This window comes from Cervus canadensis, chromosome 5 (assembly GCF_019320065.1).
Source record: "Cervus canadensis isolate Bull #8, Minnesota chromosome 5, ASM1932006v1, whole genome shotgun sequence".
Taxonomy (NCBI): Eukaryota; Metazoa; Chordata; class Mammalia; order Artiodactyla; family Cervidae; genus Cervus; species Cervus canadensis.
The window spans coordinates 77,622,841-77,767,019 of NC_057390.1; the positions used below are offsets into that span (position 1 = coordinate 77,622,841).

The following is a 144,179-nucleotide window of genomic DNA, read 5'->3' on the forward strand; positions in this document are numbered from 1 at the left end:
TTGACATGAATCAGCCATGGATTTACATGTGTTCCCCATCCCGATCCCCCCTCCCGCCTCCCTCCCCATCCCATCCCTCTGGGTCTTCCCAGTGCACCAGCCCTGAGCACTTGTCTCATGCATCCAACCTGGGCTGGTGGTCTGTTTCACCCTTGATAGTATACTTGTTTCAATGCTATTCTCTCAGAACATCCCACCCTTGCCTTCTTTTGCTTTCATCAAGAGGCGCTTTAGTTCTTCTTCACTTTCCGCCATAAGGGTGGTGTTATCTGCATATCTGAGGTTATCGATATTTCTCCTGGCAATCTTGATTCCAGCTTGTGCTTTATCCAGCCCAGCGTTTCTCATGATGTACTCTGCATAGAAGTTAAATAAGCAGGGTGACAATATACAGCCTTGATGTACTCCTTTTCCTATTTGGAACCAGTCTGATACACAGTAGACACCCAGTAAATGTCAGTTGCATAAACGATCCTTTATGGTAAGTCCTATTGTCCCCATTTAATATATGTGAGAAACAAGGGAGAGGGAAGTTCTGCCCAAATTCATGGTGCCATAAGTGCAGAAGAGCCCAGATTTAAACCTGACCTCTGCAAAACTCCTACAAGGCCTCCAGGTCTCCCCGCCTCCAGATGTCACTTTCCTTTCCTATTACCACTGTGTGCTTCATCGCTGGTGCTGCTTTTCTATTTCTGAACTAGGTAATTTTTCTCCATTCTTGACCATCGTCTGACACTATTTCTCCAAAACCTGAGAATTTATTGTCCCCTCTTCTTTTCTGGGGGGACTGATGGATGGTGCTGTTTATAACCTTTTACCCATCTTGGAAGTCAATATCTGTATCACCCACACTTGCCACACAAGAGGGATCTACTTCATTTGGAATGTTATTTACACTCAAAAGCGGGACTCTTCTCAGTAACTGACAGACATCTAATGAGATCCTCATTCATATGGGAGAAGATCTGAGACATTTTGCTCCTTTATTAACAGAAGTTTATAAACGGTTGGGAAAAACCTCCAAAGAAATACAAGACTGGATTGAAACTTCACTCATTCAATTGTCATTTATTGAGCATCACTTTTCTCATGTATCAGGAGTTCTTTGAGATTCTGAAAAGATACAAAGACCAATAAGACAGAGTTCCGGAGGCAGAGTTCATAGTCTCATCCGGCAGTGCATACAGTGTACGTTCATTATTTGTGGATTCTGTATTTGCAAATTTGCCTACTTGTTAACATCAAAATCACTATTACTCTCAGTGCTTTTGTGGTATTTGTCAACACGCATCAAGCAACAAAAACTTGAGCCAGCAATAAGCATGCTCCTAGCTAAGGCCAACTGAGAGAAAGCTCTACTTTGATTCATGGTACACTGTAGACAAGTGCCATGTTTTGTTGTCTATGTATTAACAGTACCATGTTTTCACATTTTTGTATTTTTTTGTTGATGATTCCACTGTCTAAAACGGTCCTCAAGCATTGCGATGAAGTGCTATCTGGTGTTCCTAAGTGCAAGAAGGTGGTGCTGTGCCTTAAGAAGAAAATGCATGTGTTAGACAAACTTTGCTCAAGAATGAGTTACAGTGCTGTTGACTGTGAGTTCAATATTAATGAATCAACAGTATATATTAAATGGGAATTTTTAAGCAGATTTTGGGTTCCAAAATCACTGCAGATGGTGACTGCAGCCATGAAATTAAAAGATGTGTCTTGGAAGGAAAGCTATGACAACCCTAGACAGAGTATTAAAAAGCAGAGACATCACTTTGCTGACAAAGGTCTGTCTAGTCAAAGCTATGGTTTTTCCAGTAGTCATGTATGGATGTGAGAGTTGGACCATAAAGAAGACTGAACACCAAAGAATTGATGCTTTCAAATCCTGGTGCTGGATAAGACTCCTGAGAGTTCACTGGACCACAAGGATATCGAACCAGTCAATCCTAAAGGAAACCAACCCTGAATATTCACTGGAAAGACTAATGCTGAAACTGAAGCTCCAATACTTTGGCCATCTGATGTGAAGAGCCGACTCACTGGAAAAGACCCCGAAGCTGGGAAAAATTCAAGGCAAAAGGAGAAGGTGGAGGCCTAGGATGAGATGGTTAGATAGCATCACCGACTCAGTGGACATGAATTTGAGCAAACTATGGGAGTTAGTGAAGGATGAAAATGTTATCACCAGAAGCTCACAGGAACCTAATCTTGAATTTCTCCTAGAAGCAATGGTTCAATATTTGTTAGGTCAGTGTTTGTGGTGACTTCATAGAACACAGTTACTGGGAATAACAAAAATCAACTACATATAAACTTATCAGATTCACACTGTTTTTTGAGTGATATGATAAAGGTATGAATGCAGTACTACGAACACTTGATTCGGCCCTGGAGAGTTGAAGGAAGCTTTTCAGATGGGTTGTTTTTGAACCAGGATGTTTAAAATGAATAGAAACTCAGTGAATGCAGCAGGCTGGAAGGTCACTTAAGGGAGAGAACCATGTGCAAAGAAGGGAACCCTGACACGCTGTGAATTAAAACATAATGATTTCAGCCAGCTTAAGTCATAGGCTCCAATTCAGCCACAGGCAATGATTTTCAGCCATTACCAAGTTTCTGTACATAGTTTAGGCTGTGATTTTTCTTTTTTTTTCTTCAACAAGGAAGTGTGCAGCATGTCAGCTGTGAAAATTGGCTCAATATTCATAATCAAATCTATTATGCTCCCTCTGAAGCCAGGGCCATGCTTCCGTAGAAACACTCAGTTACATAAAAGAACCCTGGCCTATAATGGGGAAGAAACCCCACCACCCTTGGAAGCCATTATCGTCATACTAGAGGGAAGGCGCAATGTAATTCCTGCGGAACTAAGTGAAGTGGGAGGGCAAAATAAAGATTCCTTCCTGTGAAGTAGCAAGCAGAGAGCGCTGCAGGGGTTTAGCCTCCATTCCAAGTTTTAATCTCTATGAATCAACACACCAAACACCAAGTCTGAAATGAGCACTTACTGAATGCCCAGTTATTCAACGCACCAGGAGGAAACACACACATACACACACAAAACTATTCTTTCTTTCACAGTTTCAGAGCTGACATCAGCTCTCCCATCTATTTTCTGAGATAAGTTTTATTATTATAATTTTAGAGATGAAAAAACTGAAACTCCAAAGGATTAAGTAACATAGGTTCATACAGCCAGTGAATGACAGAATCAGAATGTATGCTCAGCTTTGACTCCAAATAAAGTGAAGGTTTTCTCTGTGTCTCAGATAAGATCCTTGTCTTCAAGAAACTTGCATATGTGATGAAGCAAAGAGTGAGTGACTCAGATTGTCAACTTCACAGGAATTTAGAAGAAAAAAGTGTGAGCCTATAGTCCACCATTGTCCTGAAGGCATCATTAGCCTTGGAACCAGTGGTCTTTGACAGCTGGAGATGGGGGAGTAAGTCATTGGAGGTGTGTATATATTTATACACACAAGCAAAGGTTCAGAGCAGAAATGTCTTTGGAAGCAACAAGGGGAGCTATGCTGAGAAGTAAAGTGAAGCGAAAGTCGTTCAGTCGTGTCTGACTCTTTATGACCCCATGGACTTAGTCCATGGAATTCTCCAGGCCAGAATACCAGAGTGGGTAGCTTTTCCCTTCTCCAGGGGATCTTCCCAACTCAGGGATTGAACCCAGGTCTCCCACATTGCAGGTGGATTCTTTACCAGCTGAGCCACAAGGGAAGCCCAGGAATACTGGAGTGGGTAGCCTATCCCTTCTCCAGGGAATCTTCCCGACCCAGGAATCAAACCGGGGTCTCCTGTGTTGCAGGCAGGATTCTTTACCAACTGACTTATGAGGGAAGCCCATGCTGAGAAGGGGAAATCTTATGTGTCCAGGGATTTAGAAGGAATGTTCCACTTGCCCTATGATGAATCTCAGTGAATGGAGAGGAGCCCTGGGTGGGATCAGCTCTTGTTACTTGGTCTCCACAGGGGATCACTTGCACCCATCACTTGCGACCTTATTGCTCACTCAACAAATATTATTGCAGACCAGTTTGTGCCAAGTATTGCTCTCAGAACTGGGGATGCTTCAGAGAATGTGTTTCCAAGTGTCAGAGAGTAGAACTGGTCCATGGAGGGCAATGCAGAGCTCCTGGGTGATGACAGCACTTTTCTCCTACTCTTTCTCATCACTGTCTCCTTTTCTTCCTCCAAACTGTGATCAGCCTCCTTATTTGAGGTTCCAGTCAAGGCTGCTCAACCCATGGGAGTTCCCAGGATCAAGCGCAGCCTTCTCAGGTTGATGTTCAGGGTCTCCATTCTCTGCTGCACTTTGTCCAGCCCCTGATATTGCAACCACACCAGACCTCTTTGTCCCTCTACCTGGAGGGTCCTTGACCTCATTTCCTACTTTCTGAAGCCCAGTCATCCTTCAAGGTTCAGCTTAAAAGAATCTGAACCCAATTTTCCCCAATCACAATGAACTCCTTGTCCTCAGCCCACAGGAAAATACCTCTGTTTTAGCCTATTTTCTCTCTGCCTTGTCATAAACTGGGCTGGCAATCAGTCTGTCTACTCCTCAGGCCGGGGGCATGTGTCATGATACCATCATTTGTTTTAGCACAGTGCCTGGCCCTTTGTCAAAGCTCAAGGTATCTGTTTAAAAAAATACATACATGACAAAGATGTCCTTGAAATTAGAACAGTCTGGTTTAAATTTAATTTAATTAAGGTTCATTTTAGAAAATGTATATTTTGAAGAAAGACCACTGAAATTTCATCTCAACCTACCTGCCCCCTCACTGACAGCTTAATTTCACTGTAATCTTTATTATAGTAACCTCTAAACTTGTTATTAGTATTACTGACAAAGTTGAAAGACCATTTCATCTGATTATTGTGTCTTAGGAAACACATAATTATTAAATTCCACACTAATAATTAGAAACCCTATTATTTCACAATGGGCTAGGCAACACTACGCAGGTAGCCCTCAATTACTGAAACAGAAGCCCTCTTTAAGTGTGTGGAAGTGAAATTTCATACATCAAATAGTCTCTTCTCACCAACTTCAGCTGTGTTATTAGAGACAGACAAATGTAAAGTAAGGAGTCCTCTCGTGGTCTGAAATGACGGTGTCACGTGGGGTGAATGGTGTCTGTGGATGGCTTGTCCTTGCCCTCCTCAGACCCTGACCAGGTTCACGGTGAATAGAATAAGTCAGAAACTTTGCTGTGTATATGTACAGGGGTGGAGCAAGAAGGATTTTCCAGGAGAGCCATCCAAAGATAAAACAGGTCTTTGCAGGGATTGACAACATGATCTGGTTCAAGTACAGGCAACTTGACTGGCAAAAATAAAAAATGGGGACCTGTGCATTCTGATCCGAAGGACCCCTCCCAATGGGAAGACTATTTCATTCTAACTAGACTGTGCCTTCCTGGCCCCTGTCTGAATTCTTGCCAAAACTCAGAGCAGGAGCTCTGTCAAAAAGAAGAACTTGACCGAGGTCTCCTGAAGCTTTCTGCACTCCAGAACCAGGACTGCCTGATGCGCCCAAACCACACATTCCTGGAGCAACTGCTGCAGCCCCCAGCACGTGGCCTGACCCCTTGTAGGGGTTTGATAAAGTTTCACCCATGCTCTGGCTGATTGACTGGGAAAGGAAGCTGGAGAGGCCTGTGCCTGCAGGAGGGCCCCCCCAGCAGGAGCTCTGACTCACAACCTGTTTGGCACTGAGCAGCCCTCTTTGGTTTCCTGAATCTCTCTCTCTTAATGGCAGATGTTTTAAAACAATGATCGTGACAATGACACTGTAATCCCCTACTTTCCCTTGCATCATAGGGTTTTTTCAAGTGTTTTTACAGACTTGCTCTGAGGGGTAATAACATTTTTTGCACTAAGCATTTGCAAAGACTTTTGGGGGTCCCTTCAGATAAGGGCAGCCCCCAGGGCTGGGAATCTGTTAACAGTCTGTGCCGGGAGGGCCAGGGAGGAGAACTGGATTCAAAATCGAGGGTAATTTGGAAGGGGATGGTTGAGGCTGGGATGGTCTGGCTGGGTGCATGGGCACACATTTATTTGGAAGTGCGGCTAGGGATTAATCAAAAGGCCTGTCCCCCGTCCTTTTATTTTTTTAAGAGAAATAGTGGGTATGGAGGAATTCCGTGTGTAGAAGCAGCAGGGGCAGATGCGGGCTTCCTCTTGGAGGGCAAAGCCAGAGGCCCAGGCCGAAAAAAAGAGCAGGAGTGACCGCGTGCGGAGGTGGTCAGCACCATGGGTCTGGGAAGGGGACCCGGCCGGATGACGGCGGGGGTGGGGCTCCCCGGGGGCCTGGGCCGGGCGGCCGCAGCGGGCGGGGGCTGGGGGCGGGGCTGCGGCGGGGCCGGGGCGGGGCCGGGGCGGGGCCGGGGCGGGGCTCGGGGCCGGCTCGCAGGCTGCGGCGGCCGCGGGAGAGGCGTCCACAGCGGCGGCGGCTGGGGCAGCGGCGGACCGGCGGCGGAGCAGGGCGGCGGCGACTCGGGGTGAGCGCGGCGCGGGCGTGGCGGGCGCGCGGCGGGGTTCGCGGCGAGGGGCCTGCAGGGACATGGACTCCGGAGTCGCCCGGAGAACCCTGCCATCCTTCCCCAACTCCCGACGCAGCCTTCGGGGAAGGGCGGGCGGGAGGGCGAGCCGAGGACCCAGTCCTTTCAGCCCGTCTCCGGCGATCGCCGTCCAGATGTCCGGCTTGGAGCCCCTTTGCCCCTTTTTGCGGAGCACAGCCTCGTGATTGTGCCCCAGATCACCTCCCTCGTCTCTCAACCGCTCAACATCTTTCCCCTTCAACCCCAGCGCCAGGTAGCTTCGGCTCCAAAGCCAATTCTGCCAGAAGACCCCCAACTCTGCTTCCCCGTTCCCACCACCAGAGACCCGGCTCCCCACCACTCCCTACCGCCCCCAGAGGCAGGGACGACCCCCCGCTTCCTGGGGCCTGCCCACCTGGACGTTTGTGCTGCCACCTGCCAGGGAGATTCTTTGCCAGCCAGACAGCCCGCAGCTGTGCGGGGACCCAGACCGCCTTGCCACCACCCTCCCCCTCCCCCGCATAGAATCCCAGTCTGAAGAAAGGGACTTCACCAGATCCTTAGCTTTGGGAACAATTTGACCCACTTCCCAAAAGACTGGTCCCAAGCCAGCCAGGCTATTTGGTGGCAACACCTGTCATGCCTGCCAGCCGAAGGGCCGAAGAGCCTCTGTTATACCGGGCCAGAGGGTCCCTGGGTCCTTCTCCAAGCTGCCCTGATTTTGTGACCAGCGTTCCCAGAGACTGGGGCCAATGAGCTTTTGTCATTTGCCTACCCCACCCCGGGTTCTCCAGAATTCCCCTCCCCTGTAGGGTCCAGCACTGGTGGGCAACAGTACTGGCCCTGGCCTCCCCTCCTGTACCCCTGTTTCCCCCTCCGCTGCCCCCGGGGAACCTAGGGCAGAGTCCTGGAGCCTGTATGCAGGGCCTCGGTGTCCCCACCAGCCCTTTGGACCTTCTTCCCTTCCCTGTTAGAAACTTTCCCCCTCTCTCCAGTCACCATCACTCTGGTTGGGCCCCGGGCCATCTGCACAGTGCCGTGTCCCCAGGGCACGGAAAGCTGGGCTGGGCCCGGGGCCTGGGACGTGTGCTGGGCTAGCGCGAGGAGGGTGGCTGACAGCCAGGTCAGGCTGGGCATCTGGGCCCGGGGCTTGGTGTGTGTGGGCAGGAGGGAACGGGCAAGGTTTAGGGTGGGCCATTGGCTTTCCCTGAGCACTGAAGGAGGTCCAAGAGCTTGCTTTGCTGTGGAAAGAGAAGGCAGAGCAGGGGCTGTTTTTCCTGCGTGCTTCTGACTGTCTTGTGTTGCTATGGTGACAGTTTTGCCTCTCTTCCTTCTTCTGACTCTTCTGGGAGCTGGTTTTTATTGGTCTGTTGTCCTGTCTTTTATGGCTCTAATTTCTCCTTTCTATTTGCTCTGAAATAAACAATCATAAACCTGGGCCCCAGGCCGGGAGACTGGTAGAATCTCACCTCCTCCTGGCCCCCAGGCTCCAGTGAGGGGAGGGTAGAGGAGAGAGGTAGGGACAGACCTGGCCACACCATCTCCTGCCCCAAGCTCTGGGATAGGGGCGCAGCATCATAGCCTGGGGCTCACAGTGGTGCTAATAATAGACCCAAGTGTGATGCAGAGCCCGGGAATATTATTTCCTTTCATCTTCAAGGCAGTTCTGTGGTGTAGGGGCCGTGTCCACCTTGCAGATGACAAGACTAAGCTCAGAGTGAGCTATTTCCCTCGGGTCACTCAGCTTTCAGCACACAGTAGGCGCTGAGCTTTTGTTGAATGGATGAAAAAGTGATGGAGCTGGTGGGCAAACACCCAGCTCGCTCCCTGGCCACCCCGTGGGCTTCCAGGTACTGGTCCCAGGAGAGGGATAAGAGAACTCCCTAAACCCTCATGCTGGGAGACTCAAGTGGGAAGGGTGTTCCCGTTTCTCTGGTGGACCGCTGCAGAGGCCCCTGCCAGAGAGCGACCTGTCAGGTCCTTTGTGTACCCTTGACTCTTGAGGTTGGGGGAGCTGAAGTTGGGAGGAGAGTCAAGCCACTTGGGACTTCCTGTTTTTGCTCAGCACCCAGAAGCGTTCCGTTTGCTTTTACTCTCAGAGCCGGGTGAGTTGGGGACACGGAGAGCCCAGGAGATCTTCCCCAGCCAACTCTGAGCGAGGAGTTCAGAGCTGTCCAGGCCATGGGTCACCGACTGTCAGCTGTCAGTGACACTCTTCCAGAGAAGCTGTCCCCCCTTTTATTTTTCCCTTCACAACACACTCTCTTCTTCCCCACCCTGCCCCCCCCCACCCTTTACTTTGTGGGTGCTCTTGGCCTGTTAGTAACGAGCTGGAAAAGCTTCATGGTGGCAGGAAAAAAACAGGGAGTCAGCAGCCCATTGTCAAATTCCAGCCCTGGGGCAGACACTCTTGCGGACCTCAGTTTTAACGTTTAAAATGGGGTTGATAGGATCTCTCCTCCTGGCCACAGTTGGCTTGTTTTTGTAGGGTGGAATGCAGTAGCTTAGAGGGAGTGCTTTTTTTTTTGCAAAGTTGAAAGCCTGAGGAGCCCATCATGTCCTCTTCCTGTTGGGAGATCTCCATGTTAAAGAGACCCCCAAACCACTGCTTAGAGATGAAGAATTTATTTAAGAATAATTAAGCTGTGAAATCTTAGGATCAGAGGCATTCTCCAGTCTGCAGGTCCAGACTCAATGCTGGATCAATTTGTTTCTTTAGTTATGCACCTTCTGTTAACTGAGCATCTACTCTGTACCAAATATAGTTTGGGGAACTGGGGATTTTAAAAAGTGAACACTATTTCTGTTTTCAAAGAATGTAGTCTGGGGGTAAAGACAGATGTGAAAGGAGAGCCTTGCAATGCCGCCGGAGAGGTGGGTGATCAAGGAAAAGGCGGGGTCATGGAGGCCCAGAGATGGTGACTTGACTTGGCCCCCATGTTAGGGTTGAATCATTCATCCTGTGCTTTTTGGCTGAAACACAATTCTCTTACTTCTGCCCACGTGGCAAGCCCTCGGTCCGGCCCTCTCAGCCAGAGGGGATGGTTGCTGAGTCCCTCATTCAGCTCTGTGAGCAGTGTCGGGTTTGTGGCAGGGGCCAGTCCTGCCTTCCTTGCTGACTTTTGACTCATCATAGCCTCTGGCTCTGAGTTCATCTTCGTCAAAATCCTTTCTCCAAGGCTGCAGGAATTACTTGACAAGGCAGCATGATGACTGGAAAGAAAGTGGACTTTTGAAGTCAGCCATGAATTCAAACTCTTCTGCTGCTGTGTCCTAGGGGTGGGCTCCTGAAGAGCATCTGACCTCCCTGAGCCTTGGCTTTTGCACCTGCAAAACGGTAATAATGAGACTTGCCTTCTAGGAAGTGAACTATCTTATGCATTTATAGGGTCTGGCCTGGTTCCCACTTTACACTTGCTGTTATTTAGTTATATTGATTAGAAAGAAGTTCTCAGTTACTGGCCCTCTGGGTCCTCTGAAAACCATGGTGAGGAGCTTTTTGGTCTAACTCTGGCCTTCAGAGATTCATTATTGGGGAAAGTTAAAAATCGCCCACACTCCTGTTCTAAGCACTGCTGGTTAATCTTTGAGTTCTCTCTCACCAGATAAACTATGCTGAGCAACGTGGTGTTTGATGTCCTCAAAAGGGAACAAATTTGAAACGGCAACAAACATCCTGGGTTTAAGAAATGTGTCACTATGAGAATCATTTGATGTAGTTCCACTTGTTTCTTTTGCATTTGGTGTCAAGTCAAAAAAAAAAAAAATCATTGCCATCGAGGAGATTACTGCGTATGTTTTTTTCTAGAAGTTTTATGGTTTTAGGTCTTACATTCAATCTATTTTTTGAGTTACTTTTTGTGTGCAGTGTCAGATAGTGGTCCAGTTTGGCTCTTTTGCACGTGGCTGTCATTTTCCCGACACGATTTATTGAAGAGACTGTCCTTTCTCCATTGTATACCCTGGCTCCTCTGTCAGATAATACTTTCAAATGAGTGCTTCACGTTTTTTATTCTGGGCCTGTTTAGTTTCCTTTTATTTTCTTAAGTTACAATACCTGTGGAAAAATATTTTCTCAAATCATCACTGCAACTCTGTGATATTAGTATTTATCGTGCCCTTCGGACAGTGAAGGAAATTGGCAAAGGTCTCTGGCACAGAGTACAGCAACTAGTAAGTGGCAAGGCCAGAATTTAAAACTGGGTCCTACTTGCTCTTCATGCCAAGGTACACAGCATTGTCATCTCCTTGGCTGGTGTGTCAGTGACCTAAAAAAATTGTGTTTGGAGCATGGGAGCAGATTTTAACAGGGGTGGGACCGGTTAGGGCTGTAACTCAGACTCAGACTCATAGTAAATATTTAGAGACTTCATTGGGGTTTTGCTCTCATCACAGCATTATCAAGGTTTTTGGCAGTTGACTGAAGTGTCATTCCTAGAAGTGGTGAGGAGGAGAGGAGTTTGGCATGTACAAGTTCAGAGAAATTTTGATGATGCTTGAAATAGCTTCCTTTGCCTAAGAATGGGTTGCCGGTTTGTCATTGACATAAATTGAACTGATTTTTGGACTGAACGTATGAATGGAAATCATGACAGGTGCATCCCAGGGATAAGGGGACAGAAGCAAGAAGGTCAGAAAACTTGGGTCAGTGGCCCAACAAATACAAGGGTGGTTGGGATTCAGTCTATCAGTATAACTCATGGCTGGGAGATGGAGGTAGGAAAGTGAGTACAGAATGACCCCTCCCAGCATTTCTTTCCTGGGTGATTTAGAAGTCAAATTTCTCTGGTCCGAGGACCCCATTGTTCTGAAAACAGTGCCATGTTTGCTGGCAACATGCTTCCTGGTCCAGCTTAGCTCTGCTGACAGATCCGTTTCTATTTGCAATTATCTCAAGGCCTGAGTCTGGTGTCTGCTTGTTTAATGACTTCACTTTCTAATAAAAATTCTATACGGCATGGATAATTAGATCTTTAAAATGAAACTGGGGAAATGGGATGCCCCCAAAGAGTTGAATTGCAGTTTTATGATGGATCAAGCGTAAAAGATGAGATCACTCACTCATTCACTTAGCAAATGTGTATGAGACTGATTCTTGCCCAGCGCTCTGCTAGACAGAACACAAGGATCAGGATGGTTTTGTCCCTGCCCGCAGGTAGTGCTCCCTCCAGGAGAGGCAGGGGAGGAAACGCACACCTGAAATGGAGCTTGGAGAATGTCATAAAGAAAAGCAGCGCAGCAGGGTGGGGAGTGGGGAAGTGTCATTGTTTCAACTCTTATTGCAACACAGTCCATTTTGCTCCCCATGGGCGTTGCCTGCGGTACACCTCTATCACACCTGCCACACTGTAGGGAGAAACCTGGAAGAGAAAAGTTAAAGTCTGGATGGCGAAAGACTCAGCTCTATTCCTAGCTTCTTGCATTGGGGAGGGGGAGCGGTTCTCTGTAGGAGACCCCATAGCTACAGTTTCCAGCTTCCCAGGTGGCTGGCTCAGTGGTAAAGAACCCGCCTGCCAATGCAGAAGCCGCAGGAGAAGCGGGTTTGATCCCTGGGTCAGGAAGATCCCCTGGAGAAGGAAATAGCAAACCACTCCAGTATTCTTGCCTGGAGAATCCCATGGTCAGAGGAGCCTGGCAGACTCAGGCTGCAGTCCTTGGGGTCTCAGAGAGTCAGACGCGACAGAGTGACTGCTCTGGCAGGCACACAGCCATAGTTTCAGTTACCCATTCTCAACCTCAGTCTGAAAATATTTAAATGGAAAATTCCCAAACTAAGCAATTCATAAATTTTATGTTGTGCACCATTCTGAGGAGTGTGATGAAATCTAGCCCCTTCCCGCTCAGTCCTACCTGCAATGTGAATCATCCCTTTGTCCAGCGTATTCCTCCTATTAGTCTCTTAGTATCCATCTCAGTTACAGGATAGATTCTGGTGGTATCACGTTACTGTGGTTCAAAAAAGTCTTATTTTACTTAATAATGGCACTAATGTGCAAGAGTAGAGATGTTGGCAATTTGGATGTGCCAAAAAAGGAAGCTGTAAAGTGTTTCCTTTCAGTGAAAAGGTGAAAATTCTCAACATAATAAAGAAAGAAAAAAAAAATCTTTGCTGAGGTTGGTAAGATCTAGAGTAAGAAATTCATGTTAGTTTTGCTGTCACACCTCAAACTGCAAAAGTCACAGCTACATGAAGAGTGTTTAGTTAAGATGGAAAAGGCATTGAGTTTGTACAATAAGGTACTTTCAGAGAGAGGCCACATTTCCATAACTTTTATTACATCAGATTGTTATAATGGATCTACTTTTTTATTAGTTATTGGTGTTCATCCCTGACTGTGACTAATTTATAAACTGTATCATTGGCGCATGTGTTTGTGGTTTCCACTGGCAGGCTTGGAACAGATGGATCCTCTGAGGATAAAGGAGACCACCGTACTTTCTGTTGGTAAAACAGGAAGGCTGATTTGGTGACTAAGAAGGGAGCTTCCACATCTAGCCAATGATTTGAGCTTCTGTCCCAAAGTGTCAGGTGAAGAAGCAAAGTCTGGCAGCCTTAGTTGGAAAGGTTTCAAAGAACACAGAAATCTTGCTCTCCCTCATAGAAAGGGGGCCAAGTCTGATTGAACATCCTGATACATAGTTGAAGGTCAAGGCTGATGACAAAAGGGAGACACAGAGGGCCCCAGGAGCTCAGTAGAGGTGGGAAGGACCCTTACCAGCCCACTCCCACGTTCCAGAGTGTCCACCAGCTGGAACGTGGAGGGTTGACCTCCACATTGTGACCACACTGAATGTGGTCTGTCCTCCATATTCCAGTCAGTAGAGGATGCTTTGGTTCCTGCAGAATGCTCTCTGTTTTAAGTTAATATCCATTTAAAAACCATTTGGTCTGATGGTTTCTGGATTTTGGAATGCATTAAAATGCATAATTGCTGTGGGACCTCAGAAACAGTGACAAGCACACAACTACCTCAACACACCGTCAAACTCTGTCATTCCCAGTGTCATCCAAACTCAGGGTCTTCCAGTTGCAGTGATGAGGCCAGATCCCCTGCTCCTGGAATAAAGAAGCAGAGAAGACCCACTCAGAGCTGCCTGGGCTTTGGCAAGTTATTCCATCTTCTTGAGTCTTGCGTTTCCTCCTGTAAAACACAGGCAGCAGCAGTATCTTTTGAATAATGAGCATTTAATATCCATTTTTAGTAGTCCTCTAAAGAGCTTTAGAGGACTTCCCTGGTGACTCAAATGATAAAGAATCTGCCTGCAATGCAGGAGACCTGAGTTCAATCCCTGAGTTGGGAAGATCTCCTGGAGAAGGGAATGGCAACCCACTCCATTATTCTTGCCTGGAGAAGCCCATGGACAGAGGATCCTGGTGGGCTATAGTCCATGGGGTCACAGAGAGTGATGGTCCATGGGGTCACACGACTGAGCGATTGACACTTTCACACTTCCACAAAGAGCTTTAGAAGCAGATATACCCATTCTATGAATGGGAAAACTGAGGTCCGTGGGTGTTAGGAAACTTGCATAATGTCACATCATTCATTAGGAAGATTGCATAGCTGGTAGCTGAAACTGTGTCTGTGTGCTTTCAAAGTGTGTCCTGTCTCTACCTCTCACCCTAGAAATGAGATGATGCCAACACTTTGAGATCCAGAGAGGTGAAATGGGCACATGGAAATTATGTGCGAGCATCCCAGGGCTGCAGTGTGAGTGCGTCTGAAGTCCACAGACCTGGGTGGAATCCTGGCTTTTCCCTTGGGACGATGCCTTAAGCTTATTGTTTTCCAAGTTTTGAACTAAAGTTAATAATATCTGTGGCCCAGAAATATTGCAAAGAATACAGGCATACCTTGTTTTACTGCACTTCCCAGATATTGCTTTTTTTTTTTAACGGATTGAAAGTTTGTGGCAACCCTCAGTTAATCAAGTCTGTGCTGTTTTTCCAGCAGCATTTGCTCACTTCCTGTGTCCCTGTTACATCTTTGCAATTATGGCAATATTTCAAGCTTTTTCATTATTATTGAATTTGTTCTGGTCCTCTGTGATTTGTGATCTTTGATGTGACTGTTTCAACGGGCTGAAAGCTCAGATGATGGTTAGCATTTTTTAGCAATAAAATTTAAACTTTGTCAACTAAGATATGCACATGTTTTAGATATAGTACTTTTGCATACTTAATAGTCTACAGTTTAGTGTAAACATAACATTTATATGCACTGGGAACCCAAAAATTTCGGGTGACTCACTTTCTGAGGTGACCTGAAACCAAACCCACAGTATCTCTGAGGTGTGCCATAAATAAACATGTCAGTCTTCATTCTGCCTGATATTTTAAGAAAAATGTGTTTGAAAAGTTCATCTACCGCCTTACCTCCTTTTTATTTGTTGTTTTTGGTTGGAAACAGCAGGGAACTTCTTTCTCTAAAAGATGCGTTCCTGATTTGCCTTGGCAAAGCCACCCAAGTCCACTCTGCCGGACCTATGTTTCTAGCTCATAAGCCTTTGTTTTATACTTGAAATGAACCTGACCATGTTCCTTACTGGAGTGTAACAAGGATAAGACTTCCAGTTGACATCCAGCATCACACCGACTGTATGATCAGTCTTGCATCCTGTCTTTCCTTGATTTTACAAATGCATATGTATTTTTTCCTTAAAGTGTTGAGGCTTCAAATCTGTGCCCTTGAGCACCTTCAGAAGTAATCAACGGAGCTGTAAGCTGTTTTCTTACATTCCCTTATTTGCAAGTTGAAAATCCAAAATGCTCTGAAAATGCAAAGTTTTTATTTTTTTTCATAACTCACGTGGGTGCAAAACCTGGCCTGATGGTACATGAGACTATTTTTAGTTTGTATTTATCCCACTTGGGATGAATACATTTTTCATCAGAAGAATGAATGCTCCAGACCCTGCTGGGGGTGCATGTAACATGGTATCTGTACTCTATTACCTTTCTAAAATCTGAAAAATTCTGAATTTGGCAACACATCTGAGCAAAGAGTTTCAAAGAAGCATTTATGAATCTCTCTTTCTGAAAGCCCAGAGGAACTCACAGGACCCTTGGTGTTGGGGAGACACCAGAGGGGTCCTCCAACATCTGCCTTATTCCAGGTGCTGTAGTGACATGGTTCGTCGTGTGCTCATCAAAAGCCTTTGTGGCCAGTTTTCTATTTCCTCAATTTAAATAAGAGGATATAAATTAAATGACCAGGCCTGGCACAAAAACAAAACAAAATAAAAAAAAAAAAACAATAACAAAACCTTTTAAAGCATGGGGTCCAAAGTTTCATGGGGACCAAGTATTTTTTTAAAAATTCCGTAGAACTAAAATTAAGCTGGGAATTTTTGATCTAGAGTGGCTTATGATTGTTTCGTCATTGGCCTTGGGGGGAAGATACGAGGGAATTTTTCAATCCTACTCATCCTTTTAGCCTTGTGAGGAGGAAGCAGGCCTTGGAGAGCGAGCAGGAGGAAGTCAAAAGGCCCGAGTAGGCGTGAGAAGGTCTCCATTCTTATCTTGGTTTTGCTCTTGATTTGTTGAGGGATTTGGGCTCCTTGCCTCCCTTCTCTGGGCCCTTGGAACTCCATTTCAAAGTCAATTAATTCTTTCTTTCTTCCTGAGAATCTAGGAGTTGAAGCTGGGGCCCTCAAAGAGAGTGAAAAGCGTTGATCTGCCTCCTTGACTTCATCCTCCCAGCTTCCATCCGGCTCAAGGTGGACCAGAGGAGGCGAAAGGCTCTGCTTTGGTCTCCTCTGGGCCTATCCTCTCCGCTTCTCTCACAACATGATCCTTTGATGCTGTGGGCTGGCTTGTGTGGGACTCACCTTGACCCCTGCACCTCCTGTGATGCCTAGGGAGGGCTCGCAGGCTGTTTAACCCAGCCGTGCAGGTGACGCTGCCCTGCTGGTGATGGCCAGCACCAGGGCTTGCTCTGCATCACTGGGCTGCGGTCGATGCCATGCCGGGCACAGTTGGGGGTGTAAGGAAGGAGGTAGGGAGCTCCCTGTTGCAGAGCACAGGACCAGTGCAAGATCTGCCCAGGGAGACAGGGAGATGGAGTAGGTCCCTGCCATGGCCCGTGTGGGCAAGGGGTTGAAATGTAGAGCATTTAGGTAGAGGATGCTGGGGACCCATCTAATTCCCTGTCCTTCTCTCCTTTCTCCCTTTCTTTCTTCCCTCCTGCCTTCTCTTCCTTCTTTCTCACTTTCTTTCTCTTTGGAGTTTACACTTAAAGTACCATCATTCTGACTTTTGCCAGGTTGAAAGTTTCCTCCAGAGTCTGACATGGTTTAAAAGCTTGATGTTTCTGTCTCTCAGAGGCCCCACCCTGCTCATCCAGGATTCTCACTTGGCAGTAACTCATATTAGGAACTGGGGCCTTGACCTTGCACAGGGGGCTTTCCCCAATGGAGAAGTGATCTTGACTTTGGGGATCCTGAAGTCCTTCAGTTCACACAGACTGTGGGAGCCACTGGGCAGTTGTAAAGATATTGACACCAGGGCATACTGAGAAGGGGGCAGCCCCGGAGTGGCTGGTCTTCGTAAATTAACAAGGCCTGAGCTCTGGTGAGTGAGTGTGTGTGAGTGTGAGTGTATGCCTGGTATGTGGGTGTGTGAGGGTGCATGGTGTGTCATTGTGTGTGTGGTATGTGGTGTGTATGTGAATGTGTGTAGATGTGTGTGTCAGTGTGAACAGGTGTGAGTGCACAGATTTGGAGGTCCTTTTGGATCCCGGGAGATGCTGCCAAGACCTGGGTCTAGCTCCTTTGGACCAGGCTCCCCCTCAGTCTGACTCCTGGCCTTTGTGTATCTCACAAATGGAACTGACCTCCCGGAGTGTCCCTGGGGCTGAGGGACCTCTGATATTTCAGGGACCAGTGACCACCGACAAAAGCAATTCAGAGCTTAACTGGCAGGAAGCAACTAAATTATGTTTTCTTAGGGAGAAATATCTAATCTTTCAGCTTTGGAAACCCAGACCGCTGTCAAAGCTGATTTTATACATGTTTGAAAAGATGCACATTATTTGAGGATGCAACTTTAAAAATAAGAGAAAAGCCTAATATGGGTTTTAAAAATGAAGGACTAGAGAAAATAGAAAGCAACATATCCAGTGTTATTTAGCAACTGGTTGGGGGAAGGTAGGAAAAGATTATGAAAGCGAAAAGGAAGAGAAGCAGGAAGAGAAGCAGAAAGAGAAACGGAAGAGAAACTGAGTTGCCTTTGCCCTATGATGGGCGGTGGGCCCGTCTCCTGGTCCAGACCCTTCTGGGCCAAACCCAGGCTGAGCTGAGAGAGTCAGGAGGCTAGAGGCGAAGGTTGGGGAGGAACATGGGGAGAAGGGGGTAGAGGATCCTTGCAGGGTTTGCTTCTATACTTCTGAGGATCAGGAAGACCTCTGGGGTGATGGAGAGTGCTCTATCCAAAGAGTCCCCTAGGGGCCGAGGTCTCCCACTGACGCAGCTAACCTTCTGGAACCATCTGTCGCTCGCTGCCCCTCGGTTCCTCAGCCTGCAGCTGCTGAGAACGCTCTTCTCCATGGGTGCAAATTGTGGGCTTGCTCCCATGGGGCTGGGGCCGAGGGTGTCAGCACCTGCGGGTGGGGATGAGATGCTCTGTGCATCTCCCCCATTTTCCCTCCCTTTAAACCACCTGTCTGAAGGCCCTTTTCCCCCTGTCCACTCTGTAACCCACTAGTAAGGCTGTGGGCTGTGCAAATATATCTGTTCCACCTCAAATTCAGGAAATGATTTGAATACTTCATATCAGCTAAAATAGCAGCAGTGAGCTTGCTATTTCATAGTATATATGCATGAGTTACTTTTTCTACATAGTTATTTACAGGTTATATACCGACATGGGCCTAATGTTTCAAAGTCTATCACATTTTAAGTTATATTTGTAACAGTGAGTTGTGATCTTTAGCATGCCTTTAATACCCATCAATTCCGTTTTGCTAGTCTGTCTGTATACATTCCTCACCCTACAGACAACCTTGCAAGGTAGATATATTTCTGTCTCTTTTACAGATAAAGACTGAAACTAAGACAGTTTTATAAACTTGCTTTAAGACATAGGATTGAAAGTGGGGCACCAGGATTTGGATTCAAGACTGTCTGGCTCTCAGAGTCCTACACTTTCCCACACCACATACTTCATACTGCTTCCAGGCCACAATTTTATTTTTTTCTTAGGAAAATCAAATTTTTTTTTTTTTTCCTGACATGGTTCTACTTAAGCCTCAGAAAATGCAATCGTAGCTGGAGTTCTTTGTCTTCTTCCAGTGGAGTCCCACGGTGTCCCCTACCTTAATGTAAACTTCCTGCAAATAATATATTTCCATATAACAAACTTTTGCCATGCATGTGTCAAGTTCTAGAAACTTTCCTGTGTCATTTAATGGGAGAAGATGTTGTGACTTTATTTTACAGAGGAAAAAACTAAGTCTCAGAGAGATGTAGTTATTTATTTTATTATTTATTTTGTGGCTTGCTTTGTGAGTTAACATTTTGGAGTATGGCTTTGTAGGGGGCTTGGGATTTTTTCCTTTGGCCGAGGACCAAAATACCCCTTGTTGAATCATGAAATGGAGCCCCAACTGATCCACCCATCTCTCAGCCTCGTTGTCTCTGCCTGCTGCGGTCAGAACCCAGTCTGTGGTTGTGAAGAAAGACATGGTTCCTCTTGTCTTTCCCCGTCTTGCATCAGCCTGCACCATCCTTGGCCATTTGAGCTGCCCCCAACTCCTGTTCTAGTTTCATGGCTCATCACCGACTTGCCAATATTATGCATTAGCTTCATATTATGAAAGGGATCATAGTGATATGTTTACCCAAGATTGCACATGAGTTGCATATACTCTTTCCTTTCCTGAACAGATTCTCTGAGATTCACTTCCGGTGTTACATTCACCTAAAACCCTCCCCAACTACCCAACAAATTCATCCACCCATCCATCACCCATCCATCCATCATCCATCCACTTATTCAACAAAAACTTATTGAGTACCCACAATGAGCCAGGTACTTCTTTGGGTCAGTATCTGGAGAGTCAACAGTGAACCAAACAGCCAAACCCCCTGTTTCATGGAGCTTAGAATCAATCGGGGAAAAATGGACCATAAATAATATAAGCAAGTAAAATGGAGATGATGTTAAATGGCTGCAAGTTGATGAAGGAACATGAAGCAGAGATGGGTATACACAGTGAGGGGTCGGTGGGGAGAGTTTGAAGGGAAAGCGTTGCTATTTCAAGTTAGATGGTCAAGGAACGTCTCAGGGAGGGTGATGCTGCACGGAAGGGCTGCAGAGAATGAGAGGGTGAACCACATAGCTCACTTGGAGAAGCATGTTCCGGGAGGAGAGTCAAAATCTCAGAACACGGGGCAAGTGCAGGACTTTAAAACCTGGAGTGGGTGATGCCGGCTTGGCGATGGAACAGCAAAGAGGCCAGGGCTGTGGTTGAGTGGACAAGAGGCAGGTGGGGAGGTTGGGGAGACTGCCATGGGCTGGCCAGCAACTTCAGAGCTTCTCCTTCCAACTGAGAACCTTTGCTGTATTTTTACAGCCTGCTTTTGCACTGGGCTGTCCCCACCCTGGCCTGTGCATCCTGGACGGAAGGCACCTAGCCCCAGGCCTGGGGTGGAAGGAGAGTGCAGCATTGATGATAACTGTGCTCATTTTTTTCTCTTGGTCTTTTTTTTTTTTCAGTTTTAACTTTTTCATTGACATATAGTTGAGTACAATGTTGTATTACTTTCTGCTGTACCGCAAAGTGATTCAATCATACACATATATGCATTCTTTTTATATATTCCTTTCCTTTTTCTAAAAGCCAAGAATGCTAATGAAAAGTTTATTTGCAGTTCTTTGGGTAACATGGGAATTTCGAAGGCATGCCACTTCTGAACTCCCAATTAGTGAGTTCCTTTTTGGACAACCATCAAAGAGTTGCCCGGGAAAGAAAGAAGGGGCAGGAAAAAGCTGGAAGAGGAAACTGTGGTGAGGAGAGTGTTAACTGGAGTCAAGAGGAAGAGAACTTCACCAGAAGGCCCCGGGATTAGTGGGACTGCCCGGATCTCTGCTGGGGACCAGTGTTTACAGAGAGTGACCGCAGGCTGAGCAAGGAGCTCTTGAGAAAGCCTCAGAGTGAAACCCTCAGAGCGTGTCGGGATTCCAGCCAGGACTTTCCACTCACCACTTTGCTGACTCAGAGGGACCTGGAAGGCCTTGTCTCTGGAGACCTTTCAGGAAAGAAAAGAGCATTCTCCCTGGTAGGGAGTTTCCCTTGCAGAGCTCCACGCTGGTCTCTGAGGGGCCTGAACTGCTTCTGAGGCAGAGAAAGAACACCTAGGAAATCAGCTAAAACAGGGGCGAGAAGAGGGCTGAGCAGAAGCCTTGGGTCTCCCATGGCATGTCAAGGTCAGGGACCGCCTTCCTGCTGGCAGCTCCTACATTTATGTGTGTGTGTGTATGCTAAGTCATTTCAGTTGTGTCCAACTCTTAGTGATCCTATGGACTGTAGCCCGCCAGGCTCCTCTGTCCCTGGGATTCTCCAGGCAAGAATACTGGAGTGGGTGGTCATGCCCTCCTCCAGGGGATCTTACTGACCCAAGGATTGAACCCGCATCTCTTAGATCTCCTGCATTGGCAGGTGGGTTCTTTACCACTAGCACCACCTGGGAAGCCCTCCCACCTTCATATCTGCTCCCAATTTGAATCTTCCATCCTCAGGATCCTTGTAGGACAAAGTTGTCCCAACTCAGAACAGTTGGTCCAAGTCACTCACTAGGGTTGGATCCTTGGGGGAGAGGGTTGCAATTCGTGGATATTGAGGCTGGAGGATGTTCTGAAATCATTTGGAAGCTGTTAGGGCCTTTCAACAAGGCAGTGATGAAACGGGGTTTCCAGCCAGATGTGTTTGTGTGTCCAGGTGTGTATGACATAGTTGGAAATGATTGAGTGTTCATTCACGAGAGATGCTGGGGGGAGTGGCTTTTCCCCCACTGATGTGTCAGGGGATGGGTTGGTTTAAAAATTTAAAAAAAAGAAAAAGCAAAGATTTTTCTTGTTATTTGGATGTCTTGTTGTTATTCAGCAACTCTTTTTGGACATTGGGCTATGCTCAGGCATCAAACCAGGTGCTTGTGTAGACACAGCACATCAACATATTCCTTATGAGCCTTGCTAGAGAAACCATACTTCAAAACACATGGGATAAGACCCCTTGAATGACCTGGCTTCAAATGCATGTTGCAGAGATATAAATGTGGAGAAATAAAAAGTCACCATATCTGATATTAAAGGTCTGGGGGTTTACTTCTGTACCTGCCAATGATCTGTGTAAAATGAGTGACAGCCTTTCAGAGCCTTCATCTCTTCACCCACTGGTGGACTTGATCTTCAGCTTTCCCTCCCAGGGATATTAGGAACATAACAAGCTTTGCCAACAAATGAAAAGTTCTGTACAAATTGCAAGGTGTTACTCACAGGGCTGTGAGAGACCTCTGTTAGCAATCAGGTACCTGGTGAGAGGTTTGGATCAAGTCTAACATTCGTTCACAACTTAATTTTTCTAAACTTTGCTGCTCCTGCTATGTCTCTGACTGCCTGTTTGGGCTTTCTTCCAGCTTTCAGAATTGCTTTTCCTGACTTTTTATTAGCGTCTGGTTTTTGCAATTCAGTGCAATGCTTTAGAAGTGTACACATGTATGTATTTACCTAAACACTGTGGGGCCGATTGTTTTTTTTGACCAATATTATACAAATGGAAGAAAAAGGTCAGGATTGTTGCTCAGAATATGAAAGGACTTGGGTTTTGTATCAAAACAGCACCGGTGGATAAGTAGGGAGGTGTCAGAAGTCAACCTTGCTCCGGTCAGGGTAAGAAACCAACAGTGTGAATTATTATCTTGTAAAAGCATGGAGGATGCCAGCTCTGTCAGATCTCCCCAAAAATAGCTGTTGAAAATGAAGCTTTCTGGTGAAAAGATCAGTTGCTGCAGAATCTAGAATGCTTTCCTTATATGTCAGCGAGCTGGGACAGAGCGTTGAGCCAGCCTGAAATGTGTCTAAATAAATGATTAAGGTGACTCACTCATTCCCCATTGAAAAGAGTTTTTTGAAAAAGGGAAAGTAAGAGGGAAAGAAGAGAATCAAGCAGAGGCAAAGAACAATAGGATTTGAATTTTAAACAATAGGAAAAAGAAAATTGAATTAGTCACTCGTGTCAGATCCTGTGAGCCTCTGTTCTGGATGACTACCGCCCTGTGAAGGTTTTAAGGTCAGGGTCTCCTGATGTTTGAATTTACTGGTGAAATAGCACACCATTCCCCGGGCTGGTCCAGGGTCTGTGATGGGCATTCTGGGGATATTTGTCATGTAAGCCACTGCAGGGCTACACTGTCCAGTCCAGAAAGCCTTCCCTTAGCCAGAGAACAGTCTCTCAGCCATGGGCAGAAGGTCTGAGGCTTGTAGCCAGTTCAATTCAATAGAGATGGAAGCCTTGTCCTTCGGTTCTGCATTTCTTTTATTGTGTATATCATGTTCTTTGACTACATCATACCTGATACTAGGAACTGACCCAGAGACCAGTCAGATCTTTATGATTGGCTAGTGTTTGAATTGATCTGCAGTTTGCAAAAGAGATTTTTACACTAAAGGTGAGCCAGTCTTGTTTTTAATCATATGCAGCAGTGATAAAACATACAGTTTTGTTCCCTTGACTTACATCTCTTTGCTGTTTAATTCTGGGCCATCACTTAATCACTCTTAAGTCTTTGGGACCTCAGTCATAGAATGGACCTGATTCCTTCTTTGCTGACCTCAACATAATTCCTGTGAGTATGAAATGACTTGATATGCCATCAGGTGGTGTATTAGTCAGTTTTGCTGCAGTAAGAAATAACCCCTGAGTTTCAGTGTCTGGTAGCAACAAGACTTTCACTTACATCACGCATCAGGGGCTGCTGTTTGGGTTTCGTGGCGCTGACCCACAGTTCTCATTCTCAGACGGAGTCTGACCGGACAGCTGCTTCTTGGACAACGTCCTCCTCTTGACAGGGAAGAGAGTGAGCAAGGTGGCAGAGACCTGAGATACTTCTTGAAGCTTCTGTTGCTCACATTCCTTTTCCTAAAAGGGCAAATGGCCATGTCCTGTATCGACTATGTCCCCCTGCCATGGGAGGGAAGGTGGTATTAATACATGAAGCCATATGGCAGCCAGAAAGGCTTTCTTTCTACAACCCCAGACACTGTAAACCTATTAAACCGGATGTGAATGTTATGTTCTTAGTAAAATAATAATTGATGGCATAGTAGGAACTGAGCTCATATCTGGTGTTGATATTTATGTCAACTGGACTAGACTGTGCCAGGACATTCAAATGTAGTCTCTCCAGGAGAAGGTAATTGGGGTCATTTACTCCCATCTGCTAGGGGTAAAGCCTAGCAGTGTGCCTGGGAAATAGTACGTACTGGACACAGAGTAGCTGCTCTGAACAATTCCACAGAGTCACAGCTACTCCAGTACTCTGGAGCCAAAGAATCAAGTAGGATTAAGGTTTCCAGCCCATTTAAGATGAGAACATCTGGCAATGCATGAATTTTAACTCTATGCTAGATCAACAGGTTTATCAATTTAGTTCTTCAATTCAAATATAATCACATTTCTTTTTTTTTTTATTTACTTTTATTAGTTGGAGGCTAATTGCTTTACAATATTGTAGTGGTTTCTGCCATACATTGACATGAATCAGCCATGGATTTACATGTGTTCCCCATCCTGAACCCCCCTCCCACCTCCCTCCCCATCCCATCCCTCTGGGTCTTCCCAGTGCACCAGCCCCAAGCACTTGTCTCATGCATCCAACCTGGACTGGCGATCTGTTTCACACTTGATAATATACATGTTTCGATGCTGTTCTCTCAGATCATCCCACCCTTGCCTTCTCCCATAGAGTCCAAAAGTCTGTTCTATACATTTGTGTCTCTTTTTCTGTCTTGCATATATATAAACACCAATACAGTATACTAACGCATATATATGGAATTTAGAAAGATAATCACATTTCTGAAGCCTTGTTGCCCCTTACACTGGAACTCATATCTTGACATCAAAGAAGGTTCAGAGTGCAAACATAACCCAATGTCCCCAGCATTGTTCATGATCAGTGTCCTTGTGAGGGACATTAATAACCACACTTTTGACCATTGTTGTGTCTCTCTTTGGGGCTTTCCAAAACACTATTATTCTTCATATCTTGTTGTTTTACTGTCTCTGTCTTGCTGGAAGCAATGGTAGCCTCTTAAATTTAAAGAAATAAAAACCAAGGCCCAAAGATGTGAGGGCGGGACCAAAGGCCAAGCAGGAGGCATGGACACCAATCCTCCCCTCCCCAACTGTGTGGACCTTGGGCTAATGACTTGGCCTCTCTGTGCCTCATTGTTCACATCTGCAAGATATGAGTGGTAATCCCTGCGTCTTCCTCCTGGGGGTGCTGTGATGATTTAGTGGGGCTGTACTCATGATTCATTTTAGGTTTTAGCTCCGGATACAGGAGAGAGAGTGGTAGGCAGAGTAGCACAGTGGTCTGGTCCTCCATGTGACTGGTCTAGTGATGAAGCGTTTGAGGCTGGGGTGTGGGACTTCATGAACAGAGAGGAAGGAAGGGATGAGGCCACGCTCCTGTCCAAACAGCCCCCTGACGTGGTGCAGAGACTGGAAGATCCCTCAAGGTCCTTGCCTGGGCTGAACCTGAGCCTAAGGGGTCTGGGGCCTGCTGGGCTTCCTGTTTGGGCAGGACTTCTAGTCAGTTCCGGTTGAGCCGGAACTGACTAGAAGCCCTGCCATAGCAGACACGAGGGATGTTCACAAGGACGCTTGCTTGCTCTGGGCCCCTGGTCGTGTCTTGCTGACAGCCCAGGTCAGGCTGTGTCCGACCAGCTTGTCCAAGGCGTGAGGCCTCTACGTGTGAAATGGAGCTCAAGAAACATGCTCAGAGCCAACCTCAGGCAGGAAGGCTCGGGAGACCCCTGGGGGCTGGTTCAAAGGCAGGTGAGCGCCCTGCAACCCTCTGGGGGTCCTTGTAAATAAACATCACCCTCTATTTCCCCGTCAGACCTTGAGTAGACAACTTCTAAGAGGCCAGTGTAAATTGCATTTTTAACCTGCAAATTATGAAACATTGTTTTGCTTTTTATTCTGTAATTGAGGGTTACCTTTTCTCTAACACCTTTAATTTAAATAATTTCATCCTGAGCGTCCAGGAATTTCAAAATCCACTTTAGCATCTAAGCCTTTTGTCACTAGCACTAACAGGTTTTTGCAAGACACGGCAGCTCATTTAGAATGCTGTGTTTTATTAATAGCTGGGAAAATACAGGCCTTATTTACATCTTTATCACTTTCCATTCTGTTGGCTAGTGGGGGAAGACATTCTGTAGCGGCTCTGATGTAGCATTCAAGTTCAAGGACACAGATTTTCAGGAGGATTCCCACCTGCATTGTCTTCTTTCCTCTTCCCAACAATCCTGGACATCACGCTTTATGACTTATGCCCATTTTATAGAAGAGGAAACTAAGGAACACTTGACCCAGGTTATGGTAGCTGCTAAATGGAGCAGCCACGTGAGACTTGAGCTCACTGGCCAGGGCTGTGCCCAGAACCCTAGCTCCCTGTGCATGGACCAGCTTCTCTGGATTTCTGAGACTCTGCTTTTAGACAATTCAAGACCGCTCCATTTTCAGGGCCACACTCAACCTCTGCTTGATAGGTTGACCAAACAGGCAGGTTTCTTTGAGATCATCTAGACCAGGGATTTTCAATGTTTGATGTCATAGCCACTTGGGAAACAGTAATGTGGATACAGCACACAGAGGAAATGGTGTGCTTGTGGTGAAGCTGCTTGTGGTCATAAGGGAGTGGCCTGGCCACCCTGACCTCATCAGCTGTCCTCCTAGACTAAGAACATCTTTGCCACACACGGTTGGGTCTGTTTTACAGATGGTGATACTGACACCTAGGGAGGGAAACACTAGAGCTACCTGGTGGTACTTGCGATTACATTCCGTGGCTTGCCTTAACATTTTAGTCACTCCAAATTTATGAATTATTCATCAGCCATTTGTTACAAATTGTCAGGGACAGCTGACTTGTCTGTGTGGATATGTATATTCACATGATCTCTTCCCAATTGGGTTATACATTATCAAGGGACAAGGTCTTGGTCATGTTCCCTTTCTTTCCTTCTGCCCCACCCCCCAAAAAATTGCAAAGCATAATGGCTTGGACTTTTCTATGTATTAAAGTATAAATAAACTATCATCCGTCCTTTTCCTTTAAAAAAAACTGTGGCATTCTCCTACGTCAAGTATCTCTTCTTCCGGAACACATTCCCAAATGCCCCTGGCTGTAAATAATTTCTGCCTTGTCTCACCCTCCAGCACATTTTCTTGGTGACATCTTAGAGCTTTTACTAGTTTTTACCTTTTGTTAGAGTTGTTGGTGAATGTATTCCATCTCCTTTTCCAGTAATACGACCACTTTGAAATCAGGTTCTGTTAAGTGTGGTTCACGTAATAGAGTGGCATTTACTTAACAGGCATTCAGTTCAGATTCAGTGTTTTGCGAGCCTCTCACATATCAGATGCTGCACCAGGGCTGTAATATGGGAGCTCATTTAAATTTTAGCAGCCATGTGAGATGGGTGGCGTATATTAGCTTCATTTTATACGGTAAGGAAACTGAGACTGCAAGAGAGGAAGTGCCTACTTAAGGCTGTTTAAGTTGAAGCCAGGACCCTGCACTCCAAATTCCACACCCTTAGCTTCTTGTCTTGCTCACAACTAATGTTTGCTGAGTTGAAATACAAGCCAAGAAGACGGGACTTCATTAGTTTAGAGGCTGATAAAGGCCGGGCATAAGGCTTGTGTGATTTTTGTTACTGGCCGGAAGAGTACCCTCGTGTTGGGAAAAAAATGAAAAGAATGTTGGTTCTTATGAATGTGTTCTGCTTGCCTGCCAGTTGTCCCCAGAACATCTGCAAGTTCAGATGAAATATGACTTTCAGATGAAAGAATGTTCTAACTGACCCAAGTCTTTCTCCCCTGCAATGAAAACAATGGGAATTTATATGTTTTCGTTTTGCTGTTAATCGGATTCCTTGAGAATCAGTTTCCTTGATAGATGAGGTAAATCTAATCAGCTACTGATCTCCAGGAGACCAAATGGTTGTGTCTTTGTGTGTGTGTGTTTATGTGTGCAGCAGAGCTATGAAAATCCTGCTTTATTTTTCTGCTCTACTTTCCCCTTATTTCCCATGGCAATCACTGACCCCATTCCAAGTTAAAGATCATACCCCCAAAGGTAGCAGAAAACATGCACAGTGATGCTGGAGTCATCCTCCATGTGATTATCTAAGTGTGGCCTCCACAAAGTCATTTCTCCAGCCCAGTTAGTTCCTGACTCTAATCAGAGCCCCAAAGCCCCTAATCAGGCTTCTGAGTTTGGTGATGGCAAGTGTCTTCATGACCATCTGCAAAGAAAACATGCCAAGAGGAGGCTTCTGCTGGATGACAGTGGTTAAGCCACAGCACCTGCTGGACAGATGCATCTTGAATAGCGGGATAAGCCCAAGTTCCCTGGGGAACATGGCAGACAGTGCACAGAGGAGAAATGGTCATCCATGGCTAGAACTCAGTGAGGCTAGTTTTCCAAGGGGTTACCAGTCCTCTTGTGGCCCCCTGGTATGATAATTCCCATTTTAGAGATGCATACACTGAGGCGTCTCTGACTCAACCCTTCAACTACAAGGACTGACTGTAGAGTAGAGTCTTTCTAGTTCCAGTCCTAACCTCCTTTTATGGCAGGGTGGACACCACGACTAAGCGGTTCACACCAACTCTCTACCTCAGATCAAATCCCAGCAACAGAGTAGAGATGCTGAGATGCTGGCAGAGGGTCATGAAGATGGATGTGCCCTGGTGCCCTTGCCTGCTTCCAGGTCTGCATGTAGATGAATTTGACTTCTAGGCACTAGATCTTTCCAGTGTAAGGTACTGGGCGGAAATGAAGGGTGATGTATACTCTGCTTTGAAGACACGTCTCAAGGAGCGTTTTTTCTTAGAGTATATTCTTACATCGAGGAACTGGTCCTGGCAGGCAGTTCCAGGCAGATCAGAAGGCATTCATTCATTTCCTTATTCATTGAACAAATCATTTTAAAACACTATGCCTGGGTGGGCCCCAAAGGTATGACAGGGAGCAGGGCTGACACGGGCTAGATTCTGAACCTGCGCTTACAGGATGTCTAATTCTGCGTGAATATGGAGAGAACTGGACTTCCCTGGGGGCTCAGAAGGTAAAGAACCTGTCTGCAGTACCGGAGATACAAGAAACCCGGGTTTGATCCCTGGATTGGGAAGATCCCCTGGAGAAGGGAATGGCAACCCACTCCAGTATTCTTGCCTGGAGAAGTCCATGGATAGAAGAGCCTGGCGTGCTACAGTCCGTGGGGTGGCAAAGAGTTGAACACGACTGACTGACTAAGCCCATAGCACAGCATGAATAGAACTAGGGATAAAGTCTTTGTAGGGAAAAAGATGTGTACTGTAAATAAAATTGTACAGGGGATGTTTCTACACAATTATTTACCAACTTTTGTATGTCTTATTTCATTTTGATTATATGTCTTTTTAACAAAAAAAGCATGCTGTCCATTGAAGTCCCTTGAAAATGTCCTTGGCTGGTCCGGATAAGCTGGAAACTGCTCAAGTATGCTTCTTTCATGGTTTTGTATCATGCAGGCAGGCTTGCGACACTGTCAAATCCTAAGATGTTGGTGAAGATTCTATCTCTAGGCCCTGGCTTTTTCATTCCCCCTGCCTACACATGCCTTTTGGCTGTGGCTGCCTTTCTCTGGGGCTAAATGCTATTTATTTTTTAAGCTACAGTTCGCAGATGATCAGCTAAAATCATTCACTCATGCATTTGATAAATATTAATTGAATGCCTACTTTGTGCCATGCAGAGTTCCATGTACTGGGCCTATGAGACATTAGTGAGAAAAAGTAGATAATAAAGTTAGTATCACTCAGGCAAAGGTAATAAAATAATGTTTATTGCCTTCTAGCTTATTAGAAGGTCAAAAGAGCATGGGGCAATGTGGAGTAAGGGGATACATTTGGATCTGTGCTGGATGTACTTTAAAGGTAAAGCCAAAAGAACTTCCTGGAAGGTTGGATGTGGGATGTGAAATAAAGAGGACGCTCGGATGACTCAATGTTTTGTGCTAAGAAACTGGATGGATGGAAATGTCATTAGCTGAGATGAGAAAGACTGGATGAAGTAGGCTAGGGAGCAGGGAGGAGTTCAGTGTGGGGCCACATTAAGTTTGAGTTCAGCATCCAGGTGTGGATTTTGAAGACTGTGGTTAGTGCCAGCAAGGAAGAGGTCAAAGATGGAAAAACGCATTTGAGATTTATCAAAATATAGACAACTTGAAAGCCGTGAAACCGGATGAGATCACTAAAGGCGTGAGTCCTGGTAAGGAAGAGAGGGACTAAAGGTCTGAGTCCTAGGGAATGCCAATGTCAAGAGTTCTGGAAAAAAAGAAAGGGAACCAACCAAGGAGACAGGGAGGTAACAGAGATTAACCAGGAGGAAAAATAAGAGACTGTGATCTCCTAAGACTTTCTAGAAGGAATGATGACTCAATTGTACAGAATTGCTGATGGTCTAGTAAAGATGCAGACTGAGAATTGACCATTGGATTTATCATCAAGGAGGTCATTAGCGTCATCCACCTCTGACCCCAGCCCACCCAGCTTGCTTCCTCTGCATACCGCACTGTCCTTTCATGATGCGCCTCTAGACTGTACTCATTTGATCTCTTTAAATAGCTGTGCCTACATAAAATAGCTGCATGTCTGCAGTCTTGCAGACATCTTCACAAGGGTGATTCACTTATGTAACATAAATGAGCACCTACTGTGTGCAGGACTGATTGAGATTGAATAGAGCTGCTAAGTCAATTGCGTTCTCCTCTGCCCTCTTCTTATAGCCTAAGGAGTGCAGCAACACTTATACAGAATCTGTTATCACAAAAGAATGTGATTGATACAGTAAAATTACGGGAGCTCAGAGGACAGAGATTTTCCCTGGGGGTCAGTGTTGAAACCATGAGGAAGTAGCTTTTGAGTTTGGTCTTAAAGGATGAATAGGATTTGGATTTCAGGAGATGGAGTAGAGAGAAGACTGTTTTAAATAGAGGGAAATATAAGAACAAGGGCATGCAGGTGGGACAGTTGGAAAGGTGATACTGAGCCAGACGGCAGGGTACAGGAAAGAGAGAAAAGAAGGTGAGGCTAGAATTTTGGCTGGGGCCTGGTGAAGAGAACCTTAAAAATTAGAAGCTGGGCTTTTATTTTTTAGCCCATGGAGAAATCATTAAAGGTCTCTGAGCCATGGAGTGGCGTAATCATAGCTCTGCTGCTTCAGGAAGAGTCATCTGGCTGCCTGTGCAAAACCATCCAGGAGAAAGATAATGAAGACCTAAATTAGGGCAGCTGCTGTGGGAGGAGGGGGAGGGGCCATGTGAGAATCCACAGAAGCGGAATCCCCAGGACCTGGCTTTGGAGAGTGTGGGCTGCCTGGATTGTAGCTGGAGCTCAAGCCCTCCCTAAAGACCACATGCATGCATGCGTGCTTGCTGAGTCGCTTCAGTCGTATCCCTATAGACTGCAGCCCACCAGGCTCCTCTGTCCATGGGATTCTCCAGGCAAGAATACTAGAGTGGGTTGCCATGCGCTCCTCCAGGAGATCTTCCCGACACTGGGATCGAACTTGTGTCTCTTATGTTCCCTGCATTAGCAGGCGATTCTTCATATTAGTGACACCTGGGAAGCCCCCTTCTTCAAGTGCCAGGTGGCCTTGGCGACTGCATTTGCTTATCACCTCCACCCCCATCCTTTTCCAAACTGTGGGTGCTCAACCTCCACCTCATTAATGAAATGAAGCTGGCTTATTTTTGGAACTCTATGATGCCCATGGTCGCTGAATTTAAGAAACAAATTAATGCTGTGCTTTTCAGGACTCTCCACCTGCATGGTGCCCACTCAAAAGAGGTAATTGTGGAGATGTGAGCAATGTGTGCTCTGGCAAGGGCTCCTCTAGGTCACCTCCAACCTCCAGTCTCTGATCTGTTTCATCTGATCTGATCAGTTGCATACAGTGTTTTCAGGAATAGCTGAGCAAAAGCAGTCCTCAAAGCCTCAAGAGGGTAATCTGCAGTGCCACCCCCACCAGCAGTGCCCTAGGAAATGCCAAGTGACCCAGATGGGGCCCAGGCAGCCTGCCTGATTATTCTACCCCTGAAAATCCAGCCTCAAGAGTGTAGCCTTTGTACCAGAGGATAGAAACCCCCCCTCTGCCCAGCGATTCTTTCAGCATCAGCTAGAGTGGGCTGAGACACGGCAGGTAATGGTGCCCAGGGGATCATTACTGAGTTCGGCATCGAGAATGGAACCCCAGGCTGTGGGGGGAAGGGCCTGGCCTGCAGCCAGTCCCAGGATCCCAATGCACATGGCAGCAGCTTTGGGGGAGCAGCCTTTGGGGCGAGGCTGGCTTCCTCCTGAATCTGCCATAAAAGGATAAAAGTGCTGCTATCTCATCTGCATTGGGTAGCATTGCTGGATAATTTTTTTAAAAGTGTGGATTTTTCTCCCTTTTTGCAATGAGTGTGTGTGTGCGAGTGCATGCATGTGCGTGTGTGTGTGTGTTTATGCGCATGCATGCTTTCACACAGTTTGCAGCCTATATGTGTTAACAGATGGATTCAGCCCCATCTTTATCTAGTGTTACAGAAGATAAAACTGAAACCGGGTGATATGCTGCCTTTTCAATTTAAGAGGAAAAACATTTTTTTAAGTGCCTTTAAGGGAAGCCCTTCTGGTGGAAAAGAACGGTCCAAAATATGGTCTGGCTTTACCCACAAGGCGGAGCACAGCAGAACCATTTAAAAGTGATTTTTCTCCTTCTCCCTGCCTTCCACCTGACTTCTCCAAAATATATGATCCCTGTGTCAGAAGTAGGCCAAGCTTTAAGGCTATCATGAATTATTTATCAAGAGACATCCTTACCCAGGAGTCTTGAACGAATGCCCCATGGTTTAAATTTTATAGACTACCTCACCTCCCCCACAGTAGCAGCAATTTCTGTTGCTGCATTCTTCCTGAGACGGAAATAGAAAGTGTTTTACAAAAGGCAGGACAAAACGTTATGCTAATAAAGGTAATTGTGCAAGGCTTGGAAACGCTCCCCTGTGAAGGCAGCTTTAAGCCCTCTGCTCCAGGTGACCAGCCTGCCACAGCTTTTGTCTTGTCTGATTTCAACAGGAGTCATACATCCCCCCGGGGTTTTCCTGGGTTTTACCGCTCAGACGGTAAAGAATCTGCCTGCAATGCAGGAGACCTGGGTTCGATCCCTGGGTCTGGGAATATCCCTTGGAGAAGGAAATGGCAACCCACTCCAGTATTTTTGCCTGGAGAATCCCAAGAACAAAGGAGCCTACAGTGGGCTACAGTCCATGGGGTCCCAAGAAGTTAGACACAACTGGTGACTAATACAACTGCCATTCCCAGAGGCAGGACTGGTGGAGAGGAGAAACAGACCCACTGAGCAGGTCTCTCTGCCCACATTTTCTGGCAAGGACTTGCCATTTCATCTGAATAGCAAGTATGTTTTACCTACCTATGTGTTCTGTAAGATTCAAGTTGAGGTTTGTGAAAATAATTATTTTATCTGAAACTGGGGACATTAACTAGATAAACAAAAGAAGCTGAGTGTTTGGTGTTTGATTTCTTTTGCCTCCTTATTGCTGACCCGTAAATCGGAAAGTGAGTCCTGAACACAGGTGCCCGGGGCAAGACGCTCCCTGGGTACAGAATCCGAGAGGGCCTTCCAGAGAAGAAGGCCTGGGGCTGTGGGTTTTGGTCTCCTCTGCTCTGAGCACCATGATCTACTCTCAGTTCATTCTTCTGGCGAGTGTATTTTCATATTTGATAGCCTTGAGATAAGCTAGGGGTCATTCTTCATAGAGGCTTCTCATTTTTTTTAATCTTTAATAAACCTTTTATTAAATATCTCATTTCATTCCTGTAACATGTTGGGGATATGGAGCACACAATGTGTTTTCCTCATTTTATAGATGAAATAATTGACAGCCAGGATGGAATAGTGTGTACACACATATGTGCTCATGCACACACACACACACACACAGAGGCATGATGTAAAATGTAAACCTGACCATGTCACCCTGTCCCTGACAAACAGTGAAAGGTGAACAGTACGATCCAGCTCCCATGTGAGGGGTAGATTCCTTTACAAAACTCTGCTGGCCCCTGTGGTCTGGCTTCCATTTCAGCCCAGGTTTCCCTCCTGCCTGACACATTATTGTCTTATAGTCCAGCCATACGACAGAGGGTGACATGGTTGGATGACATTACCGACATGATGGACATGGGTTTGAGTAGACTCCAGGAGTTGGTGATGGATAGGGAGGTCTGGCGTGCTGCAGTCCATGGGGTCACAAAGAGTCAGACACGACTGAGCGACTGAACTGAACTGAACCAGCCATACCCATCTCACATAGTTCCTTACATCAGGAGTTTCATCACCTCCATTCATTTTTATTGCCTTGTGACCTCTGTCCTCTTTCCCGCCTCTCCTTCTCAACTCCCCCTGTTGGCCTGGCTAAGTCCTGTGTGGGTTCCAGACTTAGCTCAGACATTGACCCCTCCACGAAGCCTTGACTGATTGGATTCCCACCGTGTGGATGGAGTTTGGGGCCCCGCATTAGTGCTCCCACACCAGCCTCTGCTTCCCCCTTACAGCAACCACCAAACTGTACTTTAATTCTTGTTTCTTGTCTTTATCTTTCCTGGTAGCTCCTGAGTTCCCAGTAAACACAGGTGAGGGGGCCATACTTTGTTCTCAGAATCTTTATCCCCAAATGGAAGAAACAAGAAGCTAGTGGCAGGTTGCAGGGCAGACCTCAGTGGGATTCCTCCTCCTCATTGCTATACTTCTCTCTGGATGCACCCCATTCAAGGGTTCAGCCCACTAGGCAGGGTTTTATACCATCTCCTGTGTCGTTCAGTTGCATAGCTGCTTTCAGATTCCAAGAAGAGGTCCCGAGAGGCATCTTATTTATCCCCTCCACTGACCCAGGCCCTTGGGACCACATCTAGAAATACTGACCATTTTTGTAGGAATTTTTTCGTAGGGAAAAAAGTCAAGCTTGCCATCAGGTAATTCTGAAGATTATCAATAATGAAGTAAAATTATTTTTTATTTTGTAAAATAAAATTCTGGCATTACTGAAGACATTATTGTACTGTTTCTTTCAACATTAGGACTCTAAATGAAAAAGAAAATAATTTATTTAAGGCAAGAGCATCAGAATCAAAGGGATTCACTAGTTTGAGTGCCTTCCTTTGGGCTTTAGTGCCTTTCTTTACTTCTCTTAGCCTGGGTCATGACTTGCTGCTGGGTCATGGACGTGAGAAATGAATGAGAGATGAGGATGGAAGGGGCCAAGTTCAGCCAAGAATGGAGCCAAGTTCTCACCAAGTGGTGGCCACTTTGTAAATTTCTTTCCCTGAAACTGCCCTGCTTCCATCATGTGGCCCCAAGTCCTACCTGAACCGTAACTAGCTTATGCCTATGCTCCAAGAAGACTCTTGAGAGTCCATTGGACTTCATGGAGATCCAACCAGTCCATCCTAAAGGAAATCAGTCCTGAATATTCATTGGAAGGACTGATGCTGGAGCTGAAACTGCAATACTTTGGCCACCTGATGTGAAGAACTGACTCATTGGAAAAGACCCTGATGTTGGGAAAGATTGAAGATGGGAGGAGAAGGGGACGACAGAGGATGAGATTGTTGGATGGCATCACCGACGCAATGGACATAAGTTTGAGTAAGCTCCGGGAGTTGGTGATGGACAGGGAAGCCTGGCATGCTGCGTGTGCAGTCCATGGGGTCGCAAAGAGTCGGACACGACTGAGCGACTGAACTGAACTGAATGCTCCATGTAGGGTTCACCATTTAGAGTTCAGAGACCTGAACAAAAAGACTCACTGAGCAGTCACAAAAGTGCTCTCGACTAAGAGTCAATAGGAAACCCCACAGCAGGCCTGGGGCAGTCCACCCCTCCTCTGGGCCAGGGGCCCCTCATTCTCAAAGGAGAGTGGGGGAGGGGAGCAGGCGCTCAGGTGGCTTCCAGCCCTGGCATCCTGCGAGCCTAATTGGTAGCTGAGTGAGCTGTCATCGGTAGACCAGGAGAAACCAATTGACCCTCGTCATTCTGCTGGCAGCTCTGATGCCTGAGAAGCCGTTGGGTCCAGCTACATCTAGAACTAGCTGTGAACCCTTGGGATTTTAATTAAAGGGCTTTGTGAGTCAGATGGCTCATGGTCAGGGAGACACCGAGGAGGGTCCCGTCCTGTCATCTGCTCCCTGAGAAATGGGCCGCCTCTCCCAGTCCAGCCCAGGGATGCAGAACCAAGAGGCTCACTGGGGGTCTTCCAGGAAAGACTTGTGGCAAAGCTTCGCCCCACAGCCCTGCTGACTCCAGGCCCCAGAGGAGCTGGGGCAGTTGGTATGTGGTATGTCATCAGTTTTCTCTTGTGAGCATCTGGGCCGTGCCAGCCCGCTTCCCCTGGTGCTTGGAGGGTTTCTTAACCAACGTCGTTTCTGCTTCAGGTGGTTTGTGCTAAATGTATTTGCATGCAGTCCCAAGTGGTACAAGGGATAAAAGGATTGTCTTAAAAAAAAAGTGGTTTGTGAATGTGTGGAAAGCAAGACCGCTTGCTGTGTGTTTTTGACAATCGCCTCCCCAGAGAGGGTTCAAAACCTCACCTTTCAAGATGTTTCAACTCCTATTAGAAAGTGACTTAAATAATATTGCTCTTCTGACCACGGATGGCTGCTGTGACTGTCAGGCTGGCGATTATTTGTCTAAGCCGAGTCCCCGGGGCTGGGATGTCACACCATTTCCTCCCATCTCCCTCCCAGAGGAGGTGAAATCCCTTTTGCCAGTTTCTTCTAGCTGGTGTCCCTGTGATGGAGGGTGCGCACACACGAGTGAGTCTACTAGAGAGACTGCACTGTGGGTTCAGCTAGACTCGTTGCCTTTCCCACAGATCGTTGCTGAGCACCTACTGTATGCAGGCACTGTGCTGGTGCAGAAACTGTCGTATCCTCGGGCTGTCGCCCTGTAGCGTGCATCATGCTGTTCTGCACCCACTGCCCTTCCAGTTCCTCGAACTGACCCGAGTTGCCTTTATTTTCCTCCTGGATGCCGATGTGTTCAGGGAACTTGAACAGGCCACATGTTTAAGCATCTTTAGTTCAGGGCTTCTCAGGTTTGGCACTACTGACATTTGGGGCAAAATAAGTCTTTGCTGTGGGCAATATCCTGTGTGTTGTAGGCTGTTCAGCAGTATCTCTGGCCTCCACACACGAGATGCCAGTAGCACTGCACGCACTCCAGCTGTGACAACCGGAAATGCCTGCAGACATTGCCAAATACATCCTCACAACTTTGAAAGTGAAAGTCTCTCAGTCGTGTCTGACTCTTTGCGACCCCAGGGACTTCTCCAGGCCATGGAATTCACCAGTCCATGGAATTCTGCAGACCAGAATACTGGAGTTGGTAGCCTTTCCCTTCTCCAGGAGATCTTCCCAACCCAGGGATGGAACTCAGGTCTCCCGCATTGCAGGCAGATTCTTTACCAGCTGAGCCACAAGGGAAGCCCAAGAATACTGGAGTGGGTAGCCTATCCCATCTCCCCGAGATCTTCCCAACCCAGGAATCGAACTGGGGCCTCCTGTGTTGCAGGCAGATTCTTTACCAACCGAGCTACCTTTACATTTACTAAAATGCACTTAGGTCCGCTGTCCTACCTTATACAGTCGTGTGTCAGGAAAGCAAGGATTCTTTGCTCCCAGTCTACAGTTAAAGTCATTGAGGATCAAGAAGGAGAGAAACGTGCTCAGGTGAAACAGTGAGTTGGGGGCACAGCTGTGGCTACAGTTTAAATCCATCATCCTAACTCAATGACTTCTGATGGATCCACTGAGTGGTGCCTGGTTAATGTTTAATAACTGATCCTCTAAGGAAAAACATAAACAAACCTGTCTAGGAGTGTTTGCCAATTTCCACGGTGTAAGTATTCCCACATGGCCGGTTTCTAATTATAAGACCTTACTGAATATGAAGTTGGGAAGACATACATATAATTGGCTCTGGTGATCTGGTGCCATATGTGCTTCTGTCCACACAGTGGTCTTTCTGTCTTCCGAACCTTGTTCTTCTACCCTTTCTACGATAAACACACACCCTTATGACTGTGAGGTATGATTGGGGGTACATTTAGGCTAGTCAGGGTTTCTGATCACCTCTGGATAACTATAGAACAGTTAGAGTGGAATTTTCTCCCTTTTCTTTTAGATGAACATCCAGTTTCACAATCTTTCCATCTAAGGAGTTACACTGGGAGGGTCTCCTGGACAGAATGAACTCTTAGGCAGGAACTAAGTGTCTTTGCTCAGCATCAGAAAAGTTGAATGGGAGGTACTTAGAGGTACAAGGTAGTGATGGCCACTGGGCTGCAGTGTTCCATATACCATTCCAGAATATCTAGGTATGATCTTGGCTGGAGTTTTAGTTCAGGCATGAGCTCAGCTTCTGTAAGCCTCAATTTCCATGGCTGTGAACATTGCCTCATCACTGTGGTTGTAAAGAACAAATGAACTGTCTTATGTCCCAGTCTCAGATGCCTACTTTCCCACTTGGTTGGTCAGTGGATTGGCTGAAGACTATAATGCTGTAAACTTATTAAAAGCAAGAGCCTGGTGGGCTACAGTTTATGGGGTTGCAAAGAGTCGGACATAACTGAGCACTTGGTTGGTCTTGACTCTTTTTACCTTGGCCACAGTTCAATGCCATTTGCTCCTAGCCATCTTCTCTGTGGTCCAGCATTTGACCTGGGGAGGGGAGCTTGAAACTGTGGGAGGAGTTCTCAACTGAGTTGTTATCCCACTCTTGGTACCCCCTCAATATATAACTTCAGGAATACTTTGGCGTCACTGGAGCGTGGGCAGCCTCAGGGGAGGGGCGGGAGTATGCCGTGGCATTTGAATTTGACCTTAGAAGTGGTAGGAAGTGCTGGCAGAGTTTTAAACAGGGAACACACATCATCTGATATGCTTTAGAAAGCTCTTTCTGCAGAACATGGGTCAGAGTCCAGGCAGGATGAAACCAGTTGGGAGGGTGATATAAGAGAACAGTCAAAAAGTGATGAAGCAAAAATGCTGACTGGTGCAGGCCGAAAGTGCTGTGAGAGTTCAGACAAAACAGAGGTCCGTGTGGACTGGGTATCAGAAAAGTATCAGAGAAGACTTCTTGGAGGGGGTGAGACTGCTGCTGGCCTGGATGGATGGTAAAAAGGATGGAGGTGTGTGGAGAGGTAAGTCTAGGCTGCAGAACAGGGCGGAAGAACACTGGACTTAAATTGAGAGCTTATATAAGGGTGGTTTTCTTTCAATATGGACCTGATCATGGAGAGATTTGAACACTAGTCTTAGGAATATGGGTTTCGTTAGAAATTAGTGGGTCTCAGGAAGACGATGCATTTTTCTGTAATCGGTCTGATCTCATCCCAGGCATATTTTATGTCCATGGTTCCCCCTTCTCGCTTCCCCAGGGCCAGGTGTAGGACGTCTGGGGCCCTGCTTCCCCAGGTCCAGGTGTAGGGTGTCCGGGACCTTGATGGGGAGGTGTGTGTGTTTGCCCCCTACATCCCTGTGCTATTGAGAAAGGCAGAAGCCCTGTGCATCTTGAGGATGAATGCTGATTAAACAATTCCTAATTTGCCTCGCAGCAGAGGGGGGCCCAGGAACTGGAGCAGCTGTGCTATTGTCTGAGGGTCCCCAGTATTTGTCTGCCTGGGCCAGGGTGACCGGCATCTTGTCATCAGCTCAGATAAGCCGGCTCCCAGCTGTCACTGCAGGCCGTTCTCATCCTTCCTGCCGCTGTTGACCGGGGCCCTCTCCTCTTCTTGAGCGTAATGGACGGCCCCTCCTTTCTCCCATCCCTGCTTTGTGAAGGTGTGTCTGGCTCTGTCTGGGAGGGTGGAGCCTGACTAGCCTTGTCACGTCGGAGAGAAAGGAGATTTGTACTTTCTATGAAGTTTCAGAAAACAGTTTGCTGGGAAATGACGTGAGCCGAATGCCATTACCGCTGAGTCTCACATGAAGAAAACTGAGGCTCAGAGGGGTAAAGCGACTCATGCAGGGTTGCACAGCAAGAGTCAGTGGGGTGAGAACTAGAACCTGTTGGATTTGGCCTGAGGTGTCTGCTGGAGGACTTCCACTTTCACAGTGTTTTCAGCAGAGGCCTGGCTTGTCAGAAAACCACTCTCTCCAAGGGCAGTATATATATATATCCCAGGCTAAGCTCTTTTAGAAACACTCCACTGAAGGGCTGTCTTAGGCCTTGAGAGCCCTAAGTTCCAAAGACCTCTCCATTCATGATGCAGATAGTGCTGAGTGATGTACTTGGGCTCTGAGAGAGATTTAGGATCAGAGCAGAAACTGGAGCCCAGATCTCTCACTTCTCAACCCCCTGTGCTTTGCCGCCCCCCACCCCCAAGCCCACCCTACCTAGCCTCGTGGCGTAAGCAAGGCCTCTGTACAACACGCAACCCGAACCACTTCAGAGGTGCCCTGTGTCAATGACCAGGGGCTGCTGGGAGTTCACAGGTGGTTTGTGGTCCTTGGGTGGTACTTGCCCCGTGAGACCCTTGTGGCTCTGGGGTGCAGGAGTGCGGCCAGGCTTTGCACGAGGTGCTGGAGTGCAACAGGGTCGTTGGGAGCTTGGACAACCGATGCCTCCAGCCAGACTGGCTCTCACGCTGTGCTCAGTCCAGTCTGGCTGTGGTACCATTTCTTAGTTACCTCCAGGCAGCACTGACTTCGAACTTCCGTAACAATCATTGCCTCTGAGAGCCCAGGTCAGTTTTTGCTCCACTTATTTAGGAGGCAGTTGTATTTGCTGAATTTGAGGGCTTCCCTTATGGCTCAGATGGTAAAGAATCTGCCCGCAATGCTGGAGACCTGGGTTCCATTCCTGGGTTGGGAAGATCCCCTGGAGAAGGAAATGGCAACCCACTCCAGTATCCTTGTGTGGGAAATCCCGTGGACAGAGGAGCCTGGTGGGCTACAGCCTGTGGGGTCACAAGAAGTTGAACATGACTGAGCACACATGCACTGCACTGGCCACTTTTTTTTTTTTTCCTTTTTGGACTGGCCACTTTTTATGTTGGGTCGCCCAGATGCCTGAAAGAGATCATTCCCATTAAACAGACAGGGCAGCCAGGTGTCCGGGTGTCCAAACGTTACAGCTTGTGACTGTTGGGCACGAGACCCCAGGCTCTTTCCACAGCTCCATCCTCCCACGAGCACAAAGACATCTGATAGACGAGCTCACTATTTGGCCACACAGAAAGCATGGGCGTGTGTGGAGTCCTCCACCACCTGACGCCAGCCTCTTTCTCCCTCTCCAGCCACCCTGAGCCATTTACTGCCCCCAGGGAGGCTGAATTTTACAAACTCGGCCATCAGTGTTTGTCATTTGTGCAGGACTTTGAGCTCATTTTGATAGCTTGTGAAAATCAGGAAGACGTGGGCCCCTCCTCTCAAGGCGCTTTCCCTCAGTGGCAGAGAGAGCGTATGAACATAAATAGCTGTGGTGCTTTCGAGGCTCATTTGATCTTCAGAGTAGCCCAGAGAGGCTTGCTTGTGTATGTGGCTGTAAGTCTGCACTGAGCAGACTTTGCATCTGAAGATCAGAGAGAGGTAGTGAGGGACCAAAGGTCACGCAGCCCAAGCAAGACCAAGTTCAGGGTACACCAAGGTTTCCTGGCTCCACCACGAAGCATTCAAGGTATCCAGGCTTGCACCACCGCTGATGGCCAGGCGTGCAAGCCTGTTAAGTTGTGCCCTTGTCCTTCCAGAAAGGGGACGTTCTTGGAGTTGTAGCCTTGGGAAGGGAGGCGGGAACATGAAGGAGCCCCAGAGATCTGCGATTTGACTGTGCTGGTGCTCAGGCTTGTCAGGGCGAGGAGGCTGATCTCGCTGCATCTCTAAGGTGTCTCCCACTCTCTGACCCCAGGAGATGACCTGATGGAGTGACCCTCGTGACTGTCACACATGAGGCAGTCATGGGATGTGCACCCGATGTCCGGCACCGAGTGAAGAAGAGTGATGGTTGTGTCACGCTTGTCCCCCGTTGCTCTCTGATGGTCTGGGATGGCCTGAGCCCAGGCTCTGTCACTGTCTGTCTATGGGCTGTTTCCTGCCCCAGTCTGGGCTCCTTGGCCTTAGTCCCTAGCTCGAGGGGTCACATGCTGAGATAGAAGAAGTAGGAGTCAGTCAGGAGAACTGTGTGCTGGTCCTGGTTTTGCCGCCTACTTGCTGGGTTCCATTAACCAAGTCCCTTCCCTCCCCAAGATTTCAGACATCCCCTAAATGGCATGACCAATAATATTAATAATAGTAATATCAATAACTTGATAGCAGTAATGGGTTGAATTGTGGTTTAGTCTCTCAGTCATATCGCACATATCCATGTGCGACCCCATGGACCATGGCCTGCCAGGCTCCTCTGTTCATCAGATTTTACAGCCAGGAATAATGGAGTGGGTTGCCATTTCCTACTCCAGGGTATCTTCCCAACCCAGGGATTGAACCCACATCTCGGTGTCTCCTGCTTTGGCAGGCAGGGAACCCCGGCCACCAGGGAACCTCAGAGGGTTGAATAAGATAAGTGGTCCCCAAAAGATAAGTCCATGCCCTAAACCCCAATGGCATATGAATGTGACCTAATTTGGAAAAAAAAAAAGGTCTTCCTCTTAATCAAAAATCATCACTGGCAGACACTTCTATGCAAAACAAGAGGCTGGCTGTGTATTATTGCAGGGCCCTGCAGCCTGTGTCTTCACCAGTCCCTCCAGGGGTCTCTGGGCTCCCCAGCACCACTGACCTTTCCTGAGCTGTCAGAGAATCGCTGGACCAGAGGTCCCGTGATGCCCCTGATTAAATAACTGCAGGAAACAGCTCTTCAGAGAATGGACTAATAGTGCCTGTTGCTGTCTTGTTAGCATTTCACTTGTATTGATGTGTGAGATTGATTTAAGACTGATTTCCTGGTTTCAAAAGAACAGCAGATTCTTTTTTCCTCTTGATCAGAGATTCTTAAGAAGGCGGAAAAGAAACAAAAAGCTTAAGAAACAAAAAACAAGCTTTAAGTGCAGCCTCCCTCCTCCCCAGGCTTGTAGACTCAGAGGAGAGATCCCTGGACAGGTGGGTACAACCCCACCCCCTCCAGGGGTTGGGGGATCTGTGCCTGCTGGCAATGGAGACAGGACGCCTGTCCCAGCCAGGCGCCCCCTTCCAAGGAAGCAGGGTCTTGGGTCCTGTCGGTGGGTGGCGGTTTCTCCAGCAGGATGCAGCAGCTTCTGTTTGCAGTGTCCTGTCCCGTTGCCTGGGCCACCAGAGGTGAGAGAGACGCCAAGCCCTCTGGTCTGGGGGACTGGCTGGTTATCAGAACACCTGCCCGTTAAGGTTCTGGGGGTGAGGGCACCAGGCGCCCAGCAGTGCTTTCAAAATCTACTGCTGAACAAGTCACACCCTTGCTTCCCAAATTGTAGGGTATCCGCTTTATCATCAGCTTGCCTGTTTTATACGTAAGGCCCACGAGGCCAACAGATGTAGAAGACTTTCTGGTGAGCAAAGGGAGAGTGGATTGTTGCACAGGAGTGTTTGGGTAAATTAGAAAGCAGGAGATCATGCATTCTCCACTGGATCAGTAAGGCTTAAAAGAACCCACCCCTGGGCCTGTGGTTATAGCAGGGTGACAAAACGTCTTTGTGTGCCTGGGACAGGACTGGTTAATGCCTGTTGTCCCAGCATCATTATTATTATTTTTGTTTTTTCCTGTTTTCTGATTCATTGATTTCTGTTGCAGTCCCTCAGTTTATTTTTTATTTATCTTTTTGGCTGCACCATGCAGCACGTGGGATCTTAGTTCCTTGACCAGCTATCAAACTCACACCCCCTGCATTAGAAGAGTGGGGTCTTAACTGCTGAACCACCAGGGAAGTTCCCCAGCAGCATATGAATAGGCCTCTTTCACTCTGGCAAGAACCCAAGTTTGGATCATGAGTTGCTTGATTACCTTAATTGTATGTAACCACATAGGTGGATACATAGTATGGATAAAGAGTGGATAATATGTCTAAGTTTAAAGACCTGTACCTTTGTGCTTTAACAGTTCAAAAGTTGGTTGTGGGTTAGCACCATCAGTCATGGGCAGGGCCTGTCACCATTTCATGACACGTGTAGCTTAGAGGTCAGATCGTGGACCAAAATGTCAGACAACAGTTCAGATCCTTGCTCCTAACCAACTAGCTACTTGACCTTTAGGATATGATTTAGCTTATCTCAACCATAAATTAAGAATAATCATACGGCCTTCTTAGAGTTGATGTTATCACCGTGTAACCTATATAAAGCATCTAGTTCATTTCTGATAAATGACAGGTGTCAATAAATGGTGGCTGCCATGGTGATGATGATGACGTCATGACTGTTGTTATTTTGGCTCTAGTCTCCCCATCTGTGAAATGATGAGGGATGTTCTCTGTCCTGCTCCCCAGATCTTCCTGAGTCTGAATTCACCCAGCACCCGCAGAACCCAGTTCCCTCACTGCTCTGGGTGGGGACTTTTGGCAGCGTCTTGCTCACCGGCTGTGCAGTGGGTCCCTCCCTCTGTGACATGGGCACTGAGTTCTCAAGAACACCGTCCCTTCCACCCACCCTGATGACTCTCCCATCTTGGGTCCTCCCTTCAACCCTCCGCAGCCCACCCCACTTCCTCTTCCCACGAGTGGTGCTGTGTCAATACTGAAGCCAGGAAGTCTTTTACTGGTGCTGGCTGACACCGAGGGGGTGGGGTTGGGGCTGCCACCCAGGAAGGACTGGGGACCAGAATCCTGGTCCTGCCCGCTCAGCACCTTTCAATCACTATTTCCCGCCCTGGAGAGTTTCCTCCTTTCCTCCGCCTTTGGCATGAAGGTAGTGTCTGCTTCTAGTGCGTCTCCTTTATGCCCTGTTTCTTAACACTGACTGACTGTCCTGTGTGCCTCTCCCTTTCTTTCCTTTTTCTTTTCTGTTTTTTTAATGCAACTGCTTTGCGATGGAGTATGTGTGTGCTAAGTCACTTCATTCAAGTCTGACTCTTTAAGACCCTATGGACTGTAGCCCCCACCAAGCTCCTCTGTCCATGGGATTTTCCAGGCAAGAATACTGGAGTGGGCTGCCATGCCCTTCTCCAGGGGATCTTCCCGACTCAGGGGTCGAACCCACATCTCTTAAGTCTCCTGTATTGGCAGACAGGTTCTTTACCACCAGCGCCACCTGGGGAGATGGAATATTAACAGCATAGTAGTTAAAAGCAGGAATGGACCCAGACTGCAGGAATTCAGACCTTGTCTCTACCTCTCAAAAGCCAAGTCCCTTGGACAAGGCCTCAGTTTCCCCGTCTGTACAAGCAGCTGGAAGAACACCTGTCTGGCCAGTGGGTCAGGGGGTCACCAGGCCTCCAGTGTTCAGTGATGTCTGATGCACTGTAGGGGCCTGACGAGCACGAGTCGTATTTATTATCCACGCACCTACCCGTTTGTCATTCTTTACATTGAGCGGGGCTCCTGCCGCTGGGGGAGAGAGCGTTCTGAGCTTCCCTGACCCAGGGTGTAGGCCCCGCCGCTGGTTTACCTGTGGCTGGAACAAGTAGGCTTCTGCCCTGCTCTGCATTCTGAGTCCGCTCAGCTTGGAGAGCAGGCAGGTGGTCTTCCAGGCTCTCCAGTTCCCTCACTGTCTGTAGGTATCACCTTCTCTCTGTCCAGCGATTCCACTTTCAGAACCATTCAAAAATGGAAGATACACAGGCATCCTAAGCTATTTCTCAGCCGCTCCCCTGAATGGGGGAGGCAGGGTTGGGGGGCGGGGGGCGGACAGGAGGTAGTGAAAAGGTCCCAGATCACAAGACTGGAGAAGGTGAGGAGCTGCCCGTTCTAGTTTCGGTTCTGTCATGTGAACCTGGAGACGTCATTTTATGTCTCTGGGTTTCAGCTTCCCCATTTTTAACAAAGGCTAATAACACCATGCTTTGTCCCTCTCTTAACACGTTATTGATCCGGGAGTTTTTTGCAGAAACTGACGTCTGTGACCAGCGATTTGTAATATAAGTGAGTATTGGAACACTCCAGTCAATAATGTTCGGGTCACAAAAGATGTATTAATACGTCTCTGATCAAAAAGCTGTTAAAATGACCAAAGTGGACAAGATATTGACAAGAGAGGCTTCCCTGGTGGCTCAGGTGATAAAGAAGCCGCCTGCAACGCAGGAGACACGGGTTTGATCCCTGGGTCAGGAAGATCCCCTGGAGGAGGATGTGGCAACCCACTCCAGTACTCTTGCCTGGAGAATCCCATGGACAGAGGCGCCTGGCGGGCCAGTCAGACAGCACTGAGCACGAGCACTCAGGTGCTGCCACAGCGCCGCCTACTGATGGTCTCGGGCGGTGCCGGTTTCCTCCCTGGGGCTCCCGTCACTCGTAACCATGGCAACAGGAGCGGACCCGTGCTGATGCTGTGTGAGGTTGGGCTGCTGGTGGGGACCAGAGGCGGAAGTTGTCAGTGTCTTTCTTCACTTGACGCTGTGCTCCCTGACGGACCTCTGGCCTGTGGGTGACTCAAACAGGAAACCGCCAGCCATCCCTTCAAAGAGCTTGGATTCCTTTCAAAGATACGCTTGCTTTTCATTGCTCTGTGTTTATCTGGATGGTGGGGGAGTAGTTTACAGAATCAAGGTCAGAACCCTGGAGCAGGCTTCTCCTTGGGAGGGTCTCCATGATTGAATGGACAAGATGCAAGGAGGTGGGACCCTGTGAGGGCTGGGTGAGGATCCAAGCTGTCTAAATGCTGGTCCGTGGGCCAGAGCCAGTGATGACATAGATCTCTCCAGAAGCTTGGCCCCTACTCCAGGTTGGGCTGTACTTTTTTTTTTTTTTTTTTTTTTTTTAGCTTCTCTAGATGCACAACGAGTTTGGGGAACTGCTGGAGTGGGTAGGACTGGTATCGAGGACTTGCCTGTTGGGGGGGCTCTGTGTTCCCTGCCTACCCTCTAGTACCCATTCAGATCCTGTAAAGTGTTATTAGTATTGATATTACAGAGTGATTAGGTTATTAGTCTAGCTTTCTATTTGTGTGGTTGCAGCTTACCAGGTGACTGCCAGCCTCAATGGTGCCCATTGGGAGTTGGGGGACTTTTGTTGTGTCTGTAATTAAGTAAAGTGAACAAAATGATCGGAAAAGATTCTGGAAGTACTTAGAGTCATGGTCTGGAGGAGACCCAGCATTCTGCTAGCCTTGACTCTCATAGTATTGCGATAGAAGAAGGTGTGATTCTTGCTGGACCCCACTGGGGGAGATCAAGTCCTAACCAAACATGTGAAAATGGTTCTAATTTTGAGAACATTTGATCAGGATGGGGGTGGGGACGGAATCACACCCCCTGATACTGATTGCCTCGAAAGTTTCCAGGTCCTTTTGTGACACATCTGGCCTCAGCCACAACCAAGAGGTGAGAGAGATGGTCTCCCCTGGATTCTTCTTTAGAAAGCCACCTTCTCCAGGTCTATAGTCAGGTGCCCCTGGGACACAGCACCTGCGGTGGGCACCCTTTTTCTTGGCCTGTGCTCTGCTGGGAATTCACGGGCACGACCCCAAACGTGGAGGAAACTAACTTCTCGCCCTGGCCCATCCCTGATCCCCCCACTCCCCACCCCGCTACCACTGTGACCTGGTTTCCCAAAATGCAGGGCTCAGAAATCCCTTTCTCATCAGGCAGGAGTTGCTGTGTTTTCTCTATCATTTCCTTCCCTTCCCCCGCCACTTCCTGTTTTTTCTTCCCCTTTCTCCACCCCCCACCATCTCTCCAGCCTGTCTCTTGTCCAAGACCAGGAACAGAGGCCGGCCGTTGATAATCATGATTTCCTGACGGGCCCTCTGGCTGCTCGGGGCCAGGGCCAGCCCAGCGTTTCTGGAGCACGTGAGCCCTGGTTGGCAGCACACAGGAAGCCAGGGCCCTTCGAGCCTCCTGTCTGAACGAGAATCTAAGAGAATAACCCTTCATGTCCTGACAGCATGAACAGCTGCCAGAGAACTTTCGCCTGCCTTCAAGCTAACATACTGGAAAATAAGACAGCTCCTAGTGTTTTTTGGCCTAATAACTGCAGTCCAGTTAAGATGAACAAAACACGGATTTCGGAGTCAGAGATGAGTCCATACCTAATTCTGCACCGAATTTTCTTTATGACTCTGCAGGGCATTCTAGTTCTCTCCAACTCGGCTCTAGGTCTAACCTTTTGGGAAAATGGAGCTCATGGTACCTTTAGGGGACATTTTTGAGGATAAATTAGGAAACTATATCTATAAGATTCACATGATGTGAATGCTTTGCTTCATAAATGTGGGATCCCTTATGGTTTTGATGTTTTGCACAGAGAAGTGGCTATTCAAATGTACAGTGTTCAGAAAAATCACATAATAAAACAACAAGATCCTACTCTGTAGCAAAGACATTACTTTGCTGACAAAGGTCCATCTAGTCAAAGCTATGGTTTTTCCAGTAGTCATGTATGGATGTGAGAGTTGAACTATAAAAAAGCTGAGCACTGAAGAATTGAGGCTTTTGAACTGTGGTGTTGGAAAAGACTCTTGAGAGTCCCTTGGACTGCAAGGAGATACAACCAGTCAATCCTAAAGGAAGTCAGTCCTGAATATTCATTGGAAGGACTGATGTTGAAGCTGAAACTCCAATGCTTTGGCCACCTGATGCGAAGAGCTGACTCATTGGAAAAGACCCTGATGCTGGAAAAGATTGACGGCGGGAGAAGGGGATGACAGAGGATTAGATTGTTGGATGGCATCACCGACTTGATGGACATGAGTTTAAGCAAGCTCTGGGAGTTGGTAATGGACCAGGAGGCCTGATGTGCTGCAGTCCTTGGGGTCACAAAGAGTCAGACACGACTGAGCGACTGAACTGAACTGAACTGTGTAGCACAGGGATTTATGTCCAACATCCAGTAAGAAACCATAATGGATATACTCACATATATGTATATATGTATAACTGAATCAGCTTCTCTGGTAGCTCAGTTGGTAAAGAATCTGCCTGCAATGCAGGAGATGTGGGTTTGATCCCTGAGTCAGGAAAATCCCCTAGAGAAGGAAATGGCACCCATTCCAGTATTCTTGTCTGGGAAATCCCATGGACAGAGGAACCTGGCAGGCTACAGTCCATGGGGTCACAAGAGTTGAACACAACTGAGTGACTAAACCACCACCATAACTGAATAACTGCTGTATACCAGAAACTAACACAATATTGTAAATAAATTACAGTTTAATTTAAAAAAAAAAGGAAAATCACATAATGGATGATACTCATGGGAGGAGAGCCCATGTGTATTTCTGTGTTTTCCTGAAACATGTAGTGACAGATAGACAAAAAGAGAGAGACAGAGACAGATCAGCAGACCTAGGGGCTGGTATACAGACGACTCTCATTAAAAAACCAAGTCCACCCACCACTGTGCTCATGGGTCCCTCTCTTCCATAACAGTATTTTTCTAATGGGAAACAGGGAGAACCATCCCAACCACATGCCTGAGGTGGACTGTTTTACTCATTCAGCTCCCAGAGGGTAATACTACAGAAAACTACAAAAACAGCATTCTGGAAAAAGTGCCACCTCTCTTTTGGAAAATCTGTTTTAAAAAAGAAAAAGAAAAACAGAGAGTTCCATCAAGGTCAATGACCACTTGTTTGAGAAATCGGATGGGTCATGTGGCTGCTTTTTAAAAATTTGTTTTAAAATTCCAGCGGCCAAAGAGTCAGAGACACGTTCTGATCTGGAGTCTCCCTCCAAGTGGCAGGACCCTTGAGTGAGGTTCTTTTTTTCTCTGAGCCTCAGTTTCCCCAACTACATGTGACAAGGTTGTTGCATTTCTTCCGTCCCTGGTAATCGGTGATTCTGGGGCTCTCTCTGCTCCGCATAAACGAATGTGTTATGGCCAGAGTAGAAGAGGAAATGGCCTCTCCTAGTAACATGACTTGTGTTCCCTTTCTGCAGATTATCACTCACCAGGGACAGAGAAACCACAGGACTCTCAGGGGCCACAGCCCTGATCTGGGGAGCCAGACTTGTCTTGGCAGAACAGCTGCTCATCTGGTTCATTCCATCAGCCTGGATTGGTGACTCCGAGTCTCGGGAGAGATCTCCAGGTAAGAAACAACTGTCTTTGCTTTTAGCCGACAGCATGGTGATGACCAGCATTTTCAGTGCAGAGAATCTGTGATATTCGGGCTCCCGGAATACCTGGAAGCCTCAAGTATGGTCCTTCCACCAGATTTCTCATCCCTGATTGGAAGTCATGCTTCTTTACACCACATACATGTACAAGGAGAAAAAAGAAAAAAGCAAGGATATAATGAAGAACTGATGTGTATTTCAAAGTAGCTGTCATTCTGAAGTGGTGAACTGTCCCCAGGTTCTGTAACTGCATATTGAGTGGGAGCATTTGCTACATGAGTCTTCTGAGTGTTTAGGCAAGAAACAGAAGAGCTTAAAAGGTGGAGGGGGAACAGCTCAGAGCTATCCTTGTAGGTTGCTCTGTCCCTGCAGAATCCATCTGAGGGTTTCTTTCTGCCCATCCTGGCCATCCGGATTGAGACCAGCAAGGAGAGAAGTAGCTGACCTGGCATGAATTTAAGTCTCATGCCGGAGGCCTGGCTGGTGTCTCACTTGGTATAACATTTTGAGAGGTAAAATCAGCTGAATTTCGAGGTAAATTTGGCACCGCAGTGCACCACTACAGAGTACTGTGTGCCTCTTCCCTCATCACCAGCACCTTGGTTTTTTTCTTCCCCACTGCCTCCCAGTCAGCTTTGGATACTTTCCTTCTTACCTGGAAGGGGAGAGGGTCACACCTACTTGAACTTATTTGAACATGGACCTGACACAAGCTGATATTCTTCCCAGGTGACTTAAGATCTGCTGATTTTGTCTGCTGGGACTTTGGGGTATTAGTGCATCTCCTTTAAGCTGGCCCAGGGCACCCACACATCCAAGGTCAGCAGCCACGAAGGAGGTGGCAGTGCGCCGTGATGACCACACACCCGTTTGTTACTCTTTCAGTGGCTGCCGCTGTTACTTTCTGCTGTCTTCTCCTAAAGCTCTTCTTTTTCATTTACACATTTTGATTTTTCCCTGAAAAGCAAAATCAGAAGCATTTCATAAAGCTTGACAGTACAGAAGGTAAGACCAGGTGATTTCTCAGGTATTTTCCAGTTCTGAGGTCCTGGGGTAATTTTGTCCCAGACTTGTTCCTTATACCAGATTCTCATTCTTAGGGGAACTGATTTGTCTAGTGCTCCTTGCCTTTCTTCCTCTTATGGTTTCTTTCCCCTGAGGGGTCCCTGAGTTGTAGCATAATTCAGAGGAAGGAGAAGAACTTTTGAAATTAGACAGACTTGATTTCACATCTCAGTTCTGCTATTTTTTGCTTGAGTGATTTTTGCTTAGATCATCGTAAATTCCTGAGCTTCAGTTTCCCCACTGTAAGATGGGGACAGTCCCTGCTGCATTGAAGGCGTGTGCTTAGGCTCCAAGGAGACGATAATGCATTGGCGTGGGTTCTTGCTGATGGTAAACCTCAAAAAAATGTCAGCTTCTTTCTCTGATCAACCTTATTCAGAGGTATTTCAATACAGCTTTGAGCCCCCATTGGGCTCCCTTTGAACCTGTGGCCAAAACCCTAGGGACAGGTTAGTCTACACACACAAGTAAAGAAGAGAAGAACTGCAAACAGCTCTCTATTTCAGCATTCCTCTTCAGTAGCAACCTTCCCTCTTCTGGCTTTGACAGACCACCGTCTGCGGTTCAACCATTTGAAGGTTTGCTCTGTTACCACCCTCCCAGCCTCCTGAGTACATCCTTTGTCCCATCAGATAGTAGCTGAGAACTAACTCACCGCCAGCAGCTTTCCCGCTTCAGACCAGCGTACTTCCAACATCCAGACGAATGTCCTTAACAGCTGGGATCAGCTGCTTTGGGGGCAGGTTTCCTGGCCCCTCAGCGAGACAGTTAGGTTTCAAGCACGTGTTTGTCCAGGCCCACAGCGTTGGTTTTCTTCCTTAACTGTTAGCTCTTATGGGGCATTCATTTATCCAGCCATCCATGCATTCCACAAACGTGAATGGAGCATGTCTACACAGCAGGGGCTTTCTCGGGGTTAGGGATCTGTACAAAACAAGGCACAATTCCTGTTCCCTTTGAGCTTGCATTCTGATGGGATCAAGGGCGTGTCAGTAAATAAACAAGCATATATTATCCCAGGTAGTATTAAGTGTTATGGAAAAAATAAAGCAAAAGAATAATGACCATAAAGCCAATTCAGAGTGAGAGCAGTGCCTGTATGCCTGTATCCCCCAGCCTCCTGTTTTCGGCAGGATACCAGGGAAGCCCGCCTGACTAGGTGTCACTGGAGCAGGATCCGAACAAAGTTGGGGATGGAGGCTTGAAGGAAAGTGGGAACAAAGGCTGTGAAGTGGGGATGTGCTTGGGCTACAGGAAACTGCAAGTGGCCAATAGGATTGGAGCAGAAGGAACGAGGGACAGTGGAAGGAGGTAAGGACAGGAGGAGTGGGCAGGTGGTGCTGGCCTTGTGAGCCACTGTGAAGACTTGGGCTTTTATGTTCTGGTTCCAGAGCCTCCTCTATCCTTCCTCCGTCTTCCCCAGAATATCTCAAGGGCCTCATCCCTGAAACATTCTGAAATAGAAATAAAGATGGATGTTCTTGCCCAATAGAGTACTCACCATTCATTCCCAAACCTGTATTGGGCACTCGATAGTGAGACTCTAGAGATAAATGAGACTTGGCCCCATTCTAGGAGCCTGTGGCCAGGCACTCGTTCAAGGCTGCTTGGAGAATATGCATCAATAAATCAGGTCCAAGTGAGCAGTTGTCCTAATTTGGTTACTTTGGAAGCAATTTGCCAGAGTGGGAATTTTCTGCTGGTACCTCCCACAAGTTGCTGGTACCAATTCTCTTGGAATTCATTCACCTAGACTGTTGCCAAGCCTGGCCTTTTGGGTTGAGTGAGGACCAATCCATTCAGCAAACCTGTGAGTGCCTATTCTGTGTTGTTACCAGTGCAAGACACCTGGGGAAAAGATGCTGAGATCCAGCCCCTGCCCTCGGGTGGTTTATGGCTTTCCTGAGAAGCCTGCTAGTAATTAGACAGCACACCACTTATCAGATGAGAGTGGGTGTGAGGGAGCCAAGAGATGGAGCATTTGAGGTGGTGAGCTCCCTGTCCCTGGGATAATGTAAGCAGAATGAGGGGCATAGCTGAGGAAGCTTCCTAGGGACATGCTATCTCCACTGAGTCCTGGAAATAAGGGGAGTAGTCTGCCAGGTGAATAGCAGGGAGGGCGGGAAACTTCAGGGAAAGTTTGGGCATTTCCAGGTAGAAGACAGGCGTACACAAGGGCTGCCTCTCGGAGGACCTGTGGCTGTGAAGTTGAGGTGAGTCTGAGCAAGAAAGACTCATTCAGAGACAGAAGGTGGGAGGACTAACCAGGGGCCTTGAATGTCAGGCCGAGAGGGTTGGGTGAATCCTGAGGACAGCTCAGAGCTGGTAACAGAGCCTTAAGTGAAGACGGATGGACCTGATGAGGTAGTTTTACAAAGCAAAGGGTCAACTTTTATTTGACCCCCTGTTCTGTAAAGTGCTGATTTTACGTCTACTCCTTCTAATAGTATATGATCATACCTCAGCTGTAAAACAGGTTCATACAGATAACTGAGTGAGATGCTTGTGAGGGTATGGTACCCAACCTTTCCACTACGAGCTCCCTGGGAATAGTGAATGCTGATGGCGCTGCAGCTGCATCTTGGTGCACAAACTACTGGTAAATGGTTAGAACACGAGTCTTGTCTCTGATGGGAGAGAGTGGCTGGCAACAGTCCATGCTATTCTAGTAGAAATAATGGAATGTAGATCTCGATCTGTTTTTTCTAGTCAGCAAGCAAGTGGTGATACCCATTTCTGAACCCTCGCTGTCTGTTGAACACTAAACTAAGAGTGTTCTCTTTAGAATCATTGTTGTCATTGTTGCTCAGTCGCTCAGTTCTGTCCGACTCTATGCAATCCCATGGACTACAGCGCACCAGGCTTCCCCATCCTTCACCATCTCCTGGAGCTTGCTCAAATTCATGTTCATTGAATCAGTGGTGCCATCCAACCGTCTCAGCCTCTATCGACCCCTTCTCCTGCCTTCAGTCTTTCCCAGCAGGTGAATGGAATTGTACACATGCATTAAACAGACACTACCTGAATCCTCACGATGCACCAGCCACCATGCTAGGTCTGGGAGCATCCAGACAAATCAAGCCCTGTCAGCCCCTGAAGTAATTCATAGCTCATGACAAAGACAGAGGAACCAGCAGTAACAGGAACAGATGGTGGGCAAGAGCCTCAGCAAAAATAAAGTGATGGGGGTGCAGAGAGGGAGCCTGCCCTCTGCTCAGGCAAGTCAGGGAATTCTTCCAAGAGGGGCCATGTGAGCTAGGTTTTGAAGGATGAGTAGGAGTTGGGGGCTGGTTGAAAGTACACAACAGCACTCTCATAAATAAGGGCGAACACTCAGTCCTCCGTGATGACGCTGGGGAGGAAGTAGCACAGATAATGCCTCAGCTCTGCTTTGAAAAAAAAAAACATTAATTGCTACCTCCTCATCCTCCCACCTCATTCCCTAGAGAAACTAAAAATAATCGTTGACTAATTTGAGTTCATCCCTTCTCTGACCGCTTGGAGATTGTTAGTGATCAGAATCGGATAAAGAGGACCAAGAAAAGAAGTAGAAAGGAGGAGACAGGAGATTTTTGAAACTGTATCTGTCCTATGTTTCTCTTAGGAAAAAAAATCTAGATATAGATGTTACATATATGCACATTCTCATGTGTAAATGGGTCTGATATATATGAAAGTGCATATATATACATGTATGTGTGTGCATGCATAGTCCCTCAGTTGTGTCCAACTCTCTGCAGCCCCATGAACTGTAGCCCGCCAAGCTCCTCTGTCCATGGAATTTTGCAGCAAGAATACTGGAGTGGGTTGCCATTTCCTACTCCAGGGAATCTTCCCAGCCCAGGGATCAAACCTGCATCTCTTGGGTCCTCCACTGGCAGGCAGATTCTTTACCACTGTGTCACCTGGGAAGCCAGCATACAAGTGTGCACACATTCATGTTATATAGAATTTGTTTTAACCGAGCAGAGAGCCTGGTGCCCATGACCTTCAGGCACGCTTGCTGTCTGGAGATGGATGCGGGTGAGAATTGGCCTTGCTGATGTGCACACATCCCCGATGTGCCAAGGTCACTGAAGGTCATGGTACTGTACGTTCAGAAGCACAACAGGAGGGAGTCTGGATACTGGCCGTGGCAGAGAAGCCTGCAGCTCAGGAAGACGAAGCATCTCGCCCGAGGCCCACAGCTCTCAGGTGGTCAGGATTCAGGCCCTCTTCTAACTGTCCCTCTTCCACAGCCCCACGCTGCGTGTCACCCTATCTATGAATAGGGGAAAGTGTGCATGCGTGCTGAGTCGTGTCCGACTCTTTGTGACTCCATGGACTGCTGCCACCAGGCTCCTCTGTCCGTGGGATTTTCCAGGCAAGAAATACTGGCGTGGGTTGCCATTTCCTGGATCTTCGAAACCCAGGGATCAAACCCACGTCTCCTGTATCTCCTGCATTGGCAGGTGAGTTCTTTACCACTGCGCTACCGGGGAAGCCTATAAATAGGGCTTCAGACTGCAGCAGCAGCTCATCGTGGAGTCAGGGGTGCATGTGCCTGGAAATCCTCTGTAGATCCCTCTGGTGCTGGCAGCACACTATACCTTGCTGTGCAGGGGAGAAAGAAGGAAGGAGGGAAGGGAGGGAGGGAGAAGGAGAAGGAGGAAGAGGGAGAAAGGGAAGGAGGGATAGAATGAAGGATGGACATCAGGGTGCACTTGGGTTCTAGTCCAGGCCTGGCATGGACACACTTTTGACTCTGGACACCCCTTCCCTCCTCCATCATCACTAGGAGGTACTGGGCTTGATTGTCCAACTCCTGTTTCTGAACTTGTCCCCAAGGAGGGTCCTTGAATTCCCCTGTAGTCCCACAGGACCCCTGTGTAGGACTTGATTTGCATCATCACCACCAGAAAGCTATAGAAGGTGAGAAACAAGAGCCCCCACCTCCTCGTGGAGGGCCTCCCACAGCCCTGGAACCAGAACAGCTGAGCCAGTATAGAGTACATGGAGGGCTCAGCTGCACCCCGTCCTCCCAGCCTTCTGCCGGGAGCCTCAGTGTAGCTGTTCCCTTGTTCTGTCCCCCATTCCAGACCCCCAGACCCCCTGCAGCTGAGTCTTCCAGCCCGGAGAAGTTCAAGTGCTGGGCTTGGCCGTGATGGCAGGCTTCCTTTCTTCCCTGGGGACTTGTAAGCTGCCAGCCCAGAAGTCCCGGGAGGGAGCCTGCAACTGACCTGGAAAGCAGGAAGGAAGCCTGGGGCAGGAGCAGGCTGCAAACTGGCGGAGAGAGGAGTCCTGTGGAGTGGTCCATGTGGGCGCGGCTTTGGCCATCAGCGCCCTGCGGGCTTCCCTTCCTGCCAGTCAGCTCTCTCTGCCCTGACCCTGCTGCTAGCCAGGGTTCTGGGGCAATTTGTCGTTCAGTCGCTCAGTCGTGTCCGACTCTTTGCGACCCCATGGACTGCAGCACACAGGCTTTCTTGTGCTTCACCATCTCCTGGAATTTGCTCAAACTCATGTCCATTGAGTCGATGATGCCACTCAACCATCTCATCCTCTGTCACCCCCTTCTCCTTCTACCCTCAATCTTTCCCAGCATCAGGGTCTCTTCCAGGGAGTCAGCTCTTCGCATCAGGTGGGCAAAATACTGGAGCTTCAGCTTCAGCATCCGTCCTTCCAAATGAATATTGAGGGTTGATTTCCCCTAGGACTGTCTGGTTTGATCTCCTTGCTAAAACCTCACTTCAATATTCAACTCCATTTCTGGGATGAGCTGTGGGTTCAGTCATTTAATGGCCGTTTATTAGGCATCTCCTGCGTGCAGAACTTGTCCTGTGAAAAAGTGAAAATGAAAGTCACTCAGTCATGTCTGAATCTTTGTGACCCCATGGATTCTATAGCCTGCCAGGCTCCTCTGTCCATGGAATTCTCCAGGCACGAATACTGGAGTGGGTTGTCATTCCCTCCTTCAAGGGATCTTCCCCACCCAGGAATCGAACTGGGGTCTCCTACATTGCAGGCAGATTCTTGCAATGTCTGAGCCACCAGGGGAAATCCACACCCCCGCCCCCGCCACCCCCAAGCAGAACTTTTCCTAGATGATGACGTTTCAAAGCTGAAGTCAGCAACACGATAAACACAGTGAGACGTCACAAGTGTGGGACACCTCCTTCTGTCTAACGAAACAAGTGAAGCCTCATAGGAGACCAGAGGCTGGAGAGTTCCTTGAGCCAGGTGGCTTCTCAGAGGAGCCGGGAGTCTGGAGAGGAGGGGGTAGCAAGGAGGAGATGGAGGCGGGAGCCTGGGTCGGGGGAGTGGAAAGTAGGCGGAGAGAAGGATGGAGGAGCTGACTAAGGATGAATAGGGAAGGGGCTACCGTGCTGAGTGGGGGGAACAGCTTAGAGGGTGGATTTTTTGTGGGTGGTTCTCTGGCGTAAGTGTGGGTGGAACCTCTGCTTTAAGCCCTTTTGGTGTGAAATACCTGCTTGCCAAGTGGAAATCCGTCCACTATGCTCGGCTCCGATGTCAGGCGAGGAAGAGGGCTCAGGATGCCCCGGTGAAGGGCCCCCAGGCTCCGGGCAGGGCAAGCACAGGCCCCTCTGTGTGCGGCCAGAGAGCCCAGGCTGGGCCTCCTCCTTGAACGGCCTGACAAAGACTTGCTTGTTCTCCCCTGACATCAGACCTCACCCTCAGGATTTCTCTGTTCTTCTGGGGCAAGATCTCACACAGTGATAATAGAGTGAAAGGGAAGGGAGGAATCGAGTGAAGAATGTCTCAGGCGTCACCATGCCAACCGGCTCCCCAGGCAGAGGGTAGGAAGAGGGTGCTGGCCGTGTGCGCCCTGGGCATCTTTTGGGTCACACCCTGGCAGAGACGGTTGGAGATGAACGGGAGCTGCTGGTGTTGGTTCTGAGAGATGCTAGTGGCCTAGTAGTCAGTGTAGTGAGTTACGGTGATTAATTGCTGCATACAGTGGGTTGCTTGTTTTCTGTCTGTGTGTGTGTGTTTTATCTTAAGTAAGTGTTGCATTTAAACACCTGGGTTTTCTATTTTAACAAAGATTTATTGAGAGAGCTCTGCCTTGGAAATTTCATAAAAGTTGTCTTTAGAGGGTTCTGTGAGATCACTCCATCTTGCTTCTGTCTGATCCTTTTTTTGCATGAGTAAATTGAGGCCAGGACAGTGGGAGGCGCTGTGGAAAGTGGCAGCAGTAAAGATGGTGTAGCCTTCTTGTCCCAGGCCCCAGGATGCAGATCCTGCATGACAAGCCCTCAGCCTAAGACCTGGTCCAAGGCGGGGGGCTTACTGAATGCCATCCCTGCTTACTTTTTGTGCTGTGATTTGTGCCAGGTGACGGGCGGTGGGGGCGGGAAGGGGGCTGTCAATAAATGAACTCACCCTTAAAACAAAATGAATATGAAACTAGTACAAGGGGAAACCCCTGGTTTCATTTATCTTAAGACAATCAGTCCTGAAACAACCATTTACTTGTGATATACAGGATGAAAGGGAGATCTGACACTGGAACTTCACATCCTTAATCTAGTGCGTGCGTGCATGCGTGCTTAGTCACTTCAGCTGTGTCCAACTCTGTGCGACCCCAGGGACTGTAGCCCTCCAGGCGCCTCTGTCCATGGGATTCTCCAGACAAGAATACTGGAGTGGGTTGCCATGCCCTCCTCCAGGGGATCTTCTCGACCCAGGGATTGAAGCTGTGTCTCTTATGTCTCCTACATCGGGAGACGGGTTCTTTACCACCTGGGTCAGATTCACGGCCAAGGCCATAGGCTAGTAAGTGAAAGGGGAGCCAGTGTCTCCGCGGTCTCTTCACTGTGTTTCCCACATTCCGCCCTCTACTCCACCAAATGACCTGGGATTGCTTTGTTGAGCTGGGTTCTTCGCCGCTAGGAACTGCGGAGCAGCAGCCCCTGACCTGGTGCTTGAGTTAACAATTTGCTATCTTCAAGTGGAATTTAGGAGTAGCCTAAACAATACTTGATCTGTCTGTGAGAGCTGGCCGCCCTGGAGCATATGCAGGGCACAACTTTCAAATTTAGTCATTTGTGGCCACAGACACCAGCCTGGGAACCCCGGCTGCAGGGTCAAGTTTAAACCAGGATAGTGAATGGTTGAGTCATCAAGAGCAGGGCTGGGCTTAAACAGAAATCTGGAGATAAACTTGGTGAGCTTGTTTGTTTGGTTTAATTGTGGTCTTGCTGGATCAGCCCAAACAGGGAAGTTCCACAGTCACTCTGCTAACTCCTCTGTGTATGTTGAGTTTCCTGCCAGAGCATCCTTTGTGAAAACAACACTCTACTTCTGCACACCTCTTGCCTCTGTTTATACGTACAGGGTGGGGTCCTGATCGCTAACGGAGGATCTCCTGCTCTCCCGGTTTACGCTTCCAGAGAATTTTCCAGATCCGCAATATAATTTTAAGCGGATGTTGCATGAAAATGAGCAGTCAGAATTCATTCTGATCAGCTTGAATAGGATTTCAGCCCTTCCTTCCTTCTTTTCTTTCTTTCTTCCTTTCTTTCTTTCTCTCTTTCCCTTTTGCAACTGGAGTCAAGTTGATTCAGCCACCAGACACATTTCCCTGAGTGGAAAAGGTAATTTGAGAAATTTAGGGGAAGAGGCTGGGAAGGAGGATGCTTACTAAGCCAAACGGGTGAATCTATTCATTTTTCTTTCCCACCAAATGTCACGGCTCCATTTCCAGCAAAGTGGTCAAGACCAATGCTTTTGAAGTGACCGAGAACAGGAATGAAGTCAGTTAATGTGTTCAGTGAGTACTGAGCGCCACAGCTGTGAATGTGAGCCCGTTTTACTACCAAGAGGAGCAACGTTTAGAATATATTCAGGGCGTTGAAACTGATCCCTCTGCTTTGTCCGTTTTGTGAAAAGGACAAACTTCTTTTGTGAAAAGTGTTAGTCTCTTAGTAGTGGCTCTGTGACCCCATGGACTGTAGCCTGCCAGGCTCCTGTGTCCACAAAATTCTCCAGGCAAGAATACTGGAGTAGATGGCCATTCCCTTCTCTAGGGGATCTTCTAAACCCAGGAATAGAACCTGAGTCTCATGTCTCCTGCATTGGCAGGCAGGTTCTTTATCATCTGAGCTACCAGGGAAGCCTGACCGGCACTTTTAACGGGAGATGAGCCCGCCCCTTAGTGGAGAAAGTACTTAACTGCAAGCTCTTACATTTGCCCAAAGAAAAGCTCTTGGTTGTGGCAGAAATACATAGATTTAGTATCTCTGAAAGCCAACTACTTATCTACATTGGAGACTTATTGTGAGAATTAAGTGAGATTATTTGTGGGCAGCGCTTAAAATGGCATTGAGTGCAGCATTGAGGGTCAGCAGCGGCTAAATAATCCTGTTTATCGGAGAATGAGGATTGGGAAGCAGGGGGTTGAGTGACGTCATTTTGGGAGTCTTCAGGGTCCTCTGTGCCCACACTGATACCTATCAGGAAAGATGAATGAAGAGTAGTGGACAGGACTTACCTGGGACGGGACCCACTGCCAGCCCACCTGCTCCGAGGCCAAAGCAGTGAGGACCACTTCAGAATGCAGGCCTTCTTGCCTTGCCAGGGCTTTTATTTCACAGAGCATCCCACAGTGCAATTCCAGCCCCACTTGGTGAGGAGACACTATTCCTTTGCCACATCTGTCCTTGACCTTGGACTTCTCCCAGCTCAGCTTCGCAGTGATGCTGAGACAGCTCCACAAGTCTCCTTTTGTGAAAGTGACTCACTGGCCAACTCCTCCTAGCTGCGGGAGGAGATGTCTTTTTCAGAAGTTAATTTGGGCATCACTGAGGCTGTATTTGGCTCTTCTGATGACTCAGGTTTTCTTTCTTTTAATTGTCAGACCTAAGATGAGACCCCCAGGAGTCTGAATCCAGTTACATCTTTATTAGACTAGATGTGAAAGTGGGAGGAATGATTTTCCCTCCCTCTCACCTTCCTTTCTTCTTTCTTTTCTCCCTTCTTCCCTTTCTTCCCTTCATTCATTCCTCCTTCTCGCTCACATTTCCCTCCTCTCCCACTGGCCCCTCCTCTTTCCTTCCCTCTTGCTCTAAGGTGATGGCCAGCACTCCGGTAAGAGGTCCTTGGATACAGACTTTGGCATCCACACCTTCTTCCGTCCACTCAGTTTTCCATGTATTCGGAAATACGTATTCCCTGAATGGCCTATTTTGGATTCAAACATGAGTCAGTCGCGGTCCCTGTGCTGTAAGGATTCATCCTTTAGGAAGACAGGCAGACAGGTGGACAAGAATGGCAAGACTGAGGGAAGGTGCTGGAAGACGGCTCCCAGAGGGGCGGAGGAGCAGAGGGCAGGCCCCTGCCCCGGACCAGCCCCAGACTGGCCTCAGACCGGCACCAGCAGCAGCACTGGCCCCAGGCTGGTGGTGGACGTAAGTTTGCTTGGCAGAGAACCATCTTTGTAGCAGCTTTAAATGCCACCTAGGAAGACTGGTCCCACCACTTCATCATAACCCGAGGATGGATGTGCCAACAGGTCTCACGGCCGGGCCTCTGCACAGCGGTCACTCCAAAGGCCTCTCTTCTCTAGCCACAGAGAATGTCATTTCAGCCACGGGGGACTTGGGGCTTCCCATGCTCCCAACCCCAGACCTCCGCAGCCATCACAGGCCCACTGACAATTGAGTGAGCAATTGTCCTCCCACTCCACAGCCCCCTCCTGCAGGAAGCCCTCCCAGGTCCTTCCAGCCAGAGGAGTCCTCTCCTCTTTTCCACCCTCTTCCCAGATACCGGTCGTCACTAGAACTTTCCAGCCTTTGTAGCCCCCTCTCTGTATTGGCTGCACGGGGTCTTCGTTGCCCACGTGGGCGTCTCCTATTGTGCAGCACGGGTTCCAGGAGGCTCAGGCTCTCCAGCTGCAGTGTGCAGGCCTCACGGCATGTGGGATAGCTTCTCGACCAGGGATTGAACCTGCACCCCCGCATCGGAAGGTGAATTCTTAACCCCTGGACCACCAGGGGAAGCCCTTTAGAGCCACCTTTACACGTGGCTGCTCTCTGCTGCCAGCCCACTGCAGGGACCATGGCCTGTGGAGCTCTAGTCTCTAAGAAGAGCAAGTGTTTGTGCCTTTACTTCCCTGACCATGTGCCAACTTTCCTGTCCTCTATTAAGGACTGTGCTGGGTATGGAGGCTGGACCACTGATTAACACCTGCCTTCAGGAAGCTCAGGAGACACATAGGAGTATTATATTTTGATAGAAATATTTACAGGATATACAGAGTGTATATATTAGGACCATAACAAGGAAGAGGTCAGGTCTAACTTGGGAGCTTGTGACAAAGGAGAAGAGGGATGTTGGATTGGGTGGAGGTGGGTATCAGCTGAATCAAGTCACATGTGAAGTGAAAAGTAGGTGGAGAGATCACTCAACAGAATCAACAGAGTTTTGCCAACGACACAGAATCTTCATTGTTACTGGTAATTTCTAGAAATGTTGAAATAATTCATTACTTGTTTCAACTGCCATTTCCTGGGCAAAGTAAGTAGACTTCCAGAGTCTTGGCAGTTAGCAGCATCATTTCACCATCTCTTGGAATTTTTTTGAAAGTCAGTGGACATAGCTTTGGTGTTTTCAAATTATCCTCTACCTACTCCCTTCATGTTACAATTTTGCTATTATCGTCATTGCAGTGAGACCTGATTGGGGCTTCAAGGGCTGGCAGGTTGTTAGTTGCTTCTGGAATTTCAAAGGAAAAAAGTTTGAATTAAACTTTTTAACTTTTTAACATTAGACCTTTGAATACACGTGATAGATGAAACCCAGCTGCCTAAGCATTTCCTTATTAGGTACTTTGGGAGCTACTTTATCTATGTATGAAAATTAGTTGTTGTTTAGTCGCTAAGTCGTGTACAAGACTCTTTTGTGACCCCATGGACTGTAGCCCACCAGGCTCCTCTGTCCATGTGATTTCCCAGGCAACGATACTGGAGTGGGTTGCCATTTCCTTCTCCAGGGCATCTTCCCAACCCAGGGATCAAACTTGCATCTCCTGCATTGGCAGGTGAATTCTTTACCACCAAGCTACTAGGGAAACCCCTCGTTGTAGTTAGTGCATTTGCGTATATCATGTTGTCTGATGCTTCAGAAATATACAAAGTCTTGAGAAGAATTTCTCTTGGGTCATTTAGGCATTCTACCTGATTTCTGAATTACTGCTTTTTCTCAGAGGTAAACTCTAGAAGCACTCTGTCTGAAGCAGTGGCCAATTTCCAGATAGTGTGTGGCATTCTCCAGTGTTGGGAAGCTGTCTCCACCATCCTTCCCAAATAGCTGGAAATCCAAAGGGCTCCATAGACCAAGACCAGGGAGGCTCTGTGGAAGAACAGTCAGCACGCAGTTCTTTTTCTTAAATGGAAGTCTCATCCCGTCTCTAATTAACTTAGCTCCTGGTGGGACTTTAGGTTGCCTGAATACATTTTTAGAAATTGTTGGACATTCTCATTGCATTAAAACCTCAGGATGCTGGAGCAAGGAGGAGTTTTCCAGGCCATCTAGCCAGCCCTAGAGGGCTATAGACCATGAGGATGAGACTCAGAGCTAGAGCTGGGGAGTGGGGGCAGTGGGACCCTCCCCACTGCCCCCGCTCCCCAGCTCTAGCTCTGAGTCTCGTGGCGAACATGTGGCTGAAAAGAGATTAGGATGAGAGGCAGTGACTCCCTGTATCACTCCAGTGGGTGGGCTACCCACTCTAGTATTCTGGCCTGGAGAATTCCATGGACGGTATAGTCCATGGGGTCACAAAGAGTCAGACACAACTGAGTGACTTTCACTTTCACAGTCAAGGTAGCTTACATGGCCTTCAGGCCCTGGGTTACACAGTAACCGTCTAACCCACTCAAGGCATCAAGCTGCATTTCTTCCCAGGAGTGTCCTTGCTTCTGCTTTGTGGATTCAGAGTTCCTGTGTAATCAGTCCTCAGCAGATTCTCCTGACTGTCTCTTCCTCTACTTTTCCCCCAAAATACAGTTTCTGTTTTAGAGGTTCATACTGTTCCTCACTGGGACCAGGCTCACTGACCACGCACTTTCCCATCCCCCGGAATGACTACTTCTCCCTTTTTGTTATCCAAATAAGATACCTAATGTACACACTCCTGTAGTTAAAACGGAAAACAACAAGGACTTACTGCACAGCACAGGGAACTCTGCTCAATGTTATGTGTGGCAGCCTGGGCGGGAAGGGAGTCTGGGAGAGAATGGATACCTGCGTATGTATGGCTGGCTCCCTTCACCATTCACCTGTTGAGACTATCGCAACACTCTTGGTTGAGTAGCTTTTCCCTTTTCCAGGGGATCTTCCAAACCCAGGGATCGAACCCAGGTCTCCCACATTGCAGGCAGATTCTTTACCAGCTGAGTCACAAGGAAAGCCCCAGAATACTGGAGTGGGTAGCCTATCCCTTCTCCAGGGGATCTTCCCAACCCAGGGATCAAACCCAGATCTCCTGTATTGCAGGCAGATTCTTTACCAGCTGAGCCACAAGGAAAGTCCAAGAATACTAGAGTGGGTAGCCTCTCCCTTCTCCAGTGGATCTTCCTGACTGGAATCGAACTGGGATCTCCGACATTACAGGCAGATTCTTTACCAACTGAGCTATCAGGGAAGCCCTAATTGGGGTTCAGACACAAAATGAAAAGTTCAAAAAACAAACAACAGAAAAGACTGTCTGACCGAAATAACAAATGACCTGAGAGCCTCTCCTTCCATGAGCCTAGCAGAAGAAACGTTTGTTCTATGGGAGGAGAAGCTCCAAGGGGTCATGGGGCTTGTGTTTCTGAACCGATGACTTCATTCATTCACTCTCGGTATGGAGTTCCTATTGTGTGTCAAACCCTCGTCTAGGAGCTGGAGGGTATATGTCAGTGGTGATAGAGATTAAAAAGAAAAATAAAAACAGTGAGTGGGGAGTCGGGTGAAGTACGATGTTGGAGAGGTTGATTAGATTGAGCTCCACTGAAAAGTGAGCCCTGAACAGAGGCCTAAAGAAAAACCATGCAGACATATTGGGGGAAAGCATCCTAGGCCTAAAGATTAGCAAAGCTCCTATGTCAGAAATGCATGTGATAAGTTCAAGAGTGAAAAGGGAAGAGGCGAGAAGCAGTGAGTAGCCAGCAATGGAATGAAGAATTGCAAGCAATGAACTACCCTGTGGAAATGTCACCTCAGGCCTTGGTGACTATGATGAGAATTGTGTATTTTATTCTAAGTGAAACAGGAAGCCACTGAAGGGACTTTACCAGTGGAGTAACATGCTGAAACTTAAAAAAAAATTATTATTTTTAAAAATTTTTAATGGGAGGATAATTGCTTTACAATATTGTGTTAGCCTCTGCCATATATCCCAGCCCTGTAGGTTTTCACAGACCACTGGGTAAAGCTCCATCACACAGCAAATTCCCACTTGCTATCTATTTTATGAGTGGTTAGAGGCTGGGAAATCTTTTAAGAAGTGAGTATGATACTCCTGGCAAGAGATGGGATGGCTTGTGGGCTGGTCTAGGACTCTGATAACACCTTCATGTCTGAGAGATGTTCCAATTCAAGCTGTATCCTAAAAAGAAAGCTGATAGGATTTATTAGCTTAGATATGGGGTGTAAGAGAAAAGTCAAGGATGACACGGATGTTTTTAGAATGAATGTCTGAAAACATGGAAATGCCATTTACTGAGAGAAGGACTGGAGAGGGGGCAGATTCCTAGGGGAAAAATAAAAACTTTAATTTTGGATGTGTGACATGTGAGGTGTCTGTTAGAAGTCAAGCAGTTAATCAGATCAATGAGTCTGGAGTTCAGGCAAGGGGATCAAGGTCAAGGTGACAGTTATAAATTTGGAAGTCATCAGCATACATCTTCTAACATGGTATTTTAAGCCATCAGATATTAATAGTTGTGTCAGAAAGGGAAACTCTTCTTCATGGCCAGGGGGGCAGCACTAAGACCAGTGACTAAAACAAGAAAAATAATGATAGTAATAGTATTATGTTCTCAGTCGCTTCAGTTGTGTCCGGCTCTTTGCGACCCCATGGACTGTAGACCACCAGGCTCCTCTGTACATGGGATTTCTCAGGCAAGAACACTGGAGTGGGTTCCTATTTCCTTATCCAGGTTATCTTCCTGACCCAGGCATCAAACCCAAGTCTCCTATGGCTTCTGCATTGTAGGTGGAATCTTTAGCACTGAGCCCCCCCCCCCCCCCGGGGAATTATGGCAACTACCATTTATGCATCTGGCCATTTATATATGTTGTGTCATTATTTCTAAAAACCAGCCCTGAAGAGGTTGAAATCATCTCTGTTTTACTCATATTGAAGCTCCGATTCTGGGAGGGTAAGTCAGTGTTGTTAAATACATTGATTAAGACCACCCAGCCAATAAATAGTTGAGCTGGGATTCAAACTAAAGTTCATATTCTTGTTGCTATGCTCAACATCACAGCTCAGTTTAAGAAGTCTTTTATCTTAGGGAAAGACAATTTAGCTCAGAATTTCTGCCAGCTTGCCCCCCACCTTCGAGAAACCTGTCCGGAAGATGGGGCCTTTCAGATGCTGAGTAAAATACTGCATGTCGGGGCTGTCCTTGCCAACACGGAACACACACTGTAAAGCAAGGAAGGAAGAACAATTTGAAAAAAGAGACGACACATCAGGAAGATAAGTCACATGCTCTGAACACATCTGAACACTGGCCACAGTTTAAGCCAAGACGTTACCCTTGATTTCCTTTCCTAGTTCCAGAGATCAGATGACAGTACCCATCCTACTGGAGACAGGTGGAGAAGGGGAATACAGGTATTTCTTTCACACTGGGTGAGTGCATCTGTCATATCCTTTCAAGCTTGCCACAGCCAAATGGGGCTTCCCAGGTGGCGCTAGTAAAGAATCCGCCGGCTAATGCAGGAGATGCAGCAGATACAGGTTTGATCCCCTGGAGGTGGAAACGGCAACCTGCTCCAGTATTCTTGCTTGGAAAATCCTATGGACAGAGGAGCTTGGCGGGCTACCGTCCATGGAGTCACAGAGATGCAGACACGGCTGAGTGACTGAGCACGCATAGCCAAGTAAGAGCTGAATTTTCCACCTAGGAAAATAAGACCTGAGGGGTGACAGGGCTCGTCCAAGGACCTGCAGGCAGCGCAGATGCTGGGTAAAATACTGCGTGTCGGGGCTGTCCTTGCCAACACCGAACGGACCTGCAGGCAGAGGCTTTCCAGACCCCAAAGTTCATGCCCGGTGCACCGCTGTCCTTAAGAAGGGAAAGGAGAGAAGAGGCTGAATGGGATGCTGAGAATGGCTTGCGTTATCCTCCGCCCCTCCGCGGCTGCAGTTCCGAGGACGGCCGGCAGAGGGCGCCACGCCCCCAGCTCTTGCAGCCGGCAGCCCGAAGCCATGTTGAATGAGCAAACGTCTGCAGCCGCCTCCGCGAGATGGAAATGTCTCCTTGGCAGGAAATCCGCGAGGAGCACCGCGGGGTTGTGCAAACAGCCTCACAATGTCCGCTTGTGTGTGTGCACTCGGCTTCGCCCGCGTCGCCCACAATGCTCTGGATTTTTTTTTTTTTTTTTTTGGGATAATGGGCCTCTGTGGACCCATAGGCCTTGTCATGCAAAGGGAGTGACCTGTGTTTGTCATAAATGGGCTCTTGTATGATTAATCGCCACGCGAGCGCGCCCGCAGCCGCCGCGCAGCGCCCGCCTCACCTCCTTGCCGAGGCGGTGGTCTCAGGCGCTTTCTTCCCTCGCTCCAAAGCAGGCGTGCAGAATTTATGGCTAAAAGGGAAATGACTTGTTTGCATTGTGGTTGCGGTTTTTTTTCGTATGCTAGACAGGAGGTGCAGAAAACGACCATTTGTTGCTGGAGGCTAGCTGCATGCCGGATGCTTTCCTCGTTGCTTTCTGTACATTATCTAACTCAATAACGGCACTGTTTGGGAACTATTACGATGTGCATTTTACAGGTGAGAAAAGCTCAGATTCAAAAGAGTCGAAGACCTAGGACTTCCTTGGTGGTCCAGTGGCTAAGACTCCACGCTCCCAATGCAGGGGGGCCCAGGTTCAATCCCTTGGTCAGGGGAACTAGAGCACTCATGCGGCACTGAAGACCTGGTGCAGCCTAAATAAACACATATTTTAAAAATAAGCAGACAAAAGAGATCCCCCCAAAACAGAAGAGTACAAGACTTGCCCAAAGTCTCCACAGTCTGTGCGGTTGCCACTAAAGGACTCTTTTTCTTTTTCAGCATGGTCCACTGTCCATGCACTTGGAACTGTCTGGCCGCCTAGAGGATGGAATCGGCGATTTTAAAATAAATAAGAGATTTCTACTCTTGAGTGTCAGTATGTGTGTTGTACTTCCTGAAATCATGTGAAGAAACATGTAGGTCTGAGCATAGGTGCATTTTTCTAAGAAGGCTGCTTTTCATCAGATTCTCGAAGTCATCTGTGATCATAAAACAACAGAGTCGAGCCCCCCATAATATCTCTGTTTTGGGAAATGCTTATTTTCTCCTACCTATTCCTCTGTTAGTCACCTAGTCTTGTCCGACCCTTTGCGACCCCGTGGACCTTATGGACTGAAGCCTGCCAGGCTCCTCAGGCCATGGGATTCTCTAGGCAAGAATACTGGAGTGGGTTGCCATTTCCTTCTCCAGGGGATATTCCTGACCCAGGGGTTGAACCCAGGTCTCCTGCATTGTAGACAGATCCTTTACTGTTTGAGAAAGGGATGACAGAGGATGAGATGGTTGGATGGCATCATTGACTCAACGGACTTCAGTTTGAGAAAGCTCCAGGAAATTGAAGGACAGGGAAGCGGGGCATGCTGCTGCAGTCCGTGGGGTCAGAAAGAGTCAGACACGGCTGAGCGACTGAACAATAATTCCTCTGTTGGTCTCGTGTGCAGCTGACAATCATATGGTTGTAGACATGCAGTGACTCCTTATGGAAACTCCCATTCTGTTTCAATAGCCATCAGTGCAGAGGCTGTGTGCCCGACCCCTGCTTGGAGTTTGGGTGGGGAGGGGTGATGGGGGAGAGGAGTGGACTGGGAAGAGTAGGGTAACATTCTGAAGATGAAGAAGACACAGCCCTTGAAAGAATTCACAGCAAGGCCAGAAGGTCAGGGAGGAGGTTTCTGGGAGGAAATGTTTGATTTGGGCCTTGAAAGATAGGACCTCCACAGGCCGAGGGGAGGGGAAGACTGTTAATAGGCAAAGGAAGCAACATGAGCCAAAAAACAGAAGCAAGAACGAGGCCAGAGCTGTGGGCACCGTCTGTGTTCTGATGCGACAAATAGAATGTTCTGAGGAGCTGAAACTTGAAAGAGCTTTTCAGATCAGGTTTCAGTACCAGGTGAAAAGTTGCACCCATCTAACTCTGACAGTCACCTCGGGAAACGCTTACACCAAAAGTGCTTTTCTCCTTTCACCGGCTACCCGGTATCCCTCCAGGCCAGGGTATCACCCTGAGAAGCAGCTCCCTGTAGGAGAGGGTCTGTCTTGGGGAACTCAGCACACCCCACTCCTACCCCACCCCACCTTTCCAGTCCCAGCTTATAGTGATGGTCTTCACCCCTTGCTTGGGGTTCAAACGAAGGATTTTATTTTAAAACTTTACTTTGGTTTGCAGTGAAGGGTACTGCGAAATCAAGGCACTTGCTCCTTTCAGAAACTGGAGACCAAAGCAGAGCCCCTCTAGCCTCTGAGATTTCAAAGGAAGTTTTCCGCCTTTAGGATGAGCTTGAGATGTGATGGATCCCACCAGCCCTTCCCTGGCTTCCAATTCTTCAGGTTTTCAGTATATGAAATGACTTTTGTTGACTTCTTGGCACTTCTGTAATTTTTGACATCCTCTCCCCCCAACTCTGGGCTTCCCTGAGTGTTCAGTGAATAGTGAATAGCAACGCAGGAGACACAGGAGACCTGGGTTCGATCTCTGGGGAGATCCCCTGGAGAAGGAAATGGCAACCCACCCCAATATTCTTGCTTGGAAAATCCCATGGGCAGAGGAGCCTGGTGGGCTATAGTCCATGGGGAGGCAAAGAGTTGGACATGACTGAGCAACACTATAAGCTATAAAAACCACCCAATAAATTTGAACTGGGAGGTAATACCCCTAATGCTTTGACATTCGAGTCAACTCCAAAGTCTCCTTTGGTGCACAGGTCAACCTCCATTTAAAAAGTTCAGAGTCTGAAACCCTAGACTTAGGAATCAAGTCAGTCCCTGACTCTGGGAGGGGTGGGACTCTTCAGGGGGCTTTCACTTCCCAGAGGGACCCCCATCTATGAGCACCGTGCCTGACGGTGCCCTGATCTGACAGGCCATGTTTTACTACCTGACAGTGAAGTATGGAGGCAAAGAGATCTTCGGCACAGCTGTGTGGACCAGCTGCCTACGGAGTGAGAGCCAGCCAGACTGGGACTGGGGGGAAAGCCTTTTTTTTTTTAGGCTAGGTTGTGAGAGTGCAGAAATAGAAGAGATTTAGTTCAGCAGTGTGCATTTTACACAGGACACTTCCTGTAATGGGCAGAGTCTGCTGTGTAATCCAAGGTGCTTGGGGTATCCGGTGTTGGGATGGGGGAAGACAAGACAGAGCCTGAGATAGTGACCAAAGATGATGGAGAGAGATTGCACCAGGAGAAGGGCTTAGCGAAGCGTCAGGGCTCAGGTCAATGTGGAAAGTACCTGGATAGAGTTTGCTGAGAGGCTGGGTTTAAGGCAGGCAGAGGATGCAGAAATCTTGGGGACACTTGGGTTGTTGGCTCATAATTCGTTAGGCAATGAGGTCTTTCTTTGAACAAGGAAGGAGGAGGACGTTTGGGAAGAGCAGAACTTAAGGATATCAGGGCCTTCCCCAAATTGCTATGCTTGCAGGAAATTCCCTTAGAGTTACCAGCCTGGAGTTGAGGAGGGAGGTCCAGCTTGGGGCTACAGGTTGAGAAGTCTTCTGCTTATGAATGAAAATCACAGTCCAGGGGGTCTCACCTGGGAGCAGGAGAAAAGGTGTGAAGAACGATCATTGGAGACAGACACGGAAAGGTTAGATGGAGCAAGCGGAGACTGCAGAAGGACTACTCAGAGATGAGGGGGCGCAAGGAGGTCCTCCAGCATCTCAGGGAGGAGGGCTTGGCCAACAGCGCACAGGGCAAGACTTGTCCTCAGCCCCAGCTGTGAGCAGCAGGAGCCTGGCTTCTGTCGGTTTAAGTACCCGAGAAGCAATTCTGGGAAAAGGAGATCTGTAATCCAAGAGAAACTCAAGTCTGTTTAATCTAAATCATTTGCCCGTTAGAGCAGCCCAAACTTTGGGCAACTTCCCCGAGTTCCCTTTTGGGTTCTAGAACTGAAGCGAAGCCATCTGAGAAAGGGAATAAATAGCTTTCCCAACACCACTCAGTCCATGGAAGGCATTTCCAAGACTGGAGCTCAGGGCCCTGGGCTGCTGCAGGGGTCACTCTCCCTTTGAAATTGGGAAGCGACCTGGGTGGGCTTCCCTGGGGATTTAGGTGGTAACGAATCTGCCTGCAATCCAGGAGACCCACATTCGATCCCTGGATCAGGAAGATCCCCTAGAGAAGGAAATGGCAACCCCCTCCAGTATTCTTGCCTGGAGAATCCAGTGGACAGAGAAGCCTGGCAGGCTACAGTCTTTGGGGCTGCAAAGAGTCGGACACAACTAAACGACTAACACTACTACTACTAGCTCATCAAGTGCTCTCCCCATCGCAGGTTCTTGATTTCACAAGTGGAAGGGAACAAATTCACTAATGACGCCCCAGTGGTGGGCCGGTCCATAATGAAGCAGGCTGATTGTTTCCATATTCACTAGTACTGGAAACTGGGGCAGAGGGGAACACATTGACTTTCATTCCCTAAAAAAGAATCTAATTTTGCCCTCATTTCTTGGAGACGTTTTGCTGCTGTAATATTGATGTTTATGGGGAAATTAGCTCTGATGAGGTAATAGTCTATTTTAGAAAACTGAACTCAGATATTGAAAGGACTATTTTAAACCTGCGCTTAATCGTTCAGCTCCGTAATGGTCTCTGGGTATTTTTTTGGAGAATTCCCATGGATTGCCTTTCAACTCAACTCTAGCAGCTTATATTCTGCTGGGAATGCCCAGCCCTTTTGAGGGACACCATGGTATTAATGATGGATGAGAATATTCAAGGCATTTTCCCATTTGAGTGCCATTACTTGTGGTGTTAAAACGTTTCAAAAACACATTTTAGCCATTAACTCATTTTTATTGTCAGATGAAAGTGCTTAATAGACTCACTCTAGTTTCCCTCCTTCATCTCGGAATGAAATCATCTGTTGGATTCTTGGCACCACATTCGGGAATGGAACAGAGAACGTTACGAATTCATTGCAGAAGTGGCAGCTGGGGCGGGGAATTCCAGCCCAGCCCAGCTATCTAAAATCACTAACCTGGTTTAGCAGATTCAGGCTCCTGGAATTTATAGGCTGAACTACTTCCATGCATTCCATTGGTACATTTTTCCCTCCCAGAAAAACAGGTGCTTCTAACATTTGGGAAATGTACCTTTCCCTTGGTTGAGAAGTAGTTTTTCAAGCCACTTATTTTGTATCTGATATAGTATAGGCTGATGGTCAACCAGTTTTGCTTATCATTCAAAATAGTCAAGCAGTATAAATGGTGTGTGATGGGGTTGTGTGATCACTAGGAGAAAGTATCCCGGAGTTGTGTGAATAGTTGATGTATCGGGGTTGTGCTCTCCTCTCCCAGATGGCTCCCTGGATGGTTCACGGGAGACAAGCCAGAGGGGTCACTCGCTTCTGGGGGGGTGGTGTGGGGAGCCTGCAGACCTCTTCTGTTGCTGGCATCAGCTGCCACCCTGGCTGTTGTCAAGATTTCGCCAACTGTGAACCTCATTGATCAGGTTGAAGAGCAGATTGTCTTAATAGCCCTCCTAAAATCACATCCAGTTACCAGAAACACTCCGAAAGCCAGAACTGGACTTCTTTCCACCACTCTGGTGGGGAAATCTCGGGGCTCCGTTGGAGTTAGGAGGTCAGACTTCTGGTAAAACTAAGTGAGTCAGGTCGCAAGATGCCTCTGGAGGTACCAGCCTCAGAACAGAGACCAGCAGCTCAGCTCCCCAGCTGGGCCAAGTAATTGACCAGGCTAACGACCTCTCGTCTTTAGAATTTCATAAACCTGTAAAATTTCAAAATAAACATTGGGGACTTAGGATGTAACTATCTCTATCATCTTATAAAGTAAATTAAAACACAGTAGCCTAGAGTTGTTTGCATAACTTCAGCTTTCTGCAAGATTCATGCCGTAGCCTTTATTCCTCATTTTGCTTTGGAATCACTGGACAGGACAATCTTAAGGATTTCTTTGCCAGTGATAACTGTGTGATGATCCCTGGTGCTAAGTGCTGGGCATACAAAGAGGTGTAAAACCAGCCCTGCCCAAGCAGGCCTTACATTCAGAGCTGGGGAGAAAGTATGTAATTACCATCCACACTGTAGGCCATGTGACAGTAAAAGCAGCATGTTAGGTGAGCACAGAGAAGGAGGGCTCACTCAAGGGAGTGGGTTTTGTTTTCTTTGAGCTGGAGTCAAAGACGTGGGAAGACTTAGGGGGTTCCTTCTGAACGCCCTAATTTCCAAACTCATACTTGAAAGGAAATTCCGGGGAGGCAGTGGTCGAGGGCCAGTGCTTAGAGGTCAGATGAAATTGGAGTCCAGACTCAGCTCTATGACTTTGGGGCTTGAGAAACTTTTTAAATCTCCAAGATTATTTCTGTATCTCTAATGTTGGGATAGCAACAGTTGCTTCCTCATATGGTGGTTGTGAAAATTAAAATATGATAATACATGAAAAGCTCTCATTGCTATGGCCTGCAGATCATTTAAAAATGTTAGCTGTCATTCTAATTGTAAACAGAAGGAGCAATGTGGGCAAGGGCCCTGAGGTGACAAAAGCAGGCTGCTTTTGAGAAGTGCAGGGTGTGATGAGTGCTGGGCCCGCTGGCCCAGAGGAAGAGAGGAGACAGGGGAGCCGGCAGAGGCTGGGGGCCAGGTTTTCTGACCCAGTGCACCCATTTGCATGCCTTGTATCCCGCGGGTCCTGCAGAGTCTTGGGAGTATATTAAACAAGGAAGGAACATTGTCAGATTTGTATTTAGAAAGCTGGAAATGAATGGACGAGAGACAAGACTGGAATTAAGAGGATCAGTCTGGGGGCTCTCTGTAGGAGGCAGACAAGCTCTGCTGGGGGCCTGAATTAGGATAATCTAGACAAGGAAGGAGAGAAGTATGTCCAATGCAATGAATCACCAGTGAGAATGTCCTCGTTTAGTAGCTGTTTAGCATGTTCTGGGGAGACCCTACTGCCATGGAGCAGAAACTCTCCAGGGGCAGCGACACACTGCACCTTATATTTCAATGTCTTTCAAAAAATGAACTTGATGTCCCATTTACTTTTTGCATTAGTGGACAGAGCAAGAGATTGACAGTCAGGACACCTCTCTTCTGAACCCTTCTTTGAACTAATTTCCTGGGGCAAGTGCTGTTTCGTAAAACAAGAGCTTTAAAAAGATGGCCCCAGTTCTAATGTGGAATGTGTTCTGAAGACATTTGGGACTTCCATCTGGATGACTTTGAAAAGGACATTTATTGTACCTGATCCACAAGTTCTCATCTGTAAAATGGGTCCAATATCACCTTCCCTGCCTTTGACACATGCTCATGTTGAGGATAAATGAGTCCAGAAACATCTTTGACAAAGATATGATATTATATAAATATATGTCATTGTGTATTCATGATTTGTCTGGGGCTTGTAGTAGTTCAGACTGGTAAAGAATCTGCCTATAATGCAGGAGACTTGGGTTTTATCCCCGGGTTGGGAAGATCCCCTGGAGGAGGACAAAAAGAATCCCATGGAGAGAGGCATGTGGTGGCCTACAGGTCATGGGGTCACAAAGAGTCAGAGATGACTGAGCAACTAACACTTTCACTATATGCTAATAACTATGTTACAGAAAAATATTAGGCTCAGCAGAACTTCTTAATCTCCAAAATACAGAGTTATAGATAAAAGAATCTAAGTCTTTGATTTCTTAAATTTTTGTACCAGGGATGCTAAAAAATTTGTAGATGCTGGAAGGTATTGGCTCACTCAAAATGCTAAGAAAACCCATCCCTCTAGTAGAGGCATTGAGTCTTTACCATCTTAAACCTTAAGAAAAATACTAGCAAATAAACCATGTAGGGCTGTTGCTCTATTTTTTCTCACTTTCTGTTCTTTGTTGATGAAAGGTGGTATTGGCTTAGAAATTCTCCTTTGCAATAGTTGTAGCTACAAAAGAAATTTTCTGAGTGCTTGTTCTTTAATCATGAAAATTGGGCATTGAAATGTTGGTGCACACAGGCAAAGGTCAGGATTCGCTATGCCCATGCCCTGCACTTGAGTTCTGATATGTCTTACTTCTAGTAAACAAATTTCCTCACCACAGATGGCCTCATTTTTTTAAAATCACCTCTGGTTGATTTTATTTGGTTTTACACTCTGGGAATACAGCTAATCCTATTGTTTATTTATTATTTTCTTCCAAACAAGAGCAGAGTTATAAATAGGACGAAAAAATAATTGCACACGTATGTGTGTGTGTGTGTGTGTGTGTGGTGTCTGTGTGCGTGTTTTGCTTCTCTTCTCATTTTTGGATCTCAAGTGTTAGCAGAAAACGACTTCTTTAGGAAAGTCATCATTTTCTACTGAGCAGCCTATGAGCCAACTCCCATGGAAGTGGTTTTAAGCTGAGAGCCAAGAAAGTAGTCACAGAAAACACCAGTATACATCCCAAATCATCACCACGGAGACAGGAGAGCCTCCCTTGGCAGAGACATGTGGGCTGTCTTTACAGATAATGTTAACACTCTTACCAAGACTAGAGAAATGCCCTCCTTTAATTTGGGAAAAAAAAAGTGTAAAGATCCATTTCAAAATTGTATTAAATAAATAAACCTTGAGGAATAAGCCTTCTGTTTGGGGAAGACTTCAGCAGTACTTGTGTCTGCTGTTCCCTTCTCACCCCTCATCCCCCAGCTGGGGACCTCCTCTCTGCCATTACAGATTCCCAGTCTCCTTCATGCCTGGGTGGACTTCACTTCTTCTATGAAGCCAACTTTTCTGGAAGACTCTACTCCCCCCTCCATGGTTTTCTAAAGAAAGCATGGATTCCTCAAGAAGTATGTTTTTCCCTGTACATGGAGCATTACTAGTGAGAAACAGGCTGCTTTGGAATCTTAACAGAAACTGTAGACTGTCCCCAGAAAAAGGATCGTAGGCCTACAGTACTGTATTATCCTGCAGACACTTTCTGCAGACCATGGACTCTCAGCGTTCTCATCCAGGGACCTCCTAGGGGTCTGAAGCCCCAGGTTCCTTCTTGTGGGGAAAAGAATGTGGACTTTGGGTTCCCAGACCCTCAAGTTCAAATGTGACTCCATCTTTTATTCTCCTTTCATCTTTAGAAATATACTTAACCATCTGAACCTCTTTTTCTTCCAATAAATGAAGACAGTTGTAGCTACCCAAAGAGTTGGTATAAGGTTTTAGTGAATTTAAGTGTGTGAAAGCTCCAAGCACAGTGCCAGGCATACCATAGGCATTTAATAAAATGTGCATATTCTTGTCCCCTTGGAGGGGAGCAATTTTTTTTTTTTTTTTTTGCCATGAAGGAGATGAACTATTTATCTATTCAAGAAGGTTGTATTGAAATGCATGTTTTCTAGGTTCCATAACGCTATATAAGTTCCCACAATTTTATCATTCCAGACAGTTCCTGTTTGGGGTGTCAACATCTAGAAATCTAGAATAGTTCCAGTTAATTGACCCTGGCTGTTGTTAGGATCACGTCTCAGGATATTTGACCACATCAGCCAACCAGACTAAGTAACCTTCTGAACAGATAGCACTCTGCAGCCGGCTAATATTTGGATGTATTTCCATGCGTGTTTCAGTCTGTTACTAATTTTAAAGGCTTAACGCATTTCCCACCCAGGAACTCTGACAGTAAAATCCTACACAAGGCAGACTTTTAGGAGGAAGCTAAACTCGTTCAGGTCTCTTGTGACATGTTAATAGCACAAAACTAGGGAAATTAAGAATATTTAACTTCCATTAAGGCATTTTATATGAAAGTTGGGGTTGCTACTAAACAGTAGAATCATCTTCCTGCAAGATTTGCCTTGGGGTCTGAGTTGGAATTGTTCATTAAATTGGAAACACATTGTTTCCTGGAGACCCAGGAGGGTTTGTGAATATTGCCCAGTGACAAGGATGGACTACACTAGTTGTGAATTTTAATTTGGCAGAACCTGTCTCACACAGGGCTTTGCTCAAAAAATATCTTAAAAGGAAACACGAATCAAGGCAAGGGAGGAAAAAAAAATGATGGAAAGAATATGAAAGAGGGAAGATTCTTTTGGACAAGAGGAGCATGGTGTTTGCCTCAAATTGTGTGTCTGTGTACTTGTGCACACATGCCCAGGTGGCACTAGTGATAATGCAAGAGACACAAGTTCAATCCCTGGGTAGGGAAGATCCCCCGGAGGAGGACATGGCAACCCACTCCAGTATTCTTGCCTGGAGAATCCCATGGACAGAGGAGCTTGTGGGTTATAGTCCACAGGGCTGCACAGAGACGGACATAACTGAAGCGACTTAGCACACACGCACGCATGCCCAAATATTCATATACTTCAAGATCGGCAAGGTCGAAGAAGTATATATCCCGATCTTCTGCCCAACTCATTTTCACAATATTTTTAATTTCTACTTCACCACCACCAGTGACAGGAAACTCACTATTTCACAGGGCAAATCACCCAATAGTCTGACAACCCTAGTGGTGAGAAATGTTTTCACGACATTGAATGAAGATCTTCCTCGTTATTCCCTCATTGGTTCTAGTTCTCTTCCCTAGAGCCACATAACACCTCTCTGATTTGTCTTCCATAGAACTCTGAGTAAGTATTTGAAGGCGTTAAGATAATCATCATAATGATGACAGTGGTAATTATCACATATTGTTTCTTGAGCACTTCTTAGAAGTACTGTGCTAGGCATTTTATATCTTTAATCTCATTAATATCCATGAATTGATGAAATAGATACATTTCAAAAACTCTTTTTATAGATGAGAAAACAGGCTTAGAGAGTCAGTGCCTTGCCTTGGATAACAGAGCTAACAGGAAACAGAGGTAGGATTGCAAGCAGTCCTCCCTAAGTTCTTCTAGCTTCACATTAGTGACATGGGTGACCTTGGGTGATATCTGTAAGTGGATGTGAGTATTTTCTCAGAGGGAGGATTATGGAGACTATATTATACCACCTGCTGCACCCAAGAGAACTGCTTGTTACGTATTTGTATGCATAGCATCCTTTTTGTTTATTTTTCGTTCACCACATCTTTCTTACAGTGGCATTTTAAAAAAAATTCCTACAGCAACGTAACACTATCAGGAGCCATGTGCATAGAAAATTACAGCCCTGAGCTCCATTATCCTCATCCAGTGATTTTTGAAGTTGATCCCTCACAAGCTGAGGTGTCTGAGTCACGAGTTAGAGGAATGGCTTCAGCACCCAGCCTCAGATCACGGCTCCATAAATACGTGTAGAATGAATGAAGGCACAGTGGCCTCCTGAAGAAGGAGAAGGTTTACCGTCTAGAGCTGAGAGCAGTAGACATGTTGCTATTTATTTAAATCAGTTAAGTTTAGTTGCTAAGTCATGTCTGACTCTGCGACCCCATGGACTGCAGCACGCCAGGCTTCCCTGTCCTTCACCATCTCCCGGAGTTTGCTCACACTCATGTCCATTGAGTCAATGATGCTGTCCAACCCTCTCATCCTCTGTCATCAATAATAACTACATTTTCCCTATTCTTTCAGGTTGGGGTTGCAGATATGTCACAGATTTGTATTTCTCTGTAGGTTGGATTCACTGTTGCAAATGCCTCAGGCTGCAGTTTCATTGAGAATAACTTTTTGGATGTTATACCTTTTCATTTTTAAACTTCATGAAGTACAAATCTCATAACTATTGAAATGTTAAATCACAGGAACCTATGACTTACCTGGGAAACAGGACCTCTTGTATAGGCTAAAAGGGATTCCTGGGAGTATAAATCTGTTTTCTAAACTCTTTTCCTTGGGAGCTTTGAGAAATTTACCTTTCTGGATAAGTAATTTAATAATGCCCTCACTGTTCTGCTTGTCCATTGACATGGTATGTGCCCATACCAATGGAACAGAAATAAAGCAAGGATAAAATATTAACTGTAAGGATTCTGGGGATTAGTGAACGGGAAAGGGGAAAAAAGATTTCTAGAATACACCTGAGCTCTGCCTCCTATGACCATTACGCAATTCTTTGAACAATAACTAATTACTAACTTATCACTTGTCACCTGGTATAAAAATACTTTCTGTTAGGTCTTCTGATGTAGTTATAGGGGTTCAGTGGTATGTATGCAAATCATTAAAAAATATCTAACCTTTTAAGAAGTATGTGTTTTATACTGCTAATGGTGTTTGGTTTTGTGTTTCCTCTTCTAGGCTTGCTGGGATGGGAAACCTGCTCAAAGTCCTTACCAGGGAAATTGAAAACTACCCACATTTTTTCCTGGATTTTGAAAGTAAGTTCCCAAAATTAAAAGATTATGATGAGAAGTCTTCACTTTCTTTATAGTTTGTTGATAGGAGAGTTATAAAGATTGTTAGGTAATGCTTAAACCACATCCAAATGTCTCTCTGCATTTCTCTGAGTCTTCAAAGACCACTTCCTTCTTTCTTTTCATATATTATTTTTTTAAACTGTGGTGGATTCAAGTCAATGTATGGCAAAACCAATACAATATTGTAAAGTAAAATTAATTAATTAATTAAAATAATAAAAAAATTTTTAAAAGAACATCTAATATGCTCATGCTTTTCTTTGATTTTAGAAGCAATCAGTTATTGTAGGCCTAACATCAATCATCATCATGTATTTTCCTAATAATTTTCATGAATTATTATGTCATAATCTAAAGAAAATGGTATACATAGGAATTTACACAGATTAATATAAAACAAATATCACTAGATGTAAAAGAAAATTGATAGATACCAGACATGAGACTTAGAGATTTTGTAGTTTTGAGTAATCTCTGTCTGTTCTTTGTGTATTATTTGATAATACAGAACTGTTTCAGAATTTTGAGATGCAGCTTTCATTTGAAAGGTTTTTTTTAAATCAAAAACTTTAAATTAGGGAAAATGGCTTATGAATCATGACTGAATACATACAGAGATTCTTTCTTATATTGTTCATTGTTTGAATATGTTTATTAATGAGTGACACATTCATTTTAAGCAACTGATCTCATGTGTCTATACTTATTCTTGTGTTCTCCTCCTTTTGAATTGCAATTCCACAATACCAAGCACAGTTAAATGTCCTTTGTCCCAGTAGTCACCATCTGTTGCAATCCTTAATCTGCTTTAAAGTATAGTTTAAACTATAGTTTAAAGTATTTTATTCATATTAAAAATAAGTTGAAACTCCCTTACATGTATATTAAACCTTCTAATAGAGATTTTCTAAGTAAATGCTAGAATAACTTTCTAAGATACAGCAAACCAAACTACGAAAGCTCTCTGGAGGTATCTTTTTAAAATTTTTGTTATGCCTAAATACCTACTTAAAAAGGAAAAGTATTCCCAAAACATACATTCTGAAAAAAAATTTTTAATGCAAATTATATTCAATTAAAGAGATCTCACTTGTGATTTAACTCAGTTTGTTATTGTTCTTGTTATTTTGCTAAGTTTGGCTGGATTTGATTGGGTGTGGTTGGTTTTGGTTGAGTTTAGCTGGGTTTGTCTGGGTTTGGTCGTATTTGGCTGAGCTTGTCTGGGTTTGGTGGAATTTGATTGGGTTTGGCTGAACTTAATTTGGTTTGGCTGGATTTGTTTGGGCTTGGTTAAATTTGGTTGGATTTAGTTGGTTTTGGCTGGGTTTGTTTGGGTTTGTTTGAGCTATGCTGGGTTTGGTTCGGTTTAGTAAGGAGGGCAGCTGGGAACTCAAAGAATAGGTTTTCTTTTTTTTTTTTTTTACTGGTGTGACTTTTGCTACTCTTCTATAATATACATATCTTTATTATTACAGGAAGACTTATTAATAATTTTAAAAATTGTTGCAGAATGAACTACCTATTATTCCAACACCCTAATTTTACTACTTGCATCTTTAATTGGTCCTTTCCACTTCTTGTCATATGTATTTTACACTGTTTCATTCAGCGTGCACAAAGACCAAAATAGTGGTAAAACAGCGTTCACCTACAACTCATGAAAGGGAGTTTCATGCTTTACTCTTTTGGAAGTTCTAAATTCCACATGCATGTGAGCATGCTTCTCACAATGTCACCCAGAATTCAGTGGCCCCATTTGCCTATGTAGCTGTTCTTGAACTTTGGCCTTCCCATGCTTCCACAAAGAATAATATTGAGTTCTTTGTCAAGTCTAATATGAAAACTTTAAAGGGATAAAAGTAAAATCTACAGGAATTTAAAGCAGTACTTTTCAGCTGGTGTTCTCCGAAGCAAGACCTCAGGGCATTCCCTTCCCCACCAACATAGCAACGGGGCCTCTCTTCCTCTCTCCTACAACCCAAGGACTCTGACCTACTCAGTCTTGTACTTTGGCCATTTTCTTAATATGGTATTTAAAGAAAGATCATGGTGGCCAAAGAAAGCATTTAAATATTTCCAATTTTGGTAATGCCTTATAGTATCAAAACTCCATCTATAGATATGCTATAATTTCTTCAGGAAGGGGAAGTATAGACTGGATTTCCATGTCTGGTAGCCTATTACTAGGACTAGAACTAGAGTATTTAAGGAAAGTATAAAACTATAAATTTATAGACATGTATAAAATCCCGTTTATATCCCCCTTACTACCAAAGAGAAGATTAACATTATTTCACTGAGTCTGAGAAGATGAGTCACTGGGCTGAAGTCACACGGGGAATGATCAGGGAATTGAGGTGGGAGTACAGATGTCTTTGGCCTTCTTCTTCCTTTTGCTTCGATTCCCTTAAGTGCTCATCATAAGCAGCTTCCAGGAAGTAATACAACCATCATTTTCTGCCTAATTAGAGAGGGAGATGAGATGTCTCATGAAAAAAAAAATTATTTTCATTTGTTGATTCTTCAAATCTTATTTCCTAAAGCTGGCTTTCAAGAAAGAAGGATGACAGACTGGAAGGGTGGGAAAGATGGGCTGAGGTCATGATTTTTCCTTGAGCGTGTAGATTTCAGCTCATTATGGCAATGGTACGTTGAGTATGGTCATGAGCATCCATGTAAGCCTGGTGACATCAGGGAGATGGAACTAAACAAGAGCAGCCATTGCCTAATGAAGCCCCAGGCTGGTGTGGAGGACAATATAGGCAGACAGTTCAAAGACAAAATAAAATAAGGGGCTTAGAAGAGGCATAGTGTGACCTGGGAATAGAGGGAGAAGCTTCTAGTTTCAAGAAATGGATGACCTCAGGAGGAATTAGAAAAGTTTTCTTGCAAAGGTGGCATTTGGAATGGACTTAATGAGTATTTTTTTCTGAAGACCTAGAAGACCTGGGTTCGTTCTCTGGATTGGGAAGGTCCCCTGGAGAAGGGAAAGGCTACCCACTCCAGCATTCTTGTCTGGGGAATTCCATGGACAGAGATGCCTGGTGGGCTACATATAGTCCATGGGTTCCCAAAGATCGGACATCAATGAGCGACTAACACCTTCACTTTCAGCAGACTTTTCCAAAGAGAATAGTTAAAATCCCCGAAGGAAAACTACAGAAGACAAGAGCTGAGTGGATGACAACTTCAGGCATGCTTGTGTTTAAAGGGAGCTTGAGTAGGAGAGAGGCTACATTGAGGGAGAAGCAGGGCAACTTAATTGAGATTCCTGATGGCAGGGCTTGGGCCCCACCCAGTGTGGTGACCCAGCCATCAGCTTGTGTTGAGCTAAGAGACCAAATGAGCCCAAGTAACAGATGCTGGCCATGTGAAGAAACAGAATAGAACAGGCTAGATCAGGCAGCCAGGAGACACAGACTTTCAAGAAGGAGGGAATGTAAATAGATTCAGATGCTGAGAGTAGTCAAGAAGGCTTGAAAAGGGGATGATGAGTTGGGCAGTTAGCTGCCTAACAGATTCAGGATTTATTGTTTTAAATACAGAGGTTGGATTGCAAAGAGTTAAGGGGGGAGTCAGCAGTGAAGGGAGGAAGGCAGGCTGAACAGCCTGTAGCAACAGCTTAAATGCATGTGGCACCTCTGCTTCGAGTGCTGGATATTCTTTTTGAAGTCAGTGATGGAATATAATTGAACTGGGTCAAATAGATATAATTAAGCTGGGTCAAAATTTAATACAAAATTAGACACATCTGTCCTTAGGTTTTCCAGTTGTGTAGATCTGATTTAAATTTGTTTGACCTTTGTAGTGGGTTCTACAGTCTATGCTCGTATTTCTACACAGTCACTTACCATCTTTTTATTATTGTTTTTTCATCCCATGACTATTTTCTTTCCATGAACAGAAATGTTATAATTTAATGAAGTGTGATTCATCATTTTCTTCCTTTTTCTCTAAGTGCATTCTGTATCTTCTTTAAGAAATCATGCCTATTCCATGGTCATAAACATACTCAATGACATTTCCCTATGAAAGCTTTAGAATTTTAAGCTTTACATTTAAGTCAATGATCAATCTTAGCAAGTTTTTGCATATGTTGTGAAAGAGGTATTGGATTTATTTCTTTTTTCATGTGATACAAAATTATTTTAGCACAGGCGGATTGCTTTAATGCTCAATCATAAATTTGTTATTTATAATATATGTGGGTCTACTTAGGGACCTTTTATTCTCTCTCATTGCTTCTTGATCCATTTCACCAATTAATACCAAAACATAGCAACTAATAAGTTATGAAATCAGGAAAAGCAAGTGTTTCAACTTTGTTCTTTCTCAAGATATTCTGACTATTCTAGCACCTTTACTTTTCTATATAATTTTATGTATCCTTCAAAACTAGCTTTTAATGTCCACAAAAAATCTTGCTGGGATACTGATTATAATTATGTAAATCAATAAATCAGTTTGGAGGTAATTGACTTCTAGGCAATATTAATTTGTCCCACCTATGCATATAGTCTATCTTTCTGTTTGTTTAGATATTCTTTAACTTCACTCAGAAATGTTTTATAGTTTTTAGAAATCTGGCATGTCTTTTGTTAAATCTACCTTTAATCATGTCATATTTTGACCATAACAGTTTTCTTACCCTTAGTATTTGCAGCAGTATGTATTTCCCTATTTTGTCTACCTTTCTTTATAGCGTGTTTCTTATAAACAATATGTAGTTGCCCCAAGCTTTTTTATCCAAGCTGATAATATCAACCTTTTAATTGGTATGTCTAGTCCATTTACTTTTAATTACTGTATGTGCCTTTAATTAACGTTTGTATTTGTGTATCTTGGTGTCATTTCCATTCGTTATTTTTTTCCTCTTAGTTTCTCAGTGTCTTTCTGTCTTTTAAGTAAGCCAAATAATTTTTAGTGCTCTTTTGTGTCCTTTCTGCTGACTTTTTAGTTGTGCTTCTTGGTTCTTACGTTAGAGATTATTATATACATCTTTAACTTACTGCCATCTGTCTTCAAAATGCATTGTTCACTTCATGAAGAATTTAAGAAACTTGTCATAGTAGACTTCCAATCACCACCTTTCCACTCACTCTTTGTTCTATAGTTACATGTTTTACTTCTGTGTGCATATGTTATATGTATATGTTATAAACTCATTGCAATGTCTTTTTTTTAAACTTTAAACTCTCAAATAGTCTCTGTGTATTTATATTTGTAATCTTACTGACATATTTTTCAGTGTTCTCCATTCCTTCTGACATAGCTAGGTCTCTTTGGTATAATTTCACTTTAGCCTAAAGAACTTCTCTGTGGAAAAGATTTAGATGGCACCTTATGCTTATGTCATGTGTGACCTATTCAGCATCTGACATAGACCTGGGCATGAAGCATAAGCTTAGGAACCTTGGCTTCTTCATTGATGCTAATTCAGTAACTATCTGCAGAGCATCTTCTGTATCCTAGCAGGACCAGCAGAAGTGGGGGTGGGGTCTTAGTGGAGCAGAGGGGCATGAAGGTGAAGCACATAAGGTACATAAATACAGGAGCACAAACTCTTTTTCAAGGAGTATGTAACTGTTGGGGAGATCAGATGCAAACACAATGAAGAGACAATAGTACAGGTAGCAGAGAAGAAATCTAATAGCTAGAACAAAGAGAAAGTGATGGACTAGCCTAAAGAAGTACAGGTTCTAGGCTGGGATGAAGATACATTTCTTTGGCTATAGTAACAGAAAAGTGATTTTCTTGTAAGAAAAATCTACCCTTATGAGCATAATAGGAATGCCAAAAGCCATAAAAGTGGTTGATGGGGTTAGTCAAGAGGGAAATTCTAAAGCTCCCAAGCCATGGTACTTCCAGAAAGGCTCTGCGTATTTTGACGTGTTACAACTACAGTCTCCTACTCTTTAAAGCAAGGGTGTGGGTGCATTTCAGATTAGGCAATCAGCTGGAATTTCTTTCGGGGATGCAGAATACTTCTTACTGCTACTGATCTCTTCTTTCGTCTCCCCCTCCCTGTTACTCTCACATCTGCTTCAGTTGTGCATAGGGGGCTAGATAATCTTGGAAAGGGAAAGGAGGAAAATAAAGGATGTTTTGGTTACTTTACAAATGAAACTAAAACAAACAAAAAGCCAAGGAACAGAACAGACCTGGGAAGCAATTTGTTTATGTCAAGGCAGGGATTCATTCAGAAAGATTCTTTCAGTTTCTAGCACTTTCGCTTTTTAAGTGCTTTTCAGCTGTCAACATCCTCTTTATGATTCTACACGTCACAGACCCCCACAGGACCATATAGGGAGGAGACGCAGCTCTTGCTAGCTCCCCTCCCCCTACCAAGAATTCATCTGAGACCAAGAGAGATTAATTGGCTTGCCCTGAGGTCTCATATTTAGTGAGTGAAAACTTATGATAGGATATGGTTCTTCAAAAATTACATCCCTGGAGCTCTCTCTTCCTCCCATGACTTCACAGGGATGCCTCAGCATGTGAAATAAACAAGCCTTCAAGTGTCTTAAACCTCCCTGCTTTTTGCAGTCCCTCATCTGACTGTCCCTTGGGAAAGGGCTCTGGCATAGGAAGACTGATGTTCCTGTACAAATAAATAATGTCAGTCCCATCACACTTACATCTTCTGACAGACCTTTGCAATTGTAGATTGTTTTTTTGTAAGCGGTTAGTATCATGCTATAAATCGTTTCCATTTTCACATCCCCCAGTGTTCATATCAGGGCTTCCCTGGTGGCTCAGATGGTAAAGAATCTGCCTGCAATGCAGGAGACCCAGGTTCGATCCCTGGGTCAGAAAAATCCCGTGGAGAAGGGAATGGCAACCCACATCAGTGTTCTTGCCTGGAGAATCCCGTGCACAGAGGAACCTGGTGGGTTACAGTCCACAGGGTCTTAAAGCATTGACCTGACTGAAAGACTAACACACACACACGTATATTGTTAATATTAGATAGTTATTATGCTTCTTAGTTTATCCTGAAGGGGTGAAGGGTGAAATGAGTAAGTGGGTGGAGAAGAAGAGCTAGAGTTTTAATTTATGGTTTGGCGAACCCTTCCTGCTCTGCCTTTCTTTGGTGTTTATACAACAGTTGGTGGGTGCAGAGATAGGGAGGTATCCTACTGATGAAATGCCAGGGCTTCCTTCAAAGCCAAAGACATCTTCAAATAAATCGTCTCCCATTCACATTTTCTTCAGTTAATTTGTTTGATTCTCTGTCAGCTTTTCCACACAGTCTTGAATAGGTCTTTAGGGGTAGGTGTGTGTGTGTTCCGGGGCTTGTGGAGACAGAGTGCATCCTTGGCTGATTTACAAAGATAAGAACTCTTTGATTTGACAGCCTTGCTCAGGGTTGAGCCCTGCCGCCTGTGCCCTGGGGTATGTTCACCAAAGATGTTTGTTTCTGACAAAGCTGGTGGCCACCTTGCTTTGCATCGGCACAGTGGAATGCCGAGAATTCTGCTCTCAGTAAATATCACAGTCCTTCAGCACGAAACTGCCCCCTGACCCCGGTGACTCTAAAATGCTGACAGTTAATATCCACTGTCACTGGGAAATTGAGTCAAAGGAGGATAAATAGGTCCCCTATAAACAAAATGAATACTGTTGAACTTTCTTAATTGATAAGATGGTGCTTTTTCCATTAAAAATTCTAGGCTCTTGGAATTCAGCAAATTCTTGACAATAAATGTATGTATTCAAGGTCACAGGGCACATGATACATTTTCATTCTTTCCACAACAGCAAATCTAGAATAGGGGTTTAAATCATCGCCTGGAGAAAGGCCTGGAGAGGCTTGTTCCAGGGCTCCTAGAAGTGTTGGTTTCTGAAATTGCCTGTGTAAATCACAGGCACTTTTAACAGCTTCATTGTTAGACAGGAACAGTCCAGCTTTCTGTAACCATTTTCCTCAATTTCGATGAAATAACTGGTGATGATTAGGAATTTAGAATGTGATTCTTAGAAGAAACGTCACTAAACAATTCACTGGCCACAACTGGAAACAGAGACCCATTTCCATCATCACCATTATTTTTAGTGTGTGTATGTACCTTTGACTTAAGATCAATCTTTGTGTTAAAAATAGAAAAACAGAAGCCTTCATTCAGAGTTCCTGTTCACTCAGCAAATGCTCTAGGAGGTTGCTGATAGGTTAAATAGTAACCTTTCCAATCACTAATTCTTCTGGGTCTTTTTCAAGATGTCTCTCCTTGACATCTGAAGACACAATGCATTTTAAAAGCATGGTGACCAACTGAATCTCAATTTGGAGAATGCCAAAAGTGCAGACCCCAAAGTCTCTCAAAGGACTATTCCAGAAAGTATAATAACAGCTTTAGAATTAGAAGAGTAACATTAATGCAGTTTTGCACTAATCAAATATTCTATTAGGATGTTAACCACACTGAGGAAGCATTGAGACCATAGATAAATGATGGAGGATTTAAAAACACGTTAACTAAAGTGTGAATAGCCAGTCTGATTGTAGGTAAATGCATATTATCTTCATGATGATAGTGAGACATGCAACAGTGGTAAAGCCATTTCAGGAGATGAGACAGAGGAGAGGATCTGGAAGTAGTAAGATCTTTATTTTTTCACCGCTTCTCAACACCCACGTTCTCCATCATATGGTCAGTTTCATCATTTATCCATTGAGACATGACACGTTTAGTAAGTTTCTCCAATGGATAGGGCATATGGGAGCACTGAGGACAAGAATACAGGCCCTGTCTTCAGATAGCTTGGTATTCAAAGATAAGCAGGAAAACCATCACAAAACAATATGAATTGCTGTTCAGTTGCTAAGTTGTGTCTGAGTTTTTGCAACCCCGTGGACTGCAGCAAGCCAGGCTTCCGTGTCCTTCCCTATCTTCCAGAGTTTGCTCAAAGTCATGTCCACTGAGTCAGTGATGCTATCACACCATCTCATCCTCTATCGCCCCCTCTCCTTTTGCCTTTAGTCTTTCCCATCATCAGGATCTTTGCATCAGATAGCTGAAGTATTGCTGCTTCAGCTTTAGTGTCAGTCCTTCCAATGAATATTTAGGTTTGATTTTTCTTTAGGATTAACTGGTTTGATCTTCTTGCAGTCCAAGGGGCTCTCAGGGTCTTCTCCACACCACGGTTTGAAAGTCTCAGTTCTTTGACACTCAACCTGCTTTATGGCCCAACTCACATCCGTACATGACTACTGGAAAAGCCATAGCTCTGACTCTGTTTCAATCATTCAGCCCATTTTTCTACTGCCATTACTGGGTGCCAGGCACTGTGTTAGATCCTGGAGATACAGTGTCAAATGAGACAAATAAGGTCTGAGTCTTACAGTCTTGTGGATCAGATTCTCACTTGTTAGTCCTGTCTCTTCTTTTAGCTGGGGGATCAAAGTGGGGTGAATTATGAACTTAGGGATACGGGCCAAGACCACATGTCACTTAGGGTTACATGGTCTTTTTCCCATTTGAAAACTGAGACAGACAGATTAGGGCTTCTCCCAGCTGGTACTTTCTGTCTCAGAAGTTTATGCCATTTGTGATTTGAGTCCTCTAGACTCTTGAAGCAACCTGGCCCAGAAGCCAGGGACTGTGCAGCCAACACCAAGGGCTTAATTAATAGCTGGAAGAAAAGGTGATTCAGTTCCCTGACAGAGAAAAGCGGAAAAGCCTAGGACTTGCAATAAGCCTAGCCAATTATGGAAGAAAATGAGCCTGTAATGCAGGAGATGCGAGTTTGAATCTTGCTTCGGAATAGCCCCTGGAGGAGGGCATGGCAGCCCACTCCAGGATTGGGCTGGAGAATCCCATAGACAGAGGAGCCTGGAGGGCTACAGTCCATAGGGTTGCAAAGAGTGGGACACGACTGAAGTGACTGAGGATGCATGCAGGTACCCTTTCATCAGTGAAGTCTGCTGGGAGAACTCAGTCCCTTAGGACTTGGATCTTTGAAAACAGATTTTAGGAGATGACATCTGTCCTCTTTCTGTATTAGCAATGCCCTTGTTTTATATGGAGATTAATTTCCTAACTATTCCAGGCAAAAAACCTATTTTATAGTCATTGTGAAATAAATGAAACCCTATCTTTACCACTATTCAACTTCCACCCACCAGCCCTCACAAAATACTCCTGCAGGCAAGAACATACATTGGCTCCTGGAATGTAAACAAGTCAGAATTCATTGAGGAACTAAGTGGATGTCTCTGTGACTGTTAGAATTTGTTCTTCAGTATTTAAGTTTAAATGCATTACTTATTTTTGTGGATAAGTTTCATGGTTAAGACCAAAGATGAACAGTATAGGAGTCTTTAAAATGAACTCTCTGCACTTCTTGAACTCATGTTCAAAAAGGAACTCCATTGCTTTCTACAGATCATTGTGTTCTGCAAAGATATATCTATGCCATAGCTCTGAAAGATTAATTATGGAAAATCTTAAGTTTTTTTTAGTATGGAAATATAAGGGGGACTACTTTCCCATCTAGACTCAGATTCATAGATTTTCAGTCACAATAGCTTCTATTAAATATTAGAATTGGATCCCAAAAGGTAATGTTTATTCTTCCTATCACCCAGTGTACCACTTGGCACATAGTATATGTGCAAAAAAAAAAAAAAGTGATCTATACAAATAAAGGGGTACCGACAATGATTCCATGGGCTTCTTAGATGGCTCAGTGGTAAAGAATCCGCCTGCACTGCAGGAGACATGGGCTTGATCTCTGGGTCAGGAAGATCCCCTGGAGAAGGAAATGGCAAGCCATTCTAGTATGCTTGCCTGGGAAATCACATGGACAGAGGAGCCTGGTGGGCTACAGTCCATGAGGTCTCAAAGAATCAGATACAACCGAGCGACTGCACATGCACAATGATTCCAACATGCTTTGTTAAATGTGAGTGAAATATTTGTAACTATTTTGAACTGAGTAATGGCCAGAAGTTCTGTTAGTTTTCATTGCTTAGCACCTTATTATGTTAAAGAGGAAATACCATGCCTGCCAGAGTCACATAGGATTGTCTAGCGGGTAGAATTGAATGCCGAGCCTCTTCCCAGGCTGTTTATAAACACAAGCCTCTGTGTCTCTTGGTTTCCTGTCTGCCTAGATGCCCAGCCCACAGAAGGAGAGAGGGAAATATGGAACCAGATCAGCGCCGTGCTCCAGGATTCCGAGAGCATCCTTGCAGACCTGCAGGCGTACAAGGGCGCGGGGCCAGAGATCCGAGATGTATGCCAACAATAACACTAAGCTGACAACGCCCTTGGTGGAGAAGGGAAACCCACACACGCACACACACACAGCAAGATTAAGTACTGGCCCTAGTTTTTCCTACCGTACCAGGAAACAAGGAGGGTAATGTGTCCTTCAAAAATGTATGAATGGTCCCTTTTATTCGAATCCACTGATCTGAGCACATAGTGCTGTGGACCATGTAAAGTGCAAGCCATTCTCTCCTCTGACGTACGTTTGAAATTGCAGGACTCACATTTAAACAATAATTTGTCAATATGTTGCTTCGTATAAGAGAAACGTACAAATGAAATCTGTGAGCGGTAGTTGAAATATGAGTCATGAGGTCTGGGTGTATGTGAACTTTCCAACATTTTGTAATGATTTTTAGCAGGTTTCATGACTATCACAAACAAGAGACATAAACAACCTCCCTTAAGGAGCCTGCTGGTCTGTCATCCTGAAATGACGTGTAAGATCAAAATAATAAGTGCAGGAAAAAGAAAACAGTGACCAAAACAGAAAAAAATTGGCAATGTGGCTTTTGAGAGTTTGTCATGCCTTCAAGGCAAGAAACCTCACACTCCTTTTGTTTGAAATAATTAGTTTTGCGGAAGTATCAGCACACACACACATTGCCATCACCATTTTCTGGAAAAAAAAAAAAAATACAAGACATAGCAACAACAATAAAATGCCGCTAGCATCATAATCCCCAAACTGCTGAAACCCAGGCAAAACAGGCTTTCACAGAAAGTAGCAGCCTATTAAGAGGTTATTTTTCTACTTAAGGGTCACCATTTAATTTAGGTAATTTAGGTACTATCTCAGACTGTCAGAAATGTAATACATACTATAGAGAAAGGAAAACATCTACAGAATCTGTACTTCACAATGAGCACTAGCTCTACTTTAGAAGAATCAAATGGTCATGGAGGAGATCTGAATTGCTTCCAATTAGACATGCATTTTTTTTTTTTGCATTGACAATATGAGAAGCAAGTCAAATGACATGGTGTCTAATTGTTGAGCCATTTGCATTATATTCAAGTGCTAAAATCACCATCCTAATTGAGCATCTTGGACAACACTTCCATGATGAACTGATTGAGGCAGTACACATTAGCAAAAGACAGCAGGAATTTTTTTTTTTAACTCAAATTCTTTCTCAATCTTAAGTCATTTTGACATGGAGCCTACCGCTTCCTTTTAAGCAGACAATTCCATCATGTTTTGGCAGGCCATCCAAAATCCCAATGACATTCAGCTTCAGGAAAAAGCTTGGAATGCAGTGTGTCCTTTGGTCGTGAGACTGAAGAGATTTTATGAGTTTTCCATCAGGCTAGGTGAGTATGTATTTGTGCTTTTCATGTCCCTCTTGTAAAGTTCTGTGATGGTGTTTGAGAAAGTAGTAGGAAAAGCTCGGGGAATTGGAAACTGCCCCACATCCACTGTTGTGCATCATCAGAGGCCACTCAGATACAAAAACAGTGGTCATGTCAATTTCTGACAGCATGCCTCAGAGTTTCTTCTCCTGCATTTATTGGCATGTTTCGAGTGTCTTTACTAGTGGGTCTCCCTTTGGTTTTGTTCTCAGCTAAGTCCTACTCTTAACAGTATTACCCTGTCTGATCACATTTCCAAAGGACAGAGAAGTTGGAAAACCCATGTTACCTGCTAACCCATAAAGAAGTTGGTTGGCTGAAATCATGTGTTAAATGTATTTGGTTGGCCAAAAAAAGTTAATTTGGATTTTCCAGATGACAGCACAGAAAAACCCAAACAAACTTTTTGGCCAACCCAATAATATAGCAAAATACAAGAAAGACAAATATAATGTTCTGTTCTTAAGCTTAAAAAAAAAAAAGAAAACAACTCTGTGCAGGTACAGGATGGCTTTGCAGAGGTCAGAGTAAAATCAAGTCTGGTTGACAGTAGGCTCCCTGTGACCACCAATATGATATAACCCCTCCCCCAACAGTAAAGCTATCTGAGCTTTCACTGGTTAAAACGTATGATATGTCTAGAATGAGGAAGGGGGTTTCATTGTTGTTCAGTCATTCAGTCATGTCCGAGTCTCTGCGACCCCATGGACTGCAGCACACCAGGCTTCCCTGTCCTTCACTGTCTCCTGCAGTTTGCTCAGACTCATGTCCATTGAGTTGGTGATGCCATTCACCTATTTCATCCTCTGTCATCCCCTTCTCCTCCTGCCTTCAACCTTTCCCAGCATCAGGGTCTTTTCCAAGGAGTCGGCTCTTTGCATCAGATGGCCAAAGTATTGGAGCTTCAGCTTCAGCATCAGTCCTTCCAATGAGTATTCAGGGTTGATTTCCTTTAGGAAGTGTGTGGTCATGTTTTATTCTACTTCTGCCCATAAGTGAGTACCACATTTTGAGAATTAAACAGAGATATTGAAGTACCCTGGGGGAATAATAGCCATGATGTTGAGAGAACTTGAAACTGAGACTCCAAGGGAATAGTTCAATGAACTGAACCAGTTTTTCAAGAAGAGCTCCTGAAGACTCTCAGGTTGAAGAGGGATCAACTTCTCAGTTTCCTCAAAGTGTGTGTCTAGACCCCTTGAACTGAAATCATAAGGAGTCAAGTGTCAGCTCAGCAGACGGAAAAAGATCCACCAAGGTCAAGCGGGCTGCCTCAGAAGACAGTGTGTTTCTGTAGATAGAAAATGCTAGTGATGTCCTCAGAAAGAAGCTGTAAAAGGCCTCTAGGGATGACAAAGTCAGCACTAGTGAACCCTTCTATAAAGAGCCAGATAATAAATATTTTAGGCTTGTGGGCTATCCTATCGTTACAGCCACTCAACCCTGCCATTGTGGCACAGAATGAAAATATTAATGAAGCATGGCTGTGTTTAATAAAACTTTATTTGCAAAAAAAGCGACTGTGGACCAGATTTAGCCTATGGGCCATAGTTTGCCTACCTCTTCTCTAGAGGATTGATAAAATGACTTGATGCCAAGAAAAATATATTGAAGAAAAAGCAGGAAGGAAGGTTTAGAAACAGACAGGTGAGAGTAATGAGACTGTTTTCAGGATAGTAATGGAGGTAGATATGGCAGCAGGTTTGTAGAAAAATATTCCTGGGATTTGCTAAGAGTATCATTGCAGAGAAGGGCTGGTGTGGACCGCAAGTCTCTCCTTGCAAAGCAAGCAATTTAACCCATGCATTCAGGGCCACCTCATCTCATCCTAGGTCATAGATGGCTGTCTCATGCACATGATCCTATTTGTGGTTTTCTACAGTGTTAGGATTTGGGACAACAGAACATGGGAGGGTCCAGCTGAGCTTTGGGGCGACAGGTCAGTTCTGCAGTGGAGGCAGCCTTCTTCAGGCATGGAGGGCAGGGGGGTTCCTTTTCCTCCTTATCCACACACATCACATTTCACACTGTTCTGGGGGGGAAAGGTGGAGAGGAAAGACTCACACAGATTATCTCAGAATGTCAACTGGGGCTGCAAATTGAGCTTTTTGAAAAATCTCTGTGGTCCACCTCAAATATGTATGTATCCCTTTGACTTTTAGAAAAAGCTCTTCAGAGTTTATTGGAATCTCTGACCTGTCCACCCTACACACCAACCCAGCACCTGGAGCGGGAGCAGGCCCTGGCCAAGGAATTTGCGGAAATTCTGCATTTCACCCTTCGATTCGATGAGCTGAAGGTTAGGCCATGTGTGCTTGGACAATTTAACAGATTCGTACTGAGCACCTGCATGTCCAGGTGCTTTGCAGGGCTGTGGGGTGGGGGAAAAAGACTAGGGAAGTAGCTCCTTTCCTCGAGAGACCTGTGATGTGGTGAGAATTCACACTCCTTGTGGTCAAAGTGATTTACAATGGTGGTTTGTACGTGGAAATTCAAAATCTGCCAGATGCAACCAGAGAAAACATCTCAAGTGTCTATTCCTCTTTGGAAGCAAGTGTGCTTTCCCTAAAATCTAGCCTAGGGTAAAAATAGGGCAAATTCTTAAATAATGAAGCTCTGAGTCTATTTTTAACCCAAAGTTATTTTGACTCTTGGGTAACAAGGAGAAGTCCTGGTATCTGTGCAAAATATAGTGCCTGGACTTCAGGTGCATAACCCCCCTCTGATGCTGAGAAATGACCTTCTTTCCTCTTTTCTGAACTTCAGATGAGGAACCCAGCTATTCAGAATGACTTCAGCTACTACAGAAGGACCATCAGTCGCAATCGCATCAACAACATGCATGTGAGTCCCTGGATCTCCTGGGTCGACAGCCCCAGGTTCCAAATCTCTTTTAATTTCTGCATCAGGAGGGGCACAGGGAGAAGACAGAGCCTTTGTGATTCATTTTCCGGAGATGTTGACCATCTCTTTATCAATCGCATCTTCTCATCTTCTTTTCATCAGCTAGACATTGAGAATGAAGTCAACAATGAGATGGCAAATCGAATGTCCCTGTTCTATGCAGAAGCCACGCCAATGCTGAAAACCCTCAGCAACGCCACCATGCACTTTGTCTCCGAAGTAAGTGATGTTGACCAACAGAGTGCCTTCTGTCCTGTTGTACATAAAACCTGCTAACAGGCTGACACCCTTTTTGTCTCCCATTTAGAACAAAACCCTGCCAATAGAGAACACCACAGACTGCCTCAGTACGATGACAAGTGTTTGTAAAGTCATGCTGGAAACTCCGTAAGTTAAATCAGAGGTGTAGCCATGTCGAAAATTCACGTATCTCTGTAACAATGATGATGGTGGTGATGACAACTTCTAACATGTGGGTCAGCACGTCAACATTTCCTTATATATTAACTGAATTAATTTCATAAAGAACTCTGGCTCTAGGTGTAGTTATCCCCATCTTAAAGCTGAAGAAGACGAGGCAGAAATTGGTTAACTGACATCTTCCCAAAGATCACATGGCTTGTTAGATGGCAGAATCAAAACTCGAATCAAAGATGCAGGAGAAGTTGTATGCAGATAAAATGGTGGATTAAGTTAAATGACTGGGTATTGTTATAAGTATGTTGGAGAAAAGATTTGAGAGAATATTTAAAAAGAAAAGATTTAAGAGAATATTTAAAACTTAGAAGAGGTAAGACTATTGTAAAAATGATAATGAAAATCTCTCTTTCATGCATGTGGCAGTTTCTTTGTACTTAAATTAGTTGCTAGATTTAAAAAATGGTTGAGTTGTTGAGGTGAGGCAGTATGGTAATGAGGAAATCTTCACTCCAGTGTCAGGGTTCCCCTTATTCTATTTATTTTGTAGCCCCTCTGTGCCCATTGACAAGTGGTCTGACCTGTCTGGACCTTGGTTTCCTTACCTGATGAGATCATCATAATGCCATCTACGAGGCAGAAAGTTTGGGAGTGCCAAAGGCATCAAGAATGTCTTCTAAAATTTGATGTTCTGTTCAAATGTAAGATGACATTCCTTTCAGATATTTCATTTATATTTAAGTTAATATTTATTCCAAGATGGAAATAGTAATCATCATCATTGTGGGGCCAAGTCAGAATGAAGTTGATGTTAAGAAAGCCTCTAGAATTGGCCTGAATTATCTGAATCATCAATGACCCTGTCAAGGTAAGTGAACAAAATTCAAGCTCCACAAATACTCTCAACCCAATCAGTGGTGTGCAATCTCTTTCAGGTATCTTTGCCAATCTAATTCAATCTGCAGCCTGTATCTTAACAAAGGAAGTTACCCTGACTGGCGACGCAGTAGCTGCTCTATAGAAATGAGCTTGATTCGTTTTCTCCATAATAAAGCCATTATTCTCTATAATCTAGGACAGCCAGAGAGACCTGCTATAAAATATTCATGATTGATGGGCGGGGGAGTTATGTACGTGATGAGCTGGCTTGCTGAGGGCAGAAGAGAAAAGAATTTACTGCCCTCCAATTTACCTTGTTTTCACACTGGTTGGATAGATTCAAGGAGAATTATCATCGCCAGTTTCTTTAAGAGCTTATTAACCTGGTTCTTGCAGGTCTAGGATTGTTCTCAAGAGAGGATTGCAGGAGGCTAAACTAGCCAGTTGTGGAGCCAAAAACAAACACACTCTGTCATGGAAGTAACACCTCTGCCATTTCTCATCTCTTCCAGGGAATACAGGAGTAGGTTTACCAGTGAAGAAACGCTGATGTTCTGCATGAGGGTCATGGTGGGGGTCATCATCCTCTACGACCACGTGCACCCCGTGGGAGCTTTCTGCAAGACATCCAAGATCGATGTAAGAACAGTCATGATAGGTGATTTCCCAATAGGGTCTCGTGAATGTCACCAAACAGACCTTGCTTCTCTCTCTCCCTCCCCTCCATCCACCCCCCACCAACTGCCCATGAGTGAGTTCTCCCGGTTGCAAATCCATCAAGGCAGCTCTCCTCTTAGCAAGAAGTCCAGTCCTGTTCACGGGCTTACAGCAAATGCATTCAACCTCAAAGGCACAGAAGAAGAGTGGAGATGCTGATTCCCTCAGCCTGTAGAGGGGTTGGGGATGAACAGTCACTTAGCTGCTAGCTGCCCCTTCAGCTTACCCACGTGCCATATACATGTTTATTTGTATATATGTGTCTCAATGTGAAAAGCATCAGGAGATAACTGGATTACAAAACACCATGGTCAAATCCCAAACAACATTCCAACTTCCTGTCCCATAGCCCAGCAGATGGTACTACCTGATTCTCATGCTTTTTCTTGTCCTTGGACTATGCTTGAGCCCTACCCAGAGTGCCCGCCCTCTTCTCCACTAGGGGAGGGTTTCTTTAAGACACTCCTCACATGTCCCCTCATGTGGAGCATGTCTCCCACTCCCTGCATGGAGCAGAGCCTTGCTTCTCTTCCGGCCCCAAAGTTCCCGCCATTTTGGATTTTCTGACAGACTCTGGGGCTTCCCTGGTGGCTCAGCAGGAAAGCATCTGCCTGCAGTGCAGGAGACACAGGTTCAATCCCTGGGTTGGGAAGATCCCCTGGAGAAGGAAATGGCAACCCACTCCAGTATTCTTGCCTGGGAAATCCCATGGACAGGGAGCCTGGTGGGCTGTAGTCAAGGGGGTCACAAACAGTTGGACACGACTTGGCGACTAAACAACAAACACAGATTCTGAGTTTGTTGGCAAGAGCAGAGACCAGGATCTATACACCTGATGCCCACTCCATTGCCTGACAGTGTCCTTGGTCCATAGAGCATGATGCTCAGTAGACGCTCCATAAAATTTTTGCTGAGTGAATGAATAGGATTGGAAAACAAATGATAGTGGTGTGCACTAGGATTGTGCACAACACTCCCTGTTGATTGTGGGATAAAGACACTCCTCTCAGCCCAGTGTTTGCCTGCAGCAGCACCAGTAGTGTATCCCTGTATTAATTTAAAGCCTTCTAAGCACACAATAGGACCTTTGGTACTAACTTATTCTGACACAGCTAAGTAGGGGCATGCACACTCTAGACTCATTCATGCATACACAAGAGCATCTCTGATGCTTTAGTTCTGTGCAGACAGAAGGTCCAGATGCCCGTAGGGGCTGTGAGTCTGAAGAGTGTAAGAAAATATATCAATTCATAATGCAACTCGGTTTACTTATTTTGAGGTTCTGGCTTCCTAGCATAGCTAGCCATGGTTCTCCATAGAGTCTTTCTTATTTTTAATATAATTGTTTTTATTTCTCAAGAAAATAAATATTTATATAACAATTTGGGGAAAATAAAGGAAATCAATATACAGAAAATTAAACATATCTGGGTAACCTCACCATGGACAGGTGACCACCATCAATAAGTCACATGTGTTTGTCCCTTCATTTTATATAGATGTTTGGGTGTCTGTGTGTATGTAGTAATACTTAACAGATTAGCACCCTGCTATAATTGCTATTTAAAAACATATTTAATTTGCTTAACAGTATATTACCGAGTTTTTTCCATACCAATAAATATTTTATTGTATTCTTCGTAGGCTTTAACATTTTCATGCTATAGATTGAGCATAAATAGCTCTATTAATAACCCATGAATATCATTTGAATATGGATTGAATTTATTACCCAGTACTCATAGGACATTCTCATTTACCACAGCCATTTGTTAACTTGTCAGAGAGTCAATAATTAAAAATACACTGAGTACCATTATGTCTTGTAGCCTTAACCTTTAAAAAAAGCTCGTCCTTGCTTGTCACTCACTGACTCTTTCTGCGGAGGATGTAAACATTATACGATGTTCGTTCTAACCCTCCCCAGGCCTGATGAAGTCTGTTTGCTCATGTCGGTCTCACTAAGAATGGCTTGCTTGTATTGAAGCTCACCCATGTCTCTAAGAAAGTTTCAGATTTACAGAGCACAGTATATATACTACATAAGGGGCTGTTTTTCTCTGATGACATAAAGGCTCTCCTTCCAGATATCAGTCTGCTTCGAAGTCAGCAGTTACAGGCACGGGGTTTATAAACCCTCAGGGTATCAGCATCAACCATGAAGAAGCAGATAATGGACTAGATCCTGTCCCCTGCACTTACAGAGAACGTGTTCTGGAGCCCAAAATGGAAGTGCTGAGCTCTAGACACCCAGATGAGGGAGAAATTCCTTCTGTAGAGAGGCAGAGAAAGAGGGCGATGTTTCAGGTGGATCTGGGGGATCTTACCAAGTGGATGGAGAGAAGGAAGAGCACTCCAGGCAGAGGATTCATCCCAGCAGAGTCATCACGGCCCAGAGGGATGTTTGTCATTTAGAGAACAGATGCTATAAATGGGTGTCAGGGATGCAGGCTGGAGTGAGGTGGCATTTTCAACTGATTTCATTAAAACTACATGGAGCGATCTAATACAGTCACTCTTTAAGCCCAGTCCCCGAGCCCACACCTCACCCAGAATCCCAGACCCCCACCTCCTCTGGACACCTGAGGTATGGCCGGCCTCAAATCAAAGGTTCTCACTTTCACACAGACCTGCTCCTCCTCCTGGGCTCCTGTCTCAGGTATTTCACCTCCTTTCAACCTGGGGTCAAAGCCAAACCTGGGGTTCTTCCACAGAACCTAGGCACAATCTTGTTCGCTCTTCACCGTCACACCTCCTCAGACACCGAGTCCTGTGGCCTGGACCTCAGCGCGTCCTCTCATCTCGCCCTGACCCTCTGTGTCTACTGCTGCTCTCACACACTCACTCACACGCTCACTCACACGCTCACTCACACTGTCACTCACATGTTCACTCACACCCTCCCTCACACGCTCACTCACATGCTCACTCACACCCTCCCTCACACCGTCACTCGCACGCTAACTCACACCCTCCCTCACACCGTCACTCACACGCTCACTCACACCCTCCCTCACACCGTCACTCACACCCTCCCTCACACGCTCACTCACATGCTCACTCACACACTCACTCACACGCTCACTCACACTGTCACTCACATGCTCACTTACACCCTCCCTCACACGCTCACTCACATGCTCACTCACACCCTCCCTCACACCCTCCCTCACACTGTCACTCGCACGCTAACTCACACCCTCCCTCACACCGTCACTCACAAGCTCACTCACACCCTCCCTCACACGCTCACTCACACCCTCCCTCACACGCTCACTCACATGCTCACTCACACACTCACTCACACGCTCACTCACACTGTCACTCACATGCTCACTCACACCCTCCCTCACACGCTCACTCACATGCTCACTCACACCCTCCCTCACACCCTCCCTCACACTGTCACTCACATGCTCACTCACACCCTCCCTTACACCCTCCCTCACACTGTCACTCGCACGCTAACTCACACCCTCCCTCACACCGTCACTCACAAGCTCACTCACACCCTCCCTCACACACTCACTCACACCCTCCCTCACACCGTCACTCACATCCTCCCTTTCAGGGGCTCCCACTGGCCCTCCCATCTCCAGCTCTGCCTCCTCAGATCCCTTTCAGTATTAATCACATTATTAGATTGTTGAAGACCTATCAAGAATATTTTCCACAGGTCAAGGCCTCGAGTCCTGAATATGTTGTTAAACGCACATTGAATCTGGTCCCGACTGCATCTCTGACTGTGTCTTGTAATTCACGCCCCAGGCTTTCATCAGCCTGAGATCGAACTAGAAATTCCCATAGAGTGTCCACCACACTCCTGCCTCTTTTCTAATCTGCGTCCCCATTTCTCCCCGGGCACTTTTTACAAGAACACATATCAGAGGATGATAAGGAGCTGTTTGTCTCTCTTCTCCCACTGGACTCTGAGCTCTTGGGAGAGGGACTGAATCTCTTCATCCTGTGCTTGTCCTCGTCCTGCACCTGTGACAGGCGTCTCTGATTTACCACAGCATTCTTTTTGGATGAGTCTAAACATACCCCCAAATGATTCTCAGCCCTGTGCTTCTGGCTGCCCCCATCAATCCAACAAGCTTTATCAGGTTTTTAGGAAAAAGCTTTCAACCTACAAGAACATTTTCTAAGTGACCATTGTGAGAGGTCCTTAGTACTGTATACTGTCAGTGCATGAATATCTGTGAGTTTGAAATGACTGACTATATTCTTTCCAGAGGATTCTTCCTTTGTGGAAAAAATTCCCATATATGAATAACATAATGTGATCTATTAAGATGCAGGTTTAGCTTTCATGTATTTCCCAAATGATGAATAAATTATATTGCAAGTACACAAAAAACTAAGAAACTTGCCCAAGTTTGTGAAGATGCTAAACAAAGAAGGATGGATGAAACCCAGGCATTCTGCCTCCATGTGCTTCATATTCCTAACTATTGTCCTTTATTGGCCCTCTCCTGGCCTAGGGAGGGAGACAAATTAATCTGAGCACTAAAATCTCTAAGGTTCTCTGAGAAATGTCAGTGTACTATCAGGGATACAAATACGTCTACCTGGTGAAGGTAATGAGATCAGAAGAAGCTTCCTGGTGTTGGTGAGCTCTAGCTGAGTCCTAAAAAAATTTTTAAAGAGATTACCAGTCAAACAATTAAAGGAGGAAATGCATTCTGGGCAGAAGGGTGGTATAAAATGATCACGTTTGCAGCTCATTTGGTCAGCCTCCCCTGAGCACAGATTGGAGAAGCTCTGCTCTTGGCTCTGGTGTCCAAGACAAGAAAATCAGTCTCAAGTCTTTGTCCCCAAAGGCCAGACACAGAAGACATTCAATTGTGGTATAATATGAAAACTGACATAGACACTTCTAGAAACCCACAGAAGCAACTCCCTGGCCCGACGGAGGAGGAAGGTTTGTTGGTCATTTCAATGTTTGGTTTCTATGAGCACAAACAATGTGGTATTATTACAGGTAGATGTTGTTATGGACAGATACTATGATGGGCAGAATTGCTAAGATATTAACCAAATCTTGTTCTTTCTCTTCCTAGATGAAAGGCTGCATAAAGGTTTTGAAGGAACAGGCCCCAGACAGTGTGGAGGGGCTGCTGAATGCCCTCAGGTGAGCCTCAGCCCTGTGGCGCAGCAATCCTTCAGATCCACTGCTGATTTAGATGCTGCCAGGGTCCGAGGGCTAAAAACACCAAGCTTAACCTCTTACGTCTGTTAACACATGTTGAGGTCAGCCCCATTTTTATCATCCCCTTTTCACAGATGGAAGAAGCTGAAATTTAGAGAAGTCAACTCACTTGGCGAAAGTTTTCATGACAGATGGCTGAGTCGAGATTAAACCCAGGTCTGAGTGACCCTGCAAGTCAAAGACCAGATCCTGGCCACACTGCTTTGTGGTTGGTGGGGACTTGTCAGGAGAAGAAACCTCCTGGGTCTCACTTCCCCCTCCACCCCTGCTCCCCACACCTGGCTGCACATGAGAATTATGTGCATAGCTTTTGCCAACACAGGTGCTTGGGTCCAACCCAGGCCAGATGAATTTTAATCGCTGGGGTAGGGGCTCAGGAATCCATTTTGGGTTTGTGGGTTTGTTCTGAAGGTCCCTGCATGAGGCATCTGTGCAGTTGCCAATACTGAGAACCCTACTCCCCTGTCTAGATGCCCTTGTTTCTGGCCAGTGCTCCTGACAGCTCCTCTCTGCTCCCGAGCCATGCTAAAGCATGCTCTTCCCAAGGACACATGCACTTAATCCACTGCAGGGGCAGGCTTCTTATTTGTTTAGCTGTGACACATCTATATAGTTTGTTGAATCATGCCAATCGGATTGCCATCTGGAAAAGTTTATGGTCCCTGCTGTCTTACTCATTGTTGATTTCCCTCTGTTCCTCTCAATACCATTCATGTAGTGAATGTTCAATAAGTGGGATGGAGCAATGAACCTCTCTGATGTACAACATGTATGTTTCATGCTCTCATTTAATCATCACAAGTCAGAGTGGTAAGATCTATTATCCCCATCTAATAAAGGAAGAAACTCAGATGCACATGACACGAATAAATTATACACTGAGGCTGATCCTTTTTGGTGCAGCTGCTAAGTCACCATTCTTCAGAACAGATGTGGATTAACCTAAGAGTCTTTCAAATCCTGTGGGTAAACCAAGATTTTTCTCCATTGGTGCTCATTTCATAGAAAGCAGACTTTCCACACTCACTAAGAAACCTTTTGGCTTCTGATTTTTCTTTTAAGATTTTTTTTGATGCAGACCATGTTAAGTCTTTGTTAAATTCATGATGATATTGCTTCTGTTTTATGTTTTGGTTTTTTGGCCATGAGGTGTGTGGGAATCTTGACTACCCGACCAGGGATCGAACCCACGCCCCTTGCATTGAAAGGTTGACCACTGGACCATCAGGGAAGTCCAGTGTCATTCAGTTAAGCAAGGCTTGGAGACCAGGGCACTGTGGTAGACTGCAAGTTCCATCGGGTTCTTGGCATTTTGTGTCTCCTTTAGGCACTGTGATGAAGTCAGAGGGTACAGACTTTTGAGGCAGCCAGACCTGGATCCACATCAGAAACCACAAATTGTTCATAAATCATGCATTGTTATATTTGTCATCTGGAATGGGTCATTTAACTTCTCTAAATCTCAGTTTGCTCATCTGTAAAATGGAAGTAATAACCTGTCCTGCAAAGAGTTAGTGTGAGTGTGAGTGAAATAAAAACTTCCACAGAGTGCCTAGAACATGGTCAAGATTTTATTACACGTTCATTCTCCTTCCCTTCCTTTTCATGACCTATTTCTACACCAGTTAATGTGAGGATACACATTACACCACGTACACTTTACACCACTTTTGTTTCCTATATGGATCTGCCTTAGTGCCCCCTTGTGGTGGTAATGAGGATAAGCACTCTCACAAAAGGAGAAAACAGTAACCAGAGAGTTGGATAATGTTGTTATGGTGACTCAGTGGTCAAGAATCCTCCTGCCAGCGCAGGAGATGTGGGTTCGATCCCTGGTGGAGGAAATGGCAGCCCATTCCAGTATCCTTGCCTGGGGAATCCCATGGACAGAGGAGCCTGTGAGCTATAGTCCATAGGGTGCCAAAAGCGTCACACACGATTTAGCAACTAAGCAACAACAGTGTTGTTATAGGCAAACCGACCTTTTAATATCTGTGACTCAGGAGCTGTGCCCTAGATGGCCAACAGCCTGCACTCAAGCACGTGAAATCTGTCTCCCTGGAAAACGAGATTGCTTGTATCTCTTCCATGTAATTATTTGATTAGGTAGAAGATCTATTTGTTTAATAACCAAAATATAAACTTCTTTAGAAGGAAGGATTGAATATTAAATCTGAGACTAAGTTGGGCACTGAAGTGTGACTCTTTGTGAAAAGAACGGATGCCAAGTTTGATTTCTAAATATCAGCTGTGCCTCCCAAGCTAAAGATGAGCTGACAACTCCGATGGAAGCTGTCTCAGAGCTCACTGTTTGCACACTGTTTGCACACTGACTGCCATCATTTTCTCTCCACCCAGGTTCACTACAAAGCACTTGAATGATGAATCGACTTCCAAACAGATTCGAGCGATGCTTCAGTAAAGCCTTGCTCAATGAAGAGGATCTTTGAACTGACCTCAGAAGATGTATATGTTTACATAATTTAATACAGATTGATGTTAATACTTGTGTATTTACATAACCGTTCCCTTCTTGTCACTGAAATATATGGACCTTAATTTGTATCCTGACTGACTCAACCCAGAGATCATAAATTGACTGGAGAGCCTTACCTTCGATGTCTAAAACAAAAACCCCTTCTCCAAAAGGCAGAATTTGGAGACGTTGATCTTTGCTACTGGAGTTCCTTACGCCTGTAACAATCAGAACTTCCCAACAGCTTGTGGTCATGTTTTAATTCTAGATGTGTGATCTCTCTGGGAAGTATAGTTAGAGAAACATGAAGAGTTTGATTTCCTGGGTCAGCCCAGCTACAAGAAACACAACTGTTATCCTGACAGAGAGAGAGGGGGAATCCCAGAAAAGAAAAATGCACGTGGAGATACAAATCCCAGTGTCTGGAATTCAGCACACCCCCTCTCTTTCCTCAGATGGCACAGCACCCTTGCAACTTTTCTGTTTGCACCTATTTTATTTATCAGCATTTTCTCTTCCTGTTTTGATTTATACCCTGTAACATTCCCTTTCCATTTTTCAAGAGGAAAAAATCAGCGTGTTTGCATCAGTTTGTGGAGGAGAAGGGAGAATAGAGAGATGTGCTCTTGTGGCTGGGCTGGTGACTGTCGTGGAAGTGGGGACAGGTGGGGAAGAAGGGCATCCAAGCAACAATGACAGTCATCTCTCTACTTCAACCCTCTGTCTCCAGGATCAGGGAAGTGGAGCTCTGGCTAAAATTGTGGGTGAGGTTGCTAATATTCCAGTTGTCTGTGGAGCGCTAGGCACACAACTCCTCCTAATAGGAGCCATGGCCTCTGGGGACCATTCATGTGGCAGCAGAGATCTAGCTAGACCTTAACTAGTTATCAGAAAGCTTGGGGAATTTAGAGGGGAGATTTTTATTTTCTGGTTATCTGATATTTAAAAGACAGCTCCTCCGGGACCTAACTACCAGCTTGTTACAATGTATAAACTCGGGCCTGAGTACTGGGATTAAATCCTAGACTTGTTGATTCAGAGTGAACTTGGAAAATTCACTTAAATTCTATGTGTCTCACTGTCCTCATCTATAAAATGGGCAAATAAAATAGATAACCTCCAATACTCCTATAAGACCATGAGCCAATAAGACTGACTCTCACATCCTTCGTTTGTAAATAGAGTCCGGTAAGCATCACCCCACCTTGCCTTGATGATTAGCGATATGACAAGGGTTATTCTGTCTGCAGATCAGAGTTTAGAGTGGAATCTTGGAAATCTTCTATTCTGGTCTCCAGTGAGGATGAAGTCAAACAGCATCACCCCTCTGTAGGACTAGAACCCAGGATGCCTCATTCCTGATTCCATGTCCTTTTCTTTTCACCACGTGGCCTATGCATACATACTATAGGGTGATATTGGACACTTTTAAATAAACCTTCAACCTGGCCTGTATAATTGCTTGCCTATTTCTGATAGAAGCAGAGAGTTGCCCAGGGAATGATAATTCCAGAAGTTGGGTTTGAGTATATCAGAGTTTGATGTCATTGTCCCAAGGAATGAGCTGTCACACCATTACTTTCTGGATTTTGGTGGCCAGGTGGTAGTCCCTTGAGTCCTCTTAAGAATAGGAGAGACATACTTAGGTTTTGTTTATTTTTACTAAATCCATTCAGTGGCAGAATGGATTCCCTGGTCTATATCTAAATGTCAGTCAGTCAATAAAGAGGGGAAAAGCCCTTTTCCTTAGAGCTTTTCAAGCTGAACAAGTACAGATGGTTGGATGAGGGTTCTGTCATCATAACAGAAACGCACTAAATGGCTTTCAAAGACCTTTCCAAACCTAGCGATTCTTAAACCCTAGAGGAATCCAGAAGTTTGGATAACACTGGGTGAACAAATTCATTAGATACTCAGCTTCTTTTACTTGGAAGCCACATGTCTTTGGGCAACAACTTTCAAGACTAGAAATGTAAAAGTACTCAATATTTATTGTAATGGGGGCTATTTTCCTCCCATATCAGACAAGGACTTGCAGAGTAAATGGTTGAGCACATTTATAATTTTTAATTCGACTTTCTCTCAAGTTGGACCAAACATATGGGGAGAGAGCTGCTGGCCTGCCCCAATTTAGCCAGGCCACCTTGTTTCAAAGCCAAGATTCACCAGTACATGGATTCTCAAAAGCCCAGGGCCTAAACTATTGCTTCTGGTTAGCAGCAGGACAGGTTAACTGAATGTCTGTGATCACTAACAGGTGATGGGCCTTGGGTCCACTCCAGAGCTATAGTGGGAGACAAATTCTTTTAACAGACTGTCCTTCAGGTGTCCTTGAACAATCACATTTTGTGTGCTGCATGCATGTGTGTCCAGGACCCATGAGCTGGGCAGGGGAAAGTGCTAGCCACGGTATCCATGATCCTATGTCAATGTTAGCTATATTTCATATTTGCGGTCTCATAGTTTTCAAATAAAAGTGTACTCCATTACTCAGATATTTATTTTTGGGCAAGTGACAAGGTGAAAATTACATTTCTTAGATGCACTGCTACTTTGGCATTATAATTTTGTTTTCAGAAACCTTTTATGTGCCACTAGGCATTAGTTTAAAAAAGAAAGTGACAATGTTTTGAATTGTGGTGACCCATTGGGGCTGGAGTTTTAATTAAGAACCAGAAAGAAACTCCTGGATACTATCCTTTAACTATTAGTTAATATCATGCTTCATCAGTCTTTGCTCCTAGTCATCACCATTGTATCAAGATATTAATGGTAAACTGAGGTTTTTAATACATTATCACATTTAAGTAACAGTAATTTCATGCTTCCTCAAAAGAAAAATGAAGCTTATTCAGTCTTGGGATCTAACTGTGCAGTAGACATCAGAGACTTCTCATTCAATCTTGTATCCCAGACAGCTACAAATTTTTGTAGATGTTAATAATAAACATTGGAATTTTGTCTTAAAGAAACAAAAACTTTGGAACCCAATGTTCCCACTACATCTATAAAGGCTTTTGCATACACAAAGCTGTTTAAAAAGTGTCATATGTTGTTTGCTGAAGTCATTGTAATTTTTTTGCCTGCTCTGCCTCTTTTTGTACAGAAGTTTTGAGTGTGAAATGAAAATTAAAGTTTGGTACATATATTTAAAAATATACTTCTTTTATATGATGTTCAAGGTTGAGTGGGTAATAATCACACAGTCATAAGTACTTGCTGTGCTGTTAGTCACTCAGTTGTGGCTGACTCTGCAACCCATGGACTGTAGCCCACCGGGCTCCTCTGTCCATGCAATTCTCCAGGCAAGAATACTGGAGTGGGTAGCCTTTCCCTTCTCCAGGGGATGTTCCCAACCCAGGGGTCAAACCCAGGTCTCCTGCATTGCAGGTAGATTCTTTGCCATCTGAGACACCAGGGAAGCTCTAGATGCTTGCTGCATGTAAATATTTGCTAAATGTCTGCTCTGGGGATCAGGAAATCACACCAATTGCCTTCACCTCTCTAAGCCTCCATTTCTTCATATATCCAAAATCTGAAGCATCCAAAATGAACTCCTCTTGGTACCAGTTGTATTTATGCACTTCAGTGAAGACCCCCATTATTTAAAAAGGCATAAACTACAGAGATGCATGACATATTTAGAGATGCATGAGACCTACTTATTCAAGGATGCTAAGAAGTAAAAGAGCATTTATTTGCTCTTTTATTTTTTCTCATGAGTGTAGTGGCTTTCTGGGTTTGGCAAAATTAATAATAACCTAATCCATAAAAGCACATTTTTCAGGCAATTTAAACTCAAAAGCAACTCTCCTAATGATTAAACACTGAAACTTCTCTAGAGCACTACTTTTAATCCCTGAACCTCTTAAGCTGATCACCTAAGACCTAATTGTGTGTGTTTTCAGTGGGTCAGAGTCCCCAAGAGAGACTTTCCATGAGTCTATATACAAAACACAAAGGGAAATGGATAAGAATAATTTTTCTGTAAATTGACACACAGACAAGTTATAATGGACAAAAGCTGGAAAGAAGGAAAAAGAAAGGGGCCTTTGAGAGTGAAGAAAAGGAGAGAGAGAAATCCTAATTAAATAAATGCTGAGAGTCAAAAGACATGAAAAAAAATGAGTAAGCATATGTGTGATTGTCAAAAGGAACACAACTGGTGAGGAACTGCACATGCTTTATACCAACCAGAAATTTGGTTGTTAATCAGAGTTCTCCTGGAAGGATGGTAAAGGAGAGCTCAGCTGATACATTCCTGAAACCTAGTGAATATTTGCAATCAGTAGTCCATACCTGATTTTGTGCTTTATCAGTTACCAGTTGTTCAATCTCTGAGTCGTGTCCAACGCTTTGCAACCCCATGGACTGCAATATGCCAGGCTTCCCTGTCCTTCACCATTTCCTAGAGTTTGCTCAAATTTATGCCCATTGAGTCAGTGATGCCATCCAACTATCTCATCTTCTATCATCTCCTTCTCCTCGTACCTTCAATCTTTCCCAGCAACAGGGTCTTTTTCAGTGAGTTGGCTCTTCGCATCAGGTAGCTAAATTATTGGAGTTTCAGCTTCAGCATCCGTCCTTCCAGGGAATATTCAGGGTTGATTTCCCTTAGGATTGACTTGTTTGATCTCCTTGCAGTCCAAGGGACTTTCAAGAGTCTTCTCCAGCACCACAGTTCAAAAACATCAATTCTTTAGTGCTCAGCTTTCTTTATGGTCCAACTGTCATATCCATACACGACCACTAGAAAAACCGTAGCTTTGACTATATGGACCTTTGTTGGCAAAGTGATGATACTGCTCAATTATCAGTAAGCAGACAGAACTTCTAGATGTTTGCTATTTGAAAGGTCTATAAGGGTAATTAGTCATCACAATGTAAGTTACCAATTAAATAATACTGTATAATATTGATTGATTTATTTAAACTATTTATATTAAGTACATTAATATATCCAATACCAAAATCCTGGTCACTGCTGGTTACCTCCACCCTGACTGAGTACACCTACATGTACCTCTTACTCAGTAAATAGAAAGGTCTTGACCATTCTGTCTGCTCCAGCTCAAAGGCCAAATTCCAAAGAGGGAATTTTTCTTCCTAGGTCTCATCAAGTTCCTGGGGCTGTATTTTTACCACTCTAGCTTGTCCCTTGACTGATGTCCCAGAATTTCCTCTAGAGAGTGTCTTTTTGGCTGAAAGTTCTTGTAAACTCAAGATAGTCTTTTCTGCATAAAATGTTCCAGTTTTTGCTATCAAATTGCACATTTCCAGACTCCTCTTTCTCTCTGCCTACAATTTTAAATTGTCCTTGTTTGCCCCACGACAGGCTTTTTCTCAAGTCATGAGCTATATTTTATTAACATCCTTAAGCCATCCAAGAGCTAAAGTCTTCAATATTGTGATTTGAGAACTGGTAGTTCTAAAAGGCTTCTTAGACTTTGAAGAAGCTTATCTCTAGAAATTATCAAAAGCACTTGGAGGAGGCCATAAAATTCTTTCCTTCCAAATTTAAATAGATTTAAAAGGATTTTTTAATTCCTTTTATGTGACAGAAATAATGCAATCTTTATAGGGAGAAGTTATAAAGGTGGTGTGCTACATGTGAATATGAGTGGGAAGGATGCTAAACCTCTCTTTTTCGGTTCTTAATGGATTTAATGTATTTGATGCTAAATATAGGCCACTGCACAGCAATTTAAACTATGTGTTTGCTAGAACACTTTCTAACACCTTACACAAAAATAAACTCAAAATGGATTAAAGATCTAAAGGTAAGACCAGAAACTATAAAACTCTTACAGGAAAACATAGGCAGAACATGCTCAGACGTAAGTCACAGCAAGATCCTCTATGATCCACCCACCAAAGTAATGGAAATAAAAACAAAAGTAAACAAATATGACCTAATTAAACTTAAAAGCTTTTGTACAATGAAGGAAACTATAAGCAAGGTGAAAAGGCAGCCTTCAGAATGGGAGAAAATAATAGCAAACAAAACAACCGACAAAATATACAAAGCAGCTCAGCAGCTCAATACCAGAAAAACAAACAACCCAATCAAAAAGTGGGTCAAAGAACTAAACAGACATTTCTCCAAAGAAAACATACGGATAGCTAATAAACACATGAAAAGATGCTCAGCATCACTCATTATTAGAGAAATGTAAATCAAAACCACAATGAGGTATCATCTCATGCCAGTCTGAATGGCCACCATCAAAAAGTCTACAGACAATAAATGTTGGAGAGGGTGTGGAGAAAAGGGAAGCCTCTTATACTGCTGGTGGCAATGCAAACTGGTGCAGCCACTATGGAGAACAATGGGGAGATGCCTTAAACTGGAAATAGAACTGCCATAGGACCCAGCAATGCCACTGCTGGCCATACACACCGATGAAGCCAGAATTGAAAGAGACACGTGTACCCCAATGATGTTCATTGCAACACTGTTTACAATAGCTAGAACATGGAAGCAACCAAGATGTCCATAAGCAGACAAATGGATAAGGAAGTTGCAGTACATATACACAATAGAATATTACTCAGCTATAAAAAAGAACACATTTGAGTCAGTTCTAATGAGGTGGATGAAACTGGAGCCTATTTTACAAAGTGAAGTGAGTCAGAAAAAGAAACACTAATACAGTATATTAACACATATATATGGAATTTTGAAAGATGGTAACAATGATCCTATATGCAAGGCAGCAAAAGAGACACAGATGTAAAGAACAGACTTTTGGGCTATGTAGGAGAAGGGGAGGGTGGGATGATTTGAGAGAATAGTATTGAAACATGTATATTACCATATGTAAAGTAGATGACCAGTGCGAGTTTGATGCATGAAGCAGGGCACTTAAAGCCGGTGCTCTGGGACAACCCAGAGGGATGGGAGGGGAGAAAGATGGGAGAGGGGTTCAGGTTGGGGGGACATATGTGCACCCATGGGTCATTCATGTTGATATATGGCAAAAAACCACCACCATATTGTAAAGAAATTATCCTCCAATTGAAATAAATGAATCAATTTTTTTAAAAAATAAAATATGTGTTTTATTTGTCCATTAGAAATTTAAGTTCCTGTGGGCAGAAAAGGTGTCCTAAAGAGTGTGAAGCTCAACTTAGTTCAATAACCAGTAGAAGATGTCTGCAAAGGGGAAACTCCAGGGTCCTGAAGGCTGAGTGTGCTGAAATGAGAACTTGAGAATTAATTTCTACAGTTCACAGCCATCCACAACCACAAATTACTGGACCCTCTGGCTGGTCAGCTTTATTCCTGGAGGAAATTTTTGCCTACTTGTCAGGGTATTTTTACCCTATGTAAACACAGAGCCTGCAGATTGCCGCAGATATGCCAGGAGTCCAGCTGAGAAATCAAGCTGTTGTCTTGATCAAAAGTCAGAGTCATGTAGTTCTGACAAAGGCAAGCATACTAGTCGGATTAAGTCTTGCTCAGTCTGGTGCTAGGCTGTTACTCCATCAGAGAGTTGAGCTTGAGGCAGAGGCAGAAAGGCAAGAGAAGCAGTTTTCAGCAGCGAGACAGATCGGTTCAGCACCTTGGATAGCAGCCCATGCTTGTTGCCCTGGCTGTCCACAGCCATGGATCCTGGAATCTATAAGCCCTATTCGTTGGTTCAACTTTATTTTTAGAACTCTGCTTATCAAAGACAATATGTTATTCATAAAATTAAAGTTTTTTGGCAGTTGGAAAATAATTTTTCCATGATAGGGAATTCTGAATATTACATAAGAAAATAGTTTTGGAAAGGTCCATATATCATCTTGCCTTTTCATATACACAAGACTTTTAGATTCAGATCAGACTCATACTAATAAATCTTTCTTCTTCTTTGTCCCCACTCCTCCAGCTGATAATTAAGAGCTAACAAGTACCCTTTTCAAAGAAAAGATCTGTCAAATTCTCCTCACTTCATTTAGCTTTGTTTACACCATCTCTTCTTTAGAAGGTCACTAAGTCTTTACATTTTCCTTCCTTCAACTCATTTTGCATACAGCTAACATCCATATTTCTGTGACATAAATTTGACAATGTCTGTGCCATATTATTGCCTTTATCATGTTCCTTGAAATATCTTCTTGCAGATGCTAATTGATATTCCATGGAAAGAAAATCGATTTTCAGGTACTTGTGGAACAAGTTTAAACAAATTATCTATCTACTTATTCTTTTTACTACTAGAATTTTTTGTTCACTGTAGATCTCCACAGGAAGGTAAAGCACATGATATGTAGCAATTCTCAAGTGTATCTGTCTATAGAACTCATATGCCACAGAACATCTATGATTTCTCATGGACATTAGCATTCTGCAGAAACACTGTTTAAGCAAACCCAAGAGCTTAATTTTTCCATCTCACTTACCTTCTATCAAACATGCATCTCATTTCCCAATGCTGTAAAAAACATTCATAATTTTCTGACATATGTATTTTTTTCATACTTATAACACTGATAATAATGTTGTTCCTTCTGCCTGAAACCCTATTTCCCCTACTTTGTCTTGTGAAATCCTGTTCGTGCATTTAAGGCATTGCTTCAGTGACTCTTAGTCTGACTATTTCCATGCCTTCCCCAAGCAGAGTTAGTTGCTCTTTCCTACGTGTTCCCCTGTTCCATTTCCATTACACCAGTTTCAGATTTAGGTACTACTAGAGAGATCAGTGGTGAGCACCTGTGCTTAGGTCTCATTTTTTTCTCTTACTCCAGTAAGTCACTAAAATAATAACCCATATCTGAGACTTCTTTAAAAGACTCAATTTTTTTCAATCAACTCTATGATTTAAAAAAATATGTATTATTTTGGAGATCTGAAACTAGTCACTTAAGAAACCATCTCAGCTGACATTTTTAGGCAGATATTTTCAGTAAAGTCTTAATATTTTCAGTATTTGTGAGGCATGTTAGTATAGTCTATATATTTCATTTGATTTTTAGTAACTTGCATTTTCATAGAAAATGGTACATTTTATCCACTTTAAAAAGTATTTAGCAAGACCTTCTACAAATTATTCACTATTTTATTATTTTCTCTTTATCTGTGGTTGTTTCTACTTCCTTAGAATAAACATTTTTGAATTTACAAATTATAAAATATGACAAATATTCATGGTTTACGAAAGGGAGGGTCACTCAAAGTCCAAAAAACACACTAGGTTTTCATTCAGATTACATGACTTACTAAATGTATAATCTTGGTGAACTTTATTTGTGCCTCAATTTTATCATCTGTGGATTTATGTTAATTATAAAAACATGACAAAGAGCCTTTCATGTAGTAACCAATCAATAATTGTTACTTATACTTATTATATCATTGAAAAAGCAAGAGAGTTCCAGAAAAACATCTATTTCTGCTCTATTGACTGTGCCAAAGCCTTTGACTCTGTGAATCACAACAAACAGTGGAAAATTCTTAAATGGATGAAAATACCAGACCACCTGATCTGCCTCTTGAGGAATCTGTTATGCAGGTCAGGAGGCAACAGTTAGAACTGGACATGGACCAACAGACTGGTTCCAAATAGGGAAAGGAGTACATCAAGGTTATATATTGTCACCCTGCTTATTTAACTTATATGCAGAGTACATCATGAGAAACACTGGGCTGGATCAAGCACAAGCTGGAATCAAGATTGTCAGGAGAAATATCAATAAACTCAGATATGCATATGACACCACCCTTAGGGCAGAAAGCAAAGAAGAACTAAAGAGCCTCTTGATGAAAGTGAAAGAGGAGAGTGAAAAAGTTGGTTTAAAACTCAATATTCAGAAAACTAAGATCATGGCATCTGGTCCCATCACTTCATGGCAAATAGATGGGGAAACAATGGAAACAGTGACAGACTTTATTTTGGGGGGCTCCAAAATCACTGCAGATGGTGACTGCAACCATGAAATTAAAAGATGCTTTCTCCTTAGAAGAAAAGTTATGACCAACCTAGACAGCATATTAAAAAACAGAGACGTTACTTTGCCAAGAAAGGTCTGTCTAGTCAAAGCTATGGTTTTTCCAGTGGTCATGTAGGGATGTGAGAGTTGGATTATAAAGAAAGCTGGGTGCTGAAGAATTGATGCTTTTGAACTGTGGTTTTGGAGAAGACTCTTGAGAATCCCTTGGACTGCAAGGAGATCCAACCAGTCCATCTTAAAGGAGATCAGTCCTGGGTGTTCATTGGAAGGACTGATGCTGAAGCTGAAACTCCAATACTTTGGCCATCTCATGCGAATAGTTGACTCTTTGCAAAAGACCCTGATGCTGGGAGGGATTGGGGGCAGGAAGATAAGGGGATGACAGAGGATGAGATGGCTGGATGGCATCACTGACTCAATGCACACGAGTCTGAGTAAACTCTGGGAGTTGGTGATGGATAGGGAGGCCTGGCGTGGTGTGGTCCATGGGGTTGCAAAGAGTAGAATATGAGTGAGCAACTGAACTGAACTGATACTTATTATCTATTGTAGCAATTTTTATCTCCATTATTTCCCACTTTCTTAGTTAAAGCTCCTTATTTTACTTTTTAACTTCTTCATTTCTTATTTTTACAATGTCTTTCATGGAATATTTAGTGGTTTTTTTTCTCTGTTCATGAAAAACTCATTCAGGAAGTGCATTTTTCTATGATAATACCTTTAGCTTCACTTCATTACCATTTTTACTAGATTACTTTATACTCTGAGTGTAAGTTTTCATCCATTTGTGCTTAATTTAGGAGTGATTTTAAGTATATTAAGAGTTGAGGGTTTTGTTGAGTTTTGTACTCTAATTTTTGTCATTAATGTTAGTATTATCATATCATGATTAGAATGTGTGATTTACACTATTGCTATCATGGCTATGTTTTTTCCAGTAGTCATGTATGAATGTGAGAGTTGGACTATAAAAAAAGCTGAGTAACCGAAGAATTGATGCTTTTGAACTATGGTGTTGGAGAAGACTCTTGAGAGTCCCTCGGACTGCAAGGAGATCCAACCAGTCCATCCTAAAGGAGATCAGTCCTGAGTGTTCATGGGAAGGACTGATGCTGGAGCTGAAATTCCAATACTTTGGCCACCTGATGTGAAGAGCTGACTCATTTGAAAAGACCCTGATGCTGGGAAAGAGTGCAGGCAGGAGCAGAAGGGGACGACAGAAGATGAGATGGTTGGATAGCATCACAGACTCAATGGACATGGGTTTGAGTAAACTCCGGGAGTTGGTGATAGACAGGGAGGCCTGGTGTGCAGCAGTCCATGGGGTCACGGAGTTGGATATGACTGAGCGACTGAACTGAACTGAATTGATCATTTTGGAATTAACCAAGGTTTTCTTTGTAGCCTAATATCTAAGTCTGAATTCCCCCCAAAAGCAGATCCTAATGCTAAGACTCAGGCACAGGTAGTTTATTTAGGAGATGAACCCAGGAAGCAGGGGCCAGGAGACAGACAGAAAGAGATGAGGCAGGAGGAGGATGTAATAGCAGAAGCTTCACTGAGAAACTTACTTCTGAGGACAAGTGGAGCCCAGTCATTCTGAACACTCTAGGGAACTATACAGAAACTCCCAAATATTGTCTTCCTGAAGGACTGAATCCTGCGGCTGCATCTATGCATGGACTGAGCAACCTTCCTTCGTTTCAGAGAAAGTCAGGAAATAGAAAGTCAGAGAGAGAGAATTCAATTCCCGGCAGGCCATCCACCATGTGCTTACAAATTGCCCGCTGCAGCCACCACTGACATTTTGGACAGGCCTAAGCGATCTGGTATGGGAATCCATCTTGTAGGTTACACATAAAATCATCTCCATTTTTAAAGTGTGCCAATGGTAAGGATTTTTTTTTTTTTTTTGCTTTTTTTTAAAGATGCTTGGAGTATAATTTCCAGTCTTTGCTTCTAAATGTGTATCAAGAAGAAGCTCAATACTTCACAAGGCAGACAGCTCTATTCAGGAATATATGATTGTATTGCCATTACAAAAGACAGAGGTGCAGAGGGGTAGAACCTTCTTATTTATCAAATGGTAAATAATTAATCAAATTTATTTGGCTAAGAGTTTCTTTATGTCAAAATGTAACTTGAATAGTAAATAATTCTCTTATACTGATTATGAACAGATGGAATAGATACAATCTGAAATCATCAGCATTAATAATTAACTGGAAGTGTGTTTTCCCTATTATTACAAATAATAGCAGATTTTATAGAGTAACTTATCTAGATAGAAATAATAACCCCATAAGAAATTATATTTGTAATATTTTATGATTGGAAGAGAAAACTTAAATGTCTCTTTTTACTTAAGAGATTTGGAATTTTTTCTTTGGTGTCAATATAACTCATTATATTATACCCTATACTACTTCTGAAAAATCATCCCAAAGGGTTTTGGATTGTCCCGTGATATGATAAAGTCAGCTTAAAATTAATTGTGGCAAGTTAAGAATGTGCATTTATAAAAACAGAAAGGGGAGCTAAATAGAATATATAAAGAATATCTAAAAAATATTTAGGACAGATGATGGATTAACACTGCTACTGGTAATTGGGGATCTCATGTAACATAAGATGTTACAGATGGTAGGAATTACGGATATGAAAGGTCTCACTCTGACAGCCTTTGCCAGTGTTTTTAATAAATGTCCCCTTCTAGCCTTAGACAGAGTTGAGCTGTTTGAGAAGCAGCCATGCATGGTATGCTGACTTAAACTACCTGTTATTAACTCATCTTGTAACCTCAAGATAGCTAGACCATACCTGTGGAATTGTAGTTTTCCATGTATTATGCAACTTTTTCAAAGGGTTGTCAAATTAGCATCTCAGGATTCTTGTGGTGATAAGTGAAGACTGCTGACCCCTGGATAAAAGGGAGGAGGTTCTCAGTGAAAACATCCTTCATTTCTCACCCAGAATTCAGTCACTTATTTCTCACTGCTCACTTACTGAGTTATTTACACTGAGTATAAACCCCATGCGCTAATTGCCAAGGATATGGTTATGAACGTCAGAGAATTAGCAGTCTAGTGAGGGGACATAAATATGATTCAATTTGATAATTATTATGATAGAGATAAATGGAAAGTTATATGTTAGGAAGGACATGGGAAACCTAACCTAGCCTAATTGGTTTGGATGGAGTCAAGAAAGTTACTCTTGGCAAAGGCAGCTGAGGTTTGAAAACTAGAGGGAGACCTCCAGAAGGACTAGGGTTAAAGGGAGATTGTTTCAGATAGGAATAGCATCACGTGCAAAAGTAAGAGACCATAATACCAGCAGGGGCTTTGTATGGATGGAGCACATGCTTTTGTTCTCCCCTCTCCCTGGGGGGTGAGAGATAAAAGATGAGAACCCAGTGAGAGGGGAGGCCAAACTTCTTAGTGAAAGGTTAAGAGAGTTAATATATGGAAAGACTTTGAGAAGTGACATGGTCAAATTTATGCCTTACAGAGATTACTCTGACTTCTGTGTGGGAGGACGATCTGGAAAATATAGACTGAAGAGAGGAAACCAACAATTAGTAAGGGTACAAATAAGTATAAATGCTTATAATAGCACATACCAGGAGCTAGACTCAGTGAATTATGCATATTAACCTCTCTACACAATCCCTACTGCTTAATAAATCCCATTTTTACAATGGAGAAAATTGAGGCCCATAGAAGTAAAGTGAATGATCCAGGGTCTCAGAGCTGTGAGTGGCAGGTCTGGGATTCTAAACCAGGCAGCTGAGTTCCAGAGTTCATGCTCTTAATCTCCCTGCTGTGGAAATTTGCCTCTTTATGGGCTGTCACTGTGTGTAGGCAGTGGTCCAGCACTTAGCATACTTTATTACTCTTCCCAGCAATGGCGCTGAGTAGGTGATAGTATTATCCCCATTTTACAGATGAGGAAAGTGAAGCACAGAGAAGTAGGAAAAGTTTCCCAAGGGCACACAGCTTAAAAAGGTCAGACTGAGGATGGGGACCCAGGCTGTCTCATTCCAGAGCCTGTTCTTTTAATTATTGTGATCTCCCCATCAACAAGTGGTTGCTGGAATTTCAGAGAGATTCTAACTATTGAAGCAGAAACTCACCTGATATAAAGCCCTCATCCATGTTAGAAATTGAAGGGTTCAGAAAGAATTAAAATCATCTGCCAAGACTGGAATCTTTATTTCTTTTGACATGACCGGACTTGCTGAGTTCCCTGACTAGAATCTTCCTATCTAGGTTTTTGAGGAAAAAGCTTTTTGAGGAAAGGGACCCTAAATTATTTATCCATGTATTCCAGATACATATTAAATAGGACTTAAGAAAGTTAACTAAGGCAACCCAACCCAAAAGTGTTTCAGCATAGGCAAAGAAGTCTTTGAATAAAAAAAGTGTCTGACTGTTTAGGATGCTACAGCCACTAACCACATGTGACTTTGTTGTTTTTCAGTCATTCAGTCATGTCGAACTCTTTGCACCCCATGGACTGCAGCATGCCAGGCTTCCCTGTCCTTCACTATCTCTCAGAGTTTGTTCAAAATCATGTCCATTAAGTTGGTGATGCCAGCCAACTACCTCATCCTCTGTGGTCCTCTTCTCCTCCTGCCTTCAATCTTTCCTAGTATCAGGGTCTTTTCTAGTGAGTCGGCTCTTTGCATCAGGTGGCCAAAGTATTGGAGCTTCAGCTTTAGCCTCAGTCCTTTCAAATCAGATAAAATTAAGTAAATTTTAAAATTTAATTCTTCAGTCCTGCTAGCCACACTTCAAATGCTCAGTAGTCACATATAATAACTAATGTGGTGATACACAGAGAGAGCATTTCCATCATGGCAGAAAGTTCTATTGAAGATGAACTACATGGCCAAAAGTTCTATGGAAGAGAGCTTGTATATTACCCAGGTATTGAAATGTCACTGACAAAACCTCCTGGGCAATTTTCCACAAAATGGTTTTCTGGGTTCTATCCCAGACCTACTGAATCAGAATTTCTTTGCAAGGAGTCAAGGAATCCCATTTTCCATATGTGTCTATATGGTTTATTTTAAGAAACACTGGCTTAGATCTTTGGACTTCCATATTGTTGCCTAAAAGCCCCTTTATTCAAATAAAAGCTTAACTAGAGTGCCAGCAGGTAGAACAAACACAAGTAGGGCTGCTTGACTCGGAGAGGAGGATGGATCTGGGTAACTACTTGCCCACTGCCTAATCTCCATGGAACACTGAAGAACAATGACATTGAACTTCATGTTTGAAAACTACTCATCCAGAGATTATAGGAGCTTTCCAGGAACTCCAGGGTGTTGACTCCGCAGAGAATGGGACTCCTCTGGTAGCTCAGCTGGTAAAAGAATCCACCTACAATGCAGGAAACCCTGGTTGGATTCCTGGGTCTGGAAGATCACCTGGAGAAGGGATAGGCTACCCACTCCAATATTCTTGGGCTTCCCTGGTGGCTCAGATGGTAAGGATCTGCCTGCAATACGGGAGACCTGGGTTTGATTCCTGGGTTGGGAAGATCTCCTGGAGGAGGAAATGGCAACCCACTCCAGTATTCTTGCCTGGAGAACTCCGTGGACAGAGGAGCCTGGTGGGCTGCAGTCTGTGGGGTCATGAAAAGTCAGACACGACTGAGCCACATGTGGCCCTAAGTAAACTCAAAATTGAATCTTGAGCCTTGGGGACTCCACAGTCTAGGGACTGATATATTACAGAGCTAGGGCAAACAAAGTTTCATGAGGTGGCAAGCGGGTATGAATGGATGGTTGGGAAATGATGATGTCAGGTAATCTCTGAAGACTTGACCTAGATCCAGAATAGATTTCAACTCAGGTGTTGTGCTCAACTGTCACCCAGTCAAAGCAGAGGCACTCATGGAAGGGGAAAGGGAATCCTTTACCAAGGGGGTCTGGACACAATAATGCCTCCTGCTGGGTTCTTGAGGGTGGCCCACTTTTCCACAGGAGTCAACGTTATTTCATTCACCTGCAGTAAGTCTTGTGCTTACACTTTTATCTGTTAATGGAGTTTCCAAACTCACTTTCCTATCTGTAAGAGATGAGGGCCATGCAACTGTGGGAGAGACAGGCATCTAGGCATTCTTATTCTTTTACCCAATGTTCAACCTAACGCAGTCATTAGCATCTATGTGGAACACTTTACCCAGTGATGTCAGATCATGTCTGTAATGCTGCCACTAAAGCAAAATCCTTGTAGATGACATTTTTTATCCTTTAAAAAATTGCATGTGCTTTTGGCCCCAAGTGTTTCTTCCTCTGTGTGAGCCACGGTTGAGCACTGGTATTGAAGATCAACCATGCATAGAGATATGTTTACTGAGTCCCATCCATTGTCTTGGGTCCTTTTAGCTCTGACATTTGATAGCATGTGTGTTGCAGTAATGATGGTGAGGGCATGGAATGAACGAATGAACAAAACACAGACAGAGGGCTATTCTTTTGAATGGTTTTTATTTTCAGGGTTTCATTTGTAAACTACAGAGCATACCATATTTATTTAACTTAATCTATCAGGATGACACTTCATTAAATTAAGAAATTTTAATTAACTAATGAAGATTTCATTGTCTATTCTTTTTATGTTCACATTAGGGTAGGCCATTTTGATGACAACATTTATAGCTGTAATTAAATATTTCTAATAGGTTTAGTTAAAATTTGCAAATAATAAGGCATATTTCATCTTTATTTTATTATTCATGGCATATCCAATTTAGCCTTGTGGCAGTCACCCAGCTTTATGTGTCTTCTCTTATTTCTTTTCACAAGTCTGTGCTTTACTTCAGACAAAAGTTTAAAGTACTGATAAATCAGGGTTATAACAACCATGAAATTTATCAATGGATCCATGAGCAAAGGAAACCCTCCTTTTCCTGCTGTGGTCTGTGGGGCAAGGCCACCCCAAGTGACCACCCCACATACATAACTCACAGCTTGATTAGCATAAATCCAGTGGGTGATAGCTTGGTATGTATCCCTGAGTATAACACCATTCAGAAATGCCCTTTCATGGCATTCCTAAGGGAGGGTCATTTTGCTAATGTCTGTATACCCCAGTGGTGAGGATCTTATTATTCCAAAGGAACATTGGTCAATCAGCTATTTGACATTGATTTTTAATGTAGTCTTCATATTCAACTAAAACACATCTTATTTTTACCTTACCTTCATTTATTTCTGGATTTACTTTTGGGGTCTTCATTCATCATTCAAGTATTTATTTAATTTCCATTAAATTCCACTGGAAGGAACAGAATGCTTATAAACTGAAGACCAACAAAGTGAGTTTCCTCCCAGTTCCCAGAGGTCCAAGGACACTGACTAGGCCCTTAACGTGTTTCTCTTCTTCCCCTCTTTCCCTCAGCTCTCCTTCCTGTGGCCATTGTCCAGCTCCTTCACCTCCTGTCTTTTTCCTTCAGTTTGTGATGGTGACCAATCTACTGCTGAAGGCTAGATCCCTGCCTGTTTTCTGCTGTCTCTAACACAACAGGCCTCTATCAGGAGCTCCTTTTATTACCAAAGATATAAATCAGATCATCCAAGACAAGAATGGAAGAGAATCTCCTCTTGCAAGGCCAGCTAGACTTTTCAGCCCCCACTGTTCCACTGAGTCACTCACCCATAGCACTCCACTGTCTCCAGTTGAAGAGCAGCTCAGCTTCTGAAGGGAGGATCCAACATCAGAGGGTGACAGATTGTAATGCACCCTGACTTGGAGCCAGATACAGTGCATCTCCTCCTCTCTGCCATGCTCCTTGCCCTGAAAGGATTATTGTTCTTTAGTGGCATTTTTGACTAATCAACTGTGACAAATGCTCAGAAGACTAAAGCAAGACAATAGTATGAACATCAGTGTCCAAAAGGCAGAATAAAGAGAGTATCCACTGCTTTTTCTTTCCACACTGATGATAATTGGGTGACCTCTTCTGAGAGGTCTACTGTATCTTGTCATAGTCCTGTTGCTGTGATGGTCAGACTTTGGTATGAGTGTTAGCAAAACTTCCAGGGTAGGAGGCATTTCTCTTAAAAACAACAGGCCATTTCCACCCAGCCACCCGGGGAAAGAGGTCTGTTCCTCAAAACTAGTATCAATGAGGAGGTTAACGTGCAACTGTAGTGATTCCTACTGTTTAGAGGCTGAATGCTCTTCGATCCAGACCCTGCTGATGGTAAGTGCTGGATGTGTTGGGCTCCTGGGAGTAAAATGTGAAGTTCAGGCCTCCATATGTTAGGATCTGGAAAGGAGGTATGACAGCCCTGGGCATAGACTGAAGATGCTGAGGTCATAGGGTGTACTTTACACATTGGGAGTCAGTGCCTTGTTGGGATCTTGAGTTGCCCTAGGCATCTGTGGGATATTTGACAAGCTCCACAGATATCTTGACCCCTGTTTTGCGGCCACACTTAGAGTCTGGGTCTAAAAACCTGCCTCTCCCATTCACTGACCTCTATTGTCTTGACCTCCTCAAACCCAGGCATCTCCAGCTCCAAAATAGCACTTTTCTTCCTTCAAAGAAACAGTTACTGACTCCTCCAGTCCATGAAAGTTTCTCTCTCCTGAGCACCACTGTTCTGACTGTTTGTGCTACCTGTTTTCCTATTGTTTAAAAAAGGCTGCCTTCCTGACAGACTGTTTTTGATTTGCTTTCACATGGATTTATGTGGTTTTTCTCCCCAGCAGAGTTACAGTCCTTTGGGGGGGTGAGATGAGACCAGAAATCCTCTGTATCTCTTCATTGTACAAATCCTACCTCTCCGTCTGGCTCACAGTTTCATAATAAACTGTTAGAACTACCCACAATGCATGATCTAATGCTTTCTCTGGAACACCTAGTAAAACCAATGAATTTGACCCAATCTATTGCTATAGTCTTCTTGGAGAAAGAAATGGCAACCCACTCCAGTATTCTTGCCTGGAAAATCCCATGGATGGGGAAGCCTGGTAGGCTACAGTCCATGGGGTCGCAAAGAACATGACTGAGCGACTTCACTTTATTGCTATAGTCTACCCTCCTTGGCTGAACACCCATAAAATCCATTCCTACTCATGTTCCCCAAGTTTCTACCAATATAGTAGCACAGTTTTCATTCTTCTTGGTGTAAACTGTTTCCACCTGGGCCTCAATATGGCGCTAGTAGTAAAGAACCTGCCTGCCAATGCAGGAGACGTAAGAGACTCGGGTTCGATTCCTGGGTGGGGAAGATCCCCTGGAGGAGGGCACAGCAACCCACTCCAGTATTCTTGCCTGGAGAATTCCATGGACAGAGGAGCCTGACGGGCTACAGTCCATGGGGTTGTAAAGAGTAGGACATGACTGAAGCAACTTAGCGCTAACTATGGGTTTGTTGGCAACAGAAGGTGATGGTGGTAGATTTTAAAGAGAGAGATCGTCCACTATTGAAGCATCTACCCCAGGTAAGATTAAGTAATAAGATTTTCAGGTACAGGAATGTAAGTCTGACTTCTGTGTACAAGAGAACTAGGTAATTTCAGTGTCAAGGGAAATCCAGAGTGACTTGGCGGCTCAAGATTGTCAGTTGCATCCGGGGCCAACCAGATATTCTCAATCCGAGTTTTAGTCTCCTAATCTTTCCGAATGAGTGTCTTCACTCTCACATGAGAAACTTGGCAAGACTCTGAGTTCACCTGTTACTGTAATTCAGCAACTTGCATAATACATTTTTTTGTTGATTTTTTCACAATATCAGCCCTGTAGCTATAAGAAACAAGAACATATTTTAGAACCATCTTGTAAGCTCTTTGCTCCTCAATCTGTGACTTGAGCTGACAGTTACAGGACTAGAGTTTGTCACTTTCTTTCTATAATTGTTCGAGTGCACTCTGAAGAGTCATCCCACACCATAGTCCCCATTGTCATCATTACTGCCACATAGGCCACATCTTCAATTGGCACTTTAACACATTCAACCACAGGCGACAGCTGGACTAATGGCAATGCCATTGCATGCCATGAATTGCTAGCATCTCATTTTCTATTAGCAAAAAAATACAGCACTGCCCTCAGTTTCAAAGACACTACCGAAGCAACCCTGAATCTCAACTTTGTATATCTATCTCCTGAAACCATTCTCAGTTAGGGTTGAATCAGGAGACAGAGAACAAACAGCTATTTGAACAGAAAAAAAAAATAATATAAGGAATTATTAACTATAAAAGTTACAGTTACTTTGTAAAGGAGTAAACACTACTCTGGGCTTGCTAGGTGGCACTAGTGATAAAGATCCTGCCTGCCAATTCTGGAGACATGAGATACGGGTTCGATCCCCAGGTGGGGAAGAACCCCTGGAGGAGAGCATGGCAATCCACTCCAGTATTCTTGCCTGGAGAATTCCATGAACGGAGGAGCCTGTCAGGTTACAGTCCAAGGGGTTGCAAAGAGTTGGACACAACTGAAGCAACTTAGCATGCACACACACAAAGACTACTCTAAAGAACTTCCTAAGGTTGATAAAATCCTCTAAGGAAGAAATAAACTTGAAAGCCTGGGGCCCTCTCTCAGCATGGAGCTCACCTCATTGAAGAAGATGCGGTTTGTACTCTGCTGGATGGCAGTGAAGTTCATTGTGTTGCTGAAAGAGCTGGTCCACAGATACCAGGCTGAGGCTGGTGGGCTGCAACTGAAAGTGGCCAACAGGAAATACTCCATCCAGGAACAGGTAGATTGAAACAGATGGGCAGGGACCCACAACCATGACTGGCAAGCTGGAAACCTACAATGTGCGGGCCTGACAGGGAAGCCAGTCATTGGAATGCCTGTGGGATGCACTGGCGATCTGCCCACAGATGTACCCCACAAATCAAAGGGAAATTGTCTATAGAAGAACCCCCAAAAGGTGTGGGGGTTAACCCCAGTGAATGTTCCCAAATGTGATGCTGGCAGCAGAAAGACTGGAGCAATAAGCAGCAGAATCAAGAGGAGGAGTCTCTTCCTCCTGATTTCTTTCTTCAGTGCCCTCTACTGAGAGAACTAAACATTGTGTGAATCGGCAAAGAAAATACAGAGTCCCTCTCCATTAGCACAGAGCCCGCAATGAAAGGTGGTTGGGGGCTGATAGATGATAAATTGATACCTGGCACAAAAGCATCAATTACTATGAAAATAATTAACATTTTATATAGTCTTTACATGTTGTTACATAATCTTTATATTTATGACCTTATTGCATCCTTCCAATTATTAACTTCACCTAAAGGATAAGAAGTTTGAAGTTCAAAGACACTGACTTATCCAGAGTCCCACAACTAGTAAACAGAAGAGTTGGAGTTCAAACGAGATTTTACATGCAGCGTGAATTCTTCCTACTGAACATCTCACCTTCCCCTGGGAGGAGCTAGAAGGAAGGAAGGGTCCGTTGATAATTTCAGGACAGCAATATTTACTGAGCATCCACTACATACAAGGCACTGAGTTGGGTACTAGATATGTGGAGTAGATAAAAGAGACCTTATCTCTGCTCTAATGGTGCTCACAGTCTTGAACACGTTGGCAAGTTTCATTTATTTAAAAAATAAATAGACATACAAATATTTCAGGGATGTCCCTGGTGTTCCAGTGGTTCAGAGTCTGCCTTGCAATGCAAGGGACATGGGTTTGATCCCTGGTTGAGGACTAAGAGCTCACATGCTGCAGAGCAACTAGGCCCGTGAGCTGCATCTAAGACCCAACACAGCCTAAACATAATAAATAAATATTTTAAAAAATATTTCAGGTTTTGCAAGGTATAGAAGCAAAATCAGAGATACTATGTAGGTGCTTACATAGCCATTTACAATGCAACAACCTTTTTTTTAGCTCATAGGCCATGTGGGTTATAACAAAAAGTTCATGAGAGTAATGGAGAGCTTGTAGATACCTGGTCTCAATAAAGAGACATATTTAAAAAATACATGTATGAGTGCAAAGGGTAAGGAGAGCACAAAGGAAAAGAAATGATTCTATGAGGGAAGTAAGGAGAGATTCGGGAGAGATGAATTAAGACGGAGGATCAAGGGAGTTGCGTCTGAGGAAGGCCATTTGGAGCAGATGGGAAGGGTGAGTTGTTACCTGGGCAAAGAGTGGGGTGGTGGAACATTCTGGGCAGAGGTAGCAGCCCCTAGGGGGGTGAGAACTTGATGCATTCATATGCATACACACACACACACACACACACACACACACAGCAGTAGAGCTGGAACCCAGAGGGTGAGAGGGAGAGAAACACGGAGATTAAAGAAGAAGTGGGGAACCAGTCGTCAGATCATCCACACATCCAGAGGTTTATGAAGAGGCGAGCCAGGAGGCAGTTAGGCCTGGGAGCAATCAGACATTGAAGAGAAGGAGGAAGAGGGGAGGGGAGCAAATTCAAGGGCAGAGCCTCAGTCAGCAGCCACGGGGGGGCTCACCTGGCCCCCTAGTCTTACCCGTGAAATGCTGTTATGTGTGTCGGCCTTCAGGAAAGGCCCGCCTCCTGACCCCACCCCCCACCCCCGACCCTCACTGGCACACATTCCTTTCAGGTCTGCACTTTGATGCACACAAAGAGAATTCAAACCATCTTTCCATGTCATCATTTAATCTGTTGCTCCAGGCCCGACAGAAAGGGCATGAAAGCAGCCTGACCGTCTCTCCCTCCAGAAGCTGAGGCCGTTCAGGGTCCTGGAAAAGGATGCGGTGCAGGAAGCAGGAGCACTGGTCTCACTATGCCTCAGCCTGGATCTCACCTTTCACCTTCACATCTGGGCTCCGAAGGAACAGGTCACAGAGACCAGTTGGTTCTAGTCAGGTGCGCAGGCTCTGGCGTGGGACACCCTAGGTTCAAATTGAGCCTGTATGTCCTCCAAAGACGTAACCTTGGTCATGTAACTAAACCCTGAGCCTCACTCAGCTGCCTCATTCCCAGGGATGGACACTGTTCTGGTATCTAACTGATGCAATTGCTCTGAGTGGTGAGCGGGTTGAGTGAAGGCTCAGAACAGGGCAGAGCACATAGAAAGCACTCGGTCAATATTTGCTATACTCGCTGGGTCTTCTTTGCATCCTCCTGTTTCACAGACATGGCAGAAATCACTATCCCATTTTACAGCTGGTAGCTGAAGCTGAAGCACCAATATTTTGGCCATCTGAGGTGAAGAACTAACTCGTTGGAAAAGACCCTGATGCTGGGAAAGATTGAGGGCAGGAGGAGAAGGGGGTGACAGAAGATAAGATGGTTGGATGGCATTCACTGGTCATGAATCTGAGAAAACTCTGGAAGACACTGGAAGACAGAGGAGCCTGGCGTGCTGCACTCCATGAGGTCACAAAGAGTCGGACATGACAGAGCGACTGACCAGCAACAACAGACGATGGACTGGAGGCACCATAAAATCAAGTCTCTCGCCTGAGAACATGAGGCAGAACTGGTCCTCAAGCTCAGGCCATCTGAGCTCCAGTCTGAGACCAAGCCGGTTGACACCAGACGTCCGTGAAGTTACCGTGGGCAAGTCGCCGCCATCTTGTGGGTCTCCGTCGATGCCATAGTAAGACAAGAGGGATAGCGCCGTGCGGTCTCTAAGTTCTCTTCCTGATCTGACCACTGCTGTGCCTACAATCCAATCTGGGGGCTTTGCTACCGTGGAAGTACCTCAGGTCCTGTCTGTGTGCTGTTCGTGGTTGGCCCGGGCGTGGGGAGCACAGGCCAGGATCACACCCCGCCTTCTAAGCACCGCCACTTCCCCAGGCAGCGCGTATGTCAGCTGCCAGCCCCTGCTCTGTGCTCAGAAGTTTCCCTTGTCACATAAAATTCTCCTTCTGACACTGTTTCCCTTTAGAAAGAAAGTAAATCATAACTTTTCACTTAAGTATTTCTGCTTCTAGTCAGACCTGCTTTAGCCTGAAGTTGAAAAAGCATATATTTGGTTGGCTCACATTTCAACTCAGTCTAATAGATATTTGCTTAAGGGGGAAAAGGGTTGAAGAAAAAAGGGAAATGTCAAAACGGAATAATAAAATGGTCCATAAACAGAAGCAGGTTTTCTGCGATACGTTACCCCGATAAACCCGATAATGGTTCCCAAATGCACTGTCCTGGGTGGATGCCAGGCAGGGCGGTGGGGGGTTCTGGGTTATTTTTAATTTTACTGTAGCCAAACCATGACTTCATCCCGAAGGAATTCTCTCCCACCAAAGAGCTGTATCGAGTTATTTGTCGGCCGAAATTCATTTGAATGTGGATTCATCGGAAACATGTGTGACCACAGAAGCGGCTGAGAGGGAAATCTGGGGAAAAGTGGGATTTTCAAGGAAACCCTTCCCTTTGTTTTAATGAAACAAGCTGGTTCTTCTGGGGCCTCAGGCCTTTGATACTGTCATCCCTGGGACTGCTGCTCTCTCTGACCGCGCGGTGCCCTCAGCAGACCCCCTCGCATGTTCCCAACAGTCCACCACCCACCAGGCAGGCCCTGGGTCAGCCCACCCCCACCCGCTAGAAGGACTCAGGGCTTGGGCAGATGCTTTGGCCAATGCACACATAACTTACAGTCAGTGCATAATACAGGCCTCGAATAATAATAACAATCCCCACTGAAAACTATACCCTACACCCACCTTTCATCAAATACCTACTATGGGCATTGCACTCAGTGCTTAGTATGTACCATTCTCTCATCCTCTTAACAAATGTAGAAAGCTTGAGGATTTCCCATTTCATGGATTAAAAAACAAAACAGGCTTAGAGATACTAGCTCCCCAAGAACACTTGGTTATTTAGTGGCTTAATCAAACTTCCAGCCCATGCTTGGTTTATCTCAAGCTTCTGCTCTAGTTACAATGCAGTGCTTCTGCAAACAGTACCTGATACACAGCGAGGTTAACAAACTGAGACATAGGAGTATGGAGTCCAGAAAATGTTACTGCAGGGCTAAGCAAGGAGAATGGATGGGCCATTCTCTACAAAATCGCAAACTCCTCAGTGCTTTTCAGGGAGAGGGTTATATAGGCAAATTTTGGGGTGAGGGTTGCAGGGTGTATGACTTTCTTCTGATTAGTTGGTGGTAAGGTAATAGGGCAGTGCACTAGGGATCTTGGGCTCAGCCTGAAGTTGCCATCCTCCACCTGGGTGGGGGCCTTTGTTCCCGCAGAAAAACTCAAAGGTATTATGAATATTCCTTGAAAAGGAACCCAGCTCCTGCTTTAATCACTACTCTGTTGTTTCTTGATTATTTCTCCTTTGTTTCTGCATTTCCTCCCTTCCCTGATTAGCACTGTTAGAATCTACTCTTTGGAATTCAAGGGAGGTCAGGGAGCTTGAAGGCATTATCCTGCAATTAAGAAATGGCACACAAAAAGGTTTTAGTACCTAGGAGAGCCCCACAGTGTTCTGCTCGGTTCCAAGGTCTTCAAGAGACTTGGAGAAGAGAAAGATGCCCTCAGATTGGAAGATCAGAGAAGGCTTCATGTAGGAAGTAGCATTTGGGCCAGTTGTGAAGGACAGGCAGCATTTGGACAAAGGGAGATACATTTCAGACAGGACGAAAGTCAAGAAGAAAGGGGAAAGCATCAGGAAATGTGAACTGAATCTTGGGGGGTGGGGGGTGTATAGAATCTGCTTTGACTCCCAAAGGAGAAGAGGGAGAAATGAGATGGAAACACCCCATGGGGCTGCATTGAGGAGGTCACTTGGTTTTCAGATGTCTGGGCAGACTTGACCCAGAAGTCAATGGAAAAATTATTGACAAGTTTTTTAAAAGGAAATTTTCATGAGTTGTCATCTAGAAGAGATGGCGTGGGGAAGTCAGGGGCATTACAAGAAACAGCTGGGTGGAGGCAGGGCTCACAACATGGGAAAGGAGAACCAGAAAAAGAATCAAGAGGATTTAAGATCACTTTGTGGGGGGAAGAGAGAGGGAAAAGTCCAGGATGAACGCCAGGTCTCTGGTATGAGTGAGTGGATCAGGGGCCAGAATCATTTACAAAATAAGAGTGAATTTGTAGGCAAAACAAGTGCAGTTTGCTTTTGAACATGTTCAGCCTGAGTTATGTTAGTTCTGTCACCCTAGATCCCACGTGGTGGGACTCAGTCACATCCCTCTCTATTTCCCCCAAGCTCTTAGCACAAGCCTCAGTGAGTATAATGCTCTCAGGGGAAAGCATTGAAGTGATCGATGGGTCCTATCACCCCCCCCTTTCCCTGTGGCCGAACAGCCTTGACAAATCAACAGAGCTGGGTTTGACCACAAGCAACATCCAGACTGGGCAGACAGTCGAAGCATCATGTCAGCAGCTAAAACCAGTCTCTAAATCTAGACAGAACCAGAGAAGCAGCTTTCTGAGATGCTACATGAGAGCACTGGGGGTAAGAAAAGACCTGGTGTGAGCATAGGAACCTGCGGTTTGCCATTCTCTGCATAGAGATGGACCTGCTTGCAAGAAGCAGTCCTGGCCAAAGATTCCCAAGGCCTTAGGAAGATAAGCCTGCTCAGAGCAGTTGGTGTTGTTCAGTGGCTCAGTCATGTCCAACTCTTTGTGACCTCAAGGACTGCCAGGCTTCCCTGTCCTTCACCATCTTCCAGGGCTTTCTCAAATTTCTGTCCATCGAGTCAGTGATGCCAGCCAACTATTTCATCCTCTGTTGTCCCCTTCTCCTCGTGCCTTCAATCTTTCCCAGCATCAGGGTATTTTCTAATAAATCGACTCTTCACATCAGGTGGCCAAAGTATTGGAGCTTTAGCTTCAGCATCAGTCCTTCCAATGAATATTCATGATTGATTTCCTTCAGGATTGACTGGTTGGATCTCTTTGCAGTCCAATGGGGTTTTCAAGAGTCTTCTTCAACACCACAGTTCAAAAGCATCAATTCTTTGGCACTCAGCCTTCTCTATGGTCCAACTCTCCCATCCATCCATGACTACTGGAAGAACCACAGCTTTGACTATATGGACCTTTGCCGGTAAAGTAATGTCTCTGCTTTTTAATACACTATCTAGGTTTGTCATAGCTTTTCTTCCAAGGAGCAAGCGTCTTTTAATTTCATAGCTAAAATCATCATCTGCAATGATTTTGGGGCCCAAAAAATAAAGTCTGTCACTGTTTCCATTGTTTCCCCAACTATTTGCCATGAAGTGATGGGACCAGATGCCATGATCTTAGTTTTCTGAATTTTGAGTTTTAAACCATCTTTTTCACTCCTCTTTCACCTTCATCAAGAGGCTTTTTAGTTCCTCTTCACTCTCTGCCATAAGGGTGGTGTCATCTGCATATCTGAGGTTATTGATATTTCTCTTGGCAATTTTGATTCTAGCTTCTGCTTCATCCAGACTTGTATTTCGCATGATGTACTCTGCATATAAGTTAAATAAGTAGGATGACAATACACAGTTTTGACATACTCCTTTGTCAATTTTGAATCAGTATGTTGTTCCATGTCCTGTTCTAACTGTTGCTTCTTTAAATGCACACAGGTTTCTCAGGAGGTTGGTAAGGTGGTCTGGTATTCCCATCTCTTGAAGAATTTTCCACAGTGAACGAGGTCAAACCATCAGCTTAGGTTTTCAGTCAAGTTCTTTTTCCTATGGAAAGCGACTCTGTAGGAAATTAACTATTCTGCTGCCTTCTCAGCAATAGAGACTCTGATACTAGGGAGGATGGTTTCTTGCAAGACCAAAGAACAATAGTCTGTGTGTCTGGGAGCGTCATGATCTTTTCTAGTGTCTCTAAAAACAGTCCAGAGACTGAGCCAGAACTGTGTTTGAGTGTCTCCTGCAAAGATACGGGTCAGCAGTGGCCTGCCACAGGGGCAGGGGCCCTGGGTACAGCAGACCTGGGTATGGCATAAACCCTGTTGGAGGAGGTCACCATTAACCCAACTATAGAGCTGCCAGAACTTACAAAGGACTGGGGAAACAGATTCTTGGAGGGCACAAACATAACACTGGCACACCAGGACCCAGGAGAAAGGAGCAGTGACCCCACAAGAGACTGACCCAGACTTGCCTGTGAGTGTCCAGGAGTCTCTGGCGGAGACATGGGTCAACTGTAGCCTGCTGCAGGGTCGGGGGCACTGAGTGTGGCAATGGGTGCATGGGACCTTTTGAAGGAGGTTGCCGTTATCTTCATTACCTTCACCACAGTTTGGCCTCAGGTCACACAACAGGGAGGGAACACAGCCCTGCCCATCAACAGAAAGTTGGAGTAAAGATTTACTGAGCATGGCCCCGCCAATCAGAACAAGACCCAGTTTCTCCCTCAGTCAGTCTCTCCTGTCACGAAGCTTCCATAAGCCTCTTATCCTTATCCATTAGAGGGAAGACAGACCGAAAACGACAATCACAGAAAACTAACCAAACGGATCACATGGACCACAGACTTCTCTAACTCATTGAAACTATGAGCCATGCTGTGTAGGGCCACCCAAGATGGACGGGTCATGGTGGAGAGTTCTGACTAAACGTGGTCCACTGGAGAGGGAATGGCAAACCACTTCAGTATTCTTGCCATGAGAACCCCATGAACAATGTGAAAAGGCAAAAAGATAGGACACTGAAAATTGACCTCCCCAGGTTGGTAGGTGCCCTACATGCTACTGGAGATCAGTGGAGAAATAACTCCAAAAAGAATCAAGAAATGGAGCCCAAAGTAAAATCAACACCCAGTTGTGGATGTGACTGGTGATGGAAGCAAGGCCCGATGCTATAAAGAGCAATATTGCATAGAAACCTGAAATGTTAGGTCCACGAATCAAGGCAAACTGGAAGTGGTCAAATAGGAGATGGCAAGAGTGAACATCAACATTTTAGGAATCAGTGAGCCAAAATGGATTGGAATCAGTGAATTTAAGTCAGATGACCATTATATCTACTACTGTGGGAAAGACTCCCTTAGAAGAAATGGAGTAGCAATCATAGTAAACTAAACAGTCAGAAATGCAGTACTTGGAAACAATCTCAAAAATGACAGAATGATCTCTCTTCGTTTCCAAGGCAAACCATTCAATGTCATAGTAATCCAAGTCTTTGCCCTGACAAGTAATGCTGAAGAAGCTGAAGTTGAATGGTTCTATGAAGACCTACAAGGCCTTCTAGAACTAACACCCAAAAAAGATGTCCTCTTCATTATAGGGAACTGGAATGCAAAAGTAGGAAGTCAAGAGATACCTGGAGTAACATGCAAATTTGGCCTTGAAGTACAAAAAGAAGCAGGTCAAAGGCTAACAAAGTTTTGCCAAGAGAACACACTGGTCATAGCAAACACCCTCTTTCAACAACACAAGAGAAAACTCTACACATGGACATCACCAGATGGTCAATACTGAAATCAGATTGATTAATATCTTTATAGCCAAAGATGGAGAAGCTTAAGCAGCCAGAAGAAACAACACCGGGAGCTGACTATGGCTCAGATCATGAACTCCTTATTGCCAAATCCATACTTAAGTTGAAGAAAGTAGGGAAAACCACCAGACTATTCAAGCATGACCTAAATCAAATCCCTTACTATTATACAATGGAAGTGGCAAATAGAGTCAAGGGATTAGATCTGATAGACAGAATACCTGAAGAATTGTGGACAGAGGTTTGTGACATTGTACAAGAGGCAGTGAACAAGACTGTCCCCAAGAAAAAGAAATACAAAAAGGCTAAATGGTTGCCTGAGTAGGCCTTACAAATGGCTGAGAAAAGAAGAGAAGCTAAAGGCAAAGGAGAAAAGGAAAGATATACCCATTTGAATGCAGAGTTCCAAAGAGTAGCAAGGAGAGATAAGAAAGACTTCCTCAGTGATCAGTGCAAAGAAATAGAGGAAATTAATAGAATGGGAAAGACTAGAGATCTCTTCAAGAAAATTAGAGATACCAGGGGAACATTTCATGCAAAGATGGGCACAATAAAGGACAGAAAGAGTATGGACATAACAGAAGCAGAAGATATTAAGAAGAGGTGGCAAGAGTACACAGAAGAATTATACAAAAAAGATCTTCATGACCCAGATAACCATGATGGTATGATCATTCACCTAGAGCCAGTTATCCTGGAATGTGAAGTTAAGTGGGCCTTAGGAAGCATCACTACAAACAAAGCTAGTGGAGGTGATGGAATTCCAGTTGAGTTATTTCAAATCCTAAAAGATGATGCTGTGAAAGTGCTGCACTCAATATGCCAGCAAATCTGGAAAACTCAGCAGTGGCCACAGGACTGGAAAAGGTCAGTTTTCATTCCAATCCCAAAGAAAGGCAATGCCAAAGAATGCTCAAACTACCGCACAATTGCACTCATCTCACACGCTAGCAAAGTAATGCTCAAGATTCTCCAAGTGAGGCTTCAGCAGTACATGGACTGTGAACTTCCAGATATTCAAGCTGGATTTAGAAAAGGCAGAACTAGAGGTCAAATTGCCAGTATCTGTTTGATCATTGAAAAAGAAAGAGAGTTTCAGATAAACATCTACTTCTGCTTTATTGACTATGCCAAAGCCTTTGACTGTGTGGATCACAATAAACTGTGGAAAATTCTGAAAGAGATGGGAATACCAGACCATCTGACCTGCCTCCTGAGAAATCTGTATGCAGGTCAAGAAGTAACAGTTAGAACTGGACATGGACCAACAGACTGGTTCAAAATAGGAAAAGGAGTACATCAAGGTTGTATATTGTCACCCTGCTTATTTAACTTATATATATTTAACTTATTTAACTATATTTAGCCTATTTAACTTATATATGCAGAGTATGCCATATGCAATGCTGGACTGGATGAAGTACAGCTGGAATCAAGATTGCTGGGAGAAATATCAGTAAACTCAGACACACAGATGACACCACCCTTATGGCAGAAACTGAAGAGGAACTAAAGAGCCTCTTGATGAAGGTGAAAGAGGAGAGTGAAAAAGTTGGCTTAAAACTCAACATTCAGAAAACTAAGATGATGGCATCTGGTCCCATCACTTCATGGCAAATAGTTGGGGAAACAATGGAAACAGTGACAGACTTTATTTTTTGGGCTCCAAAATCACTGCCAATGGTGGCTGCAGCCATAAAATTAAAAGACACTTGCTCCTTGAAAGAAAATCTATGGACAAGCTAAACAGGATATTAAAAAGCAGAGGTCCATCTAGTCAAAGTATGGTTTTTCCAGTAGTTATATATGGACATGAGAGGTGGACTATAAAGAAGGCTGAGTGCTGAATAATTGGTGCTTTTGAACTGTAATGTTGGAGAAGACTCTTGAGAGTCCCTTGGACTGCAAGGAGATCCAACCATTCCATCCTAAAAGAAATCAGTCCTGAATATTCATTGGAAGGACTAATGTTGAAGCTGAAACTCCAATACTTTGGCCACCTGATGCGAAGAACTGACTCACTGACAAAGACCCTGATGCTACGAAAAACTGAAGGCAGGAGGAGGAAGGGACAACAGAAGATAAGATGGTTGGATGGCATCACCAACTTGATGGACATGGGTTTGAGTAAGCTCTGGGAGTTGGTAATGGACAGGGACACGACTGAGTGACTGGACTGATAAATAGCACATTGTTCATCAACTACACTCTGATATAAAATAAAAAGTTAAAACAAAATTGTGCAGGTATCACGGAAGACCTGGAAAATGAAGGAAGGAAGGAGCACCCAAGGTGTCTGGTATCTACCCATGGCAGCCTGATGCATGTCCCCAAATGTCCTTTGTGCCCCATGGACCCTGCTGAGAGAAAGCCCAAGGGCTTGGCACTTTGTGCCCACAGGTGCCACACCTGTCTTCCCATATCCTTCGTCCCAGCTCTCCAGGGTCCTTCTGGCCCTTCCCCATCTTCCCTTCAGGTCCAGCTCCCTGGCAAGGGTCTAGAGAAAGCACCACACTGGAGTGTGAAAGATGGTCCACCCCGAAGTGTCCAGGGAGGGGACATGCATTCCCTTCTGTTGGTCTGGGTAGGACCCCTACATAAGCAAGGAGAACATGGTGAAGTAGACAGTGTGGCAGAGCTTAGTCTGATGAGAGCTGGCCGCAGACAGACAAAAGTGGCCAGTGTACTCACAGTCAAGAAGACTTCTCCAGGAAAGTGGGGGCAATTATGCTGCATCTTAAGTGATGAGTAAATGTTTCTCCCGTAGGGAGAGCAGGGGAAGGATCTACTTTCAAAAGAGGTAAAGCTCCTATATTTGCTTAGCCCATGGGCTAAACTGTATTTTTAAAGACAGAGAATTTTTAAATTACATACACACCCCCTATTTGCTGTTAAGGATGGTACTCCCCATATGCCATGACCTCAAATCCTTTTCCATACAGTCCACCCCAGCCTTGGACAGCTCAAAGGTGTTCCCCCCATTCTACAGAGGAAACAACTGAACTTTGAGCTGAGTTTCATTGCCTTGACAGACTGCAACTTCAAACATTGCAGTTGGAACATCCAGTTCATCAGTGATGATGGCCTCTGATTTGTCTGCCGGGGGTCCCTTCATGAAGCAGCCACTGGATCCAGATCAGGCATCTTCACAGAGCACTTTTAGCCTTGGGTAGAGTTATTACCTGTGACCTTAGCTAGCCTGCCAGTTCCTTCATGGTGGGACTCATTCATCTCTCTATCGAAAAGATTTAAAAAAAAAAAAAAAAGCAAAAAGCTGGTGTAAACAAGTGTTTGTTGAATTTAAAGTAACTGAACCTTAACCCAAGGGTAAAGAGTGAAACTGCAATAGTCTCCAGATGATCTGTGTTCTGTCGGCATGTGAAGAACACCCAGATACACGGTCTGGCTTTTGCATATTCCATCCAGATGTTTGGCTTCAGGTAGAAGCAGACTAGGAAATTCTTAATGAACAGACTAGTGTTTCTGAACATGTCCAAACTCCAGACCGCCCTGCTGTCTGTCGCGCTGAGGCGGCGGGGAATTCAACATTTGGGAATAGACTGCACATCAAGGGCGCTGAATTGAGACTGTAAGAAAGCACCGCATCCCAAGACTTACCCCCGCGGTGATGGAGGGTGAGCGAGGAGCATCGTGGCTGCAGTAGGAGGCAGCCAGAAAGCTAAGAGCCGTCTTGGGGGCAGGGCAAGATCTTGTGACCTTGAAGGTTATAGTGAGGATTTGGGTTTCCACTCTGAGCAAAATGGGTAATCGGTGTACAATTTTGAAGAGAGAAGCTACATATTACAAATTGCATTTTACAAAGGACACGCTGAAACAAACAATATTGCAAATTAACTATAATTCCCTTTTTAAAAATGGCTTAAGAAAAATAAAAGAGCGCTCTGACTTCCTTCCTGAGACTGGCCTGTGAGGTAGGCAGAAGAAAAGAGACGTGGAGAGAGGAGTTAGCAGTCTACCACCATCATTCAGAGAAGAAATAGCAGTGGCTGGTGGTGAGAGTGCTGAGAAATGGTCAGATTCTGGTTTTATGTTTCCGTCCACTTCCCAAATGCCTGGCCTCTGACTTCAGCAAAGTGTCTGCCCAAGAATGCAGCCCTATGGACAGTAAGGTCACGACAGTTTTAATTCTCAGTAAAGAAATGAATGAATAAACAAACAACAAAGAAACGAAGTCGATCAGGAGGGTCTAGCTACTGGTTCTCAGAAAAGTCCTTCCAGGTACTTCACACTGGCCTTCACCCACCCCTGTAATGGACACAGAAGCTAAAGAGCAGAAGCTGTGAATCATACCCCTCATTGTGGTTTGGGACCAGAGATCTATTTTAGAAGTGGGAAAAAGAGCTGGTTAATTGGTGGATTTCCTTTTTTTTTTTTTTTTCTGATGCTTTTTCCATTTTGTACAAAAGAAATCACCAAAGGAAATGAAATGGGAATGGTGATCCCCTGAATGGCATGTGAAAGAGAGGCCAGTATCTCTAAGGAACGCAGATGGTGATAAAGGACCAGGAGGGCTGGCCGATCAGCACAGAGACCACTAGAAGGAGGCTCTGACTTGGTCAGGATCCTGGAGGGGACGGGCAGGCACAGGGTCTCACAGGCAGTGGGTGTTAGGGCCTGATCTCAGTAAAGCTCCCCAAGTCAGCTCAGTCTGTCTGTCCCCTTCCCAGTCTGGTGCGTATGAAACTCTCTTTCCCCTCCCCGACACAGCAGACTTCTGGCGGATGTGGGTACTTCAACTGGTCCAGGGCATACATAGCATGGCTTCATCCCCAATCTCTGCTTCAAACTTGGCAGCTCCCTAGTAAGGTAGGAGTTATTATCTTCATTTTACAAAAGAAATGGAGACCCAGAGTCTAGAAGTGACATGTACATGATCGGTCAGCAAGTTAGAGACCCAGTCTGCTTGTCACATTGGAACTGTCTCTCTTCAAAATTATCTGGACCTCCCAGCAGGGCCAGCAGACTCATCTGGGTGAGGGGTTAAAAATGGTTGGATGTGACTATGATGCAGTGAGAAGGTCCCTTAGCTCCCGGAGTACCAGGACAAATAGTGATTTCACGTCACAGGAGTCCTGTAGAAACAGGTGGCCTGCTTTTTCGCCTGCCTCTCTTTCTGAAGATTATGAGCTAGAGTGATTTTAACCAGCCATTTTGATGACTAGAAAACTTCTAGAAGAATGACTCTTAACCTTGGCTGCATAGAGACAATCACTAGTGCAACTTGAACACATTCCACAATGTGTGTGTGTAAGTCACTCAGTCGTATCTGACTCTTTGCGACCCCATTAACTGTAGCTCGCCAGGCTCCTCTGTCCATGGGATTCTCCAAGCAAGAATGCTGGAGTGGGTAGGCCTTCCCTTCTCCAGGGACTCTTCCCAACCAGTAGTTGAACTCGGGTCTCCCGCATTGCAGGTAGATTCTTTACTGCCCGAGCCATCAGAGAAGCCCCGTGAAGGAGGAGGAGAGTGATTTTTAACAAGCCATTTTGATGACTAGAAAACTTCTAGAAGAATGACCCTTAACCTGGCTGTACAATGAGAATAACTAGTGTAACTTGAGAAAAATCCTGTCTGGATTTATCCCTCCAGTTTCTCATTTAATTGGTCTGGGTCATTTCAGTGGGGAGTTATGCTGAAAAAGCTTTCTCTCGTAAGCCATCTTTTAGGATGAGCACACCATGTTGTCTGAGCAAATGTTAAGATAACTGAAATTCTTAATTATCCATATATTCGTTAAGCTATTATAAATAATATAATGTTGACATCTAAAAATATAACAATTTTTCTACTCTCTTGGATCCGTGAATTTCCAAGAAGAGAATTAGCTGATTGAATTAGGATCAGCTAACTGAAAAGGAAGAACAATTTTAAAACTCCTGATACTTGATAATTTATCCTTAATACAAGGATAAAGCTCCTTGACACTTGGTAATTTTAAAACTCCTAATACTACCTGATACTTCTACAATTAGAAAGGGCATATCAATTTGTGTTCCTTTATCTTTTTATAGAAATTCCTATGTCCTGTGTTGAATCATGTTGTATACCTAACTAACACAATGTCAATATATCTCAGTTAAAAAAGAAAGAAATGCCTATATCCAACTTCTAAATCACCCACATTTTTCAATCATGGAATCCGCTTCCTTGGGAAGTAGTGAGCTTCTTGTTACTGGAGGTGTTCAAGTCTATCTAAAGAGCTCTTTTGCTGAGCATGTTCACTGCTGAGCGTGGCCACCAGTTCACTGATAGGCAGCCACCTCCTGGGTTTGGGGAGAAACCGCAGGACACAGAAAGCATCTGTCCTCTCCTGCCTGATGTTGACTTTGTTGCTCAGTCACTCAGTTGTGTCTGACTCTTTGTGACCCCATGGACTGTAACCCTCCAGGCTCCTCTGTTAATGGGATTTTGCAGCAAGAATACTGGAGTGGGCTGCCATTTCCTTCTCCAGGGGATCTTCCCGACCCAAGGATCGAACCCGTGTCTCCTGAATTGGCAGGCAGCTTCCTTACTGCTAGGCCACCAGGGAAACTCATCTCGTTTGTGGTCCTGCCTAATTATGACTGCAGGGAGATCCTGGAACCACAGGACCCCCTTCAAGCAATCTTCAAACCCCCTTCAAACAGATCTAGGGTGGGAAGGTAGGTTTACCATGAAAGATACTTACAAGTATCTGGAGCAGAGACTGTGCACAGGAAACGTTCACAGAACAAAGCTGAGACAAGGCATGTGAGAACAACAACAATCAAGACAACGAGGGTGATAAAATGCGAAGGGTGAACTTGAGCTTCCAAGGGACTTCTCTAGGCTTGTGTTGTCCTTCAGAGAGGAGGCGCAGCCCATATTTCTGGATGGCTTTACAGTTGGAATACATTTAACGGGGAAAAAATTAAAACCTGAAATAATGCATTGTCCATCTCTTCAAAACAGGTGGCACGGGATGGCAGAAAGAGTAAGGTGTATAGAGTCACACAGACCTGGCTTTGAACCAACATTCCTCCAAACAGATCCTGTGGACTATCTACAAAGATGCCTGACTTCCTCTGGCCTCAGTAAAATGATGCTCGCAATTTTGTTGTCTCCGAGTCCCTGACATAACTAAAATATTAATTTGTATGCAAAGCACCTAGTATAGGACTTGGCACAGAGTTTACAATCAATAAGAGGTATCCATTATTACATTATTAATGAAAACATACACCCTTCACTTTACACGGAGGTAATTAAATGGTGCGAATGATGGAGATCACGATAATTATAATAACAATTAGAAGAGCAACCACCTATTGAGGACTGACATGCTAGACATTGTATAAATATAACCCCTATATTTACCTGGCACTATATAGTTGTCTAAGCAGCTTTACCTTCATCAAAAACAAAGCAAATTAAACAAAGTTTATAGAGTCTACATTCTAAATACAAAGTAGATGGATTACGTACTATAAACGAAGAATCAAGACATTCTAATGATTTTTCTGAGGCCATTGAGAGATAAAATATTGATTTTAGTCAGATTAAGTAAACTGAATCCCCCTCTAGTTCCCATCATTCAAAGTATTCTTATAACAAATGCTTTGGGGATTTATTTTCATCCCTTCTCTATCATCATTTTAAGCATTTAAGATTACTCGAATTTTTAAAAATAAGGCTCATCTATTCCTGTTTTAATGCCATCTTCCCAATTCTTAGAATAGGCTGTGGTGATGAAGACACTGTCAGAGTTCTCAGCGTGTCTGGTTTCTGGGTCTTCCCCCTGTGTTCCAGGAAGTTTCCTTATTGACTCCAGACCCAAGCAAATCCCCAGAACCCAGGCATTTTTACATGCCTGTGGTAGGGAAAGACAAAGAGCCAGCTTCCCAGGCCAGGTTCTGTTTACACTTCCTTGATCAGGGATAATGATGTGTTTACTTGAGACATTCCGTCTTCATTAAACTCACTTCTGGGCAATCAATAGAGAGATTAAGATGACAGGCACATGTCCATCTATGGCTCACACATCCTGCTTTGCCCAAGAGCGGTCAGGGCTCAGCCAAGACTTTCTCATACTGACAACATAGGATTAAGACATCAAGCTTTCTGCCTGAATTAAGGAAAGATGACCCTTTCCCAAAGAACCATGAATACAGGCGCAAGAAATGAATTATCAGTTATTCTTCCCTGATCCCTGATACTCAGCCTGGGACGGGCGCTGCCTTGTGTATTTTATACACAGTTGAATCTGCCTTTCATCCCCTTTAAAAATCATAATTGAAGATATTTAGTAAACAAGCTAGTAACATTGCTGTAATTAACTTAGGTGCTTATCTTTGCAAGTTCAATATAAAGCAACAGCCAGGAACCTTAATTGCTTGATAGGCTTTATAAACTATATAAGCTCGTGCTATAATTCAAGATTTAGATCAGAACAAAAGAATTTACACTTGCCCTTCCTTTAAATAAAAGTGAAGTGGTTTTAATTAGTTAAATATAACATTTTGAAAGCCTCTGATGTTTGAAGATACTTTAAAGTGCAAGGTTAAGAAAGTTACGTACAGTGCAGTTCATTTATGAATAATCACTAGTTCTCATTAACTTCTTTGTTTCACTTCACTTTCTGCAAGCTATATTTCTTCCTTCTCATTTGCCTTAAATCTCTTTCTTGTCTGCATAATGCATAAGCTCAACCCTTGCACTGGTGAAGGCCTGAAAAACAAAGTTCAAAGAAAGATGTCTGGAGTAAGAGTAACCAACATTGAGTGAACAAGCAGTGTCTGCCCCTCAACCTCACTTGGGTATAGCCTCCAGGTAGGTTGCAGTAGACAAGGCCCCAAAGGTCAGAGGCTGCGACTGCAACCATGAAGAGGTGGTAGCCTTTACTGATGAGCAATCATCTTAAGCTTAGACCAAAAATGTTGTCTTACAGGCAATAACTAATATAGCTCTTTAGATCTGGCTATTAACAAAGGCCTGGTTCACTCACTGGCAACCAGGACTAAGAGACTCCTATGCCCAGTGAAATGCAGAACAATGCTAAGCAGGGTTTTGTGCCTGTGGGGCCTAAAGCTTCCAGAGGAAGACCCCTTGGGGGTTTGTTACAAATCCCAGGCCAAGACACAGATATTGAAATTTCATCTCACGGACATGGACACTGCAACTGGCATTGAGAAGTAAAGGTTAAGAAACACAGATGTTTATTAGCTTCTGGGAACCGGGAATGATACTCTGGTTTGAAGAATGGGAGCCAAGGTCACTCGAGTGGTAAGAAATAGAGTCAGGATCTTCATTTCAGTCTTTAGGTCACCAACCCTGAGTGCTTTTCCCCTTGCCACACTCTATAGTCAAAGGCAAGTGGGTATGGGCTATGGGGAGACCTGGGTTCTTACTGAGCCAGTGCTTAGAAGTTTTGTATCCTTTGAAATGGTACCAATATGTCACTTTTCTTCCTCCACAAAGAAAGAGTTGGCCTTGAGAGGGAGATAGAGACCTTCCCACTAAATTGGGCTAATGGGACTTGGACGATTAGCTGGGAAAATGAGAAATGTGTGAATGTATCCAATCCTAGGCTGGTGAACTGGTTCTATGTATAACTGGGTTAATGAATCTATCTGGACAGATGTGTCAGGGGAATTTGCCAGTGTGTCAACTGGATCCACACATTTCAGTTCAGTTCGGTCACTCAGTCGTGTCTGACTCTTTGCAACCCCATGGACTGCAGCACGCCAGGATTCCTTGTCCATCACCAACTCTTGAAGCTTGCTCAAACTCATGTCCAT

General features: G+C 44.8%; 1 protein-coding gene across 1 annotated transcript; it reads left to right on the forward strand.

Moving 5' to 3' along the window:
- The first annotated feature begins 6,437 nt into the window (after positions 1–6,437).
- CYRIA (CYFIP related Rac1 interactor A) lies at positions 6,438–108,265 on the forward strand. The gene is made up of 12 exons (XM_043469324.1): positions 6,438–6,512; positions 49,887–50,038; positions 79,760–79,839; positions 90,995–91,116; positions 92,360–92,465; positions 94,667–94,803; positions 95,271–95,348; positions 95,511–95,627; positions 95,716–95,795; positions 97,217–97,343; positions 102,485–102,555; positions 104,992–108,265. Exons 3-12 carry the CDS (start codon positions 79,770–79,772, stop codon positions 105,053–105,055), a joined length of 972 nt encoding a protein of 323 aa, XP_043325259.1. The 5' UTR covers positions 6,438–6,512; positions 49,887–50,038; positions 79,760–79,769; the 3' UTR covers positions 105,056–108,265.
- Positions 108,266–144,179: the final 35,914 nt, after the last annotated feature.

Bases quoted from the DNA above. Each gene is read 5' to 3' on its own strand.
- CYRIA (XM_043469324.1), top strand. From the start codon at position 79,770: ATGGGAAACCTGCTCAAAGTCCTTACCAGGGAAATTGAAAACTACCCA. The intron at 91,117-92,359 runs GTATGCCAACAA...ATGTTTTGGCAG, and splicing joins CGGGGCCAGAGATCCGAGAT to GCCATCCAAAATCCCAATGA. The intron at 97,344-102,484 runs GTAAGAACAGTC...TTCTCTTCCTAG, and splicing joins GCAAGACATCCAAGATCGAT to ATGAAAGGCTGCATAAAGGT.